Genomic DNA, 121,896 nt, shown 5'->3' with positions numbered 1-121,896 from the left:
ATTTCAGATTAAAACTGCAGTGGAAGGAAAGGAGGGCTTTTTTCTGCCTCCCCACTTCCAGCTATTCTGAAGACTGGAGAAGAGACCCTCTTAAGAATATCAGGGGGGTATGTATTGCAACATCATAAATAAATAAATAAATAAATAAATAAATAAATAAATAAAATTAGGGGTGGGCAGGGGAAGGACTAGACCATGTGAAAAATGAACATAATATTTTAGCTGCAGTTCATTCATTTTCAGCTTTGTATTGTTGTTATTAAAAAAGCGTACCTAGACACTCCATTGTTGCACCCATAACTTAGGTTTAAGATGCCATTTAGCTCCTAACTTTCAAATCTCAGTTTCTAACACTGCATCCCTGTTGTACAACATTCCCATTGTTCCTTGGACTTGGCTGAAACAGCACTAGAAGTTGCAGTTTGACTAATGGTTCTGCTCAAAGTTCTTACAAACAAGAGCTGCGGTTCCTATATTGCAGGGGGTTGGACTAGTTGATCCACTGGGTCCATTCCAACCCTACAATTATCTGATTCTAAGTTGAGGCAGTATGGCGCTCTTGTTGCCTTTCCTATAACCTCCCTCTGCTCCCAGCATATATTTCCTCTCTTTCTTCATTGTCATTTTGGGCTACTCCCCATGTTGTACGCACACAAGTATACTAGCATATGGTATAATGTTAAAATAGTTCACATATATTGTCTTGGAGGAAGGGTGCCAGTCATCTAGTCAATTCATGGTAGAGGTGAATTTCTGATTAACAGCTTAGTCCCCTAACAGCTTAGCCCCGAAACCACTAATAACACTGATAGTGCTCTTTAATAGCAGTTGATAAGTTGCTGTTTTTCAATCCCATCATTGATGGGGAATTTTCTGCTAAGAACAGATGAGGTGGCTCATGTTCCATTTGCAAAGAGATAGTTCACCAGAATCCATAAGGAATGATTAAATTTTCATTTGCTTTTATTTAATAAGGATGGGCCAGATTCAACTCACCTGGTGCACTGGGAGAAGCCAGCACATGGACTCCTACTAGCACAACAGGACTTATGCCCACTCCTCCTCCTGCATGCCCCCACCTCCCCAAAATTCACTCTGGAGGGTCCAAAAACACCCACCTGCCCACCTTGAACAGTGCATGGATGGAAGGAAAGTTGAGATAATTTGACATTGAATTCCATGCAACCTATTTACCATCTGGGTTACCTAATGTTCTACTAATAGCAGTTAGCAACTCAGTATTTTCATATCACCAGAAAACTCTCTCTCACGCGCACATTTATTTTTCATCTTCATCCATTGTTCTTGGCAGCTGTTCCACAGGCAAAAATCTTTGAAAGTAGGGATGACTAACTTGTGGGACTCCAAATGATCCTGGATTCCAGTTCACATTGGCCGCAGCCAGCATAGCTGAGGTTCAGGGATGACAGGAGCCTAATAACATCTGGAGGTCCACAAATTTCCCACCCTGCTGTAGCATCCCATTAGATATTTGGCCAAACTACAGTGATGACCACCTCTAGCATCTGGCTATTTATGTATCATTAAAGCTCATGTGTTGGCAGGGGACGGGACTTTCCTAGTCCAGCCTGCTGACAAAGCAATGGATTGGGATGCTCATGCAAATGTCTGTGTTTCAATGGTTTCTCCAGCCCAAATCCAAGACTACTGATGGAATAAAAGAGGTGCTATGTGTACAGTGTATCCTTGGCTTCATATTGTCAAATTACTCTTCCTAAAGCTGGCTGCTAGAATTGATTCTAAGGCTGCAGGAAGCAGAGATGCTTGCCTTCCATTGCATCATTTTCATTGAGCCAAAGTGCTTCAGTATAGTCCTTTGGCAGAGGTACGGGGTGAATTTCTGCAGATATAAAAAAATATTTAATATGGCTGTTAAGAGTGTGCCAGTTCTGTCACTGATTTTTGTCAGTGGATGCAGGCCAGGTCGCACTGAAACCCTGCCACAAAAACTTAAGTTATGCAGAATTAAAAGCAGCACACATCATCAGCTTTCTGGGAAGAAGCTAACAATAGAGTTGCTTTTTTTCTTAGGAGTGGCTTTCTGCACGGTTGCAAAAGAACATGCTCCCTGCAGGATGTTGTGTTACAGACCCAAAAGTTCACAGAGGTAGTATATAAATCCCTGCTAGAGGAGAAGGGCATATTTTTTTCCTTGCTCCAATCATGCACCACAGTTTCAGAGTTGACAGGTTGAAGAACAAAAGGCGCACAACTAGTGAACAGATCTCATGGCTACAAATGAAGCTTCTGACCTTTCAAAGTGTTTGACTCTTCACGTCACCCCAAGGTGAGTAATGAGAATATATCACTCTGCTCTGCTGTGATTTGTTACGGTTTGATTTGTGGCTTTTGTAGATTCATTGGGAGTTCATATCTTCATCCTTCCTGAAACACTAGAACTCAAGAACAGGGGTAGGCTTGCCAAAAACTGGAACAGAAAGATTTGCAGAAATACCTTGCTTTCTTGGATGTTAAAAAAGATAAATGGTCAGTAACTGAGCTGCGTGTGCCTATCTTCCTGCCGACACTCCTGAGACGTAAAAAACATTCACATAATAACATGTAACAACCTTTTGCTGAAGCAAGAGAAGTATAAGGCAGTACTGTATTTCTTATGTTTTCTATCAAGGATCACAGAATTGTAGAGTTGGAAGGCACCATAGTCCAGCCCCCTGCAATGTAGGAATCTTTTGCCCAATGGGGCTCAGACTCACAACCCTGAGATTAAGAGTCTGGTGTTCTACTGACTAAGTAATCCCAGTCATTTAGTCTTTGTTCAGATCTCACATATTGATCGCCATCTCTGCTTTAAAAAGGAAAACTCTTATCTATTTACTTACATTTATATCCCATTTTTGGAGAAACCATTGAGCCCAAGGCAGTGTTCACGTGGTTCCCTGACAGTTGCTACATCATCTCGAAAACTCTCTGCCAAGGCTCCTGTGCCAAACGATGGGCTCTCATTTCTGTGGTGAAGCAGTGATCTGGTGGTACCTTAAATAGCATCAGGTTTCATATCCTAGCTTCATTCTTTTACCTTTTCTGAGTCACTATGGTACGGAGCCCCTGGAATAGTTGATGGGGCCCGTGTCCACATGGAAAACTGCCCTCAGGCTTACACTAACTAGTAGGCTTTAAGCTGCTGCCTCTTCCCTACTGCCATTAGCCAAAGTAACAAATCCGAGTACCTCTCCAGGCTGTCTGCAAAGGGCTCTGCTTACTATGGCTCTCCTTTACTCTCTGGTGTGAGGCCCTGAGAACATCTTTCATGCCACTACAGGCAGCTTGCTGGTCCACTTTTTCAAACCAGCAACACTTCAAAGGAGCTTCTCTCATTTGATGGCAACATCTTCTCTTTTGGGAAGAAAACCATTGCACAAAGGAGGGCAAGCAAGCAGAGCTGGACCAAGTCATATTGTCATCCCAGGATCTGAAGAGTGCCTCTCAATTCCCTTGTAACTACATAAACTCCTATCTTTGTAGTCCATGTAGCAACAGCCTCCCCCCATTTTTTTATTAAGCTATGAATCATTACAAGGGAGGCTGTTTTCTGCTTTCCTGATAAAGGCCTCTTCAGGATTCCTCTGAGCAGCGCAGTCCCTGTCAAATCAAAACATAATTCAGCCCAATCTAAATAATACATCAGCGCTTGCACAGCATGGCCTCAGAACAAAATGGAAACAATGTAATTCTTTCGCTCGTGGACTAATGTGGTACTCGAACAGTTTATGAGAACCTGCTGTAGCAATCATGAGGAATAGGGCAGGGTTTAAACTGATAAAAATGCATTAAGCAGAAACCCCGCACATTTCCACTGTGCTGAGTTTCATGAATGTCCTCTTTCCAAGTTTCATCAGGTGTTCTGGACAGCAGAAGACAGGAAGAAGAGTCTGGAAACGATTCCAAAAGCATTAGGATGATTTTCAGCCTGGGATCTCCCCAGTTACAGATTATTGTAGGGTTTCTAATTTTGAAGTGCAGTTTTCACTTGAAAACTTGTATCGGCGTGAAACTTTTTAAAAAGAAAAATCTGAATAATTCAGTGATTAAATATGGTTTTATTTGAAATATGCCCAAAGTCCCTCTTGCAACTCTGAGTTGCTTCTGAGAGCAAACTCCTAAAGGGAACAGGAAACTGACATTTAATAAAAAGCTGAGCACTCGCATAGCCGAGATGGTCCCCACACAATTGCTGAACGTTATTACAAAGCTAAATTTCCCAATACATTATTTCCTTTGCTTGCTTGCTTGCTTTTAGAGAGAAAAATCTTGACTTCTTTTTAATATACCCATTGATGGTTACAAGATGGTGTTTCAGAAATATGGGGCTGCAACTGCAAAGTTACCATCATCAGCCAACAGAATAAAAAGTACTTCTGTTTGGCTCATATTATAACCTTTAAAATGGTAACCACTCAGTATTGCAGGGGGTTGAACTACATGACCCTTGGCTCCCTTTCCAACTCTATGATTCTGCGATTCAGCCCTCTTCTACTCTTTCCCCTGGTCAAAAGCATTCAGCATAGGTACCTGATCCCAAAAGGGCAAGGAGGACCTCCAGAGCTGTAAGATCCCATCTCCTGGCTCTGCCCTTCTGCAAGAGTGCCACAATTGATGGAGGAACCTGTGCAATGCTGGATTCTTGCATATCAAGCAATGGGACTTTTCAGACAGGGCAAAACCCCAATGTGAGTTGTCATGTAGCACACCAGAAACCTGAGGCTTTACTAATCAGATATACATGGGGGATAAAATTAAGCATTGCCTGGACTCAAGAAAATGGGAGGGGGGGGGGGTTAAATAAAAAACAACGAATGCCTGTAGATCTCTCAAATATGGTGGGGGCCATTGTCTCTCCTGTGTGGTGTGGTGTAGTGGTTAAGAGAGGTAGACTCATAATCTGGTGAACCGCGTTCACATCCCCGCTCCTCCACATGCAGCTGCTGGGTGACCTTAGGCTAGTCACACTTCTCTGAAGTCTCTCAGCCCCACTCACCTCACAGAGTGTTTGTTGTGGGGGAGGAAGGGAAAGGAGAATGTTAGCCGCTTTGAGACTCCTTAGGGTAGTGATAAAGCAGGATATCAAATCCAAACTCTTCTTCTTCTTCTTCTTCTTCCTGGCTTGGTTCATAAACCGAATGCCACCAAAAAGCATTATGTAAGGTCATATATGTGTTATCTCTGCAATGGCCCTTTCCCATATGCAAGGCACCAATTGATGTTGCTGTTATTAAGTGATAAAGCCAATGTGCAAACAGCCCGTCGTCATTGGAGATGGCGAGTGCGCTTTGATAATAATTTGAACCATGTGTCTCAGCAATAGGTTGGTAATGTAATATTAACTTCCAGAACAGAGACAGCTCATGGGGCTCATCTGAAACCCATTACAGTAGCACAGGAACTGCCACAGGAGTCGTTTAGCTTGAACACTTGAGAGAGGGGGTGAAGCAAGCACACACTTGCCTTCCTTGCAGAGCATTCCTCAGGAGATTCAAGTTACAATCTATTCTCCGTCTGCATCGGTTGAGTTTTTGCATCTACGTGAGAAGTTATTCGTATTGCGTGGTTCCCCAAAAGTCGCCCTGGACGCTGCAGTTCTTAAAACAAATAGCAGCCAGGCTATTTCCCCCCTGTATAAATATTTTATGTTTCCAGAATGAAGCCACTACAGTTTGGATAATGTAATGCGAAGGACGCAAACTTCAATTAAGGGGGTGGAAATTAATGACTGCACTGAGTGCCTTGTTTGGACAACCATTTGAGGCGCCATAAACCGTGATTTGTGAAGTTGTGAATGAATATTGGGGCTGGGCTCTCCTCCCCTCGCCCCTCCTCACCCCATTATGTCACGTGCTGCCTTCGGCACAAAGATCCTGACTTTTATTAAGCAGTTCCCCCGGGGGAATTTAGGCTTAATATTAGTTAAGAAACGCTTTTGAATATTAATATTATTGTTGAAGCACCTGGTGCTCACCATCTTACTTGAACTCCTGCAGCTATATATGCATACACCCACGAGTAGAAAAGTCCAAAATAATATTCAGCATGGGTTGTTTAATCCATAGATAGGAAATGGGGAGACAGGGGAAGAAGGCACAGAAATAAATGCAAACTTGTCTTTTGCTATACCCACAATGGTTGTGCTTTACCTCTGTGGTCAGAACCAGAAAGCCTCCCAATTCCAGTTGCTGGGAATCACAGGAGCCTGTCCAGCTTACAGGCTTCCCACAGACGTCTGGTTGGCTGCTATGAGAACAGGATGCTGGACTTTTTGGTCCTTTGGCCTGATCCAGCAGGTTTATGTTCTTAACCCTGTAAGTACTGGAAATATTTCTTCTCACCTCACCCCCTTGCAAAACGAATACAGGCAACTCCCCATTTACACGTGTCCTAGTGACACACAACTGCCTAGAACTGCTTTAGTTTGCTGTTGGATCTGATGTTAGAAGAAAATATTGAACTGGTTTCAGACCAGAAGTTATGCAACCCATTTCTGTTCACTGGAAACCAGTTTCAGACTGGCATGGACGTGTTTGAAGCTTTGAGCAGTAGCTATTAATATTGAACCATGCGTCATCTAGTCCTATGCTTTATTTTCTCTTACTTAATTAGCTTGCTCTTTGAAAGGAGGCTAATTTTCCGGATCAAATTCCCTTGCCTTTGTTACTTTTCAATATATATTTTATGAACATATTTATGTTGCTACTTCTCATTAGTATCCTCATTATCTCTCCAAGGATTTATTTGTCAACATCTTATTTCAATAATTAAGAGCAGTTAAAAACAAACTAAAAGGCTGCTTTCTTTTTTTAAAAAACAACAACACCCCATTTTAAATCATTTTTTTCTGGCCTAGAGTCTTCACTTACAGAATGCATTTCATTTCTTTTTTTGCAGCACAACGTTCTTATAATTGATACTGAATTTAATATTTTATATGCAGGCAGACAGCATCCCATCTCAGGGCAAAAGGCATTTGCACTATTTGATCTGTCATTTTAAATGGGAGCGTCTGCTGGGAGTGTTGGCAGTGGCTTGGACACACTGCAGAGGGTTTGGAGCTTTCCTTTTGCTTAGGGAGCTCTGCCACTGGATTCTTTGCTTAGAAGGCCAGAACTGAATTCTGTGTCATTTTTACTGAGCCAAAAAGGAGGAAGAGGTGTCACTCAGCCCAGGCATGAAAGGAAACTGATAATGTGCTAAAAGAGGACCCTGGGCAAACGGTGCGGGGGTTTGCCATGCCAACAAGACCAAACAGAAGCTTCTTACTGAGAATAGCCATCGGCTCAACGAAAGGCAATTTACCCCGGAAAGCCCTTGTGTAGCCAAAAGCCTCCTATATCCAATAAACATTTTATCACCTCCTTCAGAGCATGTCTTCAGCATCGTATCTGTGATAGACAAGAAAGCCTTTTCAGATGATTAAAAACCCCTGGATTTATTCCTTAATGCTGCCCTTGCTCTTCTCTATCCAAGGGTAGTAGCATGTTGCTGCAGCGGACTTTGCAATACCGCTGTCTGCCTCCTAAAAATACACATCCAAATATTGTTGAATGATGGGCATACAAGACTTTAGGAATCTGTATGCCAAGCCACAATTTATGGAACATTCTGTGTTGTAAGGAAAGGTGATCACTGGCAGAATTCTAGGAGCCCCGTGTATTTAATTGTAGAATTGCTGCATTGTTTTAATGGGATTGTTTTATTACGTATTTTAATTATATGTGCTTATATTTAAATTTTTAAAATGGGATTTATTGTGCATTTTAATTATGGATGTTTACATTTTTATGTTTGCCTAACTGGTTTTTATACTTTGGAAACCACTTAGAAGTCTATGCTGGCATTAAGCAGTGTGTGGCTAATATATATTGCTAATAACTGAGGTGACGAAAGTGGCTGGGTGACATTAATGGTTTAGTATGGTAATTTCCATTGCAAGCGCTATGACAACTAGCCTGTTACGTCCAGTTGTGGAAAGCTTAATATCATTTTCATTTAATACTCTAAACTCCCACTCCCAATTCCAGCGAACAACTTTACCTGGGAATACAATTTCTCTGCAAGCATTCTTGGTCTTTGTTGCTCTCTCTGGGTGAAAAGAGCTGAATAAGCACACCTGTGCTTTACTGATACAGCAGGTGACCACAATAACCACTGAAAACAACCAATTGCTTACCTGTAACTCTTGCTCTTCAAGCAGTTATCTGGTCAGACACTGCTGGTTCTTTACCTGTGCAGTACCTGGGAATCTGTCTATAGAGAAGGAGCTGTACTCACTCCTCTCGGGTACAGATCTTCATATTTCCTGTGCATGAGTCGAGGGGATGGAGGACCACCTTAGCAGTTTTCTTCCTACAATGCTAGGAAAATTCCAGGGCCCCAAAAGCCACGACATCAGCAGTAGGAAAGGAGGGCGACTTGTGTGACTGCCCAAGGTGCTCAGCCTAGAAAGTTATAGGTAAGCAACTGGCTTTCCTTCTTTGTGCAGTTATACAACTGACAAGCTAGCATACCTAGAGGTATGTGCTGAAACAGATGCTGGAGAGCAGCTTTTCCATCCAATGTATAGCACTGAATGAATGTCGGAAGAGTGGCCCATATGAACATCTTGGAAAGTTGTGAGAGAGAGACTCTTCAAGAAAAAGCAAGAGACAAATGGGAGGCTTCAGAGGAACCTAAGGGCATCCTGCACAGTGGCCAAACAGATGCATATAGTAAGTCCAAAAGAAGGAGCTAAACACAACATTACTCTCCCCTCCTGCCATTTCTTCCTGCTGGCTTTCAGAGGCATATTGCCTTCAATAGACATACAGCATAGTCTTTATGGCTAGTAGCTACTGAAATCCTTCTTTTAGGAAGACAGCGGAGAGGGGATGTTTGCCTATATTTTAGTTTTGTTTTGAAGTTGTAATTTTATTTTTTCAGAATTACTGGTATATCTTATTGTCTGTTTTCATATGAAGCACTTATTGCATCCTTTTATGTGTCAATCATTATATAAAATTTATGAAGTTTTTCAGATGCTGCTGGAGAACTATTGGCTTGAAAAACCATCAGATTCATCTCCTGCACTTCTGGGCCAAGAAAGGTCTGCCCAATCATGTGATAGTCACATGATTCATGCATTGAAATGTATGGTGTGTTGTAGTCTCATTGCAGAGAAATGACGTGCAGAGTTCAGTGGAGTGGGAGGCCAACCAGAAGAGACTCTGAGGTGTACCTGCCTGGAGACAAAGTCAGCATTCGAGGTAAAGGTCCAGTCCTAAAGTCAAGGAAACAGCAATCCATGTGGTCAGATGATCCAGGGTTCAGGGAATCTGATGATTAAGGGTCAAAATGAGCAGGAAGCAGCACGGTAAGGCTAGGAACTACAAGCATTGTTTCCAGCATCTGACTGCTCTCTGCTTAAGGAGGCTGAAGCCAGCTGATTCTCGTTGTTGCCTTTTCCTGTGTCCTTGAAGGCTGATCAGCTGCAGGTGGAGTCGCTCCGGCTTCTCCCCCTTCAGGCTGCTGTTCAGCAGGCGAAGCTGACCCCTTCCCATGACATGGTGTGTCAAGTGGCTTCTTCACCCCACTCTTTCCAATGTGCGATGAATGGAGGGCTGAGAAGAGGAAGCCCAAGTGCCTAGTATTCCACACAAACTCTCAACCCAGAATGATCTGTGCATAGGCTTCCCTTTCTCAGATGCCCAGGCTCAACATCTTGACACATTGCCCCTTTCTACACACAGATCCCATTTTGCATGATTAACACCTCAAAAGGGACTGATGTGCCTATTTTTTCTTACTCATTAGATGCCTTCCAAATGCTCACAACCAAATTCTAAGCGGTAAGTGATGGGGGGGGGGATGCAATATTATCCTTGCAACAGAAGCACTATGTTGATAAACGTATGCCTGGAACCTGGAACTATACATTTATTGTGTGAGAGGGGAAAATAATTGCCTGGAAAGACCCTCAGTATAATTTGCCTCCCTCCATCATATATCTCTGTCCCGTTCTATCTACAGCACAGTGACACTTCCTCTAAATTTTCCAAGGATTCCATAGGGTTATCAGCAAATGGAGAAAGGCTAACTGATGGGTTGTAGTAGAAAGGGGGGAAACTGTGCCCTAACAAGAGGGGCCTAAGCAGAATATATGCCTGCCATGGGAAATCACTCTTTTCCCCAAGATGTTTTGTGTCCCCACATTTCATGCCCCTGAGCTACCCAGTTCTGTGTTACTACCAGCCTTCTAATGAATTTTTCTGATTCCTCCCAAAGCCCTCCAAAGTAGAAAGGAGGATAGCCTAGCACACATATGCATAAAGTCATACTGTCTCTCTCAGTACCGGGGTCCTTCAACCCTCCCTTTACAGACTCCTTTCACATCCCTTCCAACTACAGTGGTACCTTGGGTTAAGTACTTAATTCGTTCCGGAGGTCCATACTTAACCTAAAACTGTTCTTAACCTGAAGCACCACTTTAGCTAATGGGGCCTCCCGCTGCTGCTGCGCCGCCGGAGCACGATTTCTGTTCTCATCCTCAAGCAAAGTACTTAACTTGAAGCACTATTTCGGGATTAGCGGAGTCTGTAACCTGAAGCGTATGTAACCTGAAGCGTATGGAACCTGAGGTACCACTGTATACAATTCTATGTCCGAAATGTTGCCAAACAGCTAGGCATGTTCATGGGTTTGAGAAATGTGCTAGTTCAGCTCAATCCAGAACGCAGCAAATGGAGGAAATTGTTTTTATTGATAATGGAGAGATATAGGCAAATCATAACATAACACGGGCAATTGTGTATGGAAGACACTAGAAACAGTAGAAAAGAAACAAAAAGCTAACTTCGATAAACAAGCCTTACAAAGGGGTTGTTATATGCCAGACAGACAGTCTGAATTGCATATTTTAGCAATCAGATGGACAAAAATTTCTGCTTGGAATTCTGACAGCATCTATAAGCAAAAACAAAAACAAAAAACTCAAACGATTCCTGCCCCACCCACAAAAGATCCCAGGAAAGGGGATATATATATATTAGCCCCATGGGAGCTGGCCTCTAGGAACTGAACCAATTTAAGATGCTAACTTCAGTGCAAGTCAGGTGGCCATGACTATTTTTTAAATAAAAAAATAGCCTTCACTTACTGTGCTAAAGAGATTTCCCAGCTGTGTTTCCTTAAAACATTAAGGAGTCTGGACTTGCAGAGTTTATCACTTCCAAGTGTCAGCCTCATTGATAAGGCGGGGGTAATTGGTTTGGGCCAGGGACGGTCATTTCAAAATGTACTGGCATCTCACCAAGTGATTTCCATAGCAAAGGACATTGGGCTAATTACCTGGAAATGCACATCTAAACCATTGCTTCCATATCGCTTTCAGCTTACCTGCCTTTAGCATGGCAGAAGGAGTATGTATATTATCAACAAAAATAAAAAATAAAAACAGATCCTGAAAAAGGCATTTTTGTAACAGGCGGGGGGGGGGGGGAGGGCAGGGCAGGGGGGGAGCCAAGGCTGCATTGTGAAGGTAAGTTCACAGAACAATGCTTGAGGAGGTTTCAAGGTGTGCTGATGTCATCCGTCTACACTGGACTTTATGGGATGCTTTCTCCACCATGCAGCTCTGCTATCTGCTTGCAGCACTTGCAGCACAACAGTCCCTCTCTCCCCTTGTTATTCAATGATAGCAGCACTCAGGACACCAGCACACCACTTTCCACAACCACCGCTGCATGGATGCTGGCCAATGAGTCCTTTCAGAAATGTCCACCTTTGTAGTCTTCTGAAGATCTGAACTTTTTCTAGGGGCTCCTTTCTTCACTGAGCCTCTGTTCTAGTTAGAAAGCATTAACTTGAGAAGTCTAACTTGCTGTAATTAGAAACCACCATCCTTGCACTACTTTGATGGTTTGTGTGCCGTTCCTTAAAAAAATACCACAACACTCCCAAACCCTTTCTCTAAATAATCAGTTATGCAGCTTCCTCAAACATTTCCTATGTGGGAAAACATTTGCTTCTACCTTTCCCTCATAAGGCTCACAAGTTTATTGCTCTCACGTTCCATGATAATTTTAAGAATATTTTTAGGCCACCTTTCAGGGTAGAAAGTCCACTCAAGGAGACTTAAACAAATAGGAAGTAATCAAAACAACACAGGAAGCTGCCTTATGCGAAGCCAGAGCACTGGTCCACTTAGTGTATTCTATGTTGATGGGCAGAAGCTCTCCAAGGTTTTCGGACAGGGGTTTCTGCCAGCCTTACCTGGAGATGCCATTCGGAGCTGGGACCTTCAGCTTGTGAAGGATGTGCTTTGCTATGGTCCTTTCCCATAATCAGTGCCAGTTCCAAACACCATGATGTACCACCTTCAAATTTTGAAAACTAATTCTTTTACTTCACCTACAGGACAACTGTGTACGTTGAAAAGGGCGCAGTGCTGGAGAGACTCCAGCCGCCAATCATCTTAATTTGCTCAGAGGCCTCTGTTTAAATTAGCATATGCAAATTCACATCATGGGCCTATGCCCTTGAGGCTTTTAAGAACCTAGAGCGCCCCTGTATCTAACCCTCAGGGTCTGCAACTGAAGTCTGCTTCTAGCAAACAGCCTGACTGAAATGGAAGGACATCTCAAGATCTAATACGGTGTGCATTCACAGATGATTCTGGTTTTGCCACTTTATTATCATCATTCGTACTACAACATACATTATAATTATTCCTACTTGCCTAGAGCAATAACAATTCTTTCCAGTATACTAGAAAAACTGCTCAAATCACTTGGGTTGATATATAGGTAGACATCAGCCGGTAAAACTCCTATTAATTGTATACAGAAAAGCTAGAGGAATAAATTATCAAAAAAGACATGATGACACTTCAAGGTCAGAAGCCAGAAGGCAAAAAAAAAAAAAAAAGCCCTTTAAGAAGAATTGTGAAGTTTAATATATTGGTCATCCCACATTGCACATTGTAGTTTTTCAGGTTTTCAAAATCTCACAGAAACCCATAATGAGAGTTATGATGCTAAAGGTCTGTAGCTTGTGTCTGATGCATATATGTACTAAAAATAAAATAACACTGTTCCAAAGGTTATTTATACCAAAAGCATCTTTTACAGTTAATTAAAATTTTATTCTCAAATATATCTTGAAAGCTTAATTTTTAAAAAGCAAACTTTTATTTCCCCCCCCCCCATCTTAGCTGCACTGAATGATTTAAACCTAGTCGAGGACCTTGCAACTAAAATGAAAATATGAGCATGTTATTTCCACTTTTTACTGTGATGGCATTTTATATTCATCGTAAGCACCGCGTTTTCAGTCTTGTCTTTGAGAAGATTGTTTGTCAACCCGTAGAAATAAGGTGATTGATGATTGAATAAATCATTAGGCGTGAAAAGAAGTGTGCTTGCAAAGGATGTGTCTGGGAGAAGAGACAGGTTGTCTCGGAGGCAGGAGAAGCATGCTGTAAAAGCAGAAGGCGACTGTTGTTTCTGGCAAAGATTCAGATCATCTTCCAAGGACTTCTTCACCGCAGGAGTTTTCAGTGTAGGACCATCCTCTGCAAGGGAAAATTCCTGTGGGTAAAAGAAAAATAGGAAAGCATGGCATGAATTCTAGGAAAGTCACCAGTTTAGGTTCTCTGACAGGGATGGGGAACCTGTGGTGAACCTTCAGATGCTGGACTAGAACTCCCAACATGCCTGGCCACCAGCCATGCTGCTGGCTGGTGCTGATGGGACTTAGTAGGTTCTATGGATTCAGGAGAGAAACCAGAATTCAAACCATGTGTTTCTTGGCAATTCAGTACTATTAAATTCTGCAGAAAAGCAGTCATTTCATAACTTGTGGTGGTTGCTCTGCTAGAGGAGTTGGGCTAGAGGAGGAGGATGACCAAATATCATCCGACAGACCCAGGATATATTCCACTGCGAGTGTTTTGTGGCTACTATGATGTTACTGGGTTACAAACCATTTGTAAATTTATTGTTTCCACAGGTGTTGTTATTTACAGTAGCTGTCTGTACCAATACATCATCCTTGATACAAGCCTTGTTGGTTGCCTTTATGACAATTCACTCACCATCTGTGGTGTGTGATAAAGGGAATATTTTGCTGCATACCATATTAACTGTAAAACATAGCCTCTGATTAAAAAAAGACAGTGGGTTTGGTAATTTGGAGCTTCCTTAGAGGGTAAAGATACAGCATTATGTCCTCTATCAAAAATGTGCATTGAAGTCCATGCGAATGGTGTGCAAGTATATTCATGTACTCTAAAGGAGAAATTGTGCCGAAGTACAGGATTTGACTTCTGAGCATCTTGTCTGTCTCTTCGACACTATATTTAAAACTCCTGACAAGAGTGTCTTCTCTTACAATAACCAACCTATAAAATCTACCTCCCCTGAGACTTAAATACACGCACACACATCACCTTCTTATCTTGCTTAGATCTTTCAGTCTGATCACTAGCCAAAACCCTGGACCAAAAATGACTTAAGAGAAACAGAAATAAGTTGAACATGCAGTTGGAACATGCTAGGGTCTAGCAGGTCCCCACTGCAAGCTAAATAATGCGTATTACATTGTGGTTCTATCCTTCCTAACCCCCTTTAAAGAAAGAAGACAGCATTCTCAGCCCAGCAGATGTCTTTGACAGAGATTACATTTTAACCCATAGGTAGCTCCATGAAAAACGGGTTTTCAAAACCTCTGTGTTCTGAAAGATGCTCCCGAGATGATTGACACAAAGAGCTTGTTAAATTTTAAGTCAGCCTCCTGCTTCCTGCAAGGGCAGGACTGTCAGTTCTAGATACAGAGATGTTCCATCTATTCACAGAGCAGGTAAAAACACAGATAACAACCATGTAAGGCTTCTGTGACACTGCTCCCCATTAGTCTTTCCCACCCATGGCTCAATGAAGGTTTGGGAGCTTTCCCTGCTGGGACTATGTAACATTTCCTAAAAGGATGTTGGATTCAGGGTGTGCCAATACCAACTCCTGCCAGTAAGTTCTGAACTAGGATAGATTTTTTACTTAAGAGTTACACCTACATATTCAAGCGTTATTTTTGGACATAACTCAGAGGTCAATGTTCTTTCTTTGGTCCAAAAGAACACCGGTTATTCCTTCAGCTCATCATTATGAGGCAGAGACACGGCTATCCACAACTTCTGGCAATCTGAATTTGCTACACGTCTCCAATATCTGCATGCTGGACATAATTATTAGACTAGAACTGTAGGGCTGGAAAGGACCGCAAGCATCATCTAATACAGTGGTACCTCGGAAGTCAAACGGAATCCGTTCCGGAAGTCCATTCAACTTCCAAAACGTTCAGAAACCAAGGCGCAGCTTCCGATTGGCTTCCAGATTTGCGGCATTCGGGAGCCAAAACGTTCAACTCGCGAGGTGTTCGGGATCCAAGGTACGACTGTACAACCCTTTGCAATGCAGGAATATGCAGCTAGCCCATTTGGGGATTGAACCAGTGACCCTGGTGTTATGAGCACCACGCTCTAACCAACCCAGCTAACCGGCAACTGCAACGTAACCCCATGGCATTTAAAGAATATTGTTTCGACTTCTATACAAATGCCTTGATATTGCATGCAATGGCGTAGCGTGGGGGGTGCAGGGGGGGCTGGCCGCACCAGGCGCAACATCGGGGGGGGGGCGCTCACACTCGCAGCTCTCTGCCCCTACCTGGCTCACTCACTCTCTCTCACTGCAGTGCTGGCTGTGCGAATCCGATCCGAGCCGCCGGGTTGCTGCCCACTGTGGAGGGGAGGGTGCCAGGCGTGTGGTGCGGTGCGGAGAGCGAGGGACTATCTGGGGGAGGGACAGTGCAGCGGGGGGGGGGGGCGCAAATTACTTGCCTTACCCTGGGTTAGGGGGCGCAAATTACTTGCCTTGCCCCGGGTGCTGACAACCCACGCTACGCCACTGATTGCATGTGATTTCCACTTTCCATCCGATTCTGCCCAACGAAAGCTTCTAAAAAGCCCTTGCTACAGCTTTGCATTTGGCCACTTCCTACTTTGCAATGGCCACATTGTATCGAGCTATCTAGCAAGGGCTCCTGCCTAAGCAGCAAGTTTGAAAGGCTATTATTTATTTTGATGGCTTGCTGAAGTCAGGAAAATAATACCCTCTTTTAAATGCTGTTGCCGAAAAGAGTCAATTTTCATTTTAGTTAGCGACGACCAGGATCTATTCCTAGATTTGCTGAATAAAGATTTAATCATTAATTCCGCGGTGGAAGCAGACACATCACAACATTGGAGTAAAGGCAGGCAGGCTTAGATAGATCTTCTCTGCATTGTGGATTCTCCCTTCCTCCCCTAATCCAAGGTGTCTTGTCTCAATATCATTGGACCGTCACTAAACACCTCACCGTGTTCTTCACAATGCAGAAGCTCAGCACCTTCAACCCTAGTCTGGAAAGCTGGGAGTATATAATTTATTTTTTGTTTTTGGAACACTTGGTCTTAGTCTCAAGCAGAAAAAAGCACAGCAGGAAAGTCAAAACAGACTGTGGATGTTGGGAGGGAGAGGGATGAGAAACCTAATAAAACCAGTCCCATAAATTTAGGCCAAGCAAAGGTTTCTAGGAAACAAGATCTGAGTTGGTGGAGACGAGACAAGGCAAGCCACACCATGCATAAAAAGCAAATCCTCAGAGCTGATCTCCACCCCTTTTGCCATTCCAAGCATATCTATATGAAAGTGTTTTGTGAGCAATCGGGAAACGGTGCTACCCTGGAGAAATAATTAAGAAATGAGCTCTACTGGCTGGTGGCATCTGTCCCGAAAGGGAACAAAGTGTCTTTTGTGAAGCCTTCTCCGCAGGGGAAAAAAAAGCCTCCTAGAGTTTGAACAGCATCCACAGCCTCCCCTGGAATTAAACCCAAAGCAAAGCTTTATTGTTCCCTTTCACTTTGACTGCCGCGTGTGGGGGTGAAAAATCCCAAGAGGTTTTAAAATATTACTGATAGGCTAGGCTTGGCTGCTTTTTTCCCAGGACATGAATCAACTTTATTGCGAAAAACAAAAAGCCATTAGTGTTATTGAGGCACAGACAGTGTCGGTGAATATACGCAGGGGTGAAAGGGTAAACAAATACTTTCAGCAGCATGAAGCTTCTGCTGTTTTAAAAATGGATAGAAAAGGGATATTTTAAAGAATTGCTCAGAAAGTAGTGTAGCAAAAATTTCAGGCATGAACAAAATCTTAAGAGGTCAAAGATATGAGGCATGCCACTTAAATGTCCTGAATCTCAGGTTTCAAGGGAGGGGTGGACTCTGGTCCCAATTCTTGCATTATTTTGGGATCCTTCGCACATGACAGTTTCCCTTAGTAGATTAGATCCTGTCAGTCAGATTCTCAAGTGCCCTAAGCAACGAACAAGCTTCACTGCTTTCAAGACAAGAGACTGGAGGAGAGGTTATAAAAAATGAAGTCTGCCGCAGGTAAGCAGTGCTTACAAGTCATAGCAGAAGGCAACTCCATTGCATAAAAGAATGCAAATATTATTACTACTATTAATATTATCCATGGAGTTTTCTTGGCAGGGATAATATGAGGGCACAAGGAGAAGGGGACAACAGAGGACAAGATGGCTGGACAGTGTTCTTGAAGCTACCAATATGAGTTTGACCAAACTGTGAGAGGCAATGGAGGACAGGAGTGCCTGGCGTGCTCTGGTCCATGGGGTCACGAAGAGTCGGACACGACTAAACAACAACTATTAATATTACTACTTATTAATAAACACACTCAACATGTCTCAACCACAAGTAGATAAAAATGGAGTACTTTTTCCCAACAGATCTGAAAAGGTTGCTCCTAGACTATCACTGCATCAGCTCTAATTGGTTAGACATTTTGAGATATAAAAGTAGATTCCTTATGGGACAAGTTAGAAACAACTTTAATCCAATTGATTTCAATGGTAAGTAAGTTCAATTAACTCAATTTCAATCCAATTCATCACCTTCCTGGTTTGATCCCATAATGTTCTCTGACCACGAAACACATTGGTTCTATTGCTCTACAACAGCAAACATAATAAAAGACCTTTACAACTTTGGGGATTTTCTCATCTCTTTGGTTGCCTGTGAACTGGTCAGTCCTCCTGTTTATCAGCTAATGTGACCCAAAAAATATCTCTGAGATATTTCCCTAACATTATGGAAGCATCAAACACATTACTTTGACTTTTTAAAGACTTGTTTTCCTGGCCACAGGACAGATCACAACATGTTCTTGTCTCAATTTATCCTAATGATCTTGTGGATTAGATTAGGCAGAGAGATAATGACTTGCTCAAGGCAACCCACAGAAAGCTTCTTGGCTCAGAGAGATATGGATTCTGACCTCCTACTACTCAAACCATATCTCTAACACTTACCAGGTCCGCACCACACATTGCGTGCCTGTATTATAAAGTTGTAGCTGCTAGATAATAATAAAAAAAATACCTGCACCATGTCCTCAGAAGCTCAACAACCTTTGCTGATTCAACAGGGTCCATTGGCAGGCGAAGGATCGTCATCGTTGTATCGCCTATTCCTTTGGGGAGGACTTGGTGAAGGGAGAGAGTCAGCCCTAAATGGGGGGGGGGGGGAGAGAATAAACAGAGAAGTTTTCAGACTTGCCTTTAAACCTGTGAATTACAGTAGGAAAAGGGATTATTACTGCATGTGATGTCAAGGCTTATGGTGTCCACACATTCACACCAGAAGTATGAATACCTAGTTCATAGAGTTAGGTTGATGGAAGGTACATTCAAAATGACATCAAGAACTTCCCATCAAAGGCAAGGTGATGGCCATTAAATGGCTAAGCAATGCTTAGCTCCAAGCACACGAATGCACCATATTCCAACCCAACAAAGATGGTGCTTTCAGTAGTTGCATTCACTATTCTTCTACAATTTCCACAGCCTCAGTGTGGGAGGAATACGGCTGCTTACTGCTATTGCTAGAAAGAAAACATCCTTTGGCTTAAATACTACTAGCCTCCCAAGTTAGACCAAGAGCTGGCAGCTGTTCTGCAGTGATTAAAGGATTCACTCATCTTCTACTGCCTTGCCTTGGCTGTGCATTACACAAAGTTTTTTATGCTATTATCACATAGCTCAGTCCCACTAGTTTTAAGGATTCCATCAAGTTAAAGGATTCTTTAACACCCTCAATTCATTTTTAATCTTAAACCATTGATCTCTCTCTGTTTATTTCTTAACACTTCTTCCTAAACAAAGTAAATCTTTATGAAACACCTTGACAAGGTTCAGCTCAAACAGAAAATGATGGTTAAATACATTCCACGTCAGGCTATTCATTCATTTAGGCCTAGGCTGGAGTCCCCAGAAAGCCACTGCCAATCAGAATACACAGTATTGATCTCTCCCACCACTTGTTACTAAATCCTTTAAAGTGGAGACAGCAGGAACTGAACCTGGGGCTTTCCGTATGCAAAGCATGCCTTCTAACCTTCCGCTAACCACAGTTTGCCAAGATATTCATACTCATGGGACAATGGTTTGCTTAATGTTTCAAAGCAAAACAGGAACAATCCTTGACTGCAAATCCTGGCCTTTTCTGCACAACTATAGTTTATGCAAACCACAGTTTCCTGAGTTCACACATCACAGGAAAGCCACGATGCCACCATAGTCTCTTAGCATGACATGACATGGTTTGAACCTTGGATCTTCTTTTTTTAAAAAAATAATAATAATACTTTATTTAGAATTCAACAATAACAAAGGAAAAACCCACAGTAATTGCTACATCAATTCATTACAATTAACCAATTTTAACAATATATAAATAGTAATAGAAAAATTATACATCACTTTTAACTTACTGAAGTTTTCATATTACACTTTTATGTCTTTATCTCTTAACAAATCAAAAAGAGAAAGACCAAGAAAGGAGGCATAACAAAAGATAAAGGAAGAGGAAAAAGAAGAGGGGGAGAGAGAACAAAGAAAAAAAGAGAGAAAGGGGGTAAAGAAAAAAAGGAAAAGAAAACAAAATAAACACATTTGACTTCTGATTAGACTCATTGTGTTATTATTTCTACTATTTTTTCACACACTGATCCAAATTATTGTATTGCTTTCTTTGTTTTCGTCAGACATAAAAAAACATTATATTTGTTGTTTTACAAGGATCATTCTATTTCTGTCAGGAGATATTTGTTATTGTAATGTTTTTCCAGATACTCTTTAAAGATTTTCCATTCTTTCTGTACTTTCTGTTTTGGATAACCTCTAATTCTCTCTGTCATCATGGCCATCTGCAAATATTCTATCATTTGGACCTGCCACTCATTTATCGTAGGTGTTTTGTCACTTTTCCAGTTTCTTGTAATTAAGATCCTGGCTGCTACTGTTGCGTACATAAAAAGTGACCTAATTTCTTTTTTGATTTCTGGTGACATTATTCCCAGGAGGAAGGTTTCAAACCTTGGATCTTCTACAGGCAAGGCATGTGCTCTACAGAGCTACACTCCCTTCACACACCTGTTCTCCTAAGTATCCTAACTGTTGGAGTGATATAGTATACAGAACAAGTATATCAGTCTGAAGTATAAATAGGATCTAAAATCCAATAACCACTTGGGGGGCTTCATGCAATCTATGAATCTGTTTTTCCCCACTGTGAAAGTGTGTTGGGCAGACTAACACAAGCACAAGCTGGTGTCTTGGTTCAATGAATTGTGTTTGCGGGTGGGAAGGAAGGAACACAGCTCACCCAAGTAGGCCAGGATTTGCAGCTGGAACAGCCAATTAACACATCTGGGGTTTTTTCAGGTTAGCCTTAAGGAGAGAGGGGGGACAAAGTTTGTGCAGACTGAGAAAAAGCCTCTCACAGTAATTAAGTGAACTGGGGTTGAATAAACTAATATGCAGAATCAATGAAGATAATGAGAAGATGAGCTGGGAGTTAACAGAGCAGGCAATAAAAGTGAAGCAGATGTGGAGAGGAGGCAGTATCTAAGCATGTTGTAGAAATAAGCAAGAGGAAAATGAGGAGCACCTTTCCCACCCAATGAAAGGAATCTGGTTAAATCTATACACATTTGTGAATACAAAATCTGCCTTTCTCATGAGACATCTGCTTGTGGCATGACCTGCCGTGTTCCAGCTGTGAACAGCTTTCAACAGATATGCATCCACATCTACCAACACTCAGGGAAAGGAGGGCAGCGACCAATTGCAGCAGACAGGTATAACAAAACAAAAAGCAAAGCAAAACAAAACGAGAAAATTAGACCAAGTTAGGGAGCATTTGTATTCCCAGCATGAACACTGGCCATCTCATGGTCCCTAGAGCACTGGGCAACCACTTTGTGTAAACCTGTAAACAGAAGTTACTCAACGTATGGGGCAGACCAGCCTCTTGCTCTCATTTGCCTCTTGCTCAGCAGAATAGCAAAAGCTAAGTTTCAGGAACTGTGGTTCCTTATGGAAACTGAAATATCACATGAGCAATAGTATAGGTGCAGAGTTAGTGTGATGGGAGAGGAAAGCAGAGATTTGGGGGTTCAGTGGGACTGCAGACTGCCTCTGAGCAACAAGGCCCAAACCAAAATAATTCCCTCTGAGAAACCACAGCCTTCATTCCCCCTTCTACTCCTCTCACTTTTAACACAGCATGATTTTATTGCTATTTTCTGGCCGTCAAGTTTATGTAGCTTTTTGTTGTTGTCACTGTCACTGCTTGTACACCTGCATGTAACCATAAAGGTTCGGGGGGAAATCAACAGGCAAAAGAGAGGTGGCAGGAGGGGTGCAAGTGGCACGTCCAATCTGTCGCAATCCATTTCTGCAGAGCGGCAGCAGAACGCTTGCTAATGCAGTGAAGATCCCGGGAAGTCTTGAGCGTTTTGTGACACATGGCGAGATGCTCCCCAGTGTATTCATCTTCCACACAGTCTATTTTACTGCCTATCCATCATCTGGAACAGGCAAAAAATTAGAAAGAAAAACCCACACCAACCAACCAACTCCCCTTCAAGGTGTCTTGAGAATGAGTTTATGTAAGATATCATTCAAGCACATATAGCTGTAAAGCTACTGCTAGGGGAGAAATGCTGGTGGGGGCGGAAACACAGGTGGGATATTGGAAAATATTTAGCAGCCAAATGGGAGGACGTGGCATCAGGAAGCAGAAGCAGGAGACAAATTCAGGAGCTAAAAATCAATGAACTGTTTTAAGGGCACTTACAGATTTGATAAAGATTGTAGTATGTAGAGACTGAGGGCATTTCATGAAAATGTAGCCCCATCAACAGCCTCATATATACTCCCTTGACTCTCCAGTTGTAATCTTAATGGCGGATCATGCTAACTCAGAAAAGAAGAGATGCAAGGCTGCTCAGAGGCCAGCCTTCCACTCCAGCCTCACAACTGGAAATGGAGTCACAATGGCAATTCCTCTGGCCTGGCAGAAAGACTGTGCTGCAATGCACAAGGAACATATGGCTCAATAAGTTCATTTTAATAGAAAGGAAAGGATCACACAGACTTGAAGCCCCATTGAAATGCAAATGTAAATGGGAACTCCAGGTGCATGCCAGAGTTCCCATACCCATCACAGGGAAGGATGATAAGTAACTCTTGAGATATTTCATCATCTGACAACTTGAACCTTATGCTATTCATTGAGTGACACCAACAGTAACAACATGAATACCATGTCCTTGTTAGAGGTGCATCTCAATAAGGATTATGAAGGACTCGTGTACACTCAGCATCTTCAGTCTCCATGTACTAATGTCTACAGTCTACACCTTGTTTTCATAGAATCATAAGTGTTGGAAGGGAACTCGAGGGCCATTTGGCTCAACCCCCTGCAATGCATGAATCTTTTGCCACTGCAATGTCGGAATCTTTTGCCCAATGTGGGGCTTGAACCCACAACCCTGAGGTTAAGAGTGTCATGCTCTACCGCCTGAGCTATCCACAGGGCACCTATGTTACACCTACTTCTACCCTTTCTCAACAGTACATTGAGAGCCCTTCCTCATTCCCCCCTTCTCCATCCCAGCACTGGTAGTTTGCAGGTACCCACTTTGAAAATATCCCTTTAAGGTGGAAACGCTGAGGAAATATAGGGAGCTATTGTCCGGACTCAACCTACATATGATTCCAACTGCTCCCAATACATTAATTGATCTGGATGTAATGGCCTTCCTTTGGAGACAGCTGGCATTTAGTTTTTACTCATATTGGTCTTCTATAAATGATTTTAATGGTGTTGTTGGGAAAGGGATTTGAAGGCACTGAGATGCGGGAAAGGGATGTGCACCTGGTCAAAGTGCTCAGAGCTTAAATGAAGCAAATGATGTCATATGCTGAGTGGCCATTTATGGCCACGCAACCAAATATGCTGGAAATGGGATGATGGAGTCAATGACCTCATCCTGTTCTTTGCTTACACAGCCAGAGGTGGTGAGGGCAACATGAATAACTCCATCAATTTACTTTCCTATATTTTTTCATGGAAGCAAAATCATTTCCCTTAGTTGTTGGACTAAAGAGGATTCCAGAATAGGATGGGGAGGAGCCGAAGGAATAGCCTTCCTGTTCTAGGAAAGGAAAACAGTTCAACACACAGGAGGAAAACTCTCTCTTCTTACTATGGGCTGCTTCATACAGTAGAGATTTCTATACAGATTGGCACTTCTGTGTAGAAAATAGCTGCCGTGTCAGTCAGGGTTTCCCCTTCACACCTGTATATGGCAAAACGGCACATATCTATACTGCGTTCTTCCCATGACAGTAGAGCTTTGCCACAAAGAAGCACATGAGTTGGAGAGGAAGAGAAGGGGGGAAAACTTGCAGCCCTTGAACTGTTTAGTTGAGTTGGGACAGGGGTGGTCTGAAGAATGGGTGGGTGGGTGGTGGTGGCACCTAACCCCTAAAACCTCACCTAAATCCCAGCAGAGCCACCACCAGCCTCCCTCAGGCAACCAAAGCTCCCACCAATGCTACCTCAAAAGTCTGTCTTATTTTGGAAAGAACTCAGCTGCTGTGGCTGAAAAGGGAGGTGGGAGAACCCACCCACCCCACTTGGAGAAGCAAGGATGGACACTCTGGGTTTCCCACTGGTATTGAAGAAGATTCCTGGCACAAGATGTGTGGATGGGGAGTAGGAAGAGTTCTGGAAGCAGGAAAGAGCAACTAGGAAGGGCACAGGGAGGAAACCAAAAAGGGACTTTTGTGCTCTCTAATGGCATGCTATGCTGGAAGGTAGTGATCCATGTCTAAAATGAATGGTGCTGGGGCTGAAGCCCAAACAACTGTCACATCATGAGCCTGTATGTTTCTAAATTTGCATGTGGGCATGGATAACTTCCAATTGCTCAGTAGTCAAGATAATGTGGCTCCTCGCATACTCAGAGGTACTTTCTATCACACATTCAAGGGCCCAGCCCTGGTAATTGAAAACAGATCCCTAAGAGAGCCCTAGTACAATGAAGCACCATTCTTTTTGGGTGGTGGGGTTCCTTATTTCATTTTTTGGTACCAAAGGTAGTGTGTATACACACCCAATCCATTGCAGGTAACTCACATCTTGAGTGAGGGTTTGGTTGGGGGGTGGGCACACATATACATACAAAAATGCATAAAGCCAGGATCTCCTGGAAAGGGATGCTGTTTGCCTGGCTTTGGGAAAGAGCCATGAGGGCTCTGGCAGTGTCCTAGAGCCCTCACGGTTCCTTACCAAAGTCTTGTAAGCGCTTGACCAGCTTTGGGAAGGCGAGGTGGGGGTGGAAGGCTCTAGGACCCTGTCAGAGGCTTGTGCCTCCTTCTCAAAGTCCATGGGCCTCACTTACCTGGCTCTGGGCTTGGGGTGTTAGGGCTCTGGGATGCTGACTGGGGCAAGTAAGCTCACAATCATCACACAGAGAGATTTGCTTTAAAGGGGTAGCCAGTGAGAAAATGGGGCTGCAGCAAAATGTCCCACACAATCTTCAGACATGAGCGTTCTGCTATTGTCATCAACGGAGTGGAGTGGACACGCCAGAGAAACGTTTGGAGGCTACAGTCCCAGGAACCCAAGATGTGCATGGAGTGGAAGGTGGCGGAGTGTTACATATTGATTGACAAAAGAAAGCATCAGGCAAACACCTCCCCCCTCCACCCCTCTTGTGGCTGTGACCTGTGGGTGTGACAGTGTATGTGAACTTCTCTATGCATATCCATGCAGACAATTAGACATGTGTGAAGCAGCTTCCAGGTTCTTTGTTTCAAAAAGCACAAGCTTGAAATGTAGAGGGGGGGGGGCACGTTCACAGCAGCCCTGTTGGAGGCAGCAAAAAACACAGCTGTTCCAAAAGCAGCTCACAGACTCTGCCGTGCGTGGCACATTCTCACCTCAAAAGCTCTCAGAACAATTTCTGTACATTATACGCAACGATGTTTCTTTGGAACGGCAGCGCGTGTGCCACTCATTAGCATGTCACCAAGAGCAACATCTGCAGTGATGAGCCAGAATTATTATTAGTGCTCCTTCCGCCCAGCCCCTCTTTTATCACTCCCCCTTTGCCTCCAAAACTTATTTACCAGAAAACTGACACTCTCACTGAGGAGATCTGATTCTGGGAATCAGGGAATATGACAGCATTAGTAGAGAAGCTTCCCAAAACCCCCTGATGCTCTTTATTAATTTAGAATCCCATGAATATCAATGAAAAATTGAAGAAAAGAGGCATAAGATGCTTGTCTCTTGTGAGGGGTGAATGATGTGTCAGGTTTCAGTCATTTTGCATGTCATATTATTTTATTTTTTGCTCTATGCACTGTGAGGCTAACATAGACAAGCATATTTCAGGGGAATAAAATGATTTCTAGGTTGTGATTTCTGTATGGTCAAAACTCCAGATTGGGCCAGTACATTTAGTACTTGGGTAGCCTTGCAAAATAAGGAGATGACACAGTTGCTTCCTGTTTCCTGTATGTAGTACTTTTACTGCTGACCCACCTTCTCCTTGTTGACCACCCACAGGACTATACTGTCCCCAGAGCCCGCAATTGTCAGCAGCACACATGTCCAGAACTAACTTTGCTGCTCGGAAGAACACAGAAGTGTTGGCATTTTATTCCATACCACAGTGCTGTTAACAGCCTATGAAACAGAGATATACATGCAGCTGATTAAGACCTGTCTCTGTTGAATCGAACCAACTGGTTGTCTAGCATTTCTAAGGCCTGCTTCAGATGTAATGGGGAAACCCTATATTACTTCTAGATGGATGAACATCCCTGACCCCTCCCATACTTGCTGCTCATGGTGTGCAAAAGATAAGAGGAAGTTAAAGCAAAACAGATACTTCCAAAGTAAACCATATGTTCACATACACATGTAAACAGTCCTGTTCATATTCAAAAGTGGCTTGTTTAATTGATAGTTCATTAAAGGAAACCAACGTATGAAGCCACAGTTTGATCTTGGCTTCAGTTTAATCAAACTACAGTTCCCAATGTCTGGACAGGTCAAAGAACTGTGGTTTGTTTTGAAAGTGGAAGCATATGCATCCAAGTTTCTCTTCTGATATACCAAGACGGAGAGAGCAGGGTGGAGCACCTGAACCCAAAACCTCATTCACATGGCAGGAAGCCATTGATGCATCTGAACTGGGGCTTAACAACAACCAGTTAGATGCCCCTCAGGAAGTTCAAAAGCAGAGCAAAATAGATTGTCCCCTGTTCTCTGGTAATCAAAATCTTAAAGTATGGCACTCTGCTCATCCTTTAGCAGCAGCAACGCTCCACGTAGTGGAAGAGTGAACCTTCAGCTGAATAGCCACCAGTACCCTTCCCAGCAACCTATTAACAATCAATCAGTTTGATTGTACGTTTTTTCCAAAGTCAAACAGATGAGCAAATCTCTCACCTTTGTGGAAATTCTCCTGATTAGCTGGTAATGGGATATGTGGCTTGAATAAAATTAATCTGTCCCTAACAGCAAAAAGCTTGTGCAGCAGAGATGACAAATAGCCGATCTAATTCACCTTCATATGACCAAACTTCCATTTTATTGCATTCAGTTTCCTCCCTTTCATCTCTACGGTAGCTACTCACAAACAATAATGACAGAGAAAAATGTGCTAAAACAGGAAGGGGGAAAGGACTTTGCAAGTCCTTTCGCTGGAACTTCAGGATTTTCTACTGAGGAGCTAAGGAAAAGGACACAGAAAAGTTTTTCCCACCGGAGTGTCTGCTCCGATAAGACCTTGCAACTGACAGATGAGAATATGCTGTGCGCTTGGTTTATAAATATATCTCATTCCCCCCCTTTCCTACATACTTATATATTACTTCAGTGCTTGGACCAGGCAGAATCTTCTCTTGCTGTCATGCTTCATTCTTCAGAGTGCAGATTAAAGGCAGGAAGCAAGGAAGACACTGGGATTAGCCTGAAGTTTTCCCTTGAAAATCAGGAGACCAGACACAAAGGATTCTTGGGGACATATGAACAAGCAGCTGACGTCTGTCACCACAGACTGCCGGAACGTGAATAGACATGTTGGGACAGGGCTTGCTTGTCCCTGTATCCAGAGATTTGAAACAGCAAGGCAGCAGGTTGGTAAACAGAGGCGAATTCAGAAGCCACAAATATGCTGGTATTCTCAAAGATTCTATTATGCCACCATTTACAAGACATTCAGCAGCAGGCCTTTGTTTTAGTTCCACTGCCAGGGGAACTGCATGGTGAGGTGGCATGACATAGGGTCTTCTCAGTGGTGGCACTCAGGTGTCTCAAATGCCTTCCATTTGAGGATTCACCTGGTGGTCCGTCTTACTTGAGTTTCAAGCTCTAGTTAAAAACCCATCTTTTAAGCCAGGGGTTTGCAGGAGGTTGTGATGTGGTCAGCCACTACTGTATACAGTAACACAATTGCTGTATTACTATATCCCCCACTTTTTTGTTTAAAACAAAGACAAAACAACTGCATACAGTCAGAGAATCAACTCTGTGCTGTATTACTATGATTTTTCTTTTTTTAAAAAAAATGGGTTTAAATTGTAACATTTGATATGTGTTATAACCCACCCTGGGATATGGATGATTGACAAATAGAAGCAAACAATAATAATAAAAAAATAAAGGGACTCGGGTCCCTCTCTGACCTCTTTACTACATTAAACATTCTTCCTAAGAACTATATAGCACTGGGAAGCAGTTGTAGAATGATTTTTACACATCCTCCTGATCCACAATTGTTCTGCCTCTCAAGCTGGCCTGCTTATCAGTATGTCCAAAGTTTCCTACAACAAGGAAAAGTCTAGTGTTTTGATTAAACTTTGAAAGGCATTTGGCTGTCCACTCTTAGAATACTGGACTAGTCTGATCTTGCTGGTTCCAACCTTTGTGTTCTTTCTTATATGTTCTCATGTCCTTTAGTAAAGCAACTTTGCAAATAGTTAACTTGCCAGTCTGCTCTGCCATTTGCCACCTCTTTTCTTTTCTTTTTAAATACATTTTTATTAGTTTTTAACATATTAATTAACATTCATACAACAGAACTTCACATCTTATACAATATTTTTTGGACTTCCATCAACGCCTCTGATGATTTTCTGTTCTTATCACTTATTATGTATTTCTTAATTTCATATTACCTTTAATTGTCTTTAATTAATAATTCTCCGTCTTTTTTGCAATATTTCCAATAATTCACCTTACAAAACTTCTTGCGAACCTACTAGCATAATCTGTCCATCACAATTACTTTTCAAATAGTCTGTAAATTTACTCCATTCTTCTGAGAATCTCTGATCCAGCAGGTTTCGAATCCTTCCTGTTAGTTTATCTAATTCTGCATAGTCCATCAATTTCATTCTCCACTCTATTTGCCACCTCTTTTCTTTCCACCACCTCCATGGCGTCCTGAATTTTCCTCAACTAGAATAAATGCACTTTAATTGCCATGATTTCAGTGGAATTCAGTACAGGTACACCTAAATTTCCAGAACTGCATCAAAGGATTTAAAAAATAGCAGCACATGGCCTACACTAACTCTTTGAGGTGAAGTTGTTGCTGCTAACTGTTGATTCACAGTAAAGGAAAGTTGTATGCCAAAAAGATACACATGGAAATGTAAGGCATTCTAGGGAGCAAATTATGATTCACTTTGATTATTCTAATGATCCTATAGAAATAATCAATAAATTTCTCCTTTAATATTCCATCAGATGCCTAGCTCACAACTCACAGATGGGCTGGTGAGATGGATTTCTAGCTCTGGAATTTGTTCTCTCTTCATGTTAGGAGGCAAACAAAAGTTGAAAATAGGGGGCATTCATGTGGTTTGGGGTGGTTTGGGGGGGGAGGTGTGGGTGGGTGGGTGATAGCTGTCAACATTTCCCTTTTTTAAAGGGAAATTCCCTTATTCTGAATAGGATTCCTCACAAGAAAATGGAAAAGTTGACAGCTATGGTGTGTGGGGGGGTGTGGGGGGGTGGGGGTGTACGTTTGATTGGACTGCTGGGGATGGAACAGATGGGGTTTTGAAGACATTCTGTATGTACAATTCTCTAATGGAATATGCTCTTCTCTTCCCAACTAATGCCAAGATCAAACTCTATTCTGGTTGTGTTTATCACAGTGAGAGATGAAAAGCTAGAGCTCGCTCACAGAGGTAAATAATCGGAGATCAATCAGCTACTAATGGAGGGACCACATCATTTTGCTCTGAGTGGGAAAGGCATGCTGGTTTGGCAAAAGAACAGACTGCTTGATCCTTCTTCTAAAAGCTACCCATAGAGGTAAATCTATTTTTAGCCAGCTCTTGCCAATTTAAATGCAACCTAATGATAAACCCAAGCATGCTGAATATGCAGCTCGAGAAAGAGACAGGCTGTGAATTCTCTTTTTACAACAGACAACTAGAAAAAATAAAGATTTTGTATTGAAGAAAAAGTGATGTAAATTTGCTACACTTGCTAGGCACTGTTGGGATATTTCATTTGCATCGACACTGTAATCCAGCACACACAATTTGTGCACAGAAATCTATTTCTGAACAGGGATTTTTCATTTATAGATTCAGACTTATGCACAGTAAAGGGGGTCCAGCACATCATACACCTAGCAGACTGTACTCTGGGAATCCTGCATCAGGAAAACACACTGAACAGAAGACCAGGTCCCTAATAGTACTGCTTTGGTAGACACAGTACTCCACTCTTTCTCCAGACTTCCCCTGACAACTGCCTGTGCCTTCTAAGAAACCTGAATGTTATTATCCCAAAGAAATACAGGAACTGAGAGTGAGAACATTGGCCTGCCTGTTCTTGTGTGCTGAGACTAGCTGCAATTCTCCAAGATCTCCGGCAAGTGGACTTTTCTCTGTCCTGTACCAAAACATATTTTAACTGGAGATGGTAGGGACTGAACCTGGGAGCATGTTTCTTCCTTTTTCTTGAGCATTCAAATTTTCACACTATATTATTGTTGCTGCTGCTGCTGTAGCACTTCTCCATGTGCAAAGAATTTTACACCGTCTATCTCAAGTTGCCTCAACCAATTCCTATGAAGGTTGCAAGATAACTATTTTCCCAAGCTATTTAGTGAATCTCTTTATGTTAAGCCAAGCTACAAAAAAATCAAAAACAAAGTAAGGTAGTAACTGCTCTAAAATGCACTTAGCTACACCCTCCTGCAATTTGTTTCCTCAGCACTGACGGTTGCCATTCAACACAGCGTTTACATTATTACTATGCCATGAATGTCAAGCTGGTTTGAATTCAGCCTTGCTCACTGACAAAACTGACTGGCAAAAGGCAACACACAGGAAGCCATTTCATTGCCCTTATGAAAGCCGGCTCTGTGTTGTGCTGCTTGCATTCCATTTCTTGCAAGCTCAAAAATACACTGCTCTAAATTATAAGTGTTGTATCTGGGAAGATGCAAGTGGAAGGGTTTTTGTTTTTTTAAAAAGAAGATGATCATTAGGAGCTCCACCATCTCTGCACTTGATTGCCAGAGAAAGTTCAGGGCAGTGACTCATCCAGTCACTTGGTACAGCTTTGATAATGCATAAAATTACCAATAAGTAGTCAGGCTCATGCCACACTGCAATCATAGGAGAGGCTGAAACATGGAATGGACTCACTCAGCTCAGTATAACCAGTTGTTAAGCACTGTTATTCTTAGAAAGGTTTTATATTCTGCCATAAGTTCCTGATATTCTGAAGTTCAAACTGAATTTCTTTAACGACAAGGATTTTTCTCATGGTCCAAAAAATTGACTTACTGTACTACCTCATGATAATGTAATGTATGTTTAGTAAATAAGACACAGTTTGGTGACCAGTCAACAAATGTGCAGAACTATCTTTTCCTCCCGGTTGCCTTCTTTCTATTTACCTAACTATGTATGTGCCAAATGTCCTATAATGGAACCAGAATACAGTGGTACCTTGGGTTAAGTACTTAATTTGTTCCGGAGGTCCGTTCTTAACCTGAAACTGTTCTTAACCTGAAGCACCACTTTAGCTAATGGGGCCTCCTGCTGCTGCTGCGCCGCCGCTGCACGATTTCTGTTCTCACCGTGAAGCAAAGTTCTTAACCCAAGGTAATATTTCTGGGTTAGCGGAGTCTGTAACCTGAAGCGTATGTAACCTGAAGCGTATGTAACCCGAGGTACCACTGTATGCTTCTTGTGGAACAAATTTCACTCCCAACTGCTTGAGTTATAAAATGGTTCCAGAGTGCAGTAGATAGGTCAACAAGGGCAAATAATTTGATTTCCATTTCCCCAAATCAACTCATATATGGGTAAAGGTAAAGAGCCCCTGGATGGTTAAGTCCAGTCAAAGGCGACTATGGGGTTGCAGCGCTCATCTCACTTTCAGGCCAAGGGAGCCGGCGCTTGTTCACAGACAGCTTTCTGGGTCATGTGGCCAGCATGACTAAGCCGCTTCTGCAGCAATGGAACACCATGATGGAAGCCAGAGCACACAGAAACGACGTTTACCTTCCCGCCACAGCAGTACCTATTTATCTACTTGCACTGGTGTGTTCTGAACTGCTAGGTTGGCAGAAGCTGGGACAGAGCAACGGGAGTTCACCCCATCCTGTGGATTCGAACTACTGATCTTCCAATCAGTGGTTTATACCACAGTGCCATCCGCGTCATACCTGGGGAGGGACTAGAAGAACAATATGTGAACAAGCCTTCTTAGGCCCAAACTCAAAGGTTTTGGCATTCTTTCCTCAAAGCAGTATGAATACTCTGCAATATCTCTTGGAACGAAACAAATTTCAAAATGACAAGAAGACATATTACAGTTGGTGCCTTAACACACACACAGGGAAATGGGCAATCCGAGAGACAAAGCAAGGATCTCTACAATCAAAAATCCAATATAATTCCTCAAGGGCAGCTATCCATAGAAGCCTACGCACAGCATCAGGCTCTTCTCACTGCTTTACTTCAGAACACCATTCTATCACGCCAGGATTTTTTTGATGCAGCAGAAAAAGTGAAGTCATTATTTAGCTTGTGCTCAGTTTCTTACTGATACTTCCTGGAAGAAAGCTGCTAAAAAACCTAGTTGTTGCTCTTCCACTGTTTCTTTATGCTTGGAATGGGGCACAATGATCAATGTGCTGACACGACATAACAAATCGCAATCTTACCCTGATGTAGCCAATAGCTTAGTCCAGAAAAGCTGCATGCAGATATAAGGAAGCAAATATTTAGGACTGGGATGTGAGAAAGAAAATGAAACCATTTGCACCAATTTCCTTCAGGCAGAGTAGCTTTTAACAGGTAAGAATTCTGCCAAATACCAGCAATACCAGATCTTCACTGAACACCCCCAGCACTCAATGCCTCTTACTGTATACATTACAAACTGTGTTCTCAGAAACTTCAATCAGATAAGGTTAATGTCAATCGAAATTGACACTGATGGAGAAAATGGTGGAATAGGAGCTTTCTAGAGCTCTGGAAAGATGCATGCTGTGTTGAAGCAGGAGACCCAACCGTTTGAGCAGATTCCTGAAAGTCCCAGCAAAAGCTAACAAGGCGAGTGAGACCCCTTGGCTCCCAAGTGCTGGCTGCTGACCTACTTTAGGAGCAGAGCGTACCACAATATTATGGTAATGTATTCTGTGTGAGCCAAGCTATACTTACTTGACTCTAATTGTCCAATCACGTACTGATTTGAGAAACTTATATACATTTTTTTTTCCAAATCAGTCTAAGCTATAATTTGGGTAACATTTGCATCTAGGCTTTGCTTCACCTCTCTTCTCTTCCCTCAACAGATGCCTTTATGCTTTGCCTCATCTGTATCTTGTACAGTGGTACCTCGGGTTACAGATGCTTCAGGTGGCAGACTCCACAAACCCAGAAATAGTACCTCGGGTTAAGAACTTTACTTCAGGATGAGAACAGAAATTGCGCGGCGGCGCGGCAGGCCCTCTTAGGTGAAGTGGTACTTCAGGTTAAGAACAGTTTCAGGTTAAGGACAGACCTCCAGAACAAATTAAGTTCTTAACCCGAGGTACCACTGTACTAAAGTGTTTTTGGAAGCGGATACACTATCGTGTACCAGGTAAGCTACCCCACCTCCAAATAGCACAAGTACACTCTGAATGCAGTTGGATTACAACTCCCATTTCCCCTGACTATTGACTATGATGGCTGAAAATGATGGGAGCTGGAATCCAAAAACACCTGGGAGCGTAGCACATTGGCTACTACTGACCTAAAGGATAGTTGTGCGCTTATTTTCCTGGGGCTGAACACTTCTTCTTTGGTGATCACTCCCAGCTGAGTAAGATCGTCTTCCATGAACACGGTCTTAACCGTGAGTCCGTAAGTGACCAAGGAGGCTAATTCTGGATCCACACATCCTTCCACGGTGGGGACAAGAGACTCACCACATGGTCTTTATAGCTATATTTCAAGTCTACCTTTGCAACAAAACCATAAGGCAAACAAACCAGCCTCTCAGTGTTACCCTCCTTGTGAATGCTGCTGCTGCTGCCTTTTGACTACTCATGTCTGTATTAGGTGCCCAAACACGGGACATTTGCTGGCATTCTTCAGCCAAAGGAAGCAGCACTGAGCGGAGAGGTGGTAAAGGTAAAAAATGATGTGAATGAACCAACACTGGTATGCTCATCTGGGTCAGCACTGTGCTGTCAAGTCTCTTTCTATACTATATCTGTCTAAATCGCTGCAAAAAATGGCAGGGGGAGTCATATAAAAGCCTTCATGTGTTATAGTGGAGTCAGTGTTTTCTTTTTCTAAAGGTCACGTCGGGAAGCAAGAGACAAAGCAAATGCCAACAATTACAAGTTTAGTTTGCAATAGAGAATCTCTTTTTGGTATTAAAAAAAAAAGCCATTTAAAGCACTTCTGGGAGCACAGGGCTGGGACTGGTCAAAAGATTTAGATCTCAATGCAAGTGATACACTGAAGAATTGAAAAGACCTTCCAACGGGCTTTATAGATTAAGACAGCAGGTCTCATTCTGGTATTTATTGAGGTATCTGTATGGTGATTTTGCATTCTAAGTGTTTTACATCTGAGTTCCTAAACAAAAAGGCACATGTTAAGCTGTTATTTAAGTTGGCTATGGAAAGTTTACTTATGTGTAAGAAAATACTGTACACCCACATAAATGAAAAATTAACTAAACATAGTAAGTCTTAAACTAACAAATGTACCCAATGGAAATGAAATCCCGCTGTTGGGAGTTATTTCACTGAAAAGCTTGGTAATCACTGGTGTCAATTACCGATATTCAAATCACGGCCAACACCCTCCTGTGTTGCTGGGGCCAGATGTACAGACAAAGGTAGTTATCAGTGGAATGCGCCAACCCTTGTATGAACAAGTACTAATTATTAACCAACAGGATATACTTCACTGAACTACAATCTGCCACTGTTTGTTATGAAATCCAACTATGCCATTCAAGAATGGACTTGCTTTCATTCTTAACACAGCAAGAGTGCAAGTAAAAGGTTGCACTGCAGCCTCAGAAGTCTCCAACACACAGTCCCGACACATATATCCTAAAGGGTTTAAGCAGGCAGAAGAAGAAGAAGAAGAAGAAGAAGAAGAAGAAGAAGATGAAGAAAGCCTTCCTCTGTAGATCTCTGCCTGAATAAGGACCTGTGTTGCAGCAACTCTCTATTGGAAAGACTACAGTTGAATTCTTCCAAAATCTTGTAGGTTTCCCCCCTCCCCCATTCCACTGTAGTTCAAAGCAATTTGCAAAACCACACAAAGTATTTGAACACCTTGCTTCTATGATTTTTTAAAACATATAAATAGGAACTGAATACAGTCAAACTGAATGCAGACAACCAAGGCGTGGCTTAAGATTGGCTGCAGGAGCTTCCTGCACTCAAGTGGAAGCTGCGTCCGACTTTTGGATTCCGAAAAGCGTTCGAAAACCGCAACACTTACTTTCGGGTTTCTGGCATTCAAGAGCCGAAACGTTCCAAAACAGAGGTGTTTGGGAACCGAGGTTTGCCTGTACCCACTTCTCATAAATATATATAAACTGCATCAAAACCCCACCCCAACCTAGCCTGGTAGTCTCTTTAACCAACAGCAAGGCTTATGAACCCATGATTTGTTAATAAACGCAGCAGGTAGTGAGTGGGGAGAGGTCATTCTCTTGAGATAGTCTGTTTTTCCTTGCTTGCCCAGTTCCAAAGTAATGGAAATGCCAAGAATCAGACTATAAGATCTGTAGGGGGTGGGGGAGAGAAAGTTTTCAAGGAAAGAATTTAGTAAGAAGAAAATTTAAATGTTAGAATTTGAGACTTATTATTCTACCAATTATAATTAAAGTTAACTAGGAGAAATAGCCATGGTGGAATGATGGAACAACTGCATTCACAGGGCTGGAAATACCCCAAGCAATTGTCTAGAAACTAAGAATTGCGAATGCAGAGTGTTGGTATCTACAGATTTGACTCTTTTGAAATATTTTCCCCACCCAAAGCATATAGTATATGGAAAGATGGTTTGGTTTCTCAAAGTTTGATCAACTCGTGTGCTTGAAAGAGGGGGCACCACTTTAAAGCCACTGTTCACATCTTCATCATTTCTTCCTTGCCTCTGAAATGGCCTTTATGGTGTGATTGTGCAGTGTGATCCCAAATCCTTCCAATCCTCATTCAAGTTGTTCGTGCATCAATCAAGGCCTAGCCCGTCTAGGGAATAAAGCTCTGCTCATCCCCTCCCCTCCCTTTGGTTCGCTTGCAAACAGATCTCTTTATGCTGCTTCAGCTGTTTCGAGCAACTCACAAGTGGCAAGGTGAGGAGAGAAAATTACAGGCACGGTAAAAACAGTGCTGTGCTTGCAGCTAAAGTAAAAGGGTGTTTCTCACATCACTCCCATTAAACAGAACAATTAGTTAAACCCAGCAAAAACAGTCATTACCAGTCCCAGCTCCAGCCACCTTGGGACTGACCCCAATAACAATTCAGCTTTCAGATACTACAAATTAGATTCAGTGACGATACACACAGCATAATGTTGGATGTGTTGATGGTGGAGACACAGCATTACGGGTAGGGGCTCCCTCCTTAGTGCTTATTCACATCATTAGCATTTTCTGGGGTGTTCCATTAGTGTTCTTCATTCCCCCTAACAAAGGCTTCACTTCTAGATTTTTACAGACACCATATAACTCTAAAGGTTAGTGGGAAAGGACCTGGAAGTCATACTTATTCCACCTCAGCAAGACGTACTGAATTTCATCCAACGCTGGATGGCATTCTAGACTGGTGAGCAAACAAAATAATGTGTACTCTACATATTCAGAAGAAAGGAAAGATGTGGCACATTTCAATTTGGGAATGTATCAAAACAGAACATGAGGGGCTGTCATATGACATTCCCTGGCATCACAAAATGTTTGTTTATGGAAAGCTAATATGTCAAGCAGACTGGGGCTGGTTTTCTTCCTTACCTGCTAATCTTTTTTGTGCAGGTAAGTGAGGCAAGACTTACCTTTGTGCCTTTTTGTACTCTAAACCAGGCACAGGGAACTTTTAGCCCTTAAGCCCAGTTAGGCCTGTGAGAGGTCCTAATCTGGCCCAGAAGGCCATGCCCATGTTTGAGATAACACCTGCCATCAGGTGTAGAACCAGAAAAGCCGTGCCTGGAAAGGAGCAAGGAGTGTTTACTCTGAATGTTCTTCTGCAAGTGCAGCTTCCTTTTAAATGCAGTGCTAAATGTAAGACTACTGGGCCAGCTCCCAATCAGAGCTTCCGAGTGGAACCAATGCTTGCCACAATCAAGAGTTTACCTTTGGTGCTGAATTTAAATTGAACTCAAGCCAGGCAACAAAGGAAAAATGTTCATTTGCAGATGCAGCTTGAATCCAAACCATCCCTGCAAAGAACTGGGAAAAGACTCCTGATTCTCTCCTTTGAAATTGAGCCATCTGAAACCAGGGTATTGTCAGGTGATCAGACAGATGTGATAGGTGCCCTACCAACCTGTCCAAGTGAGGCACAAGGGTAAGAGGGGTCTGGACTTGGCCTGGTGCCTTCACAGCTCTATACTACGAGTACAGGATTTTGGATGCAATAGTGGAGGTGAGAAGAGCAAAGTATCTCTGTGATCTATGCCCATGGGGAAGTGTCCAAGGCATGCCATCTGTTCCCTTTCACCATCGGCCAGTGAGAAGTGCAGTTCTAGACACAGGAGGCATCTCCACAGAGGTCTGCTCCCCACTGTAGTCCTCCTTGAATCAAAGCACCCCATGTCTTTCGCGCAGAATGCACCAGAGAAGATGGCATAGGCACCCTAGTACTCTCTTCTCCAGAAACTGCCTCTTCTTCTGAAGGAGGTTACCCACAACCTGGGAGAATGAAAGGCCTTACCATAGACTGCTTCACTCGTGAGAAGGATGAAGTAACTGAGAAGAGGGCTGAATGACTTGCGGTGACTGAGGAGTGCATGTGTGCACACCGAGAAGACAAAATAGTTCACTATTTGTTATGAGCTCCCATTAATCTTTATCTGTCTTAGGCCACTCATTTCTCTTCTCACTCACCTCACACTCGTTATATCAAATCTGAAGAGGTCATGTATTATTTGAACTCCAAACATCTGCCATCAAATTATTTTTCTCTCCCGGTTCAGTGACCTGTGATTCTGCATCGCTGAGCAAAGGAGGGTTTATCTGCAGACAACAGGCTTGTCAGTGGAACGCCTGTCTCTCTTAGCTTAAACGCTGTGGATTCATGATGCCTTTTGGTGGGGGGGAGGGGGCTGAAAAATGCAAGGGCTACTCCACAGATGACAAGTTAAGAAGCTACCCCCACCTTTTAACTTGACCTGGACAATCCAAAATAGGTACTTGAGATGGTAAGTGATCTGTTAAATTATGTCAACCGCTGAAGTAACAGCAGAACATCTACAGTGAAAATGAGCAAATCAGTCAGATATGCTGTGATTTAATTATGCTGTCAGGAGGAAACAGTTCATCAAGCAATAATGATTGATTGCTGATTTCCCCCCAAGATGCAGCAGCGTTTTCTAGCTGAGAAAAAGAAGTGATCAACTCTGCTATCCCACTTTGCCCCTTGCTCTCTTGCTGGATCAACAGGCTCATGGACTATGCTTTTAAGTGTCCATTTACTAATGTAAATGACACTGAAAAAATCCAAAAGTGCCAGTGACATCTGCATGAATGCAGAATGAATTCATTATGATTGGCATCGTTACAACGAACAGCAAATGTATCCATAAGAGCAAGACATTTAAAAGTAATGGGTTTCCAGATTCCTTGTCCATAAAAGTGATAATGAGGAAACTCGTGTACTACATAAATTAGAAAAAGGCTCGCAAACTGGCAAAGTGCCATTTCAAGGTGTGGGGAGAGGAGTTCATATGCTGATTTCTCTTTAGGAAGGACAGAATTAGGCCTTCTTCAGAAGGCAGTTTCCCCAGGGACTGTAGCATTAAATGTAAGATAGAGCTGGGGGGGAGAGAGACATGGGAAAGAGGGGAGAGAGTGAAAGATTTGGCTGCTCTCCAAGTGATCGTGCCACAAGTGCTAATCTTGTGAGGCTCCTTGACTAAAAGAAGGTGGATACAGTTTGAATAAGAGACACTGATTCAAGGTGTCTTATCCTTGCAAACTCTTCCATCTGTATGTGTCCTTACTGTTTCCTCTTCTACTGTGAGCTGCTTGGGTTTTCTAGCTTCAGTGATTCTAACCAACAGACAGTGTGCTATAGTGGCTAGTGTGTCAGTCTTGGACCTGGAAACCAAATCCCCAATCGGCCATGGAGCTCAGTGGGGAGAACCTTGAGCTCCAGGGGTGGGGTGAGGAGATATAAATACAATAATAAAGAAATAAATAAATGTTACATTTGGCGTCTCTGGTGTAGGAGCTCATGAGTAGATTGCTAGGCTGATGCTCATGAGTATAATAGACACAATGTGTGTTGAATGGTTGTGGGAACCTTGTGTTGGTAGGTGCCTGAATGAAGGCAACCTTGTGTTGGTAGGTGCCTGTATTTCAATGTTTGGGAAGAACATTATTTAGGGAAATGGTCTGAAGACAGACCCAAATACAAACCTTCCAAGAGCCTTGGGAAAACAAGGCGCTCTCATCTGCAATATGTTTCCAGTCAGATCTTAATCTACTGTGACTTGGACATATTGAAAGGTGGCTACATTTCGTATATGATTTCATATTGAGCTTTCAGCAAACCACAGGCAGTTCCATGAAGCACTGGGTATAGGAGTTTGTCCTGCCATTTGTCCTTCAGGAGAAGGCTTCTGATAAGTTTTTAAGAGGAACTCCAGGAAGTCTATGCTGACATAAAAAATGGATTTTGCTCACAAGCCTGGCTACATGAACTCTTCAGGCTGCTATGAATATTGATTGAAAACCTTTTAATTGGTGAGGGACTGTAGCACTCAGAAGACTAATGCGTACAGTTTGATGATCCCAGATTTTGTATAGTTTCCTATATATTGATTACATTTGGAGCCTATAGCCATAGGTTGTCAGAGCGCTCTTGTCCTTGCTTGTCCTCACAACAACACAACACAATGAGATATTTCAGTTTTGTAAATGGGAACTACAGTAAGGTTGGGAGAATATGACTTTTGCAATCAAGTCCATTTCTATGCTCAAACTAGCAAAGTATCTAATTTACACTCCATCCAGTAGAGTAGATCATTCACGAAAGACCAGTCCATATTAGGACTTCAACAGTGTGCAGAACCACCTCATTTCCCAGCTATATCCATATTTAGGGTTGTACATGCATGTACACAGAAGTGTTAGCAATTTTTCAGCAGGCATGAATCAACCACATAGCTTCCTTCATTATAAAGAGAAACCTTCACTGCATACTTGGCAAAGATTTAAGAAGTGTAGCTCTGATGTGTATATCAGAATTATTCACTCTTTTTGACTGGTGTCCCATTAGCTCAGCTATATGGACCAGGTCACTGAATTCTGCTTCAGCAGTATGCAACATTTCGCTTCACCTGCAAGGATGCTCTGCCAAAAATCCAGATATTTTTCCACGCTCTTTACTATCAGTAAAACACAGCAATGGTTGGGGGGGGGGCTGTTACTGTGCTTTCAAGTTTCAAATTATTGTTTGTTACAGGTTTCAAAGAAGAAGGGGAGGCAGCGGAGGGAACTACTGCAACTAGAAAAGGAAACAAGCAGGAACACTGAGAGTCCTTTCTGCCTACTAGCATAAAACACAACTAAATGGACATTCCCAAAGTGGTGTGCATCAAAGCTGATATGACTTTTCACTCCAAAGACACATTACTCCAAAGACACATTGCCATTTGTGCACAGGGTCTGGAACAAAATAACTCCACAGTCAGTAGAAAAACTCATTTGTACCTCAGTAAGAACTGTTATTATTAGTATTACACTACCTTACTACTCAGTTCAAATAAATACTCAGGTTCAATAGACAATATTAAAACAACAAATTAATACGCTGATAATTAAAAATGGTATGCAAGTGTTTCCAGCTGAACCAAGAAAGCAATATTTGAGCTAAAAACTCAGCTTAGCTTTGCTTCAGCCCTGCTTATAAAAGAAGTGACAGAATTTTAAGAAGCTAAAACAGACATATCTTTTGAAGAACAAAGGATTTGTTTTATTACTCGGGTCAAATCAAGTGCATTAACAGCAAACCAAGAGGGATTTCTTCACAAGGGAGAAACAGTACAGATGGCCCAGGCTGTACCATGGATTAACTCAAATCCTGCATGGAGCAGCAAGACATTAATTTGTTTGCGGGATCAAACATCTCAGGAGTAGCAAATGCAAAGTCAGAGATTAACCAAATCACCAGCAAGAGAGAAGGGCATGGGAAAAGGCGTTTTCCAGGCAGCAGTCTGGAGTCAAAGTGTATTTTACTACTGGCAAAACTCACCTTCATTAAAGTTTGGTTTCATATGGTCAGTAAAAAACCCCTTCACCTAGTGATCCTGAATCCAGTAGAAAACCACAGTATTTTTACCATGCGCTGGACAGTGTAGAACATATTCTCTTCTACTGTCCATTGTACAACCAGCTACACAAGCACATGCTATCCCCTTTTTTTGGGTAGTCTAACATCACAGCACAATGAAAATATCAGATTCTATCTGTCTGACATTAAGCCGGAAGTACAGTGGTGCCCCGCAAGACGAATGCCTCGCAAGACGGAAAACCCGCAAGACGAAAGGGGCGCTTCGCAAAACGAATTTCCCTATGGGCTTGCTTCACAAGACGAAAATGACGAAAAATTTTGAGGTTTTTTTTCGCTCCCCAACCCCTTTTTCTGAAGCGCTAAGCTGCTAATAGCCTTTTAGCAGCTAAACCGCTAATCCCTTAAGCTTTAAAAAGCCGTTAATAGCTCTTAAACTGCCAATAGCGCTAATAGCACTAATCCGCTAATGGGTTTGCTTCGCAAGACGAAAAAACCGCAAGACGAAAAGACTCGCAGAACGGATTCTTTTCGTCTTGCGAGGCACCACTGTAACTGCAAGGGTGGCTGAGTTTTTGTCAACAGTATCGCTTAGAGTGGTGAATGACACTATTTAGCGGGAAGAAATCCCAATGAAAATCTCCGTTATTATATATTTTACATGGCTGTTTATTTGTATATACTTTAAAATTTTATATATGTTTTATGATGGCCTATACTTGTAATGCCTAATAAAGGTTTGGTGAAATAAGTAAGTAAGTAAGTATTTTTACCATGATTCTAGAAATCTATAAACTAGAAAAGCAGACTTAGAACATATGCATTTTTGATGATTTGCCTTCCCCTGTGCTTACTTCCTGCCCTGGATGTAGTTATACTCCCTCTAAAGGAGCAGGTCTGTAGTCTGTGTGTGCAGTCTGGTTTCTCTCTGTGTATTTTGTCACTGTGGACCTCAGTGGCTTAGAGCACCTTGCACCAGCTGCAACTGGTACATCAGTTGTAGTGGTTCCTGGACCTGGATAGCTTAACTGCAGTGGTCCAGGAACTGGTAACTTCAAAATTGGAGTACTGGAATGCACTCTGCGTGCAGCTTCGCTTGAACTTGGTTTGGAAGCTGCAGTTAATGCAGAAGGCTGCAGCAAGATGGCTGACAGGCATGAGGACCTACTAGCATATTCCACCCTGCTGAGAGATCTGTATTGGCTGCTGATTTGTTACCAGGCCAACATTAGTATATAAAGCCCTCAGCACCTTGGGACCAGTTTACTTGAAGGATCATCTTGCCTCATACATGCCCCATGCATGCTTTCATCTGTGGAATTTACACTTTAACAAGAACCATAAAATGGTTCATGCTACATCTGCAATGAATCAATCTTTTAATGTGGCAGGACCTATTTTCAAGAACTCTCTGCCTATTAATGTCAGGCAGATCCCTTTATTGTACTGCTTTTGACACCTGCTAAAAACTTCATTTTGGCAAGCCTACTCAGTCACGTAGTTTTGCCATGTATACTTGTTTTTAAATTCTGTTGATTGTATCTGGATTTTTAGAAATGTATTTAAAACTATTAACTGTTTAGAAGTTAGTTTGCTTTTGATTTAGCAGTTTATTTCGTTGTTGTTGTTCAAAAGTATTTTCCACCCAGATATCACAACTTTTACCATTACTGGCCTCAATGCTCTCTTTAGCAATGACGAACTTTCACAAGCAAAGAAGAGCCAAGGTGTTTTATTTCTGATAACAGTGGCATCCAGGAATCCTCATCAAAATTCAGCCCTATTGCTTGAGGCAGCAACATTAACAAATCCTGTCCCAAAGAGCTCATACTTTATTTCAATATGTAATGTGTTTTATCAGAAAGGCTCAGGGAAAGTTGCATAAATATTTACACTTCTGTATAAAAGAAGAAGAAGATCCCCAGCTCCACAGGCATGCCACCTTATTTTTATTCTATGAGAGACGTCTTAAACTCAAGCCCAAGAAATTCATGGTTGGCCAAGGTTTCAAACTCGGTCTTCTCTGTTCTAGCATTATAGCCACTGGACCTAAACATTCCCTTTCAATCACTGACTTTAAAACGCAGAGATTTTAGAGGAAAGAGGTTCAGTTTTGTGAGATGAAAGACTTACAGATGCACTTACAGAACAAAACTTCTGGCTGGTGCCTTTATCGGTTACTAAGTTTTATTAATAGGAAATGCAGCATGTGTCGAGCTTCCCCCAATCCACATAAGAGGGTTCTGAGGTCCTGCTGCTCCCTGCCCACTTACAAGGTAGCTGAGGTATTATTGTTACCTTCATCAGTTGAAGTGGCTTGGATTCTACAGAGCCAGTTCAGCACCCTCTCCTTTATCTTCCTCCCCGCAGGTAGGTAGGAGTAAGAGTGATCTAGAGTAATGAAGTTCAATCCTCCATTTCAGTCTCAATGACAGATGGGCATCACAATTAATTGGGGCTACTTTCAATATAAATGAGTAGCTATGCTTAATTAATAGGGGGGTTATTTGTTTTGTTCTTGCTTTGATTATGCATTTTGTGTTTTATGTTGAATTTTCATGCTGTGAGATTTATATATGAAGGGTGGAAAACAAATTTAATAAATAAATAAAGTAATTTGAAATCCCTTTACATATTCAAATATTCACTTTTAACAGGGCGGGAGAAGTTACATTTGTGATTGCGGGAGATTGCGGCGGCAATATGGAAAAATTCACTGCTGGGGCTGCAGCTGTTTCTGAGAATCATGCTTCTCTCTCTGTCTCTCTCTCTATACAAGTTGACAGAGAGATCATTCTCTTCATTAACTATCTGCCCAGGTTCACATGCATGTAGGTGATGATGATGATTTTAAAAAGGTAACCTTTCAAGGACCAGCCACTTTCCACACCGTATGATAAGGAAAGACATTACGGTCCACATAACTAAAGAGTCTACCATTTTTTATCGCACTTATACTTTATCGCATGTAGCATGGAATACCACTATAAACGAGGGAGAGAAGCATCTCATGCCCCATGAGCAGCACCCGTGTTTGCAAAAAAAATACCAGTACAGTGGTACCTCGCAAGACGAATGCCTCGGAAGACGAAAAACTCACAAGACGAAAGTTTTTTCAGTTTTCTGAGTTGCTTCGCAAGACGGATTTCCCTATGGGCTTGCTTTGCAAGACGGAACATCTTGCGCCTTTTTTTTTAAGCCGCCAATGCATTCCTATGGGAAACCGTCAATACACAGTGGTGCTTCGCAAGACGAAAAAACTCGTAGAACGAAAAATACTTGCAGAATGAATTAATTTCGTCTTGCGAGGCACCACTGTATTTATTTTTATTCTATTTTTTGATATTTTTGTATGCTTCACTCTGGAGCACAAGGCAGCCTCACATAAGAAACTATTGAACAACCTTCTAAATGAACAACACTCACAAAATATTTACATTTCATTAATAATATGGCTGCTGCAAATGAAAGGAATCAGCTTGTATGCATGAACCACCACTCATTTCCTGTTTTAGAAGGTACAAACTGGGAACTGGAGTACTGCATGCCCTCAGGTCTCTGTTGACAGGTCTTTTGCCCTACAGGAGCTGACAATTACCAACACAAAACTAGGTTGTGAGAGGCCTAGACAATTGTGTGTGTGTGTTAAAATGATAAGGCAAGACAGGAATCCAGTGTGATAACATAAAGAAAAATATAAGATCAGGATGAGTAACAGATGATGATATTGTCTGGAACGTATCAATTTGTTTAGAGAAGGCTGTGCATGATGCCGAATAAATGAAAGGATGTTTCAGGAATCTCTGAACATAAATGTTTATATCCTGTAAAAATAAATGGCCACAAATAAGAAGGGAAGGATCAAGTGCAGATTAGCTGCAGTATACAAACTGAGAGGCCTAGCGGTCTTCACCCCTCTTTTTAACTGCAGAGCGGGTAATTAAATTAGCAAAGGCATCTGTGATAAATGTGTGCAATCACATGAACTCATCACGAAATAAAAAAGGACAAATGTTTCAATAATTAAGGACCAGAATTAGGCCAATCACCAGAAAGGGGGACAGTGTGCAAACAGACTTGGTTTCTCTCTGTGTGTGTATTTTGGTTTGTTTTACAGAAACGCATCAAGAAGTAAGCATTTTAGTTTGTAGTAAGCATTTTAGTTTGTACCATGTATATGAGCGATTTCCTACTGCAGATTACACAGGTCTGGTGCTGAGACACTCTAATTAGTCCTGTTTCAGGGCATACAGTGAGGCCACCATTTAGACCTCACTGCTTAATTTGTGACTGATCAAACCTCGTCATGTACTATTGAGACTTTCACTCCATTCCTGCATTCAAGGCAGGCAATAAACCAGAACTATAAAGCATCTTGTAGGCTGCTATATCTAACTCATGGACTGTATTTGGCTTGGTGGGTTCATACACTTATGCATGCCTTACTGGGCATAGCACAACTTTAGCATTTCAGACTGAAGCAAAGTTTGAAAACCAAATGGAAGCAAAAGAGGACTGATGGTAACTAGAAGAAAAACAAAAAGGTGGTTCTTTTGATTGGGGTTTTTGCACTTTATAGTCTTTTCCAGGAATACTATTTGTTCATAAAAGAAAAGAAAGAAGAATGGCTGCTATGGGACAGTATTTATTATGTAGTTCTTTTCTACATGAGGCAGGCATGTGTGTAGATAATTAGCACTATGTTCTAAGTTTGGAAGTAAATAACATTGCATGTGCTCAACAACTTGAGTCCAGGATACCATAAGAACTGCCTGAGCCTTTATTATCTCAGCTCATTCACTGAGATTTATCTGGAAGAGCACTGATAGTTGTCCTCCATGTTTCAGAGGCCCAATTGGCCTCAACTAGAAGTTGGGCATTTATAGCCACTGGTCCCATGATCTAGAACCCTCTTTCAGCAAAGATCTGGCAGGGATGCTCACTTTTTACTTTCAGACATCTATTGAATATTTTTTTATGCTGACAGGCCTATGTAGCTGTTAGAAGCATTTTTGACTGGACAACCATTTTATAATTGTTTTGCACTGATTTTAATGATGTTTTGTGTTTTATTGTTGTACGCTGCCCTGACATTACAGTATATAAATGGTAAGCATTTATTTTTAAAAAAAACCTTTATAAAAAATAAATTGGTACACTCTGAACGTCTTCTCAAATCTAAAGATCACAGTGAGCTTCCATCTTGTACCAATTTCAATACTGTTTTTGCTTACATACTTATAAGCAATTCACAGCAGATCCATCCAAATCTTTCAATGGAGATAAGCAGCCTTATTTATGCTAGCACAGCTGTTCTATACAACATAAGAGGCATTATTTTGGATACTAGAGGGATAATGAATTTCTGCCTCGAAATGCCATACCTATTTGTTTAGATTCCCAGTGACAGATAGAACTATCCAAATCACTAGTCTGCCATGCTGGATGTGGTTGGGGTGGAATGGAGATGATTTCCTGCCCAGTCCTGCTCAACTCTGCCAGACTTTGCCAGCAGGGAAGCACTGCTGTCATCAAGGAAGCCCCAGTGGTGTGGAGCATCCTGTTATGTCCACCCAAATGGTGGGTGGGCAGGCAAAAGCTACCATTCAGGACACCCCCAACAGTGCAAGCCAGCAGAACAGCCCCTGAACAGGCCATTTCAGGAGTGGGACTGGGAAGGCACAGGTTGTGCTCGATCCGATAAAGACCCTGCTGTTGTCATGTGACAAGAACACACCGAAACTGGGCCTCTATGCTTCCAACCTGGGAGTGGTGCCCCATATTCACCTGTTGGCCTTGCCAGCATGAGTTCCAGGGCTGTGAATGTGGCACTGCTTGCGCTGTTCCATCAAGTCATTCTGATGCCGACCAGGGGTTATGATTCCATCTTAATTTTATAAGATTAGACACCATAAAAAGAAATGTGTTTCTACCCATTTCCAAGGCTTTGACAGCAGGCTGCCTATACCAGGTTTCCATAGAGCCTCCAGGGGTGATATTTATTTTATAATGAGTTGTGCCAGAAGATGTTTATTAATAGCCTCTTTGACAAAGTATTTTTACCAACAGGTGGCCTAGGTGTTCGAGGATATGATGAGGAGTAATGCAAGCAGCAAGCAGCCCTGGCTGTTCCTGGCTGTCTTTGTTGAGTGACCAAAGTCATTCTTTGCACTCTTCTGCTTTCTGAAGCCTCTTTGTGCTCATTTACTGTGTCCTTTCGGTACTTAGAACTCAGCAGGATGAGCTGAGAGATGATGATCCACAAAATCTATTCAAAAAAAGTGCTTTGTGAAGATGAGGCTTTCTAATGAAAAAAGCTAATTCTGATCTGGGTAATGATATTTACAATTTATACACCAATGTCATTTAGCAAATAAGGAACTGGCCTAGAAAAACAATCCAAAAAGACCTACTTCTAATCAATAAGTATAACTACAACTCTGAATTCCCTGACACACAGAAATATAGTTCATACAGGTCAGAATGTGAAATGGTTTTTTGACTGATGAAATAGTGAAATTGAATGTAAGAAGATAATGGCTTGGATCCTCAATTGTTCCTCTGTTCATGTAAGGGGTGGGGAGAGGTGATTCCCATCTAATCTATGCTCCACCTGCACCTCCTAGGACCATATATCAAACCGTTTTCATGGTCCTCCCATCCCAAGAGCATTTTGTGAGGGGACAAGGGCTTGCAGAGTTAAGCAGGAGGCAGGGAAGCTCTGCTGTGTGAAAAATGAACTCTGTCCTGTACAAGGAAGGAAAATTAGGATCCAAGTCAATGTATTTCTTTAGAACAAAAGGACAAATACATCACCCTAACAGCCTCCTGTGTTTTGACCCCTGAGCTAATCTTATTAAGAGACAGGTTACTAGGCCCTTTGTTGGCAAATGGCACATTAATGAGATCTCCTTGAAATAATCCCATCTCTACTACGCAGAGAAAATTACATTTTCCAGTATGATTATTATGTCACTCAAACACCTCAACTCCAGCATTCAGTGCTTCTCTCCAAATTATAGCGCAGCTTGCCAGGCAGCAAATAAAACCTCTGAAAAAGAAGGGCTTTTTGGAAGAGGGGGGGTACAAGGAAATAAAAAGCAGGGGATGCAATAGAGGGACTATGGCAAAGTTAATTGCGCTTTTAAATGAAGTCCAACACAGTGATGCTTTGTTAGTTGACTCACACAGATCCCTTTGTCTGAAGCAGGAGTCTAAGAAACAGACCAACAGCTTGGGTAGAATTAGGTCACTGCCTTCACAAAAACGACATTCACCAGCATAAAACCATTCCTCAGGAACCTCTACAGGCTTTCGCACGCGTGTCTCATGAAGGTAAGTGTGCTACAAAACTCACCTTAGCAAATAGCCTATATGCCATTCTACCTATCAAGATGACTTGAAAGGTTATGATTAGCTCATTTGCACTGCAACGTTCCTCCAAGGAGCTTTAAGTGACTTTTATACAGTCTATCCCCTTGTATCATTACAAAAGCCGGGAGAGAGGCTAGATTAAGAGGTGATGATGAGTTTGGGAACTGAAGCTAAAGGTTCTGGCAGTAGAAATCTGCAAGCGGAGAACAGTCCAAATTTCTACAGTGAAACTCCTACAGGTGGCGAGATAGTGGTGATGCAGCTTTCAACCCAACACAGACTAGGGTCTCATTGATTCTCAAGCTCTTGATTCTGGATGGGCTTCCTGGTTCAGGTGTAGACAGGTTGTCCAATTCCTTCACTGAAACACCTGACTTGCTCCAAGTCCCCAATGAGCATCACGGTCAAAAACAAATCTGACCCCAGGTCTTCCTGGCCTAAGTCTGCCAGCACCACACAAAGAATGGATGCTAATCCATACCAGCAGCATCCCTCCCTTCCTCCATTCTTTTATATTATGTTAGTCCCCTTTTCAGCAATCAGATGAGCTACTTTAGATGGCAGGCTGGATCATTATCTCCCCTACCTCTCACATGCCCAGTTTGACAGGAAGGCATCAGATGTTGGATGGGTGCAGCTTGGCCAAAATCGCCTTTCAGGTCAAGTGAGGAAACCTGGTGGGTTTAATTAGGTTCCCCGCCTGCGAACTAAATACTGCCATGCTCCATTTTATTTCCAGGACACTGAAAGATATGGGATACTTATTTTATCAAGTATCTATGAGAAAGGCAGCAAGCATCAAACCCTCATCAGGATACCCAAAAAGCCCACACTACAATTTTATTCCTAGTCAACAAATGCAGGCTACCAATCCCATGGCCAGAGGGAGTAATACCATGTTGGGACACCATGTTGGATATTCCTGCCTTAATATGCAATTGCTAAGACAGATCAGAAGTACAGTGTTACCTTGGTTATCAAACTTAATCCATTCTGGAAGTCTTTCCAAAACCAAAGTATTCAAAAACCAAGGCACGCTTTCCTATAGAAAGTAATGCAAAACTGATTGATCCGATCCAGACTTTTAAAAACAACCTCTAAAACAGCAATTTAACACGATTTTTATTATCTAATGAGATTGTTGATCCATAAAATGAAAGCAATAATCAATGTACTGAACTATGTATTGTAGATGATAAAAATTAAAATTAATTCTTTTTCTTGCCCACACTGATAAGTCATTGTTTGGATAGGGGGCTTTTATCCATTTCTGCAGTCATGCAATCAAGCAATCAATCAATCAGTAGCTGAACTGAGTTCCACACAGTCACAAAACCAATTAACCGAAAAAGCCTCAAAAACAAAAATGCAAAATAAATAGCAAAAACAAAAGTGGCAAACTTAATCCGTTCCAGAAGTCCATTTGACTTCTGAAATGTTCAAAAACCAAGGCGCAACTTCTGATTGGTGCAGGTGCCCCAGAAACAATAGCCAACAACCACATTGGACGTTTGGCTTCCGAAAAACATTTGAAAACCGGAACACTTACTTCCAGGTTTTCGGCGTTTGAGTACCAAGGCGATTGAGAACCAAGGCACCACTGTACAGCTGTGTACGTGCAAATAATTACTGGGGCGCAATCCTCACTGTGAGGCAAGTGTGTGTGTGTGTGTGTGTGTGTGTGTGCGCAAGTAAGTAAGTGAGAGAGAGAAGGGGGGGGGGGGAGTGCCAACTAATCTGCATTCCGTGCTCTCCAACCGGGACATTTTGTGTTTGTCTTGTAAACGGACCATGTTGTCTACAGCACTCCAGGCGCTACCCCTTTTCTAATGATTTTTTGCATGCTGCCCTTCTGAAAGGTGAATCCCTCCCCCGCCAGCCCCCCCAAGGAGCTCATTTACCCTGCTTGAAACTACATTATCTTGCATTTCGCACCACTTTGCAGACTGCAGGGACTTAAATGGCTACGTGGGGTATGACACACCAACAGCATCTGCGCCCTGCCTTTTCATCTGCGCTGCACTCATATAATTACTGACTTCCCCTTTCTCCTGCAATTATCTCCTCTCTCCCGTCCCCCCTTAACGATCAGCTGCGGAATTAAGGCGATTTCCCTCACTCTTCCCTTGTTGCCATGACAACAACAACTTGCCTGCACCTGCTGCTAGATGAACAGTGACACTTTTTTGGGTGGCGGGGGTGGGGGAGGGTATGTGGCGGGAGGCAGAGAAATAGCCACAGTGGGAACACTTTCCTTCCTATTAGCAAAGCATGTGCGGTAAAATGTCAGGAGAGGGAAAGGAGTCACAGGAAGTGAAACGGGGGACTGTGAAATGAAGACACGCACCCCAAAATAAGTTTGTACTGAGCTTAGGAGGGATGTAATTTCTTCCTTTCCTTCTGATCCACAGACAGCCATTTAACACAATGGTTAGACCCAAGGTACATCCTGCATAAGTTTTCAAAAAAAATAATTATGAGAAATAAGCAGAATAGGGTCAGACAAGGCGGGGGGTGTCCTCCCCACTTTGCACGGCTGGACAAGCTTCCTGTCATGTTGTTGTTGTTTAGTCGTTCAGTCGTGTCCGACTCTTCGTGACCCCATGGACCAGAGCACGCCAGGCACTCCTGTCTTCCACTGCCACCCGCAGTTTGGTCAGATTCATGTTTGTAGCTTCGAGAACACTGTCTAACCATCTTGTCCTCTGTCGTCCCCTTCTCCTTGTGCCCTCCATCTTTCCCAACATCAGGGTCTTTTCCAGTGAGTCTTCTCTTCTCATGAGGTGGCCAAAGTATTGGAGCCTCAGCTTCACGATCTGTCCTTCCAGTGAGCACTCAGGGCTGATTTCCTTAAGAATGGATGCATTTGATCTTCTTGCAGTCCATGGGACTCTCAAGAGTTTCCTCCAGCACCATAATTCAAAAGCGTCAATTCTTCGGCGATCAGCCTTCTTTATGGTCCAGCTCTCACTTCCATACATCACTACTGGGAAAACCATAGCTTTTACTATACGGACCTTTGTTGGCAAGGTGATGTCTCTACTTTTTAAAATGCTGTCTAGGTTTGTCTTAAAATGCTGTCTAGGTTTGTCTGCTGTCATGTAGGTTGTAAAAAAGAATCTCTTCAGAAGAACAGGAGTTCCTCTTTCAGGTCCACCATGGAGCTAGCCCTGATAAAATAGCCTTAGTTTGTAAACTTTAAATCTAACAAGGGGCAGTGGTGTCTTTCCCTTCATTTCCAAATGCTGTTGCTTCCCTGCTAGCCCTATAAAGCTCAATGGTGCAAGAGTACACGTCCCCACCAAAGTTGGGACTGTGTCTCCTCAGAAGGCAAGCCCTCAGTATGATATTAAGGCACAATCCCAGCCACGAAAAAGTAAGTTCAACTGAAGTGGGGCTTACTCCCGGGTGAGTGAGTTTAGGATAGGAACCTTAAGTCTCTGGGTACCCTGAGATAGAACTCCCTTCATCACAGGTGACCTTCTGCCCAATGAACTAGGCGTCAGAGTCCAACAGAGCTTACCTGCAAGCATGAGGAGTTTCTACAAGTACAGTGACTGTGTTAAACTGGAGCTTTTAGACCTAGAGGCAGATCCTGTTCCCAGTCCTGTGCCAGGTGCTTCAGGCATGTTTGCATCCCTGCGCAACACCTTCACCCCTCCCTGCTCCCTCAACTGGGGCCTTGGTCTCCCAGCCACTTTCATCTTAGCCATATTAAGCATAGTTAATAATGATGGTGATGATGTGTCTGGAGGCAAAGACTGCCCTTCCCTTGCTCCCTGCCCTTTCACGCTCCAGAGAAACACAACCCAGTTGTTTATGTCTTCTCCAAAATGCTTGCTTTATTTACAGGAGGAATCCTTCAGGTTACTTCAAGGACAAAACTGTGGCTTTGTGAGTTGCTCCAGTGACAAAAGGAGTACAGTGGAAATTACATACATATCTAGTTTTTTAAAAGAGAGCTACTGATAGCAGCATTTCTGTGTATAAATTCTTCTGCCAATATGAAATTTGTCAAAGTCAAAGATCTGCTGGAGAATCTCCATGAATGATAAAATTGAAAAAACTTGTTACCCAAGTAGGACATGGGTATGCTGAGAATCCCCATGCTAGCAAGGAGTTAATAGCTGGTCCAGCAATATGTATTTTTAAAAGCCCATGACAAATGTTTCATCTGCGCAAGCATTTCAGGGTGAGGAGAGGGAGGAAAGTCCTGTAGCACGTGCAGAAGTCCTTGAGTAAGGATTCTGCTTGTTAGTTGAATCCTGCCCACAAAGTGCATTTATCTATAGCCTTCCCCGAACATGCAAGGCTAATGAGGGGGATTGATAAAAACGTCCCTGAAAATGCAGACTGCTCTTTAGACCTTTGCTGGTTTGGCATGAAGGTCTGGAGAGGGTATCTAAGTGCTGCTAAACACACTTAGAAACCTCCCTGCAATCAAAAAGCCTGATAAGACAACACATGAGATTTCTAAGCGTGTTCATCACAACGCATGTAGGAACCTTTGGCAGAGCTTTTTGCTGAACACAAGGAATTCCAAAGAGGCGCGCTTGAGACATGTGGGAGATAGGGAGCCTTGCATGCACACCCTGACCCTTTGTTTAGCCCTCACATGCTCAGGTAAATACCCGAACCGAAGACAGATTTTGTGCAGCTCAACAATTTTAAAAAATCACACTTTCAGCCTTTGGAGTACAGTCGTACCTTGGTTCTTGAACGGAATCCATTCCGGAAATCTGTTCGACTTCCGAAAATGTTTGAAAACCAAGGTGCAGCTTCCAATTGGCTGCATGAGCTTCCTGCACTCAAGTGACGTTCGGCTTCCAAAAAATGTTCGAGTACCAAGGCATTCGAAACCAAGGTATGACTGTATTAGTTCATATAACAAGCAAAATACTTGGGGCAGTGGCACAGGATAGGGACTTTTCAGTAGTGGCACCCTATTCCAATTATGGGCTCCCCTTCGAAGTATGTCTGCTGCAGAGATGGTTTACTTTACACATCACTTTGCCCAAGCCCCTGAGTAGGTACGGAGTTCACATATCAGTTGCTATTGCTTGCTGTTAATACTTGGGTGTTGCTGTTTTTTACATTCTGTATTTTATATGTTTTATATGTTTCATTTGATAGTTTTATTGTTCTTTTATGTTAACCTGCCCTGGGTTAACAGGGGCATAAACTGAATTATTAAACAATACTGGATTAATACTAAAGCTGCTGTCACCTTACTGTATTTTGATTTCAGATTTCTTACAACTGTTGTCTCTCAAAGTGATTCAATTACTACTACCAGACATAGTAGTACCAGCCGTGTTGTGTATTTGTTGTTGTTCTATATATATAAGACCAACATGGGTCCTTTGATTCATCATGAACATCGGAAGAAGCTTTTCAAAGCATTACCATGGCTTCAGATGGAAGCAATGTATTAAGAATCATGGTCCCTTTATGTTCCACAGCAAGTATAGGCCATCTATTCAGTGGATTCCAAGCACACCCAGCTGCTGTGTCCCCTGAGATGACAGATAAATTTGACAAAGGACAACCTTTTTTTCTCCGATGCTATTCTAAAGATATCTGCTGGTGTCAACTCAAGTCTCCTGAGCACTGCACTCTATGGGACACAATACAAATGACTGCCCAGAATTAGACATCTCAGAAACCAAAATGAGGCCACATAGAAGAGCCCATTTAATCCTCAGTCCTAAAACAAAAAGGGACTTTTCCACTTTGTGCTCTTATTTTCAGATACTTGCATGTTATACTCAATTACAACAAATCTATATTTTCTCTGTCTGCAATTTGAGGGTGATAATGATGCCTGCCTCAGATGGCTGTGGCAAGGATTACTGAGATAATGCACAGGAAGTGATTTGAGCACCTGAAATGTGCTGTAGAAATAATAAGGATCACCAATCCCATTCTCAAATCACCTAGATATTGGGCTGGTTACACGAGGGGATTTACAGAGCCCTTTTAGGGATAGATAAAGTCACATTCATTGCTACGATAAAATTCTAAAACCTCCCAGTGCAGACATTCTAAAAATTGCGGCCAGCTGTCCAAGCAAATTTGTGATAATCAGCTTTTCCCCTTTTCATTCACAGAAGCTGCTACGATATCAATGAGGAGACACACAGCTAGATATAACCTATTGCCCCAACATGCCTATACTGAAGTGTGCCTTGCTTTGAATTAAAGAGAGAAGTTTGTCTCCCTCATTATACTAGACTCAATGAATGGCGGGAGAGTCAAGACTCAAGACAGACAAAAGGACACACCTTCTTCATACCATGCCTACTTAAAATCTATTGCATCCCGCTACCAGATGGTGACCCGCAAATGGTCACCATCTTAGACGGCTTTCAAGCTGGATTAGACCAATTCATGAAGGATAAGAATTTCACTGGCTACTAGTCACGACGGCAGAACAAGCTTTGAATATCAATTTCTGAGGAGCAGCAGCAGAATTCTGCATTGCTCATGTCTTGCTCTTGCATTTTCCAAAGGCAACTGGCTGCTGTAGGGAAGTAGGAAAGAAAGAGTATGATGGATTAAATTGGCTCTTGGCCTGATCCCACAGGGTTCTTGTTATATTTTGTAAAGCAGTTATGTTTGAGGATTCAATACTAGCCCCTCTGGTTTCCACTTCTGCCATGTAGACAGGAACCACAATCTCATGAAAGCTATACAGTTCAGATTGCAACTGCAGCCGAAGCTAAAGCAGTTTCTACAGAGGGGCAGTGGAGATATTATAAGCATCTCAGTAACTGTGAAGTGTTCTTTCCCTCCATTCTTTGTAACTATCCTGATTCTTTTTGCAGGGGGGTAGGGATTAATTCACTCTAGTCACGCTGTTTACTCATTCCATCTGGCGCATGTATGGCCAAAGTTCATTTCTACATAATGAGATTAATAAAAACATATAAGTTTTCATTTACTGACGGAGTATGCCACGTGGAACTAAATGCAAGCTCAATATAGTTTTTCTGCCTTTTTCCCCAGTGAGAAAAGAGTAATACTGCTTCTGGAAATCAGTATACTGTAAAACAGTATACTACTTGAACATGCTCATTCTTTCGCCATTTTCAGCTTCAATCTTTCATTGTTTTAAATCTTTTAGAAGATCCTTAATTGGAAAGGAAAGTCAAGAGCAGCAGTACTCTAAACCCAAGCAATGAAGAAGAGGGCTTTCAGAATTAACATATAATATAAGTAAGCACAGAGGGAGTGATTACAGGTTAGACTGCATTCGCTTGGCAACATACTGAAGTGTACAAAACCTTTTTTTGGATCATCAAGTTGTTAAATGATTAATCACAAAGTTCTGCTTGCCCGTTGTTTGAGACCATTAGCGCCTGAATTCTGAAATGCAATGTACCTATAGTGGCACAAAGAAGAAATAAAACATTGCCAAGAAAGGATAGATAATTGGTCTGCAGCTGATGGGTCAGGACCCAATACTGGGTTGCAGACTGAACTACAGGCATCCCGCACTTACGTGCTTTCGACTCGTGCACGACTGTGCATACGTGTAGCGCCAGGAAATAAATAAGTAGATTCAAACCAGGAAATGGCAAGAGAGAGTTGCGAGAGTCCTCGTGGGTCATAAGAAGACTCCTCAGAACCCAAAGAGGACTTCAGTGAGGGTGAAGAAAGCCCCAAAGAGACCAGAGGCCCAGTGGGGCTTTGTTTAGGCTGTTCGGCCTCCCTGCCTAGCAGCTGATGCGAGTGGCAGTGCAGCAGCAACAGCCATTGTTCTGCGCTGTCCCCAGCTTGCCACAGAGCTTCAACTGTAGTTGAAGAGAGTTATGTGGAGAGAGGACAGAAGAGAGAGCTGGAGTCTTGGGGAAAATGGGCATCAAGAAGCTTTTTAGAGGGTGCTCCCACTGCCTGTATGGTAGGTTGCAACATACAGTTCCAGCACCATACAAATGTATGGTTAAAACCTTAAGTAATAGGTGCCCAAATGCATGTTTGGGCTGAAGATGGGTCCTGGATTTGAAAAGGCTGAAGACTGATGTTATTCTTTTTGTTTCTAATGTGCCTACATCACTGGACCTGCACCTAGTTATGCTGCAAAGGAACACTAATGAACACTAAGAACATAGTACTGGATATGCATTTGCCCTGAAACAGTGACTATCATGAGGAAACATTATCACAATCTTTACTGGCATATAGTAGTTGAACTAATTTTTTTATAGAAGAGCAGTCACTTTTTACATAGGCAGAAAATATGCTTTCTAGATACTGTGGGTTTCTCCATGTCCTTTTTTTTTGGGGGGGGGAGGAATTGGCACAGATTTGTATAAAGGCCTACATGACATCTGCTTCATGAGAAAAGGGAATTTTAAATCTTGGCAAATTTCTACGAATGCTTAGTTTATGCTCTTCTCAGAGGGAAGAATAAAAGGAAACAGCAAACAGAGGGGATTTCGGAAAATACCGTATTTTTCGCCCTATAGGACGCACTTTTTCCCCTCCAAAAATGAAGGGGAAATCTGGGTGCGTCCTATGGGGCGAATGCAGGCTTCGCGGACCTCTCCGCAAACAGCAGGAGCGCTCCCGCTGCTGGCGGAGAGGTGCCTGCATGCTGAAGCCTGCGCGCGCTGAGCTCAGCGCGCCCAGGCTTCGCGGACCTCTCCGCTAGCAGCGGGAACGCTCCCGCTGCTGGCGGAGAGGTGCCTGCATGCGGAAGCCTGCGCGCGCTGAGCTCAGCGCGCCCAGGCTTCGCGGACCTCTCCGCTAGCAGCGGGAGCGCTCCCGCTGCTGGCGGAGAGGTGCCTGCATGCGGAAGCCTGCGCGCGCTGAGCTCAGCGCGCCCAGGCTTCGCGGACCTCTCCGCTAGCAGCGGGAACGCTCCCGCTGCTGGCGGAGAGGTGCCTGCATGCGGAAGCCTGCGCGCGCTGAGCTCAGCGCGCCCAGGCTTCGCGGACCTCTCCGCTAGCAGCGGGAGCGCTCCCGCTGCTGGCGGAGACGTGCCTGCATGCCGAAGCCTGCGCGCGCTGAGCTCAGCGCGCCCAGGCTTCGCGGACCTCTCCGCTAGCAGCGGGAGCGCTCCCGCTGCTGGCGGAGAGGTGCCTGCATGCCGAAGCCTGCGCGCGCTGAGCTCAGCGCGCCCAGGCTTCGCGGACCTCTCCGCTAGCAGCGGGAACGCTCCCGCTGCTGGCGGAGAGGTGCCTGCATGCGGACCTCTCCGCTAGCAGCGGGAGCCAGCACTGGGCTCCCACGGCTTGCAGAGAGCTGCCTGTTTGGGGGCTGGGGTCGGGGGAAGCTCGGGCTTCCCCAACCCCGCGCCTGGGGGGGAAATAATTTTTTTCCTTTATTTCCCCCCCAAAAAACTAGGTGCGCCTTATGGGACGGTGCGTCCTATAGGGCGAAAAATACGGTATCTAGGAACAGGAAGGAAAAGACAGAAAAGGGCTGCCTAGAGTAATTAACTTTCTTGTTTAAAAATTTCCCTGTGGAAAAAAGGCCTTTAGAAAGGAGTGACTAAGCACTGGTTAAACCTCAGTTTTCATGCACATCAAATGGCTCTCACCTCAGCCAGTTCTAATCAAATAGAGATAGAGGCAGGACAGATGGAGAGACAATGGACAATTACTCCCTTGTGGGAGAGCCAGGCTATTAACTCAGAGCCAATCTGTGTAAGGTGAGTAGATTGGTCCCATTTGTAATTTCAGGTTCTGCTGGGATCCTGTTAACAATGTATTACTGTCACAGTGAGAAATTTAGTGAGACTAGGACTCCCCCTAAGGCTGCAGTGTTTAATGGGTGCCTGAAGTCTCTCTTGTGGAAGTGCTTTTAGTAATACCACTCCTCATTACACTGAAGGGTAGGGAACAAAACAGTAAGGCAACTAGCAATGGTAAAAAATAGCCTCTCATCAATACAGTAAACAATATAGTAAAGGTAAAGGGACCCCTGACCATTAGGTCCAGTCGTGGCCGACTCTGGGGTTGCGGCGCTCATCTCACTTTATTGGCTGAGGGAGCCGGCATACAGCTTCTGGGTCATGTGGCCAGCATGACTAAACCGCTTCTGGCGAACCAGAGCAGCACACAGAAACGCCGTTTACCTTCCCACCGGAGTGGTACCTATTTATCTACTTGCACTTTGATGTGCTTTTGAACTGCTAGGTTGGCAGGAGCAGGGACTGAGCAACGGGAGCTCACCCCGTCACGGGGATTCGAACCGCCGACCTTCTGATCGGCAAGCCCTAGGCTCTGTGGTTTAACCCACAGGGCCACCCGCGTCCCAGTAAACAATATGCAATGCTGCTAAAACAAGTGCCATATTGACATGCAGGATTTGTCCCTGTTCATCCTACCCCAGTGATTCTCAAACCTTCAACGTTCAGCATCCACTTACGGCGGCTGAAAACTAACAGGTACCACCTAGAGATGCGAAGGACTGTTAAAAATGGGAAAGAGAACCATATTCTCCTCTCTCACTGCCATTTTCTCCAGCCCTTCACATTTCTAATATCACCAGTCACAAAATGGTGGCAGATGCAGGCAGAGTTTAGCATAAATGGCTGGCAGTTTTAGATATTATTTTCTACTGATACCTAATTCCTTTTTTAAAAAAAAAAAGTCTGAATTCTTTGCCACACTGCTTTCCGTGTGGCAAGATGCAACATAGATCAGCTATCCTCAAGCTAAGTATAGACATTTGCTCTTGAGATATTATGACTCAGGCTCCCCCTTTTAGGCAGAATTTGCTGGTCCAAAGGCTCCAAGTGGAGAAGGCCATTTTCTATCATATTTTTCCATTCCCACCACCAAATGCTCCTTGCAATATTTTTACTTATCTCCTGAAACTTCTCCTACTATTCACATTTCATGTTCATCCCCTGCCCTGCAAAAACCCCTACTTGCATCCTTTCTCTCTGGAGCATCAGTACATGGGGAGTTCCTGGTGCTGGCACTGATCCAACCAATAGGCGATGGCACGGCTAGGGGGCAGGGTAGGAAGGTGAGGCAGCAGCAGGTGAGATGGCAGCAATGGCACAAGCAAAACGTGGGTAATTTATTTTTGTGCACAACACAATGGCTAGAATCACCTGATCACATCCTAGCTAAATAAGCCAGGTTCCACGCGATCACAGCCAGTCCCTTTGCTGCTGCTTCACTACTCCCTTTGTGCAAGCAGCAAAGCAACCCACAAAGCTGGAGCTCATCAAGACTTCCCGTTATGTGTGAAACGTGAATTACAGTTAATGGTTTCCAAATGAGACAGGCTTTTAATCTGGCTTGTTCTCTCACGCCACAAACAGCAGCAATGAGACCAAAGTGGCAGGGCCCCCACAGGAACCAAACTGCAAGCCCTAAAACACAACAATTCTTCCAAAGCGGAATTCTTTGGAAATTTAACAGGACTTCTTCACTGAGAACCACAGACACAATTCTCTGAAACACAACCTTGATCAATATCCACTATTACTGATTGCCCCCTGCAGCATAAAGTCGCAAGAGAGCATTGAACGCATTTGCGGTACACAATCTGTAGGGCAACAGCAAAGCCTAGCAGTGCCCAATGCTGATTCACAAAAAAGAAATTTCTCAGCTGTCCCATGAAGGTCTTTTGGCAGCCAAATCGACACGGAACAGGCTCATGGAGAGCAAAAAGTGTGAAAATCAATGCCCCAGAATCATATGTGATGCATTTGAGTTCATTGGCAGGCATTCCTGAGCAGACAGGATTCCTTGGATGTAGGAAATCTGAAGGCCGCTGTCAGGGTTTGCATGATTTCGACATAGGACATAAATATGACAAAGATAATAAGAAGAGATAGGCGAGCAGCAGCAGAGAAGGCCGCCGCTGCAGAGTAAGTCAGCATATGGAAGACAGCTACAGAAAGGAAAGGGCAAAATGAAAAAAGCAGAAGGACTTGGCATTAGACAGGATGTGGGGAAAAGACTACGCCATTAAGAAAGGATACAAAAGCACCCTTTGCATCAAGAGAGGAGATAACTAATTAGGTTGGGTGGAAAGTTTAGAAGCTTGGGGTTGTGGTTTTTTTCCCCCTGAGGGGGGCAATATTCAGATAAAGTACGATGAAATAAAGGAACTGAGGGAAAGTCTGATCTTTTGGAACAGAAATGACATCAGAAAGAAAATATGGCATGCATAAGGAAGTTATTTTTCCAATACAGTACAAATGCAAGCGTGAAAATATAATTCAGGCTACTCTTATTAGAGAGAGCTCTCGAAAAGCTGCCATCAATGAAAATAGACTTGCTGCAGAGACTTCCCAGAGCAACAGCAGTGGATACAAGACAGTTTTTGTTTAAAAACTTCAATTCAAAATGTCCCGGTCAGCTTACAATAACAAACAAGAAGACTGAAAACAGCAGTCCTATAATAAGCAACCACACTGGGGTGGGGATAGAGGGTGAAAGCCTCAGAAAATGAAGACATCATCCTAGGTGCCAGGCAAGTCTCCATGAGTCAATAATCTCACAAGGGAGGCACCACAACTACCTCATTCTGGGTATCCAAACAAGAGCCTCAAAGGAAAATCTTTGCGTATAGGATCTTTGTGTATTCATTATTGCAGCCTGTGAACAAACTATTGGATACCAAACCAAGAAACACCAGGACCGGTTTGATGAGAATGACAGTGAGATTGAATGCATTATTGACAAGTAAATGAAAGCCTTTCAGATCTGGCAAAGAGATAGAAACTGTGCCACTAAGAAAAACACCTCAGCTAAGGCTGAGGTTCAAGAAGAACCAGAGAACTAAAGAACATCTGGTGGATAAAAAAAGCTCAAGAGATCTAGCACTTAGCCGACACGAAACACAGCGTTTCGTTAAAGCCACAAAAACCATCTACCGGCCAATAAATTATGGCATATGCCCCCTATGCTCAACAGTTGGTACCACACTTCTAAAAGAGAAAAAAGCTATTGCATTGCATTGGGAAGAACATTACCAACATCTTCTTAGCAGCAACTCCCCTGTAGCTGCTGAGTTCCTCTCACAAATTCTGCAAAAACAAACTAGAAATGAGCTTGTAGTATCTCCAAATCTGGGAGAGTTGTGATTGACCAAACGAAAAACAACAAAACCAGTGGACCGCCAAAGTCTTCAAAGTGGGCAGAATTGAACTTGCACAACAACTTCACAAGCTCATTGAAAAAATCTGGGAGAGGAGATTCCAGCTTTGGGGATGCCAAAATTATCAATCTCTTTTTAAAAAGGTGATAGAATGGATTGCAGAAACTATCTAGGCATCTCTTTATTAGCTGCTGCCGGCAAAATTCTTGGAAGGATCTTAGCAAACCATCTCCTAACTATATCTGAGGCTACCCTTCCTGAATCCCAAAATGGTTTTTGACCTTCTAAAGGGACAGTGGATATGATTTTCACTGCTCGACAGCTTCAAGAAAAATGCACATAGTGGAAAACTCCATTCATTTCACACCAAACCCACCCCTTGCTGATTAGGGAAAATATCATCCATAAAGGCTTTTGCCAGTTTTGCAGCCAACTCTGGCCCACACCATACAGCAAGAACCAGAAAATTACAAGATGCAATGTCACCTTTCTCCTTACTTTTAAGAGAAGCTGTCTTACTATTGATATTTCTTTCAGATGTGCCATTTCAAAGCACCATGAACTACTCAACGTAGATACATTAAAATTGCAACGTCTGCAGTGAGATGGAAGAGCAACATAAAACAAGCTACTTAGACACCAATAAATTCAGTTGAGCAACTCAGCCTGGATAATTCCATACCAATTGCCTTGAGTACTCTTAATATCAGTGTTAAAACAGCGTCAACATGTCTGCAGCCAACAGAAAGGCACAAAAATTTGTGTTCTAGCTCTGCACGTCGTCATCTTATTGACTTAATCCATTTCCCTTTTCTCTCTTTGTGAATGGACACTTCCCAACTCCCACAAAGTCAGAATTGTTCCCCAGAACAATGCAGAACAGCCTATGCTTATTGGAAATGATGGGCATGCGCAGTACTCACCTGAGCATTCATTTGGCTGGCAATCTGGAATGTGTATTAGGAATGCCAAGCTTGCCTTGTATTATTAGAGCACGTCTCCCCTCCTACTGAGTAAAGTATATGGCTATGAAAAATAAGGCCCACAGGGAAGAGAGGAAGAAGCAATCTATTCAGCCTGTCAGCCTGCACCAAACTCAATGTCAAAATAGTGGAAGTCACATTGATAGACTTCATAAGGATTGCAGCGGGCGTTGTCCGAACGAATTCCCCTTTCCCTGCTGTGGTACTGCAGGCGGTTGTGTGTGTGTGTTTTAAAATGCAACAGAAAATAAATGTGATGAAGCCCAATATATATTGGATTAACCTTCCCACAAATAGGGATTGGAGGGATTCACAGAGGAGAGAAAAAACAGTCAAATGATTGTGTATCTATAAACGCATAAAACAGATAAAGAGCAAAGAACTGGTCACAGCAAGAGGTAAAAATTTCATAAACCAGTACAAAGTGCTGTTTTTAACTCACAGTGGCTCAGAACAGCAGTACCCGAAGAACATCTTCTCCCCTACAAACCTATCCAGTCTTTTAAGGGCATCATCTGAGGCCCTCCTCTAAGTGGTCGCTCTGGAGGGGGGCAACAAGAGGGAGGGCCTTCTATGGAATGCTCTTCCCAAAACAGCCCACCTGGCACCAACATTGCCATCATTTTAGCACCAGGCAAAAACTTTTCTTTACTCAAGTAAAAATCACTGGAACAGATTTTGTATGTGTGCTTTAATCTCTGAATTTTACGTGTGATTTTGTAATGATGTTATCTTTATATTGCACATAACTAGGAGGTGATTTTTATAACTTGGAGGTGATATTTATAAGGCCACTAAAAATCTAAATAATTAACATTGTTTTAAAAAAAGAAAAAAGTGGGGGAGGAATCTACGACATCTTACTTTTGGGTACAATAACATGTGAAATTAGCTTGATTTCAGTTTCCATACTTGGCAACAACCACGGTCACAAGATTATATATAGACCAATATTGCAACTCATATGCCTTTAGACCATAACAGCAGCTTATTAATTGTCCAGAGGGGGCACAATTAGGCCATGGTAAGTCATTGCGAGTTAATCCTTGTGCCTTATTAGGTAGCATTTTGTTAGCTAAATATGTAAAGTAAAGAATTCAAACTAGTATCAGCTGTTGGACGAGAAATATTTCATTTCATGCCATACTAGCAGCTCTCGGTGTTGCTTGCTTGAAGAAACTTACAAACTGGTTCGATTTTTTGTTTTGCTTTCACTATTTAATACACATGCTTCCTTGCAATTGGGCAAATGCTTTTAGATCCCTTTGTGTAAAGCTGACGGGAAGAGTGTTAAAAATGTGCCTCGCCCCCTCCCAAACAAAAGACAGAACAGAACCTAAAGTCAGATCTGGAGCTGTAAAAAAGGAATGCAATCCCAAACACACACATGGGATTACCAGAAAATACCAACAGGGAAGAAAAGCTTACTGCTTCTCTTCCTGACTATAGTTCAAAGCATCAGCCACCACACAACACAGCTGACTGCCTATCTTTGTCCCCAGTGTTTCATGCCTTGACTTTCAGGAACCACACAGAGATTCCCCTAACCACTGGAGATAACAGGTGTACCCTGGAGGAACCATGGTAGCAATTACCAAAATGAATTATACGTTCAGACTGAAATGAACAACAAAACCCTTGCTTACAGGTCTAGTTTTCACAGAAGTGATTCAACGTGTTACTAGCTATAGCCTTGGCTGAAAACCCAAACTTCTACAACTCCCTCCCATAAAATAAACACGGTTCCAGTGCATTTTTAAAATGTTTAAGTCTTATCTCATCCCCAGTGGAATTTTGCATGCTTATTAGGTGGAAGGAGGGAAGAAAGGAGGAAGCAAGAGAAGGTTCTTTTTATCATATGTGGTGGTTTTGTAGTAAGGTTAAAGCTTACTGGGAAATGATAGATAATGAAATGAAAAGGATGTTTAAAATAACCTTTGTTTAAAAAACTAAAAGCCTTTCTTTAGGGAATTATAGGGACAGAACTACCTAAAATGTATAGAAACTTATTCATGTATGCTACTACAGTGGCAAAAAATGTTACTTGCCACAAAACGGAAAGAAGCAGAAGACCCAGCAAAAGAAGAATGGATACAAATAGTTATGGAATATGCAGAAATGGTGAAACCTACTGAAAGAATAAGAAATCAGGATAACAGGTTTTTATAAGAGAATGGAAATGGGTTATTGAATATTTACAGATAAACTGTAAATAGATAAGATCATTGGCATGATTATTGTAATAACCTGCAGTTTTATAAGAGTATATATTTAAAGTAGAAGAATAAATGAGCAAATTAAGTTAATTTGGATATGCAAAGGTTATTAAAAATAAATTGAAGGAACTCCAGAAAGAGAGGGAGGTCAAGTTTTGAAATGTTAACACGATTGTAAAATTAGTGAAAAGTATAAAACTAGTGAAATGTATAAACTTGGAAAGAAAGAAGTCAGTGTACTCACCTGTTTTCTTCATCTGTGCTCTGCAGGAAAACACACAAAAATAAAACAACGTTGAGAGCAGCCCTGCAAACACTGATTTTCATGTTTAGACTAGTGCGAGTAAGTCATGTATGACAGTCAGATGCAAGGCTTAGTGTCCAATGATAAAAAGAGAAGTTCCACTCAGCTAATAGAGGTCATTATCATTACATTGCAAGCTGCAGGCTACATGCAACCAGGAGGGCACACAGAAAAGATCATTTATTACACTGGGCCTGCGGCAGTAACAACAGTGATCATCTCCCCATTCATCCATTAAGCACGCTTGAGCCCTTCACTCTGGATTCTCAGGTCATCCTGGCCAGCTGAGAACAATTCTGGATGAAAATTGCTGAAGACACCACCTCATCCTGCTACGAATGATAGTTGATAACACTTATGCAGTGCTTGGGATGGCAGATGGCACACGGTTGCACAAGGCCCTAATGGTACCTAACATTTCACATTATGGGGGTTTTTTCCACCATATGCCCTGGTGCTTAAATGGTAAATACCTACAATCCCATAGAAATTGGGCTGGCTCCTTCTTGCCTTCACATAGGCGTGTGAACTAAAGGCAACACATACGCTGAGGCAAAAAAAGAAGCTGGCTCGATGCTCATTAAAGCGTGGCGCATTAAGGACATTTTATATCACATTCTGAGAGAGGAAAGGGCATTGCAATAATCAGTTCTATGTAAATACCACTGTGGAGTTACACAAGCAGCATTTTCTCTTCGGCTGAGAAAAGGGCAACATTAAACAAGCTTTGATATCTGCTCACTTTGAGGGTCCGATAAGGAGGAGATGCAAAATATAAACTTCCAGTTAATAGAGAAATTTAATAGACATTTGTTTAAAGAGACAAGCGAGCATATCCAGGACATTAAAGAAATGCATATAACTCATCTGTGCTTTCTTAAATTATTTGGTAAGCAACTGGTGCTTTTAAAGGCAGGCTTGGGCAAACATTACATCAGCAGCCTAGTAGCAGATGGAGAACAGAGAGCCAGGCTTTGCATACTGAATGTCCCAAGTTCCATTCCAAACATCTCCAGTTAAAAACACTCTTAGACCGAGACCTTGAAGAGCAACTGCCACTCAACGTAGCCAGCAATGGCTTAAAGGTAAAGGTAAAGGGACCCCCTGATCATTAGGTCCAGTCACGGACAACTCTGGGGTTGCGGTGCTCATCTCGCTTTATTGGCGAGGGAGCCAGCGTACAGGTTCCGGGTCATGTGGCCAGCATGACTAAGCCGCTTCTGGCGAACCAGAGCAGCGCACGGAAACACCGTTTACCTTCCCGCCGGAGCGGTACCTATTTATCTACTTGCACTTTTGACATGCTTTCGAACTGCTAGGTTGGCAGGAGCAGGGACCGAGCAACGGGAGCTCACCCCGTTGCGGGGATTTGAACCGCCAACCTTCTGATCAGCACGAGACCCACGTCCCTTACCAGCAATGGCTTCGGCACCCTAATGAGATGATTCTGAACATGGAACATATCTGTTCATAAGATATGGTGTGTAGCACATAAACCAGCATCTTTCCATATCCTACCCCTACAACATGAGATTGGCGAAGACATGGTCTTCAAAACAGGAGTGGGGAACCTTTGGCCCTCCAGATGTTTCTGGCCTACAACTCCCCTCATTCCTGGCTATGCTGGCTGGGGCTGATGGGAGTTGGAATTCAGCAATGTCGAGGAGGACACAGATATCCCACTTCTGCCTCAGAATGTAGTGTGGAACAGTCCTATTTCTCTTTCTGCTCCCTTCATTTCATGAAACCTAATTACTCAGAACAAAAATGGGGCTATTATGTTATTTCAGTTTTCGTGTATTAACCTAACAGATCCAGATTAATGAAGAATTTACTGTTTTTAGATATACTGCATGTTTGAAACTACATTTACGAATTCATCAGTCATCTTCCAGATCCAGTCCTTTCTTGAATTATAGCTCTGTTTAAACTAATGTTTATTCTAGCACCGAGCCTACAGCAGAAGTGTTCTATTTCTAGGCTCACCGTTTCTTTGTATTTTCTATTTTTTAAAGGGCAGGGAGGAGAAAAAGTTGTATAATAACTATTTAGACAAAGAGAAATACTGCCCCACACAAGGCGTAATTAGCATATGAGAACTTGGGGACACTAGGGACGCGAGTGGCGTTGTGGTCTAAACCACATAGCCTAGGGCTTGCTGATCAGAAGGTTGGAGGTTCGAATCCCCATGACGGGGCGAGCTCCTGTTGCTCGGTCCCTGCTCCTGCCAACCTAGCAGTTCAAAAGCACGTAAAAGTGCAAGTAGATAAATAGGTACCACTCTGGCGGGAAGGTAAACGGTGTTTCCATGCGCTGCTCTGCTTTGTCAGAAGCAGCTTAGTCATGCTAGCCACATTACCTGGAAGCTGTACGTCGGCTCCCTCGGCCAATAAAGTGAGATGAGCACCGCAACCCCAGAGTGGTTCACGACTGGACCTAACGGTCAGGGGTCCCTTTACCTTTACCTTTACCTCTAGCTCACAGTATACAGTTTGCAAGAAACAGAGACAAGATGAAGAAGGTTGATGTGGAAAAAAATCACTGACTGACAGGGCTTGGCATTTAATTTTTAAAGACGTGGGTGAACAAACCCTGTTCCTCACAAGACTAAAGGAAGAGAAAATCCCTTTACTCAATGACTGCTCCAGAGAGTCTTCCTTCTCGAGGGGGAAAAGCTGCAGAACAGAAAGTGAACAAAAGATACCAAGGTACTAACAGTAAAAATATTTCTGTGATCTATAGAAATCAACAACCTTTCCACCCAACTATCAAAGTACCTATGGTTCCTTTTCTAAGACAGGTGAATCAAAGGGTGTGGAATAGGCTCAATCTGTGCTTATAACAATTTTTTTAAAAAAAATCAGTGCAAGTTCTTTCTTAACTTAGTTTCTTAAAATCAGTGATACAACTTCTAGGAAGTACCATATTTTTCGCTCTATAAGACGCACCAGACCACAAGACGCACCTAGTTTTTGGAGGAGGAAAACAAGAAAAAAAATATTCTGAATCTCAGAAGCAAGTTCAGCAAGAGGGAAAGCAGCAATCCCTCTTGCTGTTCTGGCTTCTGGGATAGCTGTGCAACCTGCATTCGCTCCATAAGACACACACACATTTCCCCTTACTTTTTCGGAGGGAAAAAGTGAGTCTTATAGAGCAAAAAAATACGGTAATTAAAGTTTCACCAAGGTTACATTTGTATTTTTATTCAAGAAGTTGGAATAAAGTCTTAGATGGGGAGTGAAGACAATCTTAACTGTAAGCATGTGCCATGAATGTGCAGGCCACAAATCAAGATATAATAAAATAGTACAAGATTCAAGAACTTATTTCTTATTAAGTTTGTCTAGTATTAGGAGTACTTAACCACACTTTAAAGTTACATAATAAGTGAGAGCTGGACCATAAAGAAGGCTGATCGCCAAAGAATTGATGCTTTTGAATTATGGTGCTGGAGGAGACTCTTGAGAGTCCCATGGACTGCAAGAAGATCAAACCTCTCCGTTCTGAAGGAAATCAGCCCTGAGTGCTCACTGGAAGGACAGATCCTGAAGCTGAGGCGCCAATACTTTGGCCACATCATGAGAAGAGAAGACTCCCTGGAAAAGACCCTGATGTTGGAAAAGATGGAGGGCACAAGGAGAAGGGGACAGAGGACGAGCTGGTTGGACAGTGTTCTCGAAGCTACCAGCATGAGTTTGACCAAACTGCAGGAGGAAGTGGAAGACAGGAGAGCCTGGCGTGCTCTGGTCCATGGGGTCATGAAGAGTCGGACACGACTAAACAACTAAACAACAACAAAAGTACCAGGGTCTATCATAGATCTCCTGTTTATGTTATTCTTAAACAATGTGGGCTCAAAGCAAACCATCATTTAAGTTTGCAAGCGCCACAAAATGATTCCGGATGGTGAAAACCAAAGCAGTCAGTTAAGAGCTCCAAACAGATCTCTGCAACAGCATTAAGGTCAACAAAATGGTAAATGATATTTAGTGCAAGCTCAAAGTGATGCCCATGGAATGCACATGGAAAGATATCACTGAACTGGGATTCAAACTTGTTTAAGATTCAGGAACCCTTCTGTGCCAGTAAATGAGGATCCTTCATTATTATTACGTTATCTAGCGTGCTTAATTAAGTAGAATCTTCTAGCAAGCATTTGTCCCATCCGAGAACAAGACATGAGTTTGAGTCCTACAAGGATCAATAAAGAAACAATATATTTTGTACCAGCTAGATATTGGTTAACTGACTTTGGATGTATCTGTGCTAGAATAAGTGGGACCACCATTTCTCTATTGGTGATTTGGTGTAAAATTCATCAATAGAAAAGTCACAGAGTAGATCCAAGCATTTCAGTGGAAATGTCTCCAATCAGAGTAACTAATTTCTGGTATTCAATGGGGGAAAATATTGGATGGAAGATATTTGTTGTTAATTACAACATTATTGTGAACCACCCTGAGATCTTTTGATGAAGGGTGGTATATAAATCTAATAATGATGGTGGTGGTGATAATAATAATAATAATAATAATAATAATAATAATAATAATAATAATTTCAGCTTAGTGTATCTCAAATGGTGTAGGTCTGCTATAGGCCTATTATATTATTAAAGTGATTCAGGCCAAGGGGCTGGATGAGATAATCCAGGCATAGGCAAACTCGGCCCTCCAGATGTTTTGGGACTCCCATCATCCCTAGCTAACAGGACCAGTGGTCAGGGATGATGGGAGTTGTAGTCCCAAAACATCTGGAGGGCCGGGTTTGCCTATGCCTGAGATAATCCATGCTTACTTTTACAGCTAGGTATTTGGATTATATGAGTGGTTTGCTGAACCCCAAACTGAAAACATAAGACCATCATCGTGGCATACGGGAGATAGCTACTATATACCCAAAGTGGCTAAAACAGCTGTCAAATAAAATTCATGCCAACCCGAAAGCTGTAATAAAAACACAGATCTATTCTAGGACAAAAAAGCACAGTATGCTCCTCCTTTATAGGAAGAAAGGGAAGCCATCAAATATAACCAAAATGCAACATTCTACTGTGTTCTTTCTACATTGATAGAAAGCAGAATTGAAAGGAGTAACAAAAATACTCTGCATGGGTCCTGAGATACAAACATCATGCAGCAAAGCGCTGCAGCCTTGCTTTGAAATGGATGGAAGCAGTTGGCTTTGTGCCCTTTCAAACCACCTCAGTCAATTGGGTATCAACATAACCACACACAACTCATAATGCGTTATTACTTACAACTCTGCATATCCCCTTGGAAGTTTAGTGGATTTGTGGCCATCTTTAAATGCTGACAAGCAATAAAGTAGACTAAACCTCTGCATCCATCATAAAGCTTTACGGCCCTCTGCTGTTAACTGCTTCGCATGTACTTTATTTACCTCAGGCTTGAGCATGGCTAGCTCATTAAAGGTGTTCAGCTGCCTTGTGAGCTCTGCCATTTCTGTCATCAATTTTTCCATGCGAACATCAATTTCTGCCAGAACTTCTGTCGTGTGAGCAGTGGCCAGTGCTTCTTGGAGATCCACCAAGTGGAGAGCTCTGTGTTCCTCTTCACAAACCAGGCGCCGTACTTTGTCGAACTCTTGCTGAATGCACAGCTTCATGGCACTCTGCGTCACCTGAAGTATAAGAGAATGATGGGCTTTTAAAAAGAGAATTTCTGACCATTTAATTTATTTCATGTTTAAGCAGGAATAGTATTGCGATAGGGAATTACCCCAAACTTGGGGTGGGGGGGCACCCTAAACAGATACCTTCAAAAGACTGGTAGAACAAATACATTTTCATATGGTGAGAGAATCCCATCACAGCTCCTGGGAAAGGGTGTCACTATAGGGAAGGCCAAATCCCACATCAGCACACTATAGTCACTGGTGGCACAGCAAGACACAATATCTTTGAATGATGGGCAGATTTTTTAAAATAAATAAATGAAAACATGGGTGCAAAATTATTTGAATAAACAAGCAAACAAAGGACTTGTCTTTCTTCCAGAAATAGTGGGTAGTTTATAAATTCTTTGAATAAATAAATAGGGCTGCTGCTGAATCTTTTAAATAAACAACCCAAGGATTAATATTCTTCCAGAACTTTACAGAGCAGCTGTTGGAGAGCTAAAATGTATTCATAGTTAAAAAAAAGGTTACGGGACTCCGGTTAAGTCCAGTCAAAGGCGACTATGGGGTTGCGGCGCTCATCTCGCTTTCAGGCTGTGGGACCCGGCGTTTGTCCACAGACAGCTTTCCGGGTCATCTGGCCAGCATGACTAAACCGCTTCTGGCACAACGGTTTAGACCACAGCACCACCCACGTCTCTAGTGTTCATGAGAGGGAAGGGGATCAATGAGTCCATGCACTGTGATCCAAACCCCTGGGACAAATACCGTATTTTTCACCCTATAGGACGCATCGTCCCATAAGGCGCACCTAGTTTTTTTGGGGGGGGGGAAAGGGGGAAAATTTATTTCCCCCCCCCAGGTGCGGGGCTGGGGCGGGGAAAGCCCGAGCTTCCCCTGACCCCAGCCCCCAGAACAGGCACCTCTCCGCAAGCCGCAGGAGCCCAGCGCCGGGCTCCCACGGCTTGCAAAGCGCTACCCGAAGCCCCGGAGCGACTGCTCAGCGTGCCGGGGCTTCGGGATAAGAGGCAGCTCTGCGCAAGCCGAGGGAGCCCGGGGGGAACTCCCGCAGGCTCCCAAGGCTTGCGGATAGCTTCCTGAAGCCTGGAGAGGGAGAGGGGTCAGTGTGCACCGACCCCTCTCGCTCTCCAGGCTTCAGCAAAAGCCTGCATTCGCCCCATAGGACGCACACACATTTCCCCTTCATTTTTGGAGGGGGAAAAGCGCGTCCTATAGGGCGAAAAATACGGTACCTACCTTGCGTACTTCCGCAGCCCATCATAGATTTAAACGGATTATCCAAAACTGGGGTGAAGAACCTTTGGCCATCCAGCCATTGCTTGACTACAACTCCCATCATGACTGACCACTGGGTCAGCAGGCTGGGACTTATGGGATCTGGAGTCCAACAACAGCTGGAGGCTCAGAGGTTTCAAATCCCTGCTCTCAACAAAGAGAAGAATGGGAGTTCCATGAAGGGTGAACTTCAGAAATAGAGTCTGCCAAGCAAATCTCATCTCAATTCAAATCTGAATTAAGGCAGAATATGCTTTTAGAAACAGTAGAACATCAAGTATTATTTCTTAAATGAATCTTGTCTTAAATGAACAGTAATGGGGTTTTTAAAGTACATCTTTAAATGTTGTGAAAATATTAAGTATTATTATTACACAGTCCAAATTGTGTCTTAAATGAACAATACTTTTTTAAAATAAAATAAAAATGGTTCATTATCACCTTGTAAAGGATCTGGTTCAACCCAAGAACTTGTAAGTAATAAATAAATACATGTTTAAAGAGACATCTCAAGATGAGAAAACGAGCCTTAAACCAGAAGACAGCAGCAATGCAGTCACTGTGCCAGCAGTCAATGTTAGCGCCTCCCCGAGAAATTTCTGCTAATCCTGAAGAATATCTGATTTCCTCCAAGCCAGAGCCACAAACTCGATGCATAAATTCACGCTTCTTAAATTGGATAGCTTATTTAAAGAATTAAGAAAAAAGCCTAGATTTCTGAACAGTTGAGCTTTGCTCAAATTATCCTTTTTACACCCTCACTCCCAACTTCTATCTTGAGGAGGAGAAAAAACATGAAGGGTTTTGTCTTCTAGTAGTGCATGTACAAAAATACAGGTCGTATTTCCACAGGGTGAGCCAAATGTTGTAATCTATAGACACATAAGACCTGAAGCTTCATGGCAGCAGGAGAGAGAACTGTAACAGTGAAGGCAAGCAAGGCTGATTGCAGGTGTAATGGCACTTCTGCAATCTGCAGTGGGGCAAAGCTGGAGAATTTCTGGAAATAAGCTCTTCCCACACCACACCTCTGCTCCTTCATGGAGGAATGAGGTGCTTCACGGCTCATCCTTTTGATTCCTGTTATGTAGATGTGAGAGAGATGGAACATATAGACCCATTCTTAGAAGTACAGATCTGACAAAATGTATGTGTAGAAAACACTTTAACACAAGAAATCTTCACAAAACGCAGCATGAAATCCATGTGTACAGCTACAAATGACAACTGCTGTAGGGGAGCAAGACCTCTACTTAACAGAAAAGAAAGTGCACCGTGCATTACATGAAAGGAGATTCCAACTAAACATCAGGGAGAAATGTCCACCAGTAAGAGCTGTTCGACAGTGGAACAGACTCCCATGAAAGCTACTGGCCTCTCCTTCCTTGGAGGTTTTTAAGTAGAGGTTGGATGACCATCTGTCATGTATGATCAAGTTGACATTCCTGCAGTGCAGGGGGGTAGACCAGATGACCCTTGGAATTCCTTCCAACTCCACAATTCTATGATTCTACAATTCATTTTAGATAACCCCCCTAGGGGTAGGGACCACTCAAATCTGTTCTTTGTAAATAGATGGCGCCATATTCACAGCAGCAGCAAAAAAAGATGGGTGGCATGGCCTGGAAAGATCTAATGAAATAAATGCAAGGCAAAGTTTTCTCCAATGTCACAGCATTTCAACCATAAAGTGGGATAACTATGCTTACTTCTTCCACCTTTTTTTTGAAGTGCAATACTCAGATGGCATGCTGTAGAATACTCAATCTCTCAAGTACAAATAAAATGTTCAGTTTCTAAACTAGTCAGAAAATGATATGAGCTGAGGTCGCAGGCACCGTCAAAAAGGTGCTCATGGCACTTTCATGATCACATTCCTCACTGCATGTCCATTGGCCTAAAAAAAGTGCCATGCTATTGTGGTTTAAAAGACTTCGCAAATGTAAAACCTGCACATCAGATGTTGCATCTTGAGGGTGGCTGAATGAGGTAAGATCAGCATATGAGTGCAGAATGCACTACTACCTAAGGTGTCTTCCAGAAAGGACTTTTTGTACAACAAAATTGGAAAGCATTTAAACTGATCAGTCCGCTTCAACACTTCAGGACTGTACCATTTCATGCTGTTGAATGCATAATATAGGACTGAATAGCAAGTGTCCATTGGCTTCATCATAGCCTGCTCATCTGGAAGTATTTGTCAGAACCACTGCACACGAGGAACTCACAAGAAAGAAGCAACAACCAAATGCATGTGCACTCTGATGCAAGTTCCACCAAAATTAATGGACTTACTCCCAGGTGAATACGTATAGAACTGCAATCTTAATGGTGCACTTCACTAGGACAAGTAGGCTGGAAAACAAACACTCCCGGGGATGCTAGTAACAGGGAAGCTGAGTATCAGTTTCCTGCACACCAGGAATACCTGCCAAAGAACAACCAGCCCCGTTTTAAGAATGTGTTAGAAGTGAAGGTTCTCCCACTAAACCAGCCAAAAAAATTCTCTCCAGTTCTATCCCAACGCCTGTATGACTCCTGCAGCCTAGTATGCGAATGCAAACTGGCTGTGAGTAACCTATAAAAACTGAAGCTGCAAATCGCAGATGGGCATTGTTTGAAACACAGGAGCAATTGTGCAAGCTCTCTCTGTGTGTGTGGGCCCTGCAGAGCAACCACATTATTTTTGCAGCACTTTAATTGTAGGTGAGGGGGAAATAGCAACATAAAACAAGAATATGGAGAGAAAAAAACTACAGGTACTAGCAGAAGATGCCTTCTTTTGAAAAATGGCAATAGTTAGCACCGGATTTTTCCAGTGACTCTGGTGTCAGCAAGGAGCATAAGCCACGTTCTCTATTAAATTAGCACCACTGAATGATGACGAAAAACAAGGCGTTGCGCTGGAGTTGTCCTGGAAATTGCTCATGAGGCATTCTGGGGGAGATGCACAGGTCAAGGGTAGGAAGCCGCAAAAAGAGAATGCTGAAACAGCTCGCTTGCTTCAGACACATTCATCCTATTAGCCAGATATCCTGCCAGGTAAAAAGCCAGCCAGCATTTCAGCTCCTCAATGAGGCATTGAAGCGACGGTGCAATTTCAAGGACAGTTCTAAAACCACAAATCAAAGCAAAAGCATCGTTAGGGATACTCATGTGAATGTACCTTTATTTATTTACAAGTGTTAAGAAGTGCTTTCTCAGAAACAATCTGAAGCAGTTTACAGCATTTTTTAAAAGTCTACTAGTTGGAAGGGCTAAATCCCTACTAAAAAATGGAAAGCATTCCAACTTTTTAAAAACCCTAAAAGGGAGGCAGACTTCCTAACTTTTTCAGGAGGAGATTTCAGGGCATTGGGGCCATGATCATAAGGTTCCTGCTTCTTGCAGCCATTGTCCCACCAGAAGGACTGGCTAGAGAGCAGTGCCAGATGACTAGGCCTTGACTGGCAGAATGGCTCATACAAAAAGCAGCTGTGGGTTTTAAGCAATGATAAAAACAGTAACCTTCCTTGAAAGCAGAGTGGTAGCCAGTGCTGAACCATGGGAATAGGTAATGGATGGTCCATTGGTACCAAAGTTTCCAGGTCATCTTTGAGCATACTGTCATATAGAACACATTGCAAAAATCAATCCTGAAAGTTACAGGAATATGGGTCAGTATCTTATCTAAGTGAAGCCAGAATGGAAGCCAGAATGAAAAAAGTGTCAATCAAGGAAAGATGGCGTTCTTTAATGTAAGATGGGGCTCTCTCAACTCACAATAAACCTATGGTTGTGAACCACCCTGAGATCTTGCTAATAGGGCACCCTATAAGTTCTGTTAATATTATCTGTTGCTTCATTAACCCTCCTTCTACCTCCATAATGCTTAGTCTAAACCTCCATCCCACCTTGAGACATCCAAATTCTGTGAAACTGAAGCATCAAGTTGTAAACAAACAGCATGCTAATTCTGAAAGCCTACGCAGCCTATTGCATGTAACGAGGAACCATTTTAAGCTTGCAAGCATTTAAGGTACTACCCCCAACCCACTCTCTAACATGCACTTGTGCCCCAGAAAATTGCCCCCCCCCCGCAGTTTGTAACCCACTCTCCCTCCCAAAATACATTTTGACCCTCGTTTTGTTTTAAAAGGCTCATTAAACCGTTCAAGGCAAAAGTGTGGGGCAGTGGGACAGATATGCACAAAATCAAAACCCTTGTACCCAGGATTTAAAGCAGTGCCAGGTGGTGGTTCTTGCTACCCACCTATACAGATGGCTGCAATGTGTCCTTGGATAGCAGAGCAGGTCGCTGGTGGGAAAGTGAAGAGTGTTGGGGTGGGGAAAGAAGCTCAGCCAAGGAGCACAGGGGGAAATGACTATTTTATGAATGATTCTTTGGAACAGTGATTTGCATTAATGGCTCTGAAGATAGGGTTTCCTTGATGCAGAGCGGTGCAGCCATCAATATATGTCACCCTCGCGATCTCCACAAGACGTTCATTGAAACTTCGGTACAAAACACAGAGGCAAAACAGCAACAGGGTGGAAAGCGCATCACCACACTGGTCTTTTGAAACATAGCCAGGCCTCTGCTCCAATTAAAACTAGATTCTCCGCTCATGAATCAAGCCAATTCAAAGAATTTCAGATTAGTCATTCACCGGCCTCCTGGCCCGTCTGTTTATAAAGCAATTTCGTTCCATTAGGAGTGATGTTTCTGACAACTGCTCAGCAAGCTCATTAGCGCGCTGTGCATTTGCCTTTTGATGGTACTCATCAGCGGCATCCGGACAACTTGCAGAGATATGGATGTGGTTAACGTACAACAACGGATTCATCAAAAGGGTTCTTTGGAAAAATAAAAATAAAGGTGCCACATCTGGGTATGCAGAACTGCCAACATCTCCAGAATGTGCCCACTTGTTCTGAAGGCTGGAACAGGTGCTGCCGTTTTCCAGTTCTGCTTTCAAAATAACTCAGCCCCCATGCATGAAGTCTCAGAGAACTCATTTTATTCAGTGAATATGTTCCCTTCGCGCATGAGAAGGGCCTCCAGGTAACACTAAAGCTACATGAGGAATAGGCATCGTATTGCCTTGCAGATGCTGTCACATCTGACTTCATGAACAATGCCACCCCACCAACAGCAACAGCAACAGCTTTTTTGCATTTTCTGTAGCCACACCACAAGCCATCCAGAGAGATGCAGTTTTGCTGCATGCTCTATACAACCTAAACCAAGGGAAGCTGCTCTAGGATCTACACAGAATGCTTAGATTTAAAATTGAGACCAATTCAGCAAAAAAAGTATTTGGGGTATACTGGACTATACAAAGTCTCTACAATAAAGCATTGTTTAAAGCAACTAAATGCTGGAAGTGTAATGGTGTGAATGTCTCAGTGAGAAATCCTTTTTGGTTTGAAGTTGATGTCCATATCAATACTGTATTGCTGAAACCTCTGATATATGTGGATGTGTTAAATTACATATATACCAGTGGCATGGGGACTTACAACAGGAAAACCCTATGGTCGCTAAGAGACATACTTCAAGCCTGTAAGGATAAATACTCACCATCTATTATGTAATGATGTGAAGACTTTAATGCCCTTGCTCCATCTGAACATTATTCTATAAACACCTACTTTGTTTGGATAACATTCAGGCGTTTGAGTGGCATATATCCATCTGTATGTGTAAATTAATATGGATGTATTGATGTTTATTGTATTGTGAATGTTAAGGGACCATTTTGTTTTTGTTTTCCCCTTTTCTCTTTCCTGCCCTCTTTCTTTAATAAATTTACAATTTAAAAAAATCGTATTTTTTTTTTAAAAAGAGGAAATGAAATTTTGCAGAATAAAGTTAGCATATACTGTGTGTTGCCAGAACATTGACCCTCCTCATTCTACTAAGCTTCTTTATGACAAGAGGTGGGGAACTTTCAATCCATGGGATTAATTAGCCCCACTCGGCTAATTAATGTTTCCTAATTAATGTGTTTCAAGCCCAGCCATGGCCACCTGTTTTATACCCGATCCCATATATATGACATCAGGTGTGGGGCAAGTAAATATACAGCTCCCCGCAGGCCCTGCCAATCAATGGTGCCTGCAAAGTCTTGTGTCTGCATGGTTTGCTTTGCATAGAAGAAAACAGGTCACATGCATCAGTGTAATGTCAGGTAACTGACAGCCGGCTGGTCTCACCCATCAAAGGTGGCCCTCAGGGGGAACTAAGGATATGGCTCTCTGGCACAATCCAATTCTCCGCCGCTGCTTTACATCAAAACACAAGCAAGAAACTTACCTGTACATCACTCATAATATGTGAACAGTTTTGACTTTTTCATATAGAAACACGTCTATGTCCTCTTTGTTTTCATAAACATTCTGGCAAACTGTATTCTCATAAACATAATGCATGTAGGAACACTCCCAAGAAACCAGGTCCCAAGGGAATTTGTAAAACACCTGTTGATATGAACGCATCTTTTCTCAAAACTTAAGGGAAGATTAGCGAGGCAGGTACACTAGCATGATTTAAAGTATAAACTCTCTCTTGGCCTTAGGTTTTCATAAGCATTGTGCCAACTGCTTGCTAACATTTCCCCTTATCTACTAAACACCAACTGATACCAACTCCCTAGAGAGAGCTGTAGCATAGCTGCATTTATTTTCAAATCATGGCATTTATTTATTTTTTGGAAGTCGCCCCTATTTAGCTTTCAGCATCTGACAAGGTCGTGGAGATGGCAGTGCCATGAATATCCATAAGGTTAAGGCATCTGGGGTGAGATGGTTTGGGGTGGGGAGAAATTCTGCTTTCCAATTCATTGGAGAACAGCCTATGCCAATATTACCAGTGGCATTTTCTCTGTGCCAAGTCCGCTACAGATCAATGGAATGTGTATGCACATGGAGAACCAATTGTGCTGGGAAGACTGCAAATTGAATTACTCGACTGCTCTGCTCTTTGCCGCCGAGAGAGCTCTCCTGTCTATTGCCTTTACTTTTGCTGCATACATGTGCATGTGCATACAAACACACACACACACACAGAGAGAGAGAGAGAGAGAGAGAGAGAGGTTGCTCTGTGGCAAGTGGATCAGTGTGTTATGTCATGAGTAAAAAAAACCAATGAGTTTCATGATTAAATCATTCTGGGTCTCTTCCCTCTTCCCCTGAGTCTCTAGCTTAAGACACTTTTCTCAATGCAAATAAGGCACTTCAGTGCAATCTGAAGTGTGGGGACAATTGGAAGAATAAAGGTTCTGTCATAAGCAGCTCTCGGTTGCTTTATCTCCATTATCATTGCAAAGTCCTGTGAGTAGGTACCAAGGGCGCTTAAATTAAATGTCAAATACAATCTAGCACTGGAAACAAAAAGTGGCGTTGCTCAAGGGGAAAGAGCCTGACAGCTTTGCTCTGCTTGTCAAAAGTGGCATTTGCTTCATAATTATCTGTTTGCACAAATGAATCACCATTTGGCAGCGAATATTGCTGAAGACTTGAAATAGCACGAAATGAATAAGAATTGTTTTTTTAAAAAATGAGTAAGAAAAAGCAATGTGGCCTGAAAAAAATTCTTGATGGTGTTTGGCTCAAGGTTTCGTCACTAAGAATAAAGATGATAATGGTTCAACACCTTCTCTCTTCAAAAAATAGTAATTGGGTGAGGCGATTTAGCTATATACTCATCATGGTAGCTAAAACAGGGCAGGTATCATGGGTGACGGAGGGAGAGTCTGCAAGAAAAACTTTTCTATAAGCACATTCATGTGTTCATGGCAGCATATTCAGGGATCAAAATATTTCAAGCTTACAGGAAAAGGCACATAAACCATTTGCAAACTAGCCAGCGGATGTTAAGAAAAAATTAAGACAAAGTTAAGACAAATTTGTCACAGGAATAGGGTTGGCCCTGAAAATACACATCTCAAGGGTCAAAGGCCAGGTTAACACCAAAAGCTGTAAAGTGAAGGTTCCAACTACCATATTCTTTTTCAGGTGAGACAACTAAAACCTCATACAGCATTCCAAATGTAGTCACACCATAGATTTGTGTAATGGCATTATGATACTAGAACATTTATTTTCAATTTATTTTCTAATGATCCTTAGCATGGAATTTGCCTTTTTCACAGCTGCCACACAATGGGTTGACATCTTCATAGAGCTATCCACCATGACCCCAAGGTCTCATTCCTGTTCAGTTGCTGCTAGTTCAGTTCCCATGAGTGCACATGTGAAATTAAGATTTTTTGCCTCCAAAGGATCACTTTGCACTTGTTTGCATTGCACCATATTTACCATTTTACCACCCATTCACTCTGTATGCTCCTTTTAGAATCCTTCTCAATCTTTTTTTTTCTTTTAACAACCGTAAATAATTTTGTATCATCAGCAAACTTGGCCACCTCACCTCTTACTCCTAACTCTAAATCATTTATAAACAAGTTAAAAAGCATGGGCTCCAATATCAATCCTTGGGGTGTTGTAAGCCAAAAATAGTACATCTTTAGACTCCATTCCTGAAAAAGTTAGCTCAAGGAACAGAGATTTTATTGTATTTCTTGATTGTTGCTATTATTGCACACTGCCTTGGGATCTATTTTGATGAAGGGTAGTTTAGACATCATTAAAAAAATATATGAATAAAATAAATGCCACAGTGCTAAATCCAATACAATTTTGAGATTAAAACATAGGACACATACAGCATCTTCGTAAGTGGCATTATTTTCTTATTTAATTAACTCACATCAATTCTAGAAGCTTAAAACTGACTTAAGATTCTCACGGTTCTTAAACCTCAGGAGCAAAACTCAATTTTATACAAGGAAGTCTGATGGGTAAAAACCACAAGGCATACGTCAATTGAAAACAGGATGTTTTCATGCAGTCAGAAATAGATGTTCCAGACAATTAGGAAGGATTATATGGAGGAGGAGGTAGTAGAGCACACTCACACACACCCCTTCTCATCAACTTGTTCAGAAACTACTTTTTTCCAGAGCAAGACCATTGGAATTGAGCTACATGGGTTTAAGGACTGAACTAGATATATCATACTCTATCCAGATAGTACAATAAGAATCCTTGCTTATGTCTCCGGCTAGTTTCATTCAAGATTTTCAGGGTCTTAGAACTTTTAATTAAAAAACAAAAAGGGCTATGTAAGAGCTGGCAACTATGAAGGAGATGCTGTTTCAGATGCAGCTGCTGGAATGCACCCAGGTCCCATATATAGAGAAAGGCAGCTAGATTTTTTACTAGACAAAGCCATAAATCTTCACCCACCCTTTGCACAACCATAATGCTAAAAATAACTACAGTGCCTGTGGGACATCAGCATTTGGATTAATCAAGTCCTGTGATGCTAGCGGGAAATTTGCTACAGGAACAACAGCGCCAGAGGATTTTCGGAGCCAGATTGTACAAGTCAAGGATGCGGCAGCATTCAGAGATTGAAGCAGTTTGTTTCTTTCTTAAATAGCTCTTCCAAGACAATTAAAGCCAGCAGAAAAGGAGACAATTTCACGCAAGCACATAATAGCCAATTAGACGTGTGCAAGAAAGGAACAGAACAGGGTGGACTGTTAAGATCTGAACATAGTTAACGCCTTGGAGTTACAATCTCATTTACTTATACAGAATGCTGGATATTCAGAGTTCCATGTTGAACAGCAAAGCTATCTATAAGAGACAGATCTTCTTAAACACTGTAAGAGTGCCCTCTTTAAGCACATAAAGGAGGCATTCTGGTCTGAGCCTTCCCAAACATCAACACAAGTTGCAGTGCTTGTATTTTTCATCGTGCATCTTTTACATTGCCCATGACTTAGGTCGAGGAGGTGGCTAACTTGTGGAATTCCAGACATTGCTGGACTACAACTCTCATCATTCCTGACTACTGGTTATGTTGACTGCAGATGAAGGAAACTGTGACCTCGCAAATGTTGTTGACCACCAGGTTTAGTCACTCCTGCTTGAAGGAGTCAGAGAAGAAGCATTTTTGGAGAGCGGGGTGGATAACAGCTCCATTTATTTCTAGCTCAGACCCCCTGCCCCAAAATTAACAAGGGTCAATGCTGAAGCTTCCAACTCCAAATGCATTCTGGGAATAGAAAAGGGAGCCTAAGCCACGGTCAACTGTTTATACATCACTTGGGGGGCGGCACTTGACATGCTTTTGTGCACTCTTGAGAGAGTTGGTGATGGTTATGAAGCACTACCACAAACAAAAAAATGGCATGTTGCTTGAATGCAGTTCTTTTTTCTGAGGGGACGCATACGCCTAAACATTTTGTGAATCTAAGTCTGGCCTCACTGAGGGGCAGTATTTCAATATGAGTAGGAAAATGAGGAGTACCCCTAAACATATTTTTTGGGGGGAAGCACTGCTTGTGTGATACAGATTTCATAAATAAACTTGAGAGGGTTTCTTCTTCTACAACTGTCCTTTCTTCTTTGTTAATATTCCTCAAATATCACCTATTTTATTTAGTATTTTATTCTCTATTCCAACCTTCATCCTAAGTACAGCATGTGTAAACACCAAATTTAAAACAGCAGTTATAGAAAAAGAAAGCAGTGATCTATTAACACAAGATACAATGGTCAATCGCACCAACTTAAGTAGCTGGGGGGGGGGGCAGGTTTTCAAATGGTACATAAAGCTACACAATGTTGGCACCAACATAACCTCCAAAGGGAATTTTTTCCACAACCTGGGTGATATTATTGAGAAAGCCCTTTGACGGGTAACACCAGTTCCCCAGGCATCACTAAATATACCTGTCTTAATGAAATTAATCTCTTAACAGAAGTATTACAGTCATGGATTAACTGCCTTGCTTTTTACTGATGAATCAAGTAACATTTAATCAGTTGGCAGGCCTAAATCACAATACCAACCCCTCCCCCTGTACAGCAACTTGTATTTATTAATTCTGTACAGATGGCCAACCTAGTTCAAGAGTGTGACCCATAAATCTTGCACTACACTCTATGATACTGTATTACACAATTACCGTTCTCTTGACCCTGATGACAGCACTTCTCACTTTGACTTTGAAAGCAGAGTGAAGAGCCCACTTCACAATATTGGAAACCACACAGCTCCCATGCTGGCACTCAAAAAGTCCCCCTTTGGAAGAGCACAAAGCACATAGCAGGTGCTTAAAAACTCAGATTGGAGGATAGTTTTGGAGGTACATACTCTGCACTTGACAGCTGACAAAAAGAGTAAACAATTCACTCTCTGAAGCGAGTTAAAGAATTGCAGAACACCAATGCATAGATTCAGAACTAGATAAATATTAATCTACTTTGTTATATAACATAATAAACATGCTACCTTGTAAGCCAGCGTGGGGAATCTCTGGCCCTGGTGCATGTGTGCATGCAGAAACATCTGACTTTTGTGTGTAACCTATGGTAGATAGGTTAAAGCCATATCCATTGCTCTGCCCACTTTTGCCCTGGGCCCCACTCTGTCTTGGGTCTCGCTTAAAACTGGTATGCAGACCCCTAGATACTTCCCATATGGGGACACAACTCTCAAGAATTCACCACCCCTGTTGGAGGCAATCAGCAAAGGCTTAAGAACCAAGGCAGATATAGGCTCAGACTGCACACATTAAACCATGGTTTCTTGAACAAACCATGCTTAAGTCAAATGATGTTCAGCAGACCATCAAAGAAACTATGGTTTGCTTCATTACAGTGGACGCTTGGGTTGCGAACGTGATCCATGCGGGAGGCACGTTCGCAATCCGCAGTGTTCACAACCTGCAGCGCCGCGTCTGCGCACGTGCGGATTGCGATTCGGCGTTCTGTGCATGTGCAAGCACTGAAACCCAGAAGTAACCCATTCTGATACTTCCAGGTTCAGCGCTGTGCGCAACTCGAAAACAGGCAACCTGAAGCGTCTGTAACCCGAGGTATGACTGTATATAGATTTGCTTCTACCCCACCTACTTCCCACCATCAGCTGTCTCTGTGCCTGATTACCCTTAAGCATCACCCAACAGTCACTGGCGCCTTCTATTCCCACCAAAAAAAAGCATCCACACTCCTTTGCAGCCTGTAGTTTAACCCTTTTCTTCCACTTCTTCACTCTACAATTACTTTCTATTTTTCATTCTCCAAACCACCATCACAGTGTTTGAAGTAGCAATATTTTCTCCCCTGTATGTTTACTTGAAAAGCTGCTCACATTTAAAGGAGGCACATTCCCCAAAATTGTTCATTTGCCAACCAAGCACCAGCAGCGGAAATGTCTGCAAAAGCAACAGCTCAAAGAAATTCCTTTTAAGTTTTCAGTTCCAGCGCATTATGCAGCTATGAATCAAAGAAGGGTGTGGCGGATTTGGGGTGGAGGGCCCTGTTATCAAGCTGTTAGCGGTGATGTCAGCTTCAAGAAGAGCACTAGTGAGCTGCTGAGCATTGAGAGCAGCATAGTTTTCCAGTCGCTCTCGTCCAGCATTTCTGTTGCTTGATGAACAATTTGGGTGGGGTGATGAAACAAATCATAGATATAAACTACTGTTAAAAGAGGAGCCATTTTCATACATAACTTCAAGCTATAGATGTCAGTAAGGCAACAATGAACTATGGCTTATTTTCACAAACCATGGTGAGCGAACAACAGATAAGGCCCCTGTGCTAAGCTATGTTTTATTAGCATGACATGCTAACCATGGTCCGAGAAAGGCCATCAGTCCACCCCTGCTGCCAATGCAATGCATCCACTAATAAATGAGTGGCCACACAGTCTCTACATCAAAACCTCTAATGAAGAAGAGTTCACCAAACTATCTGCATCATCAAGATGTTGTTCCTAATATTTAGTCAAAATTCTCTTTATTGTAATTTGGACATGCTGGTTTTGAGCCTACTCTCTGGAGATAGACAGCCCTTCACATATTTGAAGATGACTCTCATATCACATTATTCAACTGACTGAAATTTTCAACCAACAGGCATCCAACTTTCTACAAAGCTAGATGGGGTTAAAAACCAAAAGCCAGTGCGTAGGCAGCTCCAGGGAAGGGAATGGTGAACAGAAGAGTACATCCACCTGGCAGCTGTTGCTGTTTAATTTGTAGTTTAAAATTTTCTGTACTGGTTTGCATGCCTCATATTATTTTAAGTTGTACTTTTTGTCTCTCACTCCTCTGAGAGCTGCTCTAGGAACATAAATTGATGTTGAATTACGTAAAAGGGGTAGTGCAAGATCATTGGTTTATTTCATTGGTGGCCCCGAAAGCCTCATTGTTTTCCATGACCTATTATTTGCCCAGAGCAAATAATCCGGGGGGTTTGCCCTCAGGAGTGCTTTTCATTAAAGTAAAACAAAATGCGCTCCCACATTCAATACATAAACATATAAACATTTGGTTCAGAGGGCACTCGATTATGTCTATGTGGACTACTGTACAAGAAAGCCAACAGCCTCATCAACTGATTGAAGTGAACATCTTTGGTACCCTAATACAATGTTTACTGTTTCGGTGCACCACCACTCCCTCCCACAGCAGGCTGGCTGATAATTCTGCACTCCAAAAGTAGATAGGCCCCTAAGGAAATGAAGCCAGTTACCTCAGTAGACCAAGAGTTGGGCCTGGAATTAAGCGATCTGGGCTCAAAGCCTCCCTTAGCATACAGTTCAGTAGGTGACTTTAGGCCAATTATTGTTTGACAGTGGAACGGTTTCACTCGGGAGGTTGTGGTCTCTCTCTCCTTGGAGATTTTAAAGCAGAGGTTGGATTGCCATCTGTCATGGATGCTTTAGTTGAGATTCCAGCATTGCAGGGGGTTGGACTAGATGACCCCCTTCCAACTCTTATGATTCTGTGATCATACCTCAGCACGACATTGATTTTCAACCCACTACTGATTTGCAGCCTAATGTGGGCAACAAGAGCAATGCTATCACAACGAAAATATATGGGTTTTAAACGCTAACAAGATGGTCCCCAATTCTGTGTTTGGGTTAAAGGTAGGCACTGGGTCTGAAAAGGTGTCCTAAGTTACAATAGGCTCAAGCTGCAAATGCTATGCAAATCTTCTTGGAGGAAGGGCTGTATACGGATGAGATAAATAAATAATATAAAAAAATCATAACCATAATTATATGCTGTTTAGGGAAGACAATTATGGATTGTGCATTTCAAGCCATAAAATGAAAGCAGGCAGGCAAGAGAGAGAAAGAGACTACTTATCTCTAGGCACATACGAAGCTGGCAAAAAAAAAAAATTGACTGACAGGCTTAATTAGATCTTAATGTAATGTGCAGATAGTCGTTAGCAAGCATTTTTCTCAAGGAGAATGAAAAGACAAAAAAAAAAAGGCAGCAGGCACTTTATTAACTTACTTTGGGGTCTGCGCACTTGAACTTTAACCTTTCCACCATATCTAGCATGGCCACCTTCAGGTCCACATGTTCTCTGTTCTGAAAGACAAAGAGGGCAAGGGTCATGAGACTCTTTTCAACTCTACAAATGCAACAAGGATTTCCACAAGACAGCTTGCAGGGGGGAAAGGAGGGGGAGCACCAATCTTTCAGCACTTTCTATTAGCTAAGTTGCTATGAGCCCCTGAATACATTCACTCATTCTTCTGGGACCGAGGTTAAGCAAGCAGAGGTCTCCACAAAGAAGAAATGTCTCTGCCAAGAGCACTGGGAAAACTATTGGAATGAAAATTAAATGCAATTGCACAGGCCAAATCATTCATTGCTTGTGTCACATGGCTCAGCTTCAAGCAGGCTCAAATCCTGTTAGATGCTCAGCGTTTTTCACCTCTCACCGAAGTCAAGAAGGCAGCCATCTGCAAGGCGTGACTCAGTACCCTTCAGCGTAAAGGCCGTGCTGAGAATATGCTAGGCAATGGTGACCTGGCTCCATGTTTCATTTATTTTCTGTAATTGGTATTGGCCGCCCGATAATTTAATCCTGCACTTCCGTGCTTCCAATTGTAAGATGGAGCAGACGGAAAGAACTAATTAAGGAAGTAATCAAGAGTTCACACTTCAAGAAAGGCGCAAAGCACTTGTAGAATCCCGGGAATATTTGTTACTTTTGCTTGAACTATCCTCTCTCCAAAACTAAATTGCAGCTCATAGCTAAGGGATGGGGGAGGCCCCAGTGGTGAAACAAGCAATTCAGAGAGGCACACTTGGACTATTTAGTATTTTTCTGTCCTTCCTAACATGACTTATGGTTTAGATTGCCTTTTTCTGATTTCCTGAAAAGAGATTTTGAATTTTATCCTCAGTATTTGTCAACCAAAACTTAAAAGATCCGGCATTAGCTCCTGAAAGATATTTTGGACTTTTCAGTATCTATATAAGGATGTCATGCTAAAACAATGTTTTATCATGATGGAACAAGATTAGGGTTGCCTTCCCTCATTTCCTCTTCACCGCTCCAATACAGCTGAGGAGCTGTTCAGAAGCTTTCACTTCCATTTTCGATTAGTCGCACCCTGCCGCATTGTCTGACTCTGGCAAGCTGCAGTTAGTTTTAACGCTGGTTTGTTGAAACAAGCCAGCTTCAAACCACGACTTACAAAGCTGGCTTGTTTCCACTAATCACAGTTAGATTAATCAGAATTTAGGGTTTGGGCCTAGCAGTAAACCAAGGGTGAGGAAGCTCTTCAAGCCTAAAGGCTGCCTTCCCTCACTCATATGCAACATTCTGGAGACCATGCACTAGTGGCTGAGAGGCAAAGGTGGGCAGGGCTTGAAGCAAAATAGACTGGAGCAATGGATGTGACTCTTAACTTTGTGCAGAAGGTTACACTCCAGCCAGCGTTTGAATTTAGCCAGGCGCAAGGTGCATTTTGCACCTATTGGCCACCTGACACCAAGTGAAGTTGCCAGGGCGCCAGGATGGCACCTGACGTTTCCACCATCTGGAGGTGCATTCCTGGGGGGCATTTAATCTTTCACACACTAATATATCCCATCCTGAAGAATTCCATCTGCTATATTTTATCTGCACAATCATAATGAATTATAGGAACCAAAATGTATTGGAAAATATGACTTTTGAGCTATCTGGCCCTAAAATAAATAGAGGTCCCGGGCCCTAAGGAAGTCAGACTATCCTCCACCAGGGCCAGGGCCTTTTCAGTGATGGCTCCAACCTGGTGAAATGCTCTGTCCCATGAGACTGGGGCCCTTCAGGATTTAACCTCCTTCTGTCGGGCCTGTAAAACAGAGCTGTTCCACCTGGCCTTTAATTTGAATTCAGCCTGATATTTTATTTCCCTTCTCTTCGCTCCCCCTCCCTTTTTATGAAGATCACACGCTCTGAGACCCCACAGCTAATTCTCCCCTGGCCTCCTTGCTGGCCCAAGTAGAAACAATTCGGCCAGCTAGCCCGGGGGATTATCTACCGTATTTTTCGTCCCATAGGACGCTCCGTCCCATAGGACGCACCTAGTTTTTTGGGGGGGAAATAAAGGAAATTTTTTTTCCCCTTTATTTCCCCCCCAAAAGCAGGTCCGGGAAACCGAACCAGGTCGAGGAACAGCGGGGTGGCGGCGCTGCGCCTCCCTGCTGTCCCCCGAGCTTGTGGGGCTGGCCAATGTCTGCCTGGCGTGAGGGGCGCCCTGAAGCAGAGTGCCCCTCACGCCAGGCAGCAGGCTGCTATCCGCAGCGTGGGGAGCGCTGCAGGGAACTCCTGGAGGGCTCCCCACGCTGCGGGTGTCTGCCTGGCGTGAGGGGCGCCCTGAAGCAGAGCGCCCCTCGCGCCAGGCAGCAGGCTGCTATCCGCAGCGTGGGGAGCGCTGCAGGGAACTCCTGGAGGGCTCCCGACGCTGCGGGTGTCTGCCTGGCGTGAGGGGCGCCCTGAAGCAGAGCGCCCCTCGCGCCAGGCAGCAGGCTGCTATCCGCAGCGTGGGGAGCGCTGCAGGGAACTCCTGGAGGGCTCGCGACGCTGCGGGTGTCTGCCTGGCGTGAGAGGCGCCCTGAAGCAGAGCGCCCCTCGCGCCAGGCAGCAGGCTGCTATCCGCAGCGTGGGGAGCGCTGCAGGGAACTCCTGGAGGGCTCCCCACGCTGCGGGTGTCTGCCTGGCGTGAGGGGCGCCCTGAAGCAGAGCACCCCTCGCGCCAGGCAGCAGGCTGCTATCCGCAGCATGGGGAGCGCTGCAGGGAACTCCTGGAGGGCTCCCGACGCTGCGGGTGTCTGCCTGGCGTGAGGGGCGCCCTGAAGCAGAGCGCCCCTCGCGCCAGGCAGCAGGCTGCTATCCGCAGCGTGGGGAGCGCTGCGGGGAACTCCTGGAGGGCTCCCGACGCTGCGGATATATGCCTGGCATGAGGGGCGCCCTGAAGCAGAGCGCCCCTCGCGCCAGGCAGCAGGCTGCTATCCGCAGCGTGGGGAGCGCTGCAGGGAACTCCTGGAGGGCTCCCGACGCTGCGGATGTATGCCTGTCGTGAGGGGCGCCCTGAAGCAGAGCGCCCCTCGCGCCAGGCAGCAGGCTGCTATCCGCAGCGTGGGGAGCGCTGCAGGGAACTCCTGGAGGGCTCCCGACGCTGCGGGTGTCTGCCTGGCGTGAGGGGCGCCCTGAAGCAGAGCGCCCCTCGCGCCAGGCAGCAGGCTGCTATCCGCAGCGTGGGGAGCGCTGCAGGGAACTCCTGGAGGGCTCCCCACGCTGCGGGTGTCTGCCTGCCGTGAGGGGCGCTCTGCTTCAGGGAGCCCCTCACGCCAGGCGGCAGGCTGCTATCCGCAGCGTGGGGAGCGCTGCGGGGAACTCCTGGAGGGCTCCCCACGCTGCGGGTGTCTGCCCGGCGCGAGGGGCGCTCTGCTTCAGGGCGAACCACCTGCCGGGCGGCAGGCTGCTATCCGCAGCGTGGGGAGCCCTGCGGGGACCTCCCACAGGGCTGCCTAGGGTGCGGACGTGTTCCCGAAGCGCCGGGCGCTCTGCTTTCAGGGCGCCCGACGCTCCGGGAAGGAGGCTGCTATCCGCAGCCTAGACATCCCTGCGGGACCTCCCGCAGGGCTGCCTAGGCTGCAGATGTCTTCCTGAAGCCTGGAGAGCGAGAGGGGTCGGTGCGCACCGACCCCTCTCGCTCTCCACGCTTCAGCGAAAGCCTGCATTCGCCCCATAGGACGCACCCAGATTTCCCCTTCATTTTTGGAGGGGAAGAAGTGCGTCCTATAGGGCGAAAAATACGGTAATTGATTTTCAATTTTTGAATTTTATTGTTATTCATGTTTTTATACCGTATTTTATGCCGTTTTTATAATTAAGTGTCTAAAAGTGTTTTAAATTTGCTGTTAGCCGCCCTGAGCCTGGTTTTTGAAACGGGAAGGGCAGGGTATAAATAAAAATTTATTGTTGTTGTTGTTGTTGTTATTAAAATGGCAACTAGATATGGCGACTGTTGCCCTGGTTTAAGGAGCCATTCAACACCTAGCTAATAGATCTGAGTTTCTAACACTGACTCCAGCCACACAAAAGCCAGAGGTTCTGCACACAAAAACAGCCCACCTCTACCTTCCATCCAGGCAAACAAGAGGTGTTATCACAATCCAAGGGCGCTTCCAGCCAGGCAAAAGCACTCTCGAAGAGTGTGGACCAGTGCTGGTGAAGGGTTGTGGTTTCAAAAGAGTCTCAAGGGCTGGGCAGAGAGGCCTGGAGGACCACATTCAGACTTGTAGGCCTGAGGTTCCCCACCCCTGCTTTAGGCTGCTGTAAACCAAAATCAGAAGCAAAAGCTTTTGAACTCCTCATCAGTTACACCAGGGAGAAAAAGGGGAGCATGCAGACATTCAAGAGGATAGGCTTCTTCCATTCATGAGAAACCATGGTTTGTGATGTCCAAACCCACTAATAATAGGACACTTTTGCAAATTGTTATTCTGGTGCCTAGATAGTCATCAGGTTTGAATTCTGGCAGCTTTCCAATTCGACTACATCACGGTAAGCACTTCATCCAAGACAAACGGTCACCAAAACAATGATCTATTTATACTGGGCTGCTCCCAATGAAACACACTTTCCGTAGTTATACACAATTTGCATACACTTTCTCAGCATTTTCCAACAACAATGAAGGCAATCACTCCCACATCCATGTCCCTTGCAGGCTTCGAAAAACTAGCTGCCTGTGACTGTGAGGCAATACTTAAATATTCTCCTATGTATGGCTAACTCATGTATCGTAGCCAGTAAAAATGAAATCGGCTCCATATGTCCAACATTTGGAAAGATCCAAGTCTAAACATTTGGTTGTGCAGGCTTACATGTTCAGGTGTTTTAGAAAAATTAAATTCAATAATCTTACATCATTTCTGGCCCAAAAGAGCACCTTGGAAAGAAAGGTTGTACAAACCAAAACCAACTGTAAGGATTAAATGAGAGCTGCTCTAGGATATAGTCTAGGTGCATGTGCCAAGTCATTCTTGGTTCAAAACCTACCTTAGTCATGGTAGCCTGAGGCTAATAAATATATTCTTAATAGGCTCCTCATCTGCCATACCAGAACAATATTGACTTGGCTTACAGGGTTGTTATAAGGGTTACTGAAATAATGTCTGTGAAACACTTCAAACATTGCCCCCCTTCCACAGCAAAGAATAAGGAGGAGGAGAAACAAAGTTAATGAAATAAGAAGTTCAAACTTGCAAGGGAACTTGATTGTGATGACCTCAATATTACACAAGAGAAACTTCATTAGCTCAGTCAGTAGAGCATTAGACTCTTAATCTCAAAATTGTGCGTTTGATCCCTTTGTTGAGGAAAAGATTACTGCATTTCAGGGAGTTAGACTAGATGCCTCTTGTGGTCCCTTCCAAGTCTATGATTCTTTTCTACCTTATCCAACCCTTAATTCACTTAACACTGAATCTGCTTGCATAATCAGGAGGGCAATTCAAGATTGAGCTATACTAAGAGTGAGGACTATGGCAATGTCACATGACCATATGAGCATACAACATATATATCCAGATGAGGCAGAGTTATATGTCAGTAGGTTTCCCATGTGCCTGCAAATATGAGAATCTCTTGTCTAAATAACATGCAAAACTTGTCCCCAGCCAGCCTTGCAGAACTAATGTTCCACTTCCAGTTTATTATTGTCTGAACATCACAACATGTTGCATACAGCACTCAGGCATGATACTCTGATTTGCATACTTGTGGAAGGTAGCCCATGTCTTCTAAATGTTGCATGATAAGCACCTCTTAAGAGGCAGCAGAACAGAAATAAGATGGTGGAATGAACTGTGCCACTTCAGACTGCAGGTAGAGAATCACAATTTTAAAAAAATGTTCCTATGCGTAAAATAACTCCCAAATAGAAATCAGTACAGCGCAGAGAACTGAGTTGAAACACAGAAAAATTCTTCTTGATAGTTTACTACATAAAGGGATATGTCTTACCAACCCACTGATGAATTAAAAATCATCATCATCATAATCTCCCTACATACAATGTTAAGTACATTTCATTCCACCACTTCTTTCCAATTTACGCACAAAGTGTCTCTCCAGGAGCCAATTTATACAGAAGAAGCAAAAGGGCATTTCTTGTGCAAATTTCCAATGCATCCCGTGTCACATTTAAATCCACTTACTACACACAGTGGCCTATTTTCATATAACATCATCATATCAGTGGCCTAAGCCACAGATCTCTGGTGTGACCATGAATGAGGTGGGAAACAAACAGCAAAACTAACTTTGCATTACAAGTAAGCCAGCACTCATGGCTTGCTCCTCTTCAAGCAAACAGAATAAAATTTGTTTGTGGTAACCCATAGTTTGTGTGGAACTGTGGCTTACTCTTATGTGCACAAACAGGGCCACTGCCAATACACAAATTGTTACTTGCAGCATGACAGTGAGAAGTGCAATGCAATTGCCCACATGGTCAACTACAAAGTCCTCCTCTTATTTATCAGCCACAAAGGGTGCTGAGGAATGGTTTGCATATTACTTTCCCCTTCAGTTTCCACATAAGGAAAAGGAGAAGAAATGGCCAAAGCTGCAAAGCTTTGAAAAAATGATCGCAGGAGACCTTCCTTACACACCAAACTGGCAATGCTTCTTAAAACTTGTTCATCAGTTTTGTGTGTTTTACAAGTATCAATCCAACCAGTCCTCTAGACGCCCTCTTTTTCCACAGTCTTCCTGAATATATTGAGGGAAATGAAGTATTTCACCCAGAAAAAAACAAAAGGGGGTTTTGTTGTTGTTTTTTAAATAACTGAAAGGCACAGTATTCTGTGGGCACACAGTAAAGATGCTGGAAGTTAAAATAAGTCCCGCATCCCCCACCCCCATCTATATGCACTGAGTCCTTTTAAAAGCATACAAAGAACAAGCGGAGTCTGTTTCTCACTGGAAGTTGCAAGCCTGCAGAATACCTCCTCCTCCCCCAAATCTATTTTGGCAGCTGGAAAAGTTAACACCATCATTGAAACACCTCCTACAGTTCTGCGAACAGCTACTTTTTTCTAGGGATCGCCCAAAAACAAACTGCTTATGTTTGAGAGAAAGCCTAAAATTAGACATATCAGCTGTTCTTTGGTTTGCATGGAATATTCTGTAACAGCAGACTATGGCAATGTTGGCCTCTCAGACTCTGTTTCCTGCCTGCACAAGAGGAAATAGACACATTCAGCAAGAGAATGGGTAGCCCCTGAAAGCTACATACTACACCAGGGTCAGCAAACTGTTTCAGCAGGGGGCCAGTCCACTGTCCCTCACACCTTGTGGCGGGCTGGACTATATTTGGGGGGGAATGAATGAATTCCTATGCTCCACAAATAACCCAGAGATGCATTTTAAATAAAAGGACACATTCTTCTCATGTAAAAACACACTGATTCCTGGACCATCTGTGGGCCAGATTTAGAAGGCGATTGGGCCGGATCTGGCCCCCGGGCCTTAGTTTGCCTACCCATGTACTACACAGTCAATAGCAAGCCGTTTCTATTCAGTAAAGAATAGGTCAGATGTTGCCAACAAGCCAGGATAAGGAAGTGATGTGTTAAAATTGGCTTATAATCCTGTTGTTTAGAAACCATTGACTACAGTTCCCAGTTTGCATGTAAAAGGAAGCGATGGTTAAGTCCAGCTTCTTGATTTGTTTCCCTGCTCGTAGGAGGGAGCTGCATATGAGCACATAGCACATGTGCACAAGGTTCCTATGGCGGTGTACACTTAGCAGATGCCAAGATAACAATAGCTAGTGAGAACTATTGCCTGTTTGAAGGCAACAGGATAATCACTGCAGGAAATGGGACACTAGGATAAATGTACCGCAGGGCTCTTATGTTCTTATTCCCAAATACCAAATGTATTTGGCAAAAACAAGGGGCAGGGATTGCAGTAGCAACATACACGGTTGTCAGGCAGCAAGCAAGTTCCAAACACAGTGAAAGTAACAGCAAGGGAGACATTTTAATCCAGATTTCCAGTGGTGACAGCTGCATAAAGCCAATTCTGAAACCACCTTCCCCGCCCCCTAAATTGACATGCCTTTCTCAGCTGCTTGATGGGCAGGAAATCAACATGTGTACCTCTCCTAAGATAGTATTCAGTTATGGGATGAGCTGCTCCCATTGAATTTTTCCTGTCATAGCAATGTGAAATACAGACAGGCTCTTTCAGGAAGGATGGTAACCTTAGCAGAAGTATACCGCTTCCACCTGGCTCTATAGGCATGGTTCTTTACAACAAAGTTAACCCAAATTCCTTACTCAAGGAGATTCCCTCAAACTTCTTCCACTACATGTTGTTGTTGTTTAGTCGTTTAGTCGTGTCCGACTCTTCGTGACCCCATGGACTAGAGCATGCCAGGCACTCCTGTCTTCCACTGCCTCCCGCAGTTTGGTCACTACATACTTCTGGTCAACTCTTCAGAGCTACTTTCTAATAACTGAGGATTAAACTCAACTCAAGGCCTGTATTGTTGTTTCAGTTTTTTGTACACCGCTTGGAGATTAAGTGGTATAGAAATTAAATAATCACTCAATCCCTGCAGGACATGATCCTCAGGGCTCCCACTTTGCCATCAATGGTCTTGTTGAGGAGAACCATTGCAATCATAAAGTCTGCTTACTGCAGGGAGCGAAAGGCAATTAACCAATTAACTGTAGTTCTTTCTGACCATAGCGCCACAGAAAATATGCATTCAACAACCTTCTGGCAAACAGAAAGTCGCTAACAAGGAGTCTGGGGAAAGCACTTTTAGAGCCTATTTCTTAAAAGGAGAAACGGGCCATCAGACACTTCCTGGCCCCGCCTCTACTTCTGCCACATCCCTTTCCGCTGGCCCCCGTCCTTCCTCTGCAGCTGGACCAAAGCTCTCGTGACTCTCCAAAGCGGCAGGGGAAGGGTGCACAAGCCACAGCACACAGTCAGAGGGGTGGGACTGGTGAATTCTGCTACCCAGATGAACGAACACCCGATAAACCTTTCCAAACTTCCCAGTGCGCTTATGAACGCGCCTTCCGAAGTGGTCCCCGCCCACAGCCCTTTAACAAGTGCGCTTTCCGGGGTGCCATGCTGCCAGCATCCAAACCAAAGGAGCGCCGCTGGCTTTCGGGCACCACGCACTCCTAGCCCACCTAGCGCCTGCTCAGGATCCCTACCCGGACGGCTTCGTAGGCGTCGTTGAGCGTGATGATCTCGTGCTGCTGATGGGAGCCCGAGACGGCGCACAGCACGCAGATGATCTTCTCGTGCTCCTTGCAGTACAAGCTGAGGTCTTCGCCGTGCTCCTCGCACTTCCTGCGCTCCGCCTTGCGCTCCCCTTCCCCGACGACCCGCTCCGGCTCCGCGGCCTCCCTGCCCGCCGGCTCCGCAGCGGCCACGCCAGCCGTCCGGTGGGCGCCGTACTTGCGGCTGTGCTCCTGGGCGTGAGGCCCGCAGAAGGAGAAGCCGCAGTCCTCGCAGGCCTGCACGGCCCTCTGCGCCTCGTCGGGCTCGCACACGTCGCAGGTGCCATCTTGCAGGCACTCCTCGCCGCTCGCTCTCCTCTCGGAAGCCATCGCTGGCCGAAAGCAGGAAAGGCCCGACGCTGGAAGGGAGCAAGTGGGCGGGGAAGAGCAGGACGCCCGGGCCGCCTCGTCGCCTGCAAAGCGGAGCTCGCTCACCTCCCGCGACAACTGTCCAGCCTTGGAGACTTGGAGCTCTGCGCTGCTGTTTTGCTTTCGTTTCCAAAAGCCACCTTTCTTTCGGGTCCCTGTTTGTTTCCTGCCAGCTTTTTAGCAACTTTGGGCCAAGATCTAACACACACCGGAAACAAAACCCTCCCCCCCCCCAGTGCACCCTTTTATCTTAAAGGCACCCCTTGGTTCCGCCCCACCCCCCGCTTTATTCCGTAGCAAGCGCGCTAATTTCGCTTCTGGAGCGCAGGGCCCGTGTGAGTGTGCTTGTGCATGCGCGTGTTTAACTTCCTGAGTCACTTAAAGCGGCGATGCTTTTGCTCCTCTGCTCTTGAGGGGCTGCGCGGCGCGCATCGCGAGCGCGGCCAAGCCATGGTGGTTTGAAAAGGGATTTCCTCATATGGGATTCATTAAGGCCTCTTTTTTATATAAAAAAGGAAAAGAAAAAAAAGAGATTTCCTCTTGTGGTGAGGAGGAGGGAAATGCGCGCGCGTTTCTGTACCCGGTTGAAAAGCCAGGCGTATTCATTGGGAGCGGAGCCTCAAGCAGCCTAATAACCGGTCTGGCAATAATCAGCAGAAACTCTTTGAAGTCGAGAGAATGTTTTCTTTTTCCCACTATTGTACTAAGAGGAGATAAAGGAAAGAAGCAAATTGGCTGGTTCTCTTTCTTGGCTTCAGGGTGCTTTGAAAACTAGGATTTGCCATTCCAATAAGGAAGTTTTTCTTTTTCTTTTCTTTTTAATGCAGATTTGTTTAAGCCTCAGTTTGCAGCAAGTACTATAGCACAAATGTTTCTGGTCAAGCTGTCCGCCTGGCCCTCAAGCCTGTGTTCCAGAGGACAAAGGAGATGAACCGTGGCAGAAAAGGTGGAGGAAAGGGTTAACTGGCCAGCCATTCCCACAACTCCTTCTGTCACTGAGTTCTGTGAGTTACTTCCAAGTAGCAGAGTAAGGGCTAGTGTGTAAGTCCTATTGCCCAGCTACCAGAGTTGTACCCACTGAACTCAGGAGATCAGCCATTGCCGACCAGTTGTTCTGGATTACAACACCCATCGCCGGCTGCACTTGCAGAGGCTGCTGGGAGTCGTGGTCCGAAACATTTGGAGGTGGTCAGATTTGCAAAGGCTGCAATAGATAATAATACTTCTGTGTTATAATATTATAATACTTCTGTATGTTTGCGTGGGCTAAATATATATATATTGATAAATAAGGGCTCTAAATGTTTACATTGTTGATTTGTTGCCTCAAGCAGCAAGTGTGTTTCAAAGAGGTAGTTTATAGCAGAAAAGTTGTGTTGCCAGTTGGGCAAGTAGTATGTCCATTGACATCTGAGATGGCAGTCATGACTTCATGTTTTGGTCAACCTTTCAGCCCCTCTATAGCTAGAAAGTTAATTTCAATGGCAAACGCAGCATTATATGATCTGAGATCATAACATTTCCGTTTATGGTAGCCAGGAATGGATTCAGCACTGACTGAATTTAGTTTGGCTCATAATTAAACGCCCAAACAGTTTGCAAAATTGCTACAGCAACTCTCCTCTGCTTCAGATTACTTGAACATGAAAACATCCCATGGTGACTGCTGGTGCGTGACTTGCCCTGATGTTACAGCGGAGCCAATAGCATCAGGAAATCAAACAAAACTCAGGAAAAACAACTTGGCATCTGCACAGTGCCTCATATGTCATGAAGCAGATTTGCCAGTCAGAGGTGTGCCAAAATTGCACCTGCTGGAAAAGCACAAGTATCAAAGATACTTGGGCAGTTGTTTAATTTGCCACTTATTATGAAATCTATGTTTGTGCCTCTTCAACCATTGCATTTTGGGGGGTATACTCCTTCCAGGCGGTTGTTAGGGGAGGGTAGTACCTCATGCTCCTTCTGGAGTGGTTTGTCCACCTTGGGTCCCCACCCTGCACTCGGTTCTCACTTGTGGCTCCTAGAAGCTGTCAGCATGTGACAGCAGCCACACCCTGGGAAAAGGCTTCAACTGGCCAGCTAAACCGGGTGAGGGTAGTTGATGAGTCTCAAACTCTCAGTGAGATCAGGTGGCCCCCTGCATGCAAGGACAGGCTCCAACAGATTGAGAGGATGAGACCAAGAGTGGGTTCAAAGATCAAGAAAATGGTTTCTGCATGAGCTGTAGAGGGAAATGCGGGGTAAATGTTACATTAAGCAGTATGTAAGTTATAAAAATGAATAGGAGTTGCATCGCCAAGTATTGTGGCTGCCTGCTTAATGTCAGCATTGGGGTTATTGTTACTGTTGCAATTCCTTTTACAGCTGGAGTGGGGAATAGCCTTCGGGTTAGCCTTACATGAATCTGCACACCAGTGATGGCAGAGGGAGAGGCAAAAGTGAGCGGAACAATAATTATAAATTTTAACTTTCTACAATACGCTAGTTTCTACACACACACACACACACACACGCTTTTATCCTCCATCCATACAAGTGAGAGGCATTGCTGGAGCTCAAGGACATGTTCCAGCCAGGCAGAAACATTCAACGGGGGTGCAAAGGAGACATGTGGCCTGGAGAGTCCCAAAAGCTAGATAAGAGAGGCTTGGAGGGCTGGATTTGGTCCCTGGGCCTGAGGTTGCCCACCACTTGTGTTACAGTATAACATGGTGGGAAGAGAGCTCACAGTTTAGATATCAGAGGTGAAGCACTAGGAACTAGATGAGAGGGAGAAAACAGAATGAAGAAAAGCAGCAATGTGTTACAAAAGATGAATGTCAGCAAATAAAAAACACCCAAATTTAACTTTGTTTTTGGATGTTATTAGACTTCATTTTGGTTGGAGATGAGGACTGGGGGTTAAGGACCAAGGAATGATCTGTAAACATCCAATCCTTTTGAGTGTGAGTTAAGGAGTAGTTAGTGATCTGGTCTAGAAGAGGAACATTGTGATTTTAATTGGGCTATTAAAAGCTTTTTGTGGGTATTTATCTTGATCTTTTATACATTGCTGCCTTTTATCTTCCATAGCTCAAGGGCCAGTTCAACAATTACTATCATAGCTTGTGAAAAATAGCTTTTGCAGTTCTACCCATTGGCTATTACAGACAGCTTCCTTATCATATGAACACATTCTCCCAGAATATAATAGGGATGGCAGGTCATAAACCAAGGCTCTTTGAAACCCGAAAATTGTCTGCATTGTCACCAAGCTCCCTTCTATCATCCTGTTATGCCTTACGCTCTCAGGGTAGCTAATGGATTGGACCTATTGAAGGGGAGGTCTGATACTATCTCCGTTAACTAAGACATGTTAGTCTTGATGGCCTTTGGTTTGAGGTATTCAGCTCTTACCTGGATAATACTGTATACACACAGTGGTCTTTAGTTTACTCCTAACTTGTCTACCAGTTGACCCTTCTTATATGTGGACCGAGAACTCCCAGAAGTGCAAGCTGGATTTAGAAGAGGCAGAGGAACCAGAGACCAAATTGCAAACATGCGCTGGATTATGGAGAAGGCTAGAGAGTTCCAGAAAGACATCTACTTCTGCTTCATTGACTATGCAAAAGCCTTTGCCTGTGTTGACCACAAACTATGGCAAGTTCTTAAAGAAATGGGAGTGCCTGATCACCTCATCTGTCTCTTGAGAAATCTCTATGTGGGACAAGAAGCTACAGTTAGAACTGGATATGGAACAACTGATTGGTTCAAAATTGGGAAAGGAGTACGACAAGGCTGTATATTGTCTCCCTGCTTATTTAACTTATATGCAGAATTCATCATGCGAAAGGCTAGACTAGATGAATCCCAAGCCGGAATTAAGATCGCCGAAAGAAATATCAACAACCTCAGATATGTGGAAGACACAACCTTGATGGCAGAAAGTGAGGAGGATTTAAAGAACCTTTTAATGAGGGTGAAAGAGGAGAGCGCAAAATATGGTCTGAAGCTCAACATCAAAAAAATGAAGATCATGGCCACTGGGCCCATCACCTCCTGGCGAATAGAAGGGGAAGAAATGGAGGCAGTGAGAGATTTTACTTTCTTGGGCTCCATGATGACTGCAGATGGTGACAGCAGTCACGAAATTAAAAGACGCCTGCTCCTTGGGAGAAAGGTGATGGCAAACCTAGACAGTATCTTAAAAAGCAGACACATCACCTTGCCAGTAGTGATGTATGGAAGTGAGAACTGGACCATAAAGAAGGCTGTTCGCCGAAGAATTGATTCTTTTGAATTATGGTGCTGGAGGAGACTCTTGAGAGTCCCATGGACTGCAAGAAGATCAAATGCATCCATTCTTAAGGAAATTAGCCCTGAGTACTCACTGGAAGGACAGATCGTGAAGCTGAGGCTCCAATACTTTGGCCACCTCATGAGAAGAGAAGACTCCCTGGAAAAGACCCTGATGTTGGGAAAGATGGAGGGCACAAGGAGAAGGGGACGACAGAGGACGAGATGGTTGGACAGTGTTCTCGAAGCTACAAACATGAGTCTGACCAAAATGTGGGAGGCAGTGGAAGACAGGAGTGCCTGGTCCATGGGGTCACGAAGAGTCGGACACGACTAAACAACTAAACAACAACAACATATGTTCTAGACTTGCTTCTTCATGCACCCTGGTGTCCAGCTTGTCAAAGGTTGCCTGGTACAATATCTTTATATTGGCAGTTGTTTTCCATTGGTTTTCCAGATATTCTGGCTCTTTGCCTTAGGTACTTCTTGGATACATGTGTATTGGTTCCTATGTGTTAACCATCTGCATTGGCGTCATATCTATGTTCCTCTATTCTGATCCCATCTACATCTTGATGAGCCCTGGTTGCTGCTGCCCTGAATCTACTTGAGAATCCCACTTTCTTGGTACATGCAAGTACTGTGCTTGACCGGCAAGCCTGCTTCAACAAGCCTGCCTTTTTCTGTAAGTTGTATCTACCAACTCAGTTGAACACATGAATTGGGCCTTTTTAAAGCTATAGTCTCCATATGAGTAGATGGCAGATTATAGACCAGGGATGAGAAATCTCTAGTTCTCCAGATGTTCTTGGTCTGCATTTCCCATCATCCCTCACCATTGGCCATGCTAGCTGAGGCTAATGCAGTCCATCAACATCTATAGAATCACAAAGACAGATGACAGGAAGCTGTAATTGTGAAGGGTCCATCATAAAAGCTCTTGGAGAAACATGGTGGAATAAGCCCGTTCTCTTCTTCCATCCTTTAGTAAGGTTAAGCATCTAGAAGTGCACACAGAAAGATACTGCTTCTTCCTGGTACAGCCCTAACAACTGGTTACTACTTAGTCTCAATGGACCAATGATGGGGAAGGAAGGACCATGCATCTCCAGACTTAAGTTGCCACTTTACTGCATGTTAAATTGCAGTAGCCCAGCAGCTCTCATTCCTGTTTGCCTACTGTGGAAGTTTGGAAAACACGGTTCATCATGACAAGCTGTCTGCAAGTAAAATAAAGCCTAAAAGAACCCCATATGGCCATTTTCATACCCTTTCCCCTCTTGCCATGATTATCTAGCACTCCACAGAAATATCTTCCCAGCCGTATCTGCGCTGCAGGCGCTGCGGGACTGAGCCTTCATAAAAGGTTTACAAGATGCTTCCCCTCTTGGGTGTTAGTGCAGGCCTCTGCCATTCCTGAGGAGTCCTCTGTTTGAACTCTTAAGCTGACAGATGTTTTTGTGGTACCTAAATGTTTTAAAATGTGTTGTCTGTATTGCCGGAAATAACATGTTTTGAAGTGAACAAAAGAGGATAACAGATTTCTCGGGGTATGGTTGCCAGATGAAAATACTAAAAAAGGAAGAAGCAACAGGCACTAACTGCTGCAGCATTTGCTCAATGGAGCTACAGTGTTCTGAAATGCAGGAGGCCCATTGTGTTTTCCTAAGGCTATGATGTTCTAAAATAGCAAGCGTCTTTTCAAATGTGGTGCATTTGCAGTTGTTTGTGGGAAATGAGTAGGGTTTTTGCATGGCAGCTCCATCTACATTTAGACTTAGATTTCTGCCTCAAAACCTAATGGCACAGCCGAGAGCCATTTTAATTGGTTTGCAACTTTACCTCTCTTTCACCATTGCACACAGGCCCAGTTTGTACATAATGCTAATCCAAACCATGACTTAGTGTGAGCTTGCAGCCTCCTGTAGAGGATGCTGGGAGCTAAGCTTTGGTTTGAACTCCAGACTCTGGTTTCTGTCAATCGGCAAACCATGAGCTGTAGCCAAGGTTTGTTTTTGGGTTATAGCTCATGGTTTGCCTTGTGAGCACTGGGAGAAGACCTCAGGGGTGCTATTTTGCTATATGTATTCTACCTTAGTAATCCTTGATCTAGATTTTAGAAGCTGCTCAGAACAAAACTTGGTTTTAACTGTGGTTTGTAATGCTGTGTGAAACTGTTAGAGGCGCATAAGCCATTTTAAGTTTTTTTAACTGTACTTTTAAAAATATACATTTCTTAAAATATATATTCATGCGACAGAAGGCAGTGGGAGGGAAGAACCCAATAATGCATCAAAGAGTAGGAGTTGAACTTTTCTCTGTACTACCTTTGAATATACATGGCTGTACATGTAGGCATATTTTGATATTTCCTAAACACCATCCATTTAAACACCTAGTCCGGAGTATGCAAACACATGCTGTTGCCACTGGTCAAAACACAAATGATAGTGTACACTGTAGACACATCACACAAGACAGAAAATAGGAAGAGAACATGATACATTTTACTATTTTTTTACTTATTCTTCCTGTAGACCATACTGCAGTCGGTTAGGATTTAATGCTTCAGAATAAGAAACAACAAACAATGTAATGTATAATTGTAAGACAAGAAAATTAGTAGACCTGGGTACAGGTACTAGATTTTTTTTTTTTAACCTGCATCTCACCTTTTCTTCTAGGAGCTCAAGGTGGTCCTCATTTTATCTTCACCACAATTCTGTGATGTAGGTTAGACTGAAAGTCAGGGAGTGGTCCAAGGGCACCCAGGGAGCTTCATGGCTGAGTGGGGATTTCGAATCTGAGTCTCCCATGTCCTGGCTTAACACTTTAATCATGATGTACAAATCCTGTTTTGTGTACATAGGGGTCTGGAATGCAGCAGGAATCTCTTACACTTTCATGTTCTGTGCAAATGGCTAAAGTTGTAATCTCAGGGTATGGAGGTGGGGAGCCAGGACCACTGATTTGTATACAATGGTACCTTGGAAGCCGAACCCATTTGACTTCCAAAACATTCAGAAACCAAGGCGTGGCTTCCGATTGGCTGCAGGAAGCTCCTGCGGCCAATCGGAAGCCGTGCCAGACATTCGGATTCCAAAAGAACATTTGCAAACTGGAACACTTACTTCCAGGTTTGCAGCGTTCAGGAGCCAAAACGTTTGACTTACAAGTCATTTGTTAACCAAGGTATGACTGTGCTGTAACAAAGCAGCATGCATGAATAAAATAGTGATGCTAGAAGGATGCATTGCACACCATACATTTTAAGTATACATGCCTGACAAAGAATCCAGGGAACTGTAGCTTGCTAAGGGTGCTGGGAATTGTAGCTCTGTGAGGGGTAAACTGCAGTTTTCAGGATTCGTGTGTGTGCTTTAAATGTGCTCTAAATGTATAGAATTATAGAGTGGGAAGGGACCCCAAGGATGATCTAGTCCAACACTCTGCAATGCAGGAATCTCAGCTAAAGCATCCATGGGGGAAGTCCACAACCTCCTGACTCTCTGCAGTGCAATGATCCTACTCCAAATCTGGAGAAATCAGTCATGCAGTTTCTATACTTGAATGTCTTTGGGGAAATTATGAAATAAGCTATAGGTTCTAGGACAATATTCTGATGCCTAAAATTACCCTTAACTGATATATTATGGAGAAGAAGTGGCAGGTTTTTTTTTATTTTTGAAACTATTTTCATTGGGCTTTTGCATATAGACTTAAATGCTTTCCCTGAAAATAATGGTAGGCTAATTTCACTCATAGCATCACTAAGTTATTTACCTGCTTCCACAAAATGGATTTACTTACTCTCTTCTGCAGAGAATCTTTTAGTATGTTAAGTGAGCTATCCTTTTTATTCAAAAATGACTACAATTTCCAGTTTGTGGGATTAATCACAAAGCTATTTGCATTCCTTGCCATAGTAATGAAAAGAGTAAATTCCAGAAAGGGAGTGGGGAATCATATTTTTAATATTGAGACTGTAAAGCAGATAACTTTTTCATGCAATACAAGCCGTGAGAGTTTATGGCCAGTTTCATTTTAGCAGGCAGTCCCCGAAGATCACCTTATCTGATTTCCTGCTGTTCCCATATTAACTGATATCTTATCTTATTAGAGTGCATGGCAGCAAAATGTAATGTCCTCTTGTTGAATAAATCCATTTCTGAAATGTTATGAATGAAAGAGTCACAGCTGTCGCTAATGTTCCATGTCTGTGGATGAACATAACCTGCCAGAGTTGCCAGAGAAAGGGTTTGATTTAACTCCTAAATATTACATCCTGCTACCTGAGAATATTCTAAATAAGTTATTTTGTAGGCTAAGCTGAATTATTCACATGTCTGTATTGCTCCTTTTATGCACAGTCACAAAGACAAAAAAGAATAAGGACAGAGCCATTTAACAACTCCCGAAGCTATGTTGTCATTTGGGATGAAACTATTCCTTAATCATCATTTTCTCTAATTATTGTTGCACATTGCTTCATTGTAAACAGTATCATCTAACTAGAACACAATGACATTTACCCATATTTAGAAATCCTTACTATTTATCCAAGTTGATTTCACGTAAATGGAACATTGTTCTTATATATTGTTGTCACATGCCTTCTAATGCATCTGCCCCTTGTTGTAACGTACATAATGTGAACACCTGAGAATAAAAATATACTCTCCAGGAATTATTGGTAAAAATGTGGTGATGCTCAGCAAAGGCATGGTAGGTTGGTTCCTTTTCAGGGTTTACCATTTAGGCCAGTGATGTTCAAACTTTCAGATATGGAACATTTTCTGAAGAACCCCTGTCAAAGAAGGAACGCCTGAAATCCCCAAGCAGATTCATTTGGCCCCACAAACAGAAGCCCACACAAGGACTTCTGCTACCACTACTCTCCCCCTAAATTGGCTTTGTGGGGGTCAGGAGGATACAATGCAGAAGAGTCTAGGGCAATTGCTTGAGCACTTGCTCAGTTAATGTGGGACATTGGACAACAACACAGAAATCTACCGTTTGCCCAGTCACAATAGACCATGTGTGCTTGATTAGGCTCACCAGACCTCTGAATTTGGCCCATGAGGCCATTTTGGATCAACTATGCCCACCTGATATCCCAGTGGAGATCTGTTTTCTCCACATTAAGGAAGGAATCCAACATAGAGGAGATTGTTCCATCAGCACATGCACTGCAGCTTGCCAGGCAGAATGCTGTCCCCATCCTCCTGTTTTGTGTTGTGGGACTACACTACTTGGTACTATTGTGGAACCAAAGATGTCTACTCAGAAGCAAGCCCCATCAACCTCAGTGGGACTTATTCCAAATTAGTGTGCACTCTCCTCTGTACCGCAAACCATACCACTGCTTATTTAACAACTCATTGCATTAGGTCACAACCTTAGGTCTGCTTTCTATGTTTCTTTGGAACACTTTGAGGTCATTTCTTCAGTCGCATGCATTGCCTAAAGACTCTTTTAACATGTAAGCTGGGAAATTGTGACATTCAACTAAGGTGAAACTTTCTAATCTGTCAGGTACATTTGAAACTCCTATAATTCCTGCATTTTCTATACTTCATATCCATGAGCTTACATCTACAACATTTCATGAGTGAAATTTTTAGAGCATTTGTGAACCCAACCATTTGATGTTAAATAAAATCCAGCCATCCTGACCTCAATTTCATCTGCCTCTCTCCTTTTAAAGGTAAAAGCGAATTATGAACAAACAAGTGCTAATGCACTGCTATAGACCTTCTTTCAGCAGTGACCCTCAGACTTCCTTTACTTCAGGTGTGGAAAAGCTATTCTTTGCAGTAAGAAGTTAATTTGTTCAGTCTTGCTCTGTGTCCCTTTGGCTTTGATATAAGAATTCTATCCACCCAAGTCTGCAAATTATTGACTTCTTTTGATCCCCCAAGCTGAGATTTTCATCCATTCCCTAATAATTCATTTAACTTCAGTGGGAAACTACCGTTTCTAGCAGTAGCATTCAGGAGCAAGCAATAATCATGCAACCAGTGGGAAACGATAATCTGAAATGAAATGAACCCATTTCAGTGAAAGCCTGCTGAGGTGGGTTTGATTTTTTTGCTGCTCTTCAGAAACCCTCAGTCCAATATAATTTTGAGAGAAAACTCATACTGTTCAACTGTATTTTTGCTTCAGCTACAAAAGCACATCTAAGAAACCATGTGAAAACGACACTGGAAAATGGTAAAACTCTGGTTTGTTGGTTTTAAATGCAGGTATGTGTTTGTCAATGGTACATTTGTTGCGGATAGTTTAGTAGTTCCTTTCAATGAACTTCTGGGGTGGGGAATTTTTTCAACCTGAGGGTTACAATGCTTTCTGGGAAACCTTATGGGGGCCACATACCAGTGGTAGGCATGGCAAGAGGCAAAAAAGTGGGCAGAGCCATGTATATAAATTTTAGCTTGCAATACGAGGCTGGTTTCAATACATGCTCCCACACTGCTCTCTATCCTCCATCTAGGCAAGCAGGAGTTATCAAAGTTCAAGGGCTCATTCCAGCCAGGCAAAAACCCTTGAGGGATTATGAAGCAAGGCTGGGGAGAGGCCTGGCCTGGAGAGAGGCCCAAGAGCCAGACAGAGAGGCCTTGTTAGGTGTGCGTGCAGGAGCCAGGCCCTGTGACCAATAGGACTCTGCAGAACTGGGGCCTTCCTAAGTTTGTTCTGAAGAGGTAAGGTGCGGCCCACAGGTGAGGCCGATTGGTAACTCACAGCACCTGGTGGCAAGAGCCGGGAAGGGATATAAGGTCAGCATTTTCCCCTTCAGCTCTTTGCCACAGCAACACTTTCCCTGCCTTGCTGCGTTTGACTCCTTGCTCCTTGATCCTTGGACCCTTCACTTTGTAATTCCTTGCTTCCTGACCCTCGGACCTTTGGCTTCTTGACTCCCAGCTCTCTGACCCTCGGACTCTTGGCTTTCTGACTCCTGGTTTCTGGACTCCCGTTCCTGCTCCCATCCCGCCATCTTGCCCCAGGTCCAGATGTCCCCAGCCGGGACTCAATCGCCCGTGAACCGGACTGTGACACGCCTCCCGGAGCCTGAGGTTCTCCACCCCTCTTCTAGAGGTTATAACATAGTTTTGAGTTGTAGGGACTGAAGGCCTCATCCTGCAGCAGGAAATGAGCCATTCGCCCTTTCCAGCCCTTCCTGCTTTATCATCATGGTAGCTTCTTAAATCTAGGCTGCTGGACCCTCTCAGACAGGTGCTAGGGAGCTAGAGCATCTCAGCAAAGATACCATTCCCAGGCTTGGCATATAGGGGTAGAGCATGTGAGAACAGGAGTCCCTCTTTTTACTGGCTTGGAAACCAAGACATGGCTTCTGATTGGCTGCAGGAAGCTCCTGCAGTCAATTGGAAGCTGCGTCAGATGTTCGTGTTCCAAAGAACGTTCACAAACTGGAACACTCACTTCTGGATTTGCAGCGTTCAGGAGCCAAAACGTTCGAGTCACAAGGCATTTGGGATCCAAGGTACTTTCTTCTTCTCTGAGCCTGGTATTTTGACCAGTGCTGGTATTTTGAGTTCATGCCAAGGCCCACTGTTGGCCTTGTTGTAGCAATTGTACTAGTTGTGAGGACTTAGGGTCTAGGAACTGTTCAGATAGTTGCTTTTAAAAAAGCAGCAGCAACCCAAGTTGGCTAAATCTCATGAATGTTCTGAGATGTGTTTTACAAATATGGGTTTGGGTTTTCCCCCAGCATCCATCTCTTTGGAAGCTGACACATAGCATCTTCACATGCCACAGGAAGATTGTATGTGTGTTCACTCCTGCTTCCTAAAAAAGTTGCCAGCCAGGGAAGCAGACAGGAGAAAATCTGTCACATCCAAAAACTTCCATAGAAACCTTTCTGCAGCCTCCCTGAGCAGCAGAGGAGCTTTCATTGCTGCAGTGTTAAACTCCCGTCCCTGGGAAGAAAGTGTCTCTGGTTCTGTCTTTTGCAGGATCCTTTCCCTTGCCAAAAAAATAAAAAATAAATAAAATCCCCTCCAGATGTCTTGTACCTCCCTCAGAGAGGGATCTGCCTTGCATCTGGGAATCACTGTGTTAATCTCGTAATGCAATAATCATGAGCTGCAAAGAGAAGAGCAAATTCCACATATGAGAACTGGCAAGTAACACAATATAGCCAAGATTTATGACAATAAAGACACAGTGTAATCTTATGCTTAGACTTTCTGCAGCATCTTAATCACCTAGTTAATTCTGGTTATACCCTTTAGATAAATATCATTAACCCAGTTTACAGATGGAGAAACTGGGGCAGACATATTGTATAATTTGTCCAAGGCTGATTCAGCAAGTGTGTTAATATTCAGTACACTCTGACACTTAGATAAATTACGTGTGCACACAAACACACTTCTCGTTTTTCATTACTCATGGTTCTTAATGGGACTACTTTGCATTATATGCTATATGGACTCTTGTCTTATGATAAATCTGGGCCAATTCATCCATAATATATCCCACTGCCACCACATGTAGCGATGTGTATGTGGGAATGCAGGTGGAAAACATTAATAATTTTTATCTGTTCTTCTGCTTGTGGAGATTTCTTTTCACATGGATGGATGTGTGTAACTAGACTGGATTTTGTGTGTAACTAGACTGGAAGCAAGCTGGCTTAGGTGCTGTGGAGTAGACCACATGGTGCACAGTTCCAGCCGCTTTCCCATCTCTAGCCCTACATAATATTCAGCAGGTGCACATTACATTCGCACAACTCCACAATACGCAACAGCACTCCAAATCAGATATCCCATTAGCTGGTAGAAGAGATACATTTTTCCCCTCAGAATATATTGTGGATTTTAAACTCTGGGGGAAAGCAATAATCTCAAAGCTGAAGCACTTTCTTGGGGGAAGTCATATGCATCTCACACAGCAAATGACTACCACCTGTGCACTTGTTCCTCTGCAAAGTGATCCTCTGAAAAAAGCCCTTAAAGATCATTAACAGCGTTTTGATGGAAACTAAAATGTCAGAAACAAAGCGTAAGTACCTATCAGTAGAAGATTCACAAAGGGAAAATATGATTCCACACCCCCTTTTGACATTTTTCATTGAAGGGAAAATGTCATTCAGACCTAGTGAAATGTAACCTAGTACTGTAATACTTCTCTGTCAGAGCATCAAAAACATGTGCCTCCATAATGTCTTGTAAACTTGAATGCTGTCAGCTTTTAGGCCCACTCTTACCTATTGGATAGTGTGAGGTGGTGACAGATTTTGGGATAGTGTCATAGGTGAGCAAATTGTCGACAATTTTTGACAAACTTTTGTCAAACCAATACATGAATCGTTTTAATACATTGTGTTTTGGCCACCGTTTGAATTTTATTTTATTTTATTGCCTCAGGCACCAAGATGTCTGAGGCCATCACTGTCCTTTTGCAAATGACAGGAAAGCCTTTTTGTTGAGATAATCAATGCTGCCCTCTCCGCCTTCAGAGCCTCAAAGCATTTGCTTGTGTGATACACTCAAAGAACTGAGGAGAATTTTCAATCAGCCTGTGAACTTTAGAGGGCCCAGCCAAGGATCAAATGTCTGTGAAGGTGACACCAATCCTTCACATGGACAGCAGTATGTTATCACAGGGATTGAACACCATGCATAATGTAGTAAATGGTCTACAGAGGGATCTCTGAAAGAGATAAAACTAACAGGTTTGGGGGGCTGCTCTTTATGAGAAATGAGACTCGCAAGAACAAAGCTGTTGACGCAGAAGCAAGGAGAACTGACACTCACAGCTTTTGACTTTCACACAACTGTTCTGCCAACTTTCTGTACATTAAGTGGCCCCCTCAGCCCATAAATTAGTTGGCATAATGCTTTCATCACCACAAAGGCTCACAGTAAAGTCAACATGAATCATGCAAGGGGCACTGTTGGGTGTTCAAGCTGCTCATGTGTACTTGAGGAGCTCTACCATCAGTGCTTTTTTTCTTTAAAAAAATGCTTAGGGGTACTCTCATTTTGACTCAAGAAAACCACCATTTTATAGTTCAAATCAGGAAAAATAAATACAGTAAAAGTACAAAGATTCACAAAATGTTTAGGGATATGTGTACCCCTGCGCTCCCCAGAAAAAAGCACTGCCAGCAGGATTAAATGGCAAAGGAGAGCAAAGCTTAAGAGATCCTAATCGAGGATCAAACACCATGCTCTTTAGTTTATAAACTATCCCTGACTCTGCGTTCATCATCTGAGGTCCTTCTTCATGTGCCTCCTCCAAGTAAGTCTGGAGGGTGGCAACACAAAAATGGGATTTTTATGTAGTGGTTACCCATGTGTGGAATGCTCTGCCCAAGGAGGTTCACCTGGTGCCTTCATTATATTTTTTAGGCACCATGCAAAAACGTTCCTTTTCAACCAGGCCTTGGGCTGATTAATATTCTACAGCCTTTTAAATGTGTCTGTGGGAAGCGGGGATTATTGTTTTGCTGTTTTGTTTTACTTATTTACTCATTTTTATCCTGCATTTTATAAAATAAAATACTCGACTTAGAAGTGATTTTACTGCTACAGTGGTAGCTTGGTTTTCGAGCGTCTCGGAAATTGAATGTTTTGGTTTTCAAATGCTGAAAACCCAGAAGTAAATGCTTCCATTTTTGAACACGCCTCAGAAGTCAAATGGCTTCCACTGAGTTTCCCCCCCAATTTTCTCTTGAATTTGCTGACCACCCTTTTCCCCTCGGTTTTTGAACATTTCGGAAATTGAATGGTCTTCCAGAATGGATTACATCTGAAAACCAAGGTTTGCCTCCCAGGTGGGTCAGAAGGAAAGGGTTAAATGAGTGTGATGTGATTGGCCAGTGGGAACCTAGGGGAGGAGTTAGAGTGAGAGTCGGTGTGTGTGGAAGTCAGTTGAGAGTTGGGAGGTGGAGAAGGAAGAGGGAGGTGAAGTCTGTGGGTTGGGTTGGGTTGAGTTGTGTTGTGAGTGTGTGAGAGGAATTGTTAGGTGGAGTCAGATAGATAGTTGGAATAATCAGTTTGAAGTTGTTAGGAACGCATAGGACAGTTAAGGAACTAAGATTAAGAAACTGCCAAGAAAAATTAGCTGAAACCATAAGCTTGTTCATGCCTATAAATAAACTTGATTATTAGTTAATGTTAGCAACTGTCTGGACTCTGTGTGTACCAGTGAGAAACGGGTTGGTGGCAGTGAAGAAGGCAATCACAGTGGTGGCACAGGGTGAATAGACCGTCGAACATCCAGGGACCCTGTGTGATTGCCACAAAAGGTACCACTCTATTTGCCTTTGGAGCAGCATTTCCCCAACTTTGTTTTTCGAGTATGACTCCCATCACCCCTAGCTAGCAGGACCAGTGGTCAGGGATGATGGGAACTGTGATCCAAAAGCAGCTGGAGACCCAAGTTTGGGAAACCCTGCTTTAGAGGAATGTCAAATGATTGGCAGGTGCTCACTTCTCAAAATACTTTGTGCAGCGTTTCCCCAGTGCTTGGCAACGAGCTGATTGTCTGGTGCAAAGGGATTTGCCAACCCTGTGCTTGGTAAAGCACTGAGCACAGGGCTGGCAAAACTGCTTTCTGTAAGGAACAGCTGTGTGGGCAAGTTCCCTAGCCACATTTCTGCTTGCCTCATATCTGATGTCACATAAGATGTCAGGTGTGGGGCAAGTACCTGCAGACCCTCCAAGTGTCCCTATTTTCCAGGGACATCCCTGATTTAGAGAAGCCATCCCGGTTTCTGATTTGATCCCAGAATGTCTCACTTTTCCTTAGGATGTCCCTATTTTCATTGGAGAAATGTTGGAGGGTTTTGAGTTATCCAACCCCGGAGCTGTCTAAAAGCAATCCTATATAGCGAAGTTTTTTAATATTTGGCATTTTATTATGTTTTTATATATGTTGGAAGCCGTCCAGAGCGGCTGGGGCAACCCAGTAAGATGTGTGGCGTATAAATAATAAAAAATTATCATTATGGAATGGGACATCTCTATTTTCATGGGGAAAATGAGGGTATGTAGGTGTGGTCCAAGGAAAACAGCCTCCTGAACCAAGTTGCTAGGCCAAATGTGGCTTGCAGGCTCAAGGCTAAAAGTTACCTGTGCAAAGGGCATTGATAGACTTGTGGCAGGCAGGTGGTTGCTGCTGCTGCTGCCACAGTCCCGCCTATTTTGCATGCCATTTTACTCAGAACAAAGGAAAACAAAATACTGAATGTGAAACGACTTCAGATTCCAGGAGTGCTGGAGAGAGGGAAGCTGAGGAAGGAGAAGGGAGAGAATGGATTGCCTTGAGGTGAGATGTCATGCAGAATTTTTAACAGCAGTCACCCAACCAGTATTGATAGAGCAAACTTGCTGCTCTGTGAGAAGCATATGAATGCTGATGACTACTGAAGCTTTCATTAAGAGCAGCTTAACTCCAGATATAGTGTTACACCCACAAACAAAACAAGTAAATAGACACTTTTTTAGAAAGCTAAGGGGGTGGGGGTGGTATGACCTTAGCAGGAAGGTCATCAAACTCAGGAATTTGAAGTTATTGCCTGGAGACTTCCCATGATACCACCACCATCTGAAGCATATAATTCTTAAAATACAGTACATAACAGATGTTCACCAGGTCACAAACGACAGGAATGAGAGAGTAGTTTGGTTCTATGCACTCTGAATCCCTCTTAGTTCTATATAACATGCATCCCAGGAAGAACCATGGCTCAGTGAAATGTGTTTTCATAGGCAAAAGGTTCTGCCTTCCATGTCCAACACCTCTAGGCAGGGTTAGGAGAGTTCTGTCTGAAGCCCTGAGAGATTGCTGCCAGCCAGGCAATCCTAAACTAGATGCACCAATGGTTTGACTCTGTATGGGTCAGTTTCCTATGTTCAAAGGGAAGGGTGGCTAGGACTGCAGCTCTGCAGTTACGGTACATCCTAAGTATCTTTATTGAGAATTTAGTCCCCCTGACTTCAATGAGACTTCTTATCTAGTAAGTATGTTTTGTAGTGTAATAAAAGTTGCCTTTTTTGTTTTTGTTTTTTTCCAAAATGTCATTTGAAGCTGTAGGATCTCTTTCCATAAAGTGCTTGGAAAAGAGTAAATTACAATCGTAGAGTATGTTTTAGATATTGTTGTTTTTTAGGTGTTTTAACAGTTTTTAAACATTTTAATCAATAACAATAAATAAATATGAATCTGTCAGACTCATTTCCAAATCTAGAGAGTCCTGCTTCTGCAGTACGCTGTACTAGGTGTCTAACCGAATGATATGAAGTCAGTATAGTATAGTTGGTAGGGTTACACTAATGAGAATTGAAATTCAGAGTAAAGTCTTGCTGTCTTGTAATTTCTTAATTTCCTGAAATTTATGCCCCAATAAAAGATTTTCTTTTCAAAATTGCCATCTTAAAGTTCTGCATATTACTGCAGTTAAATTAAGGGAATATCATAAATGTGTGTTATATGAACAGTAACATGGCTAATTTCATACTGCTATGTCCTTTTAATAGCAATTTGCAATTTGCGCTTTTGCAAACTGGTAGGCATCCTGATTAGCGAAAATTCTATAACCTCATTGTGCTGGAGACCAAACCAAAAGAAAACGCATTGCATGGGAAAGTGTTGGCAATGCTAGATATGAAATCATGTATAACTTTGAAAGTCCCAATCTTTCTTCATTCTCCCATACTGATAATGCCTTACAGTGCAAGGCTATACGTGCAAAACCTCTAATCTTTAAAATGCTAATTTCATGTAAAATGTGTGTGTGATTTTATTGTCCATAAAAGGAATTCCCCCCACACAAGGGGAAATCTGCCCATAGATTGATGGGCAGCTTGATGCAGCTAAATTTATTCATTTAGCACCACCAGTGTGCCTGTGCTTTCAGAGTCCAAGGGGACAGGTCTCTGTCCTGAAAAGCTTACAATTTAATATTCGATGCAGGGGAAACAAAGGAAGGTGAGATCAATGGAGCTGGGGGGGGGGTGCGGGTGGAACAGGGAAGAAACAGGTGGTTGTTTAGTTACAGGCTCAGTTACAGTAGAGCAAGGGAACTTAAATTAACTGTGACTAATTCCATTGGAAGCAATTGGTTTCAATGGCACAAGCCGTCTTATACACATTTACTCAGAAGTGGCACTTAAGTCAACCGGATTATTTAATTCAAGGTAAGTGTGCTATCTTGATGCTTTATGCTACAATCCCTGTTACCTGAGAGCTAGCCCAGCTGAATTCTTTCTGCGTGGACATAGTTAGGATTGCGCTATCATATTCCTTTTAGATTCAGATCACTCCTTTCCCTTTTGATATCAGGAAGGAAAGTGAAGGTCATTTATGGGTTCTGATGAGCTGCTGTTGCTGCTGCTGCTGTTCACCAACCTAAGTCCTACATCAGACACTTTTCTTGGACTACCCTAACATTTTCTGGGTTTCCTCTCCTGCCGCTTATCTACCGATAGCACCAGGCTCTCTGTTTTCAGGTTGTTTTCTGCTAGTAACAAAAGCGTGATGCACCATGGCAGTGCTGAGGAAGTGAAAGCCATTCCATCTGCTTAGCAGCAGTAGCAACAACAACAACAACGGTGGAACAAACCCCTTCCCCCATCCCAGCAATATGTTGCCCTGAGCCACGCAGGGTTGACAAATGCTAATCTGGCCAGGCTGGTTTCTCATCTCCGTTAAGCGAGCAGCAAAGCACAGAACTGCCCTCCTTGTAGCAATCAGGTTGTCATTTCCCCTCTTAATATTGTCCTTTTCTCCCCTCCTCCTCCTGCCAGTAGCTGCTTCTTGCTTTTTGCAACTATCTCCATGGCCACTTCAGCCTTTGGAAAGCTGGAAGTGTGCCTCCCCTGCCAAATCACGGCAAAGGTTGCTTTTGAGTATTTCCAGCACAACTGGGCCTGGCCTTGCACATGGCAGTGGATGTACACACTCATCACATTATGGGTTGGAATGGCTGAGAATCAGAACAGGCAGTGGTTTTTCAGTAGCAAACCACAGGCTGAAATTATTGTGCATGTCACCCCTGATTAGCTTAGCTTGAACAGCATGTAATTTGTGCACTCCACCACAACCCTCCGCAACACGGGTTGAGCTGTGCAGAACAAACTCCAGAGGGCAAAGGAAAAACATCAGCTTCCTTGAGCTGATACAGGGATAAATTATCTATGCCTCCTGTTTTCATTAGCACATTAATTTTCTTCTTCGAAGGACTTCTGTCAAACTTTTGTTCAGTTTCTTCAAAGTCCTTTGAGATCAGTGGATAAAAGGTGTGCTACTATCTAAGCGGAAATCACTTTTTTATTATTAATTCACTCCTGAAATCCAAGGCACGGGTTAGCGTTAATAACCATTATTATCTATGGTCTATTTCCCCATCCTTTTACAGGATGATGTGAATAAATCCAATAAAATTTGTGAACGTAGAAAATGTGAAAAGATTAGTAGATATTGTCACAGCTAAAGGAATAGAGGAGTCCATTGGGAAATGTGTATTTGTTCTCGTATTGTCCTAATGGAAACAATTAAATGTTGATGAACTTTCTGATCTGCTTCCTGCTGTGATCAGTGAGCAAATTCCTTCCCGCACTGAAAATAAATTCTGCAAATGATAAGGAACATATTGATACTTGCCGTTAACTGAAAAGAAACTTACGATCACTATTAAAATGCCAGTACTCTGGAAAATAACAGTGAAGCAAACACTTATGTGCACATGGATCATAAAATGGTTTCTCTCACTTTCTCAATATATCACCATAAATGGTGTTTCAGAAAGGGGTCTGGAGCATCGGGTATACTTCTAGAAGTGTACTTTTAGCCACAGAGAAAGCACTGGGTGTGGTAGTGAAGGAGACGAAGGAGTTGATGGTGGAACTGGACATATTAAGCAGTTCCATACTGGGGGCTCAACTTAACATCACACACTAATATGTGTAACAAAAGTCACATTTGTATTGCATTTGCAATTGTCATACCAGAACAGCTGGAAGATCACAGGGTCCCTATGACTTTAATAGCTGTGGGTGGTCTCTGGAATAGGTAATTCACATATAGGACTGGATGTTCTGATCTGTGTTACAGGGAAAGAAATCAGAGCCAGATTTAGGGCAGTGTGGCTTGTTTCCCCAAACTGGGCATCGGTAGGCATGCCACAGGGCACCTCAATATGATTTAGTGCACACACAGAATGGAAGTCATGAGGCAGGTACGCCCAATTTCAGCCTCACACAGGGTTCCACCGAAATCTAAAATACCAAAGTCAGCCCCTGAAGAAACAACAGTTATGGAGTTGGAGAGAGGACAAGCTGTGAATTTAGTGTACAGTATAGTATAGTATCTCCTTCATGGATCACTGCCTTGTCATGGTGAAGGGGCTTGAATAACTCAGAGAAGCTATGAGCAGGGCCACCCAAGACGGACAGGTCATAGTGAGAGTTTTGACCAAACGCGATCCACCTGGAGCAGGAACTGGCAAGCCACGCCAGTATCCCTGACAAGAAAACTCCATGGACAAAGACAACAGGCATATAAAAGTTATGACGCTGGAAGATGAGCCCCTCAGGTCGGAAGGCATCCAACATGCTACTGAGGAAGAGTGGAGGACCAGTACAAGTACCGGTAGATTCAGAGCTGATGAAACGGCTGGGCCAAAGCTGAAGGTTGCTCAGTTGCAGATATGCCTGGAAGCGAAAGGAAAGTCCAATGCTGTAAAGAAAAATATTGCATAGGAACCTGGAATGTAAGAACCATGAACTTTGGTAAGCTGGATGTGGTCAAAAATGAGATGGCAAGAATAATTGTTGACATCCTGGGCATCAGTGAACTAAAATGGATGGGAATGGGGAAATTCAGCTTGGATGACCATCATACAGTGGTACCTTGGGTTACATACGCTTCAGGTTACAGACTCCGCTAACCCAGAAATAGTGCTTCAGGTTAAGAACTTTGCTTCAGGATAAGAACAGAAATCAGGCTCCGGTGGCGCAGCGGCAGCAGGAGACCCCCTTAGCTAAAGTGGTGCTTCAGGTTAAGAACAGTTTCAGGTTAAGAACGGACCTCCGGAGCAAATTAAGTACTTAACCCGAGGTACCACTGTATCTACTATTGTGGGCAAGAATCCCATAAAAAAAATGGAGTGGCCCTCATAGTCAACAAAAGAGTGGCGAAAGCTGTACTGGGATGCAATCTCAAAAATGATAGAATGATCTCGATACAAATCCAAGGCAGACCTTTTAACATCACAGTAATCCAAGTTTATGCACCAACCACTGGTGCTGAAGAAACTGAAATTGACCAATTCTATGAAGACTTACAACACCTTATAGAAATGACACCAAAGAAGGATGTTCTTCTCATTATAGGGGATTGGAATGCTAAAGTAGGGAGTCAAGAGATAAAAGGAACAACTGGCAAGTTTGGCCTTGGAGTTCAAAATGAAGCAGGGCAAAGGCTAATAGAGTTCTGCCAAGAGAACAAGCTGGTCATCACAAACACTCTTTTCCAACAACACAAGAGACGACTCTACACATGGACATCACCAGATGGGCAGCATCGAAATCAGATTGATTATATTCTCTGCAGCCAAAGATGGAGAAGCTCTATACAGTCAGCAAAAACAAGACCTGGAGCTGACTGTGGCTCAGATCATCAGCTTCTTATAGCAAAATTCAAGCTTAAACTGAAGAAAGTAGGAAAAACCAGTGGGCCGGTAAGATACAATCTAAGTCAAATCCCTTATGAATACACAGTGGAAGTGAGGAACAGGTTTAAGGATTTAGATTTGGTGGACAGAGTGCCTGAAGAACTATGGATGGAGGCTCGTAACATTATACAAGAGGCAGCAACCAAAACCATCCCAACGAAAAGGAAATGCAAGAAAGCAAAGTGGCTGTCCAATGAGGCCTTACAAATAGCGGGGGAGAGAAGGCAAGCAAAGTGCGAGGGAGATAGTGAAAGATACAGGAAATGGAATGCAGATTACTGAAAAATAGAAAGGAGAGACAACAGGGTCTTCTTAAACGAGCAATGCAGAGATATAGAGGAAAACAATAGAATGGGAAAAACCAGAGATCTGTTCAAGAAAATTGGAGATATGAAAGGAACATTTCGTACAAAGATTACCATAATAAAGGACAAAAGTGGTAAGGAACTAACAGAAGCAGAAGTCATCAAGAAGAGGTGGCAAGTATACCCAGAGGAATTATACCAGAAAGATATGGATGTCTCGTACACCCCAGGTAGTGTGGTTGCTGACCTTGAGCCAGACATCCTGGAGAGTGAAGTCAAATGGGCCTTAGAAAGCACTGCTAATAACAAGGCCAGTGGAAGTGATGATATTCCAGCTGAACTATTTAAAATTTTAAAAGATGATGCTGTTAAGGTGCTACACTCAGTATGCCAGCAAGTTTGGAAAACTCAGCAGTGGTCAGAGGATTGGAGAAGATCAGTCTACATCCCAATCCCAAAGAAGGGCAGTGCCAAAGAATGCTCCAACTATCGCACAATTGCACTCATTTTACACGCTAGCAAGGTTATGCTTAAAATTCTATAAGGCAGGCTTAAGCAGTATGTGGACTGAGAACTCCCAGAAGTGCAAGCTGGATTTTGAAGGGGCAGAGGAACCAGAGACCAAATTGCAAACATGCGCTGGATTATGGAGAAAGCTAGAGAGTTCAAAAAATAAAAATAAAAAATCTACTGCTGCTTCATTGACTATGCAAAAGCCTTTGACTGTGTCAACCACAGCAAACTATGGCAAGTTCTTAAAGAATTGGGAGTGCCTGATCACCTCATCTGTCTCCTAAGAAATCTCTATGTGGGACAAGAAGCTACAGTTAGAACTAGATATAGATATGGTTCAAAATTGGGAAAGGAGTACGACAAGGCTGTATATTGTCTCCCTGTTTATTTAGAGTAGATGAATCCCAAGCCGGAATTAAGATTGCTGGAAGTAATATCAACAACCTCAGATATGCAGATGACACAACCTTGATGGCAAAAAGTGAGGAGGAATTAAAGAACCTTTTAATGAGGGTGAAAAAGGAAAGCACAAAATATGGTCTGAAGCTCAACATCAAAAAAACTAAGATCATGATCCCATCACCTCCTGGCAAATAGAAGGGGAAGAAATGGAGGCAGTGAGAGATTTTACTTTCTTGGGCTCCATGATGACTGCAGATGGTGACAGCAGTCACGAAATTAAAAGACACCTGCTTCTTGGGAGAAAAGCAATGACAAACCTAGACAGCATCTTAAAAAGCAGAGACATCACCTTGCCAACAAAGGTCCGTATAGTTAAAGCCATGGTTTTCCCAGTAGTGATGTATGGAAGTGAGAGCTGGACCATAAAGAAGGCTGATCACCGAAGAATTGATTCTTTTGAATTATGGTGCTGGAGGAGACTCTTAAGAGTCCCCTGGACTGCAAGAAGATCAAACCTATCCATTCTGAAAGAAATCAGCCCCGAGTGCTCACTGGAAGGACAGGTCCTGAAGGCTCCAATACTTTGGCCACTTCATGAGAAGAGAAGACTCCCTGGGAAAGACCCTGATGTTGGGAAAGATGGAGGGCACAGGGAGAAGGGGACGACAGAGGACAAGATGGTTGGACAGTGTTCTCGAAGCTACGAACATGAATTTGACAAAACACCTGGAGGCAGTGGAAGACAGGAGGCAGTGGAAGACAGTGTCTGGCGTGCTCTGGTCATAGTATAGTATAGTATAGTATAGTATAGTATAGTATAGTATAGTATAGTATAGCATAGCATAGCATAGCATAGTGTATAGGAATCTATATTGTACCAAGTCAGACCATTAGCTCAGTGGTGTCTACACTGAATGGTAGCAACTCTGGGATTTCAGACAGGGTTCCTTCCCACCCCTAGCTGGTGAAGCTGGGGACTGACCTTCTGTATGCCATGAAGTTGTTGTGTCGCCGAACTACAGTCCTTTAGAGTCAGCTCCTGCTCCAGGTGCAGAAACTAGTGTTGTGCAATCTGTTTAGGGGTGTGTGTGTTTTTGTGCTTGCTTCCACTATCCTGCACTTCAATGTACATAAAAAACAAGAAAGCAAATATTACAAAGCCAACGTCAGCCTCCAGTGTTCTCCTCCAAAGGAAACAAAACCCTGTAGCATTGTCCTCATAACATTTCACTGCTATGGGAAGCCACAAAGTACCTTGTTATGTTCCTTGTCCATGATAGATGCAGTGCAAACAGAAAGCTAGCGGACTACATAGCACGGTGGTGTAAAAATAATAATAAAATACACATGTCAGTCTTCAATCATGAAAGGTGCTGTTAATAATACAAAGATATGTGCTTAAATTCTCTGGAGGTACAATCTACAGCATTCAATTTCACCCTTCCATATGCTTCCAGGCTGTCAGTAATTTTTTCCTTCTTTCCTTACATTCTGCAGATCAGCTGTGCATCAGAAGCCTGTGTGAAAGCTGTCAGTCATTAGATAACATCTTTTGTCACCTGCTGACAGACACTTGAAAAGCCACATTAACGCCTTTAATGGAAAGCCCTCGCCCAAATCACAACTGTCAGATTTCTCAGATTTGCTCTTCCTCAGGAAAGAATATAGCATGCAAAATAAAGTTCAGGACAGAAAAATCCATTTAAGAGTTCTAATGCGGCAATGCAATTTGCAAAAATCGTCAGATTGTTTAACGATTCTAGTAGGCTTGACCTTTCTGGTGTCTATACTTCTCCTTCCGTGCCATTTACTGAAAGCATAAAAATGTATAATGTGCTCCTGGTTTGGCTTTAGAATAATTTCCAGGAATTGAAAAAGTACATACCTCAGCTATAGTTTTCACCCAAAATCTTGTTAAAAGCAGAAAACCTCCTCTCTCTCTCTCTCTCTCTCTCTCTCTCTCTCTCTCTCTCGGGTAAACTAGTCTGGTTTGTGTTCCTCCAGTTTTTCCATTCACGCCAGGGCTGTGGATATTTGCCTGTCAGGTACCTAATTTCTCACAGAAGAACTGAATAGTCTTCTTTTTTTCTGTGAACATATGTTTCCAGGCTACTTTTGAGTAAGTGTTGAGTTGTTAACACCTGTTAGCAACCATGGAATGAGACCATGAATCTCCATTTGCACATTATTAGGGTGGCAGTAATACCAGCTATGTACTGATTACAAAACTGTATGATTCAGGCTGCATATAGACT

The 121,896-nt window shown here is 43.1% G+C and overlaps 1 protein-coding gene across 2 annotated transcripts; it reads right to left on the bottom strand.

The window, feature by feature from the left end:
* Positions 1–10,746: 10,746 nt before the first annotated feature.
* On the bottom strand, positions 10,747–96,798 carry TRIM44 (tripartite motif containing 44). 2 transcript variants are annotated; one of them, XM_083442260.1, is made up of 6 exons: positions 95,990–96,798; positions 86,753–86,830; positions 70,848–71,087; positions 65,385–65,404; positions 18,503–18,629; positions 10,747–13,592 (listed from the first exon to the last, which is right to left on the bottom strand). In XM_083442260.1, the coding sequence occupies exons 1-5, from the start codon at positions 96,386–96,388 to the stop codon at positions 18,542–18,544; spliced, it is 825 nt and encodes a 274-aa protein (XP_083298386.1). In that variant the 5' UTR covers positions 96,389–96,798; the 3' UTR covers positions 10,747–13,592; positions 18,503–18,541. The 2 variants fall into 2 exon arrangements, with proteins under 2 accessions (XP_083298386.1, XP_083298387.1); XM_083442261.1 differs by lacking the exons at positions 10,747–13,592; positions 18,503–18,629 and adding an exon at positions 20,785–20,850 and having other exon boundaries at positions 95,990–96,765.
* Between the last annotated feature and the right edge of the window lie 25,098 nt (positions 96,799–121,896).

The sequence above is a fragment of the Podarcis tiliguerta genome (assembly GCF_965153285.1).
Source record: "Podarcis tiliguerta genome assembly, chromosome: 1".
In the NCBI taxonomy this organism is placed as follows: Eukaryota; Metazoa; Chordata; class Lepidosauria; order Squamata; family Lacertidae; genus Podarcis; species Podarcis tiliguerta.
Note: the sequence above shows the minus strand (reverse complement) of the source record. Positions and strands in the feature narration are given on the sequence as shown.

Bases quoted from the DNA above. Each gene is read 5' to 3' on its own strand.
- TRIM44 (XM_083442260.1), bottom strand. From the start codon at position 96,388: ATGGCTTCCGAGAGGAGAGCGAGCGGCGAGGAGTGCCTGCAAGATGGC. The intron at 71,088-86,752 runs GTAAGTTAATAA...CTTATACTTCAG, and splicing joins TCAAGTGCGCAGACCCCAAA to GTGACGCAGAGTGCCATGAA. The intron at 18,630-65,384 runs GTGAGTACACTG...CCCCCCATTTAG, and splicing joins AGCACAGATGAAGAAAACAG to GGCTGACTCTCTCCCTTCAC.